The following is a 144,179-nucleotide window of genomic DNA, read 5'->3' as shown; positions in this document are numbered from 1 at the left end:
AGACAATGTGGAACATTTTTTATAAAGCTAAATATTTGATATTTGAAGTACATTTCCTTTGTTCTGAGATTATGTTCTAGTTTTTGTTAGATAGTAGGTGGTATTTGTTGTTGTTTAACATCCTAACTCAACAAAATAAAATCTCGACAACTCCACGTAAGTCTCCATTAAAAATAAATTATATCTCTGTGAAATCTGGAAATCTGGTAACCCGCAAGGTGAATGAAATGACACCCAGGCTCTCTCTGACTTCACCTTTCAAGGAGCTGTAGTTTGTGCTAGTGGCCACTAGATGCCACTCTTGTTTAGTTACAGCAGCTAGATAATTTCATGGTGCAACTAGAGAAGCCAGAAATGGGATCTACTTGCTCTACAGTAAATTAAACTTTATTAACAAAGTATTCATTTTTTTCCATAATAGCTACTTTTTAATAAACACTGATTTTTATTAGTGTTTGAAAACAAAATTAATTTTCAAAGTTCAATTCTTAAAATTGAAATGATTAACTTTCTTAAACGCTTTCTTTGAATAAAAGTCTCCAATAGTCTCAGAAATGTAGTGTACCTACAATAAACTGTTTCCCTTGATCAAGAGCCTTCTGTGAGCATCTCAACTGGCTGATGACTTTATTCACGAGAGCAGGGTCTATGTCCTGTCCATTTTACAGAGCACACAGCATCTAGCATGATCTCATATTAATGTAATGATAATAATCTCCATCTGTCTGGTGGTTTACACTTTACCAAGCCCTTATAGTTTATTCCCTCTCAATGGTAGTTCAAGTTGCAGAGAATGACCTTTTCTTTGTTCTTCTTTGTTATAAGCCAAAGTGAATCTAATGCCCATTCTTCACAATGAAAGCTTTCTTCCTCACTCACTCATTCATTCATTCAACAAACATTTATTGAGCACTGCTATGTGTTAAGCCCTATACTGTGCCCTGTGCTGGGCACTATGTGTTAGTAATAAACACAGCAGATGAAGCCCCTTCCCCCATGGAGTGGACATTCACATGGGGAGACAGTCATTAACAAATGAAGAGATTACTTGTCAGGTGGTAATGAGTGTTATGGGGAAGAATAAAGTAGTAGGGGGAGGGAAAGCAATGGCAGGGTGTCCATCTTAGGTAGGTGAGAAGGTGTGCTTCATGCAGATGCCTGAGTGATGTGACGGAGAGCGAAGTTTGGCAATCTGGACAAAGCACATTTCAGATTTTGTGGCAGTAAGGAGCTTGGGAGTTTAGTGTCAAGTAAGGAGCTTGGGAGTTTAGTGTCAAGTAAGGAGCTTGGGAGGACGTCAGTGTGGCTGGAGGGAAGGGAAGGAGGGGCGAGTGGTGGGAGATAAGGCTGCAGAGATGGACCGGACATGGATTGTGTGGGAATTGGGATTTATTTTCCCAGTGTGACAGGATGCCATGGGTGGGTTTTGAGCTGGGGAGGAACATGCTCTGAAACATGAAGAATGGGAAGCATGTGCACCTACTGAGTAGGCTCAATTTGTATATATTTTGAAGGAGGCAGACAGGACTCCCTGATACACTGGATGGAGAGGGTGAGGGAAAGAAGAGTCGAGGAAGATCCATAGGTTTTCAGCCTGAGCAACCAGGTGGGTGGTGATGCCCATTTAATTATATGGGAAAAACTGGGGAAGGAGCAAGTTGGAAGAGGGGCATTGAGAAACTGAGAGTTCTATTCTGGACTTATTAAATTTGAGGATTCTACTGTACATCCAAGTAGAGATGTTGAGCAGGCAGGTATTATTCTAGTCTGGACTTTGGAGGATGGGTTGGGGCTGGCAAAGTTGCTCTGAGATCTATTCTTGTGGACCTCTGCTACCTGGGCAACTTAGGTACAATAGGAGCTATTTAACTTATTCTAATGGCACCTGGGAATTTAGCACGATCCCATAATATCTTCACTGAATTTCAACTGGAATACTTAGTAAGTTTTACACCTACTGAAGCTGTCAGACATAAGACCAATATGTTTCAAAACATACAAAGTGGGCTTCCCTGGTGGCACAGTGGTTAAGAATCCTCCTGCCAATGTAGGGGACATGGGTTCGAGCTCTGGTCCGGGAAGATCCCACATGCCGCGGAGCAACTAAGCCCGTGCACCACAACTACTGAGCCTGCTCTCTAGAGCCTGCGAGCCACAACTACTGAGCCTGCGTGCCACAACTGCTGACGCCCGTGCTCTGAAACAAGAGAAACCACCGCAATGAGAAGCCCACGCACTGCAACAAAGAGTAGCCCCCGCTCACCGCTACTAGAGAAAGCCCGCGTGCAGCAACGAAGACACAACATAGCCAAAAAAAAAAAAAAAAAATACAAAGCATATTTTGAAAAGTTAAAGATTACACTTTTCTATTAAATTTACTTAACTAATTTAGAAGTTACTTTGCTTCTGAATGACAGTTGTACCAACTGGAGAGGGCTTTCCTTTGAGCACCTCCTGCTGGTGAGAGCATCAGGGATCAGATGATACCTGTTGAATCAGCAATCCCCTCCTAGAACTCAGTCCTAAGGAAAGCATTAAAAAAAATGAATCAAGTTTTCTCAACAAAAACGTTCATCTCATCGTCATTTACAAGAGAAATATTGTAAACAAAGTGTCCACCAGTAAGTTGCATACTCAGTAACTGTGGTGTAATAATGGAAATGGAAAATGATTCATACATCAAAAGATGTTAACAAAGTGTTTTTAGTAACATAGTAGGGCTGGTTATGATATAAAATTAGGTGAATCATAAGATATAAACGTGCACATACAATAATATTCTCAATCACATAAAAATGTGTATAAAAATGAACAATTAAAAAATTGTAATACATTAACTATACCACAATAAAACTGTAAAAAATTTTTTTAAAAATTAACAGAGGGAACTTATTTCAAACTTTTTAGAGCAGTTAACTCTAGGAGATCAAATTCCCTCTTATACTGCTTTGGTTTTGTCCAAACTTCCTACAATGGGCATGTGTTATTTTGTGCTCTGAAAAAACATCATCCTTTGGATTGAAAATAATGAAAAAAAAATGGGAAAATGGAAAGAACTAGCTTTGGCCTGGGGATCAGGAGCTAAGGATTTGTGTCCAGAGTCCTGGCTCACCCTCTGAGCAGGGCAGACTCCCTTCTTTCTCTGAGTCTCAGGTTTCTCACCTGCAGAATGTGGATAGGAATCCAGCCTGTCTCTCTCCTGGAGTAGATGTGAAGATCTAGCAAAGATGCCAGCAAAGGCGCTGATCCCAGAGGTAATTCAAAGTCTGAAATGTGAGGTGTGCTCTCCAAGGCTCTAGGGACTATGTCCTGCCTTCCCACGAGTGCAGAGTTAGTAGGAGAAGGTAACTGAAGGGGGAGAAGGTTCACAAACACAGTGGCTCCTCTGGGTACCCTGTTCTGGGCCCCAAGGAAGAAGATCTTCAGTGTCCACTAGATGTGAGCCTGATCCTGACTCATTCATGCCTTAGAGATTTGGTGGTTAAATAGGAGAGATCTCAGCAAGCATCTGATAATAATACTAATTTTATAGTTGCAGTTATTGAAAATTCCCAGTGTGTCAGGCACTGTGCTTGGTGCCTTTTACTAATTTTGTTCATCAGTTCTACCCAACAAATATTTACTGTGCACATTCTATGTGTCCTACCTGTGCAGTTTGTGTTAACTCCATTTTTATGTGGCAGGATTTCCCCACTCCTTACTCCTTTATTAGGGCCCGTCACACACCATCTCCCTTTTGGCATGAGTGAGACACACCACACCAAGCTGGGATAACAGGAGTTCACCTTTTTGTAACACAAGTCAAAGCACAGAAAGAGACAGAGACTTTTGTGGCATAATAATACACACACGATATATTAAGGGTATATCAACTTATATGGTAGTCAAGCAACTTGCCTACATTTCCATGGTTATTAAGTGATGGAGCTGGGAAGGGAACCCAGGACTGTTTTCTCTACAGCCTGTGCTCTTTATGACTGTGCTACTTCACCTGTTTGTAGCCCATCCAGGGTGGAAGCTGTTCTCCCCAGCATCCTCTACTCAAGCTCTGCCCTCTCGATACCTCCTGAGTCAGGGCATCCCATTGGAAGGTTTTTTTCCAGGATGAGCTGTAACTTCGATCCTCTCTTCCTGTCTCATGCCAGAGAAGCCTTCCCTGACCACTGCCACACTAGGCTAGGTTAGGCAGCCCGTCCTGGGTTTCCAAAGGGTTCTGTACTCCTTCATGGTGAAATGGAGCAGGACCCTATGATACTCCCCGCACCTGCCCGCCACATCCTCAGCCTGACTTTTGTCCGTGGAAAAAATTTAGCCAAAGAATAAGTTTAATCAGAGAAGTGAAACATAGAGTTTCACTTTAATCAGAGAAGTGAAACAGAGAGTTTAATCAGAGAATGCAGAAACAGAGGAAAACAGTCAAAGGAGACCAAATAATAACAGTTTAGTCATTAAGCATAGCCAAGGACTTTTAGTTCCTCCTTAAGGGCTATAGATAATATTCTGAACCATATTCTGGGAGCTGTCTTGTAGATACTGAAGCCCCCATCAGGAGGAAGAAGTTAACTATATGATGACCAGGCTGTAGCCATGACATAAGCTGCCACAATTCCAAGAACTGGCCTCAGAGAAATGGAAACAAACCGACCGTTGAACTGAAGATTAACTGTACCTAAAACAATCGAGATGACGCTGGTCAGACCACTGATGACCAATTTCAAGATGACTGTGAGAGCTGACTGTATGGTTTCTGCAGCGTGTAGCCCCCTCCCTCTATCTATAAAGGGGGGAGTCGGCCTTTGGACAGGCGTACGCCCTCCCCTCCGGTGGCCAGTCTCAAAAATAAAGCAACCTGTCCTTTCCTACCAACACTTGTCTCTCGAGAATTGGCTTTTGAGCAGCGAGCAGCCAGACCTGGGTTTGGTAACAATGGCACTCTCCGCACTTAGAACTCCTTCAACGTTCATTTCCTCCTCTTGGCTCTAGCTCCATGGAAGCAGGGTCTTCCTTGCTACATTCACTGCTGTGCTGCTTGTCACTCGGGCTGTTTGCCTGATGTGGAGGAGGTAGACCCTAGGCACGACCAGGTCACTACATGAGGATGAGTCCCCTGGAGGGTTGGCATCCTGGAAGGCCCCAGTCAGAGGACCCGTAGAGTCCTCAGCCCTAAGCCCGTGGTGCTTGCTTTGGATTAGAGACACATGTGGTGGGATGGGTACTTAGGGAACACTGCAAGAATTAGATTATTTCCATGGGCTTTGACATTTTAGAGGTAACCGAATATTGTCAGTTATCTTTCAGGGCAAGAGAAAATGAAAAACAGTGAATGCAAAAGCAGGAGACATTTAATCTTGTGAGCAAACCTGCCACGTGGATCCTAGATAGTAATGGGATTTTCTTAGAATTGCTAAAAAATTGCTGCTTTATCATTTTATCTGCTTTCTGCTTTTGTTTTTTGTGGTAAAGCTCCTGGTATTTGGCCAAAGGGATTGGAATTACAGGTAATGACCCCTAGAATTCAAGATGACTATGGAAGAGCAGCCGGGTGTGGGTGGTGGGTGACCAGCACAGGGATTTCAGCTGTATGGAACGGCTCTCACCTGATGTTTGTGGTCTGGTTCTTAGGGAAAGTGAGGACATAGGGGCTTATGGGAATTGTCATACTTACTGTCTGGGTAAAAGCCATCTCATGGCAAGGCTTGCCTTCTATGATAATTTTTATTTATTATTTCTTTTTATTTTGTACATTCAAAGATAAAAAGAAATTTAAATTTGTTATCTGGGGAGACTAAGAGGATAGATTTTTTTTCCATCTTGAAAAGAATGTGTGTTTATTCTTCAAGAATAAAAGTTAGGGGCTTCCCTGGTGGCTCAGTGGTTGAGAATCTGCCTACCAATGCAGGGGACACGGGTTCGAGCCCTGGTCTGGGAGGATCCCACATGCCGCGGAGCAACTAGGCCTGTGAGCCACAACTACTGAGCCTGCGTATCTGGAGCTTGTGCTCCGCAACAAGAGAGGCAACGATAGTGAGAGGCCTGCGCACCGCGATGAAGAGTGGCCCCCGCTTGCCACAACTAGAGAAAGCCCACACACAGAAACGAGACCCAACACAGCCAAAAATAGATAAATAAATAAATAAATAAATGAATAATTTTTTTAAAAAAGAATAAAAGTTAGTTTCTAATTCCCTTACTTATATTTTATTGCTATTTTCCGTTTTTATTTTTGCTATCCATTATGAAAGTCACACTCTTTACTTATGAAACTAAATTGATATCATTTTTTACTGGGGTAAAGTATACACAACATAATATTTATGATTTTAAAGTGTACAGGTCAGTAGCGTTAAGTACCTTCACATTGTTGGGCAACCATCACCTCCATCCATCCCCAGAACTGTTTGCCTCCTCCCAAACTGTAGCTCTGTACCAGTTAAACACTATCTTCCCATTCCTCCCATCCTCAGCATACCATTCTACTTTCTGTCTCTATGAATTTTAATACTCTAAGTACCTCATATAAGTGAAATCATACACTATTTGCCTTTTTTGACTGGTTTATTTCACTTAGAATGTCTTCAGGTGTCATCCATGTTGTAGCACGTGTCAGAATTTCTTCCTTTTTAAGAATAATATTCTGTTGAATGGATAATTTTTATTTTAAAAATTCTATTATGGCAAACTTCAAATATACATAAAAGCACAAAGAATAGTATATTGTGCTCCTAGGTACCCATTATTCCAACGGAAGATTGTTTATTCCATTTATACTTCCACCCAATCCACATCCTACCTTTGGAAGCTAATTCCAGAACTATCACTTAATCTGCAAACATTCCAGGATGTATTTAAAAGATAAGAACTTTTATTAAAAATGTAACCACAACACCATTATCACAACACCCTGAAACACTGAACAATGATTCCCTAATATCATCAAATATCAAGTCATTATCCAAATTTCCATATAATTTTAAATGTTTTAGTTGATTGTATTTTCTCATATTTGTAACTGGCCATTTCAAGCCTCTAAAGATCTGGTGGTAGTAGAAGGGGGTTAGTTCTAAATCAAGGTAAATGAGATTTGAACTAATCAGGCTCCAGGTAAACTTCATGTACAGGTACTTGAAAGAATCTTTTCCTGGCTTGTCTGTTCCAAAGGATGTTTGCTTTCTTCTACAAGCTCTGAGAGTAGTGAAGCAATTGTGTCTTTGCAGTTGAGCACCCCCAAAGATTTAGCCTTTTAATTATTTGTGCTCTCTGATTTGGATTTGGCCTCTTATGCCCTTCCCTAGGGAAATTTAGTAGTTTATAGTTTCGAGATAGGTAAGAGGATGGACTCTGGAATATACCTGGTGCTGTTAACTGCAACTTGAAATTGAAAAGGCTTATGAATGAAAAAGAAAAAGGAAATGAATGACGGATATTGGAGGATATTGTAAGACAGACTCAAGGATAAGGGTAAAATAAAGGGACTAGCTGAGCAATTCCTGTTATAAATGATTGGCAGTAGTATTCCCTGGGGGAAGGGACAACATGAAAGAGGAGACTCAAGGCAGGATTTTTAGCAACAATCCAAGGTACAACTTTCTTCTTCTTCTCCTTCTTCTTATTGTTTTATATTAAATTAGGGCTGCCAGATAAAACATAGGTTGCCGGTAAAGCTTCCATTTCAGATAAACAGTGAATACTATCTAAAGTATTATAAGTATGTCCCGAAGTGTCCTGGGTACTTTTGCCGTAAGCATTTTTGCTGTAGATATCTTTGCCGCAGGCATTTTCACCGCAATCTTTTTGCCGCATCACTAATTGGCCGTAAGGCAATTTTGCCGTGAAAGAGAAAATAACGGGTTGACAGTTTTGGGTTTGACAGGTTGGTTAACTGGTTGAAATGTGTTAGCATTTCTTCCAGTTGGCGACATTATTGATGGCTTTATCGAGCTGACAGATGAGGATGGGATGATCTGACCCCCAGAGTTGGCTTCCAATTTTGAAACACACTAGGGTGGAAGAGAAAGAGACCTCGGAGTGTCTTGAAGGCATACCGTTGAACCCACACTTCCCACAGAACTTTGGAACGTCTATCAACAGACATGTGACAATGTGCCAAGAACAAACAACTGTGCAGAAGCTTTCATTATGCAATACAAACCTCGGTCACAAACGTGCACTCTAGTTATTGGGAACTAACACCTCTCTTTTAAGTTTATTTTTATTTTTATTGAAGTACAGTTGATTTACAATGTTGTGTTAGTTTCTGGTGTACAGCAAAGTGATTCAGATATATATGTATATATATATATATTTTCCTTTCCATTATGGTTTATTACAGAATATTGAATATAGTTCCCTGTGCTATACAGTAGGACCTTGTTATTTATCCATTCTGTATATAATAGTTTGCGTCTGCTAACCCCAAACTCCCAATCCAACCCTCCCTGCAACCCATCCCCTTGGCAACCACAAGTCTGTTCTCTATCTGTGAGTCTGTTTCTGGGAACTGACACCTCTCTTTTTGGCCTGCTGCACCTCTCGTGGGATCCTAGTTCCCTGACCAGGGATTGAACCCCCGGCCCTCGGCAGTGAGAGCATGGAGACCTAACAGCTGGACCGCCAGGGAATTCCCGACAGCTCTCTTAACAAGGGAACAAATTTTAGCAAAAAAGAAAAAGTGTGACGCTGAACAAGGAGAGGAATCAACAAAGAAAAAAAAAAGGGCGGGGAGAGGGCGTATAAAATACTATGAACGAGAGAATCCGTGCTTAGGTACAAGTGCTTAGGTACAATGCACAAATAAAGTCAGTTATTTGTGCATTATTGCCATGAATCTATACACATTTTAAATGTATTCAAATGTTTTGTATTTTGCAATAAAGTCTGTTTAATTTTGTTATTCATTTCTCATGCTTCATTATGTCCTTTTTAATGTTCGTTCCCCTTTTATTTTTCGTTCTTAGCTTTTACGGCAAAATTGCCTTACGGCCAATTAGTGCTGCGGGAAAACGCTTGCGGTGGCAAAGATGCCTCCGGCAAAGATGCTTCTGGCGAAAATACCTGACACGTCCTGGGTAAGTTGACATCTTGATACTAAAAAAAGTATTCGTTGCTTATTTGAAATTCAAATTGAATTGGCCATTCTGTATTTTTATTTGGTAAATCTGGTAACTCGGCCGTCAATGCGTAGGGACTCCACCTGTGAAACAGGGCCTTTGACCTTTAGGCCTCTTAGTTTTCTTTCTTAGAGTATGGTTGATGGTTGAATTTTCGTTTCTTTATTTAGTCTCCTTGTCCTGCATGTTCTACCTAATGTCATAGCTTTTTTTATTTATTTATTTTTGCGGTACGCGGGCCTCTCACTGTGTGGCCTCTCCCGTTGCGGAGCACAGGCTCCGGACGCGCAGGCTCAGCGGCCATGGCTCACGGGCCCAGCCGCTCCACGGCATGTGGGATCTTCCCGGACCAGGGCACGAACCCGTGTCCCCTGCATTGGCAGGCGGACTCTCAACCACTGCGCCACCAGGGAAGCCCTATCGTTGGTCTTTTAATTTCTGCTAATTTTCTGGACAAATGTTTGAGAATTGCAGGTTTAGAGCACTTCTTAAATGAGACGAATTTTTCTTTTGTGACGCCTAGCATCAAGGTTTTGGTTAAAAAGAATTTTAAATTTTATTCTATATTGTAAAGAATTTTACAATGAAATGTAATGACTTACAACACGTTAGCTGTTTTTAAATTCCAGCAGTGGATTTTCCAGCTACTTCCAACAAAACTGATCTTTTCTGTGCATACTCAAGGCAACACTCAAGAATTTCAGATTAGCTTTAGCAAAATCAAATATTTATATTGAAAAAGAAAACATTTGAACTTAGAACTCGTTAAGATAAAAAAGTTAACAAGCTGAAGATGCCTTGTTAGTTAATGCCACTAATGGCAACATCTAGGTCAGATAAGTTATAGTGATTTAAAACAGCATTCTCACTAGCTTTGTGTAACCATATTTGTAATTATTGCCATAAGTGATTTAAAAGGTCCTGTCGTCTCTTTAGTCTACATTTCCACAAAAAGCTCTTGAAAGAACAAATTCTGCTCAGTTGTTTTTTCCTTTGCTTAAAAAAAAAAAAAAAAAAAGAAAGTGCCAGGAATCCCACCCCACCCTGCTGCTGGGTAACAGTCAATCATTTATTATTCCTGGATCAAACACAAGCATTCATGTCTAGGAAAACATTTTGCAATGAATGGGATCTTGGTCTCTACTAAAAACAAAAAATGGCTAAAAAGAGACTTCAATTTATTTTCAAATTCTATGGCTAAATTCCTATAATTCCTAACTGGTGAAAATATTGGCAAGCTACTAGATTTTACTTAGGATCAGGTTTACTTCTTTGGTGCCTGCCCAGAGGAGCTATTGAGAGCTACTTGTGGCTAGCTTTTAAGAGACCAAATGGACCTCGAAGGGAATGAATATTGACACTAATGTACAATGCACAAGGAGAAGCAGAAGAAAGAATTGAATACTTTTATTTTTTGAATAACTAAGTATAACCAACTTTCACTTCAAAGTTTTAATATTTGGCAAACCAAAAAGGTTACTTCTCAAAATGACCAAACATAACTGAACTCTTTCTTTGCATTTTGATATTAAGCTGGGAGTTATATAGCTTATCAAAATTCTTATCTAATCAACTAATTCAGACTCACCAAATACAATCACTGTCAATCCAGACATACTCAGTGGTCTTCCTTTCCTTAAGCCTAATCAGACCTAAAGCTAATTAATCCCCCCAAAATAATCAGTTCCCCTCAAAGTGATCAAATCCCTTCCCCCAAGCATTCCCTATCATCTAGTCAACCACTAGCCATGATCTAGCAATCATCCATTAAATAAATGTCATTGTGGCAGGGACTGATAATCTTTCAATATCCATTTTTCATTTCCCCTTTCACTAATAGAAACCTCTAAATTTTAACTAAGCATCCTGCTTCCTGGCTAGACACTATATTTCCCACCATCCTTTGCATCTGGGCGTGTCCACGTGACTAAATCTGGCCAATGGGATTGAGTGGAAATGATGTTTTCAATTTCCAGGTCATGTCCTTGAGAACTGTCCATGCCTTCTCTGTCCCCCTTTCTTTCGGCTGGAATGTTTTAATTAAAGTGGTAAACCAGCTTTGATCAGTTGGATGATCAAACCAGCTTTGATCAGTTGGATGATAAACCAGCTTTGATCAGTTGGATCTGGCCAATGGGATTGAGTGGAAATGATGTTTTCAATTTCCAGGTCATGTCCTTGAGAACTGTCCACGCCTTCTCTGTCCCCCTTTCTTTCGGCTGGAATGTTTGAATTAAAGTGGTAAACCAGCTTTGATCAGTTGGATGAGGACAACAACATGGGGAGAGTGGAGCAAAAAGAAAGAGGTGGGTCCCTGGATCACCTTGTAGAGCAGCATGACAGAAGTGCCAGTGAAGTCTCATGGTCATCCAGTCCGGATGCATGTAGGCCAAGGGCTGTTTCCTTACACCTACAGTCATGATGCAGTGTCCTCCTGTCCCACAGGTCAGATCTCAAGGTGTGGCCAACCACAGAGGGGTTTTGAAGGGCTCAGTACTTTCCAAGTCCTTGTCACTCAGATGCTGAAGCCTGTGATTAACGAGCAGAAAAAGAACTTGGCCCCCAAGTAGCCCTCTTGCAGTCTAGGAAGGTGAAGTCACCCAAGACTTCTGGTGAGAAGTCTTTCTGTTCCCTTAGAGGTGAGCATTTGTGAGAGACCAATGAGATACTTTAGAGTTATGGACTATTAAAACTAAATCTGGGTAGAGTAGAAGCCTTTAGCAAGACCTGTAGGTCATAACTATAGACATTTAACATCTGTGGATGAGTCAAAATGTTATCAATTCTCAATATTTTCAAATGGATGGTGAACCAGCTTCAGACACCTCTTTGTGGTTCCTTGTATGCCCTTGAGTTTGGTGAAATTGGTTTAATTATATCATTAGGCCCAGCTGCCTCTTGAGACTTGGGATTTTCTGCCAGAACATTCAGTTGTGCACTTTGAGGACTGTTTACAAGAGTTGGTGAAGTCGAACAGTGAAGTGTTTCATTAGAGGGGGAGTCAATTCCACTCCAAAGTCGTCTTTATGCTCTTACACTAGGAACATTATTAGAGAATCAGAGGGTACTCAGAGACATTTAGTTAGAGCACAGTATATGGAGAAGACAAACTTTGCGTAGATTGTCTCCTTGGACAGAGATGAAGGTGAAGTTTATAAAAACAAAATCTGCAGGTGATCTTTGTTTTGGGGTAAGTTCATTGGCGCCAAGGAAGGCAGTTTGTGCTTGAAAAGGGCTGACAGAGTTATGAGGAAAGGCAATTCTTAGTTGTATGTGGGTTTTTCTGAGAAGCCTTATGATTTCCGCTATAGTACTACGTTCGTCGTGTGTCCCTTTCTGTATCATAGCAGCCAGTGTCCTTCCATTGGTACCTGCATGATTTTTCTCGCTGGAATTTCTTTGCGGAATTAATAATATGGGAATTTCATGATGGTGCTTTTGGACCCAAATTGAAACATAAACATATACATGTATGTCATGGCTGTTGATCCCTAGCTTACAGAAGGGGGCATGAAGCGAGCATACTGCCTTTGTTATAGGACTGTGTGGATCATCTGGCTGTGTGTTTGATGTAGTACAACACGTGGTGAGATCTTAGGCAGCCTAGATAATAGGATAGGGAATTGTGATAACTATTATCAATACATTTCATCTTCTCTGAGAAACACAAAGTGAAGCTTTACTGTCATACTTGCTGGGAACATGTCCCAAAAGATGAAAGACATTTTAATTTTCTGAATCCAGTCAAAGAACCTGATTCCACATCCAAACATATTACTTATTATTTTAGATGTACACGACAAACCAGTATCCATAATCCAAATCACAATTATGCTGCCCAGGTCCATCTCTGATGAACCTGAATGAGAATTAAAGGTGAAGAGTGTGTTGATCACTTGATGAAGAAATTCATAATGCCACATTAGCTAAACTTGATGTGTATTGCCCATAGTTCAAAGTCTTATGATAGCTATTTTATCACGAGCTAGCATTGTCCTGGCAATTGTGCGACCGGCTGGGAAACAGATACATATGGAGATAAAATTTCTAAGAAACTATTTTGTCAACTCTTATTTTTTTCCCAATGTAGCTGAGTAAGTTTCTGTAGACAAGGGGCTTTCTGGGAGTGAGTGGCAGCTCTTACATTAAAAACAATATAATGCAGAATTAGAATTATGGAGGATTTTTTGGTAGAAACTGTCTATTGTTCCACAATATCTGGTCATCTCTTCTTTCAGAATCAAAGAATCCCCAATTTTTAACTAGGTCACATGTTTGCACAGAATTAAGGCTATATTTCTCAGCATCTTCTGCAATTAACTACAGCCACGTGACTAAGGCGAATGGATTGCAAATAGAATTGTAGCATGACAGCTTCTAGAAACCTATCTTATAGGACGGCTGGCATATGCCCTGTGCTCCCTGTATTATTCAGGATTCTCCAGAGAAACAGAACCAACGGGAGATATTTATTTGTTTATTATGAGGAATTGACTCACACAATTATGGAGCCTGGGAAGTCCCACAATCTGCTGTTTGCAGATCCTGCAGACTCAGTCTGAGTCCAAAGCCCTGAGAACCAGGGGAGCTGATGGTGTAAATCCCAGTCTGAGGCACGATGAGATGGGATATCCCACTGAATTCCTCCGCCCTCCACCTTCTGTTCTATTTAGGCCCTCAACATATTGAATGATGCCCACCCTCATTGGGAAGGGCAGTAAACTTTATCAAGTTCACAAATTAAAGTGCCAGTCTCATTGGGAAACGCTCTCACAGACACATCTAGAAACAATGTTTAATCTGAGCATTCCACGGTCAGTCAAGTTGACACATAAATTAACCAGCACCCTCCCCTTCTTCTTTGTCATTCTTTCCATCCTACCACTTGTAATGCGGCATGAGAGCTGGAGCTCTAGCTGCCTTCTTGGACTGTGAGAATAAGGACTACACCATTGTAATAAGAAAGCAGTAAACTAGAAGGAAGTGGAGTCTTTGAGGAGCAGAGATTCCACAATATCCCTGGATTACCTACCCTGCAGATGTTTATACAAGACACAGAAATGAGCTGCTATCTTGTGTAAGCATTACTAATGTGAGGCTCTACTATATTTGATTAAACCTAATCTTCACTGATACAAAACCTTATCTTTATGTTTACTTGATTCTTCATGGGCCTTAGTCAATGGGTCTCTAGCCATTTCCTGTCAGTGGTAAGAGGCCAAACCTTGGTCCTTAGGATAACAAACTCAACATGTTACGAATAGGGACAGGTCCAATGAATCTCAAGGACTTCAATTTTCCAGCTGCTTCAGTTGGTTCTGAAGACAATAGCCACGAGCTCTATGAGGCAATGTGACTACATTTATACTCTTCAGAGAGCATTGCTAATGCAAAACGTATACCTATCCTTTGCTTAAGGATGTCGATTCATTCATGAAAACCTTTCTGCTAAGGGAAAAAAGTCAATAGATGGAAAAAATTTTCTAATGATTTTAATACGAAAAATTAGGATACTGATCCAAGATACCCTAAACAATATTCACAGAAGAATATATTAATTGAACAATGAAAACAAGTTTATGTAATAAACAGCAGTTAGAAAGTAAATAAATAGAGTTTATATGTAAAATGTAATATAATGAAGTTTACAGTACTTTCCAAGGGAGGAAGAAGGACTTGATAGTGGGTGGGGCTGGGGGAGAAGGGATTCTTTGGAAAGTGGAGTCTTCTTTCTGCCCTATTTTCTTCAACAATATTTCAGCATTTTCGGGGTTCGTGGTAATCTTGCATTCAAACTGCACTATAAATAAAATCATATCACAGAAAATATTTCTAGGGCAAAATAAAAATAAATACACGAATGCTTCAAAACATGTAAAAAATAGTGCATGTGCACAGCCCACTGAAGAGTCGCAGGAGGTACTGCCTCTTCATTTGTCTCGCCTGGCAATACATTTGGGCTCATCCCTATGTGGCAAACAGCTCTTGTTTGTTCCATATGATATTCTCCAGGTAGAAACTGCTGTGCTGAGTAATAAGTTGGTGAGTGTGTCTTTGCCTGAAACCAAAAGTCAAAATATTCTTGTAGTATATGTCATTGGGTGAAAACATTGTTATTCTGAAAAAAAAAATTTTTTTAAAAATTAAAGGAGTCGGGCTTCCCTGGTAGCGCAGTGGTTGAGAGTCCGCCTGCCGATGCAGGGGACGCGGATTTGTGCCCCGGTCCGGGAGGATCCCACATGCCGCGGAGTGGCTGGGCCCGTGAGCCATGGCCGCTGAGCCTGCACGTCCAAGAGCCTGTGCTCCGAAACAGGAGAGGCCACAACAGTGAGAGGCCCGTGTACCGCAAAAAAAAAATTAAAGGAGTCACTGTCTGAAAAGTAGAATAACCTTCAAAGCCATACTGGCAGCAAGTCATTACTGACTGGTCATTATGTGGGGTATGTGTATGGCTGGAGAGGAGGGGTCAGGAAGAGGCAGCAACTCGAATCTCTTTACAGGGGTCTTACACTTGGTAACAGTGAGCTAAGTCCTTAAGAGGTGTGGTAAGAACGCCAAACTGCAGGCAAAACTGCCACATCTAGCCTTTTTGCCAGGGCCCTGGGCCTAAAATCGTTCCTGTGTTTTCTTTCAGCCAGACTTGAGGGATGCAGAGTGTGTGTTCCCCTGTCTGGGAGAAAGAACGGGATAGTTCACCTGTACCTGTTCGCTCGCCTCCCCATTTTCCTGAAATCTCTTGAACGCTGGCTGGGTCTGTGCTCGCTCTTTTCCGGCTCTGAGCCCCAGCGTAAACCTCGGTAAGTGCTGCTGGAGCCAAAAGGCATGGGCTGTGGAGTCAGACGAAGTTGGATTCAAATCCTGGCATTTCCTTCTCTGAACACTTTTAAGTCTTTCTTATTCACCTCCTCCCTCTTTTCCCCCAGACCTTCCTCTGACCTTGCTTTTTCCTCAAGTTGCATTGTATCAAGTTTTTTCTTCTCTAACTTCACTGTTACATGTGTTCAATCTGCCGTCTTATCAGAAAGAGTTTTTGTGCTGGACTTGACTCTCCTGGAGTGCTCTTGGCATGTTTTTGTTCCTCTGGCGGTTCACTCGCATCAGGAGACTTGTTTCTCTAGGTTCTGTTTACTCCTCTGTCTGGCTGCTGGGTGCTCTGCTGCTGGCGCTCTTTAGGCAGCCGCATCCTGGGAGTGGGCCAGGCACTGTAGTCTGCCCGTGTGTGTTAGGGTGTGAGACACTGGCCGCTTGTGAGTCCTTTAATAGGCCCCAAGCTGCCAAGGCGAGTAAAACTTGCATAATTCTCTACTCTGGGCCAGAGAGACAGACCCCTGGGCTCCTCCAGCGAACCTGACATGGAAGCAACAGCCCTGCCCCTCTGTGGTCCAGAAATCGCCCAAGCAGACTCTCTTAGATACCACAGCGTTTCCTCTCCTTCTTGCCCCAACATGTGATGCTTGTCTCCAGGATCTCCTTGTACAGAGGAGTAAAATTCCTGCACCACTTCCATCTTTTAGGACTCTCACATAGCCTCGGCATTGCCCACGGCTCTGAGTCTCAGCAGCTGCCTGTTCTAGGAAAGTAGAGTAGCTGGATTGGGGTTGGGTTGTGACGCATTATGGATTCTACAGAGCAAACTGCTGTCTTCCCAGAATCCTCAGAGGATTCTCTAGTAGAATCTTTTAGGATTTAATTTTTTTTTATTTTAATCTTTGATTCCTCTGGAATTTATCTTGGTGTTTGGGGAGGGGTCTTATGGAACTGAGACCCAGAATAATGAGCCCGATTCCGAGAATGTGGAAAGAAGCAGGACATTGGAACCAACTAATGTAAGAAGCAACTGCTGCTGCTCAAAGGCATTGTGGGGCCACAAAGTCGGGAGTAGGGAGCAAAGCAGAAGGAGCAAGTCCCTTTTTCCTTTTCCAGCCTTCCACTCTCCCTCTAGCGCCCCCTATGGGCAGCACCTATAGGGAGCCAGCTGGCAAAGCAGAAATGTGGTTTGGAATCCCAGCCCAGCAACATAAAACTGAATAGTATAGAAGGATAGCTTTGGAGCTGAGAGACAATAGCTTAATAATTAGCACATTGACTTTATCACATATTACATGACCATATATATTTGGGTCTATTTCTAGACTCTATTCTGTTCCAGTGATCTATTTATTTCTCCACTAGTACCAAACTGAAAAGAAAAATTACTTTTACATACATTTTGATTTCTAGTAGGACTAATTTCCCCTTGTTGGTTTTTTTCCAAATACTTCTGGCTGTTCTGACATGTTTTTCTATATGTATTATATATAATGTATAATTTATTTCTGTGTGAATTAGAGTTAGCTTGTTAGTGACTGGGATTGCATTGAATTTCTGTATTAATTTCGGGAACTTGAGAAGTTTACACTAGCAAGATTTCTTATCTGAGTTATAGTTTTCAATTTATTCAATATTCCTTTGAATTCTTTCAATAGAGTATTATGCTTTTCTTCATGTAAGTATTGTGGATTCTTAACTTTATTCTTAGGTATTCCCCCCCTCCAATTCATTGCTAATATAGATGAATTCTTTTTCCCCCATAATATTTCCTCCTGCATACTGTTTGTATGAAAAACTTGATTTTTGCTTGTTAATTTCATAACCAACTTCTTCATTGAATTCTTTTTTTTTTTTTTTTTTTGCAGCATGCGGGCCTCTCACTGTTGTGGCCTCTCCCGTTGCGGAGCACAGGCTCCGGACGCGCAGGCCCAGTGGCCATGGCTCACGGGCCCAGCCACTCTGTGGCATGTGGGATCTTCCCGGACCGGGGCACGAACCCGCGCCCCCTGCATTGGCAGGCGGACTCTCAACCACTGCGCCACCAGGGAAGCCCTCTCCTATTTTTTAAAAAAATTAATTTATTTACATTTAAAAAATTTTTGGCTGCTTTGGGTCTTCGTTGCTGTGCACAGGTTTTCTCTAGTTGCGATGAGCGGGGGTTACTCTTTCTTGGGGTGCGTGGACTTCTCATTACGGTGGCTTCTGTTGTTGCAGAGCACAGGCTCAAGGTGCACAGGCTTCAGTAGTTGTGGCTCGTGGGCTGTAGAGCGCAGGCTCAGCAGTTGTGGCGCACCAGCTTAGTTGCTCTGCGGCACATGGGATCTTCCCGAACCAGGGCTCAAACCCGTGTCCCCTGCACTGGCAGGCGGATTCTCAACCACTGCGCCACCAGGGAAGTCCTGAATTCTCCTATTTTAGAAAAATTGCTTTTCAATCGATTTTCCTGTTTCATCGAGGTATAAAATTATTAGTATATAAGTTATCAATAATAATAAAATTATTTCCCACTTTCTTCTATTTTCACTCTATATTTCTTTCTGTTCTCTAATTCAATGGTTGGTATTTCCAGAACAGTGTTAAAGTGTAATGGGTTTGATCTACTGATTCATCATTAAGCATGTTGCAGACTTTTAAAATTAGAGACATTTTAATTTTGTTAAAGAACACACCTGTTCCTATTTTATTAGAAGTTTTATAAAACTCAGAATTAAATTTGTTAAACTTTAAAAAATAACTTCAGGGGAACTATTGAAATGGTTATTTTTTCCTTCTTTGACCTGTGAATGTGATGAATTATCCCAGTAGGTATCCTTAAATTTTTCCACCTTTACATTTTAAAAGTAAATCCACTTGGACATTGGTTTATCCACTTGGACATTATTTTAATGTATTGCTGAATTCTATTATATATGTATAATACCTATAATATATGTATATACACAGACACATACATTTGTGAGATGGGTCTCTGGTTTTCTCAGTTGTACTTTCTTTGTCATGTTTTTCATGTTTCAGTATCATTGTTATGCTGGCTTGGTTAAAGGAATCTGGAAGATATCTTTCTCACTGTATGCTCTGAAATAATTTAAACAGTATTAAAACCTTTTATTTAATAGCATTCACCTGTGAAACTCCCTGGGCCTAGAACATGTTCAGGTGGTCAATCTTTGACAATTTCTCAATTTCTACTTAGATAGTTGGTGTTTTAAGATTGTCTAAATCTTAAATGGTTAATTGGGTAATTTATATTTTCTTAGAATATAATTTTTCCCCAGATTCTCGCATTTATTTCTGAGAGTAGAGCAAAAATATGCTTTTACAGTGTTTAATTTTCTTGGCTACAGTGGCATGCATCATAATTGAGTTGGGTGGTCCATCCGGATTGGGGGACCCCTGGGGGGTGGAGATGAAGGGCAGGCTGAACAGGTGGAACCCGCCTCCCTCCACTGTCTCTCACCTCCATTCTGCCCCCAGCCCTGCCCTGGTTCCGCCAAAGCAGATCCACTTTATATTTGAAGTTTCAGCTTAAAGATTTCATTGGGGATTTGGTCACTAAAATAAAAGCCTGAAAAAGCACAGATCCAGAACTGTAAAGTTGAAATAATACATTTGTTTGAATAAGTATAATAATGTGATAGTATTCCTGTCCCCCCAAAGAATTTATCCATTCTAGTCATTTTCATTTGGGGGATTTTAGGAATGAGTTCCTATATTGTATGATATCATATCAATACTTTTTCAGAAAGACTGATGACCTAAGTCAGTGAAAAATTTCCTCAGTTTGGTTGTCTCTTCTTGTTCCTGTTAATGCATCTTGTTCTTTTTGAAAGCGTCGGCTAGAAGAAAGGTGACTGACATTGAAAGGCAAGAAATGTGAAGTTGGAGTAGGGTTAGACATTGTTGCTAGAGAAAACAATTTATGTGATTTCTAATTTAATAATTACATCAGGATCATGTAGTTTGTAATATAAAAGGATACAGCTGCCATTAGAGGAAAAGAAAGTAGAGGACAGCCTACTAAGAAGGTAGACTTGTTCTCGGTGTTTCTCAACGTCAGTCTGATCTCAGTTACCCTGGGGAAATAGAGTTAGCTTAGCAGTGTTATTATTCCCAAGGTATTTTCAGAAATATCACATCCTTTCAATTGCCGGAATAAACGAGATGATGCTGTAGACACAGTTTGGTACCTCCAGTTGGGTAATGTTGGGTGATTTTGGCACAGGAGGAAGAGCTGGGGCTGTTTGGGCTGGAGGGGAATATCCTCGGGAAGAACTATCTTCATATGTCAGAGGGAAAGGGATTAGGTGCATTTCATGTGGAGACACAAAGCTGAATTAGGATGGGAAGGTAGAGGCTACAGGAGGATATATTTTCATATAAGTCAAGGAAGAATTTGCTAGTAGGGCTGAATGAAACAGCTAGAATCTGGAAGGATTGAATTCTTCGTCACTGGAAGTGTCCAAGCAGATGCTGGATGACTGGCGTCAGGGATATTGGAGAGGAACTCCATGCATCCTGTAGCTCTGGTTGAACAAGAAGACCTCTGAAGCCTCATCTAAGGATGACGTCGCACGGCTCCACAAGTGTCTGAAGTTTGCCTAAATGGCCACTAGATGTCACTCTTGTATGTTTGCAATAGCAAGATTTTTTCTTTTTAATAGGTTTATTATTTATTTATTTATTTATGGCTGCATTGGGTCTTCATTGCTGCTCTTCATTGCTGCATTGGGTCTTCAAAGCTGCGGACTTTCTCTAGTTGCGGCAAGCTGGGGTTACTCTTTGTTGCAGTGTGCGGGCTTCTCATTGCAGTGGCTTCTCTTGTTGCAAGCGTAGGCTCTAGGCGCACTGGCTTCAGTAGTTGTGGCATGCGGGCTCAGTAGTTGTGGCTCGCAGGCTCTGGAGCACAGGCTCAGTAGTTGTGGTGCATGGTCTTAGTTGCTCCATGGCATGTGGGATCTTCCCGGACCAGGGCTTGAACCCGTGTCCCCTGCATTGGCAGGCAGATTCTTAACCACTGCACCACCAGGGAAGTCCTTTTTTTTTTTTTTTTTGCTGTTGCAAAGTAGAAATCAGAAACATGACTGATTAACATAAGACAGTGAAATTTTATTAACAAAATGTGCATCCCTGTCTTATACAATTCATTTTTAATAAATATAAGAAAACGTAAATATCACTTGAAGCAAAAGTTTCCAAGATCTACTATATTCTCAAAATTGGATTCCTTTTCTAAATTCTTTTAGTTTTCCAGTATTCTCAGAATTTAATATAACTTGCCATAAAACCGCTTCTGTTCATCCACTGCCATCTCAAATGTCTCATCCATCTTTTGTATCTATTGTTCTAGATAGGAACTATATCTTGCTCTCTTCCACATGGCACATTAGCACTGTGCAGCACTCATAATAATACTTCTAGCAATATCTTACATTTCTATGTTGCTTACTATTTACAGAGGACTTATTTATAGTGTCTTATCTAATCCACATAAAATAAAGTGGTTAGGTTTTTAAAATATGAAGAAATAAGCTGAGAGATGTTAAGCAACCTGCCCAAGGTCATAAGTAAGAAAATGCTTCCCAGTTTTATTGTGCTAAACTATGGAGGCTCAGGAAATGCTACAGACTTTATGTCTCTTGGACATTTGCAGTGTACGTTAGTATATTAAAGGCTCTGAGAATTCCTGGCAACTTTAACCCCCCACCCCAAAGTCTTCAAACATATTTAGCCACTATCTATTTCTTTCTTTATCTATCTACCTGTCATCTATTTTTTTTTTTCAGAATGTGAGTTATTATGTAACAGAATACTAACTTTTCTATTGGGAATTGCTGTTAAGTGATAAATGTCAAATTCAAACCCTCTACTCCTTCTTCAATTTAATTTGATTGACTAGCAGTGTTTCAAAATGTGCAGTGCATCAAGAAAAATACAGCCTCAATTTTCTCATAGATAAAAAAGAAATTTATTTAATCAAAATAGGTTATTCTCACCCAGAGTCTTCCAATGTGGCAAATTTTGTCTCTTCTGAGCATTTCAGGCAAACTCAATCTAATATACAGCAGTCCAAGATGAAAATGTCTACTTCCTCCTTGTTCCTCTGACTCTCCCTGTGATTCCAACAGGGGTGGCAAAGCTGCTGTGAGAGCCATCTTATGTCTCTGAACTAACTCTGCAGTTTAGGCACAACACGGGCCATTAGGCTTGCTCTAATGGTCCCTGTCTCCTTGGTTTTAACATGTTTTCAGAATGTCTTCATCATTCAATTAGAGGATTTATTGTCTGACATCTGTTGAATGTCAGACATGTAGCCAAAACTCAGGAAATACACTCTGAAAAGTTAAACATTCCCTGAAAATGGACTTAAGGGCAAGAGATCATTCCAGTTAAGTTGACTTGGCTTTAGAATGGCAGCTGTAATGATTGAAGTCCTTTCTTCCATGGGGGTGAGAACCACAGAAGACTCCTCCTACAACACTGACTGAAGGATTTCTGACTCACCAGTTTCCTCACAGCGGCCTTCACATCCTTGTTCCTCAGGCTGTAGATGATGGGGTTGAGCATGGGGGTCACCACCCCATAGAAGAGGGAGATGAGCTTGTCTGAAAGATCCTCTTTGTCTACCCCCAGGAGGGGGTCCTTAGACATGGGCTTCCCATACATGAAAAATAAGGTCCCATAGAATATTATCACCACAGTGAGGTGGGCAGAGCAGGTGGAGAAGGCCTTTTTCCTCCCCTCAGCTGAGGGGATCCTCAGGATGGTAGCAATGATGAAGACATAAGAGGCAGAGATGAACAGAACTGGGACGCCCCAGGAAGATCACATTGGTCACCCCTATACCGATCACATTGATGGAGATGTCGGCACAGGCCAACTTCAGGACAGCCAAGATCTCACAGGTGAAGTGGTTGATGATGTTGTCCCCACAGAGGGCCAACTGAATTGCCAAGGATGTGTGTACCAGAGAAGCAACACCACCAATAGCCCAGAAGCTGGCAGCCATGGGCACATAGGCAGCCTTGCTCATGACCCCAGGGTATCTAAGGGGGTTGCATATGGCCACGTAGCGATCAAACGCCATCATGCTCAGGAGCACACACTCTGTCCCTGCCATGGCAAAGGAGAGGAACATCTGCACGGCACAGGTGGAGAAAGAGATGGTTTCCTGGGGGGCCAGGAAGCCATCCAGGACCAGAGAGACTGAGGAGGTTGTGTAGCAGATGTCCAGGAAGGAGAGGTTCCTCAGGAAGAAGTACATGGGCTTGTGTAGGTGGGAGTCCAGGATGGTCACCAGGATGAGGACCTCGTTGCCCAGCAGGGTCACCAGGTACATGAGCAGGATGAGCACAAAGAATGTTTCCTCCAGCCTTGGGTGGGCTGAGAGGCCCAGGAGAATGAACCCCACCAGGGGGGAGGTCTGATTAGCTTTTTCCATGTGATGTCCCCTCTGTCATCAGCAAATTACAAAAGTAGCATATCAGGCTTTCTTGAAAAGAGTCCCAGGCATCTGGTATGCGGTCATTCCTGCTGTGTAATAGGAGAGCATATGTGTGTTAGAGAAAAACAACTGAAAGAGACAGCAGGGTGTCCTCAGCTCTTACATGAGAGAAGGTCAGAGTTGGAGCAGAGCTTACAACGGGCCAGCATTGGGCGAGGGCCTCAAGTAGTCTAGGTGTGTGAGGGGTGTTTCCGAAGTTGCTACATCCTCTCATTGTCCATAAAAGCAACTGAGACCTCGAGAGGGAAGTGACCTGTCTGAGCCTTCTAAGTTGGTGACAGAGACAGGATTTGACCCCAGCGGACCTGATCCCCAGTGAAGGAGAGATTTTCCTCCGCATTACGACTAGTGGCTGGAAAATCCTATGAATGATTTCTCTTTAATGTAAATGTATAGACATTTCATTTAATCTGAGTTTTCTTAGATTCTCAGGGAGGAAAATCCCCAAGCTGATCCAATTCTTAGAACAAGTAAATTTTAAAGCCTCTTTAAATTTTGACTACAAAACTTGTATAAAATGTCAATCCACTTCCAGACAGAGACAAGCCCAGGTAAAGACTCAACCACACGGAGGATGACTTCTCCAGTCTGCCTACCATAAATGACACAAACTTGACGTTGTCAGCATTGGAATCTGCCTAGTTTAATACAGATTGATAGCAATATATGGGGAGCTTCCTATATGGGGAGGAACTTTATGAAGTCAACACAAGGATTGATTGGAGTGATTGAACACACACTCTGGGCTGACAACTGTGCAACTTACTAACCAGTTAACTCAGTGATCAATAACCATATAGACTACACGTACCAGATAGTAGGCTGTACAGCATTAATTTCTAAACTCATCTCCCTGGAATATTGGCGAACTTCTTAGCCAGAGGTAACTAAGAAATGTTTTTCCTTTGTCCTTTTATGCTATATTTTATTCTTGTGTAATATTCTGGCTTTCTGACCCCATCCTTGGGTTCCGTACAAGCAACTAGCTTATAGGGAGACCTATATGCCTTTGTGTAGAGGATTTCTAGTCTCTTAGTTGCAATAGCTCAGACTCTAAATTCAGAATCCTCATTGATAATATTTCTCTAGCTCCTTTTTTTTTTTTTTAAAGAAGATGTTGGGGGTAGGGGTTTATTAATTAATTAATTTATTTTTGCCGTGTTGCGCCTTCGTTTCTGTGCAAGGGCTTTCTCTAGTTGTGGCAAGCGGGGGCCACTCTTCATTGCGGTGAGCGGGCCTCTCACTATTGCGGCCTCTCTTGTTGCGGAGCACAGGCTCCAGACACGCAGGCTCAGTAGTTGTGGCTCACGGGCCTAGTTGCTCAGCAGCATGTGGGATCCTCCCAGACCAGGGCTCGAACCCGTGTCCCCTGCATTAGCAGGCAGGTTCTCAACCACTGCGCCACCAGGGAAGCCCTCTAGCTCCTTCTTAATTGCAGCGGGTGTGTGTGTAGGAGTGGGGGCGTGGTGGAAGATGAGTGGTAAACATTAAGGAGCATCTACTCTGTGCCACACTCTTTGAAACACCCCAAGAAGAAGATACTGTCATTCAAGGTTTATAGATGAAGTAACCAAAGCTCAGAAGAGTGGAAGATTTTCTCTCTGGGGTTGAATGACAGATTGGGGTTGAATGATTTTCACTCTGGGGTTGGATTGCAGGCTCCAATTCTGAGTTCTTTCCACCAAATAGTTGCCTTGATGTCTTAGTGCACAGATTTTTGAAAGCTCCTGTCTCTCCAATACCAGCTCTATATATTCTCTGATCCCTCTCTTTGTTCAGCATGCCTTTGCTTCACTCATGGTGGAAGAGTTTATGTCAGATATGTTGTCAGGCGGTTCAGCTCCTGCCCTGAATTGAATCCAGTGTTTCTCAACCTCAGCACTATTGGCATTTGGGGCTGGATAATTCTTTGTTGTGAGGGGCTGTCCTGTGCATTGTAGGATGTTTAGCAGTAGCATCCCTGGCCTCCACCCACCAGTTGCTAGTAGCACCTACTCCCTGAGTTGTAACAGCTAAAAATGTCTCCAGACATTGCTAAATGTTTCTGGGAGGAGAGGGGTGTGCAGAGTTGCACCGGCAGAGAGCCATTGACCTAATCCAGGAGACGCTCCCCCATTATGCAATCACAGGTTTCATTGTATTTCCTGTGCAAGCCTATTACCCTCCCCCCGAGTCCCTCAGCACATGAGGATGTTTCTGTTTGCTCGAGGCAGGTCCAACTCTGTGTGCCCCGCCATGAACTTCTGCCCCAACGTATCCCACGTTCCTCCCAGTGTTTCTCCCAGCTCTTCCAGGAAATGAAAAGTAAACATTATGGTCAGTGTCACAAACAAAATTTGATAGTGACAAGGACATGCTGTGCTGGCAGAAGCCAAGGAAAGTGGCTTCTGTTAGAGAAGCCGTCGTGTCCACTCCCAGCAGACAAATCTGTGCACACAGAAAGTCCTGCCCATGAACAATGCGGTGTGGGCGTGAGTGATACACAGGATTTGACCTTCGTGAGAGCTGCATCCATGGAAATCTTAGTGCCTGTCACATGGGAGATGCTGAATAAAAGTTGATTCAATCGGGGTGAACTGAACAGCTAGGAAGACCTTGCACACCGAGACTGGAGCTGTGGGACCCGCCCCTGCCCATGACATGGGTATTCTCTGTGGCTTGAGCAAGTCCCTTCTCCTCCTGAGGTCTCAGTTTCCCCATGTGCATCCTGAGAAGGCTGAATCAGGTGCTTCCCTGGGCATCCCAACTCTGTTGTGGACTATCCCATGCTGGGAGCAGTCTTTGGTAAAGGTGGCTGCCCACTCCTTTGGGTGTGGTGTGGTGTGGTGTGTGTGTGTGTGTGTGTGTGTGTGTGTGTGTGTGTGTGTGTGTGTGTGTGTAGGGGAGATAAAGTAGGGCTGTGTCAGGCTTTGGAGGGGACTCAGGATGGAAGAAAAGAAAGAGCTCTGACTCATACAGCCCAGTGAGAGGAGGGAGAGGAGGCCAGCCGGGAGAGCAGGGAGAGGAATGGAAGCTTTCACCTTTGTGGGGCTGTACGTGCAGGTGTGGCTCCTTGGCTTGTCCCGAGGACCTGACCTGGCTAGTGGTCCCACCTCTACCTGTCTCTGGAGCCAGCAGGTAGCTGAGGAGTGGAGGTAGCTCAGTGTAGTCAAAAAGCCCCTTACATGTTCATACAGCCTTTCTGAGGAGCTGTTTGCCTAGAAAAAGTAAAAACCTGAAAAACCTGCATACCCATCACCTTAGCAATTCCACCTCTGGGAAATAATTCTACAGAATCAATGAGAGTAGAGGGCCAATGTCTCACAGTAAAGGCTTTTACATAGCAATATTTGCAAGTGAAAATAGGAAACAAAATAACTGTCCATCAAGAAATGCCTAAGTAGGGCTTCCCCGGTGGCGCAGTGGTTGAGAGTCCGCCTGCCGATGCAGGGGACACGGGTTTGTGCCCCGGTCTGGGAAGATCCCACATGCCGCGGAGCGGCTGGGCCCGTGAGCCATGGCCGCTGAGCCTGCGCGTCCGGAGCCCGTGCTCCGCAACGGGAGAGGCCACAACAGTGAGAGGCCCGCATACTGCCAAAAAAAAAAAAAAAAAAAAAAGAAATGCCTAAGTAAATTATGCCACTTCATATAATGGAACATAACTTTTATATATATATATATGTATATATATATATTTAATATATAATTAAAGTTATATTTGTGATTTTTTACACCAGAATATTATTCCACTATAATGGTAAATGAAAAGGGAGAATACAAAATTTTACACACTGTTATGATCTCAATTAGGTAAATGATATGTGTGGATTAAAGTTACTGGAAGGAAATTATAGCAAAATCAGTAGGGGAGGGATTCCTCTTTGTACCTCTTCAGTATTACCCCATTAATATTAATACAATGGGCACAAGTTACTTGGTATTCAGGGGGAAAAAATCTTAGCAATTATGAAAGGAAAGTGAGAAAAACAGAAAGAACTAGCCATAGACTGGAAACCGGTTGGACCAGGCTTGGGTCTGCTGACCCTCTGACCCTGAGGAAGACCATTCTTCTGAGAAATCTCTGCAGGAGGGGGATGACAGGAATCCTATGGGCCTCCCTCCCTGGGTTCCTGTGAGGAGGGAGCAGCAAGGGCAGGGCAGGGGCTTGGAAAGTGGTGAGCCCTGGAGAGCAGGATGGACTGCCTAGCACTGCCTCTCAGCTGCTCCTCCCTGCTCCAGCATCAGCTGTGGGACGGTTTCTCAGAGCAGAGGCAGGGGAGTGGAAAGTACATCTTTGGGAAATGCTCTGCAGAAGGCATGGCCAACCACCTCTGTCCCCGTCACAGCCCAGCTCTCCCCACCTGTGTCCTGCTTGTGGCCGCCTCTCTGAGTCTCCTGATCCCAGACACAATTCTCAACTCCTCACTGCACCCCAGGACCAGACCCTAGATGCCAGGGAAAGACCCAGACACTCCCCTGCCTGACTTCCTTTACCTCTGAGACCCTCTTTCTTCTTTTTCCCCCTGAATCCTTGTGGGAACTTTAGGCTCTGGTGGGTGTTTCTCTCACGTCCTTCCTCCCAGCTGTGTTGGCTGAGCCCTGGGTATTTCAGTTACAGACTCTTCCCGTACAGGACCTGTCATCCTTGTCTGAGGCTGAGGAATCCCAAGGGTCCATTTTCCCCAGCAGTGAAGGGAGTCCTGAAGCTGTAGCCGTGGACTCCTACAAGGACACTGCTAGTCCCAGAAGCAATTTAAACTTTGGAATGTCGAGTGTGCACAGGGTGCTGGGGCTCAGCATACCTGGGGACTCCAGCGTACTCAGGGGCTCCACATCCCCGCCGTCCGTTGCAGTTAGAGGCAGTGACTGGGATATGGCCAACTGGAGATGGAGAGGCGGGCACAGCAGATGCCAGCTTCCTCCTGAGCCTTCCCCAGGGTCTCAGAGAAGCCAGTGCTCGCTTTAGGGGCCAAGCACCTTGTCCGCAAGGTGAAGGCCTAGACACCCAAGATGGGGAGGCAGACAGATATCTAACAGTAGCAGCGACTGCAGAATTAACTACATTCATTGAGCTCCCCCATGTGCCCGTCACTGTGACAAACTTACACACGTTATGTAAATACAGTAAAATCCAGCAATGCACGTATGTTAAGTATCTACTTCCAGTCTTCCCTGGGAGGTTGTATTTATTATCGCCCTATTTTTTTATTTGAGGGAACAGACTTTAAAAAGTTAAGCGATTTACCAAAGACCACATCTTGTGAACAGCAGAGCTGGGATTTCAATCTCAGTACATCTAATTCTCTTTATGATTATTGATATCACCATCATCATCATCATCATCATGATTATCATCACTGTTATTTAGTAGGTATTACTTGTACTTGGAACAAAATTTATAAGGTATAGGAGGTATAATAAAATTAAGCCTCTGTCTCCAGTCACCCAATTCTTCTCCCTTGAGGCAAACAATATTAGCAATTTCTTGTATGCTTTTTCTTCAGTGGTGTTCTATGCATATTGTTAAGTAAGAAAGGCAAGATAGTAAGACATTGTGTATTTGTGCTAAATTTGTCTCCAAAATAAAGTTAGCACAAATACATACTGTCTTGCTTTTCCTCACTTAGCATATACCTTGGAGATATATACCTTGAAGAAAACATATGTAGTACTGCTTCAGTCTTTTAAATGTCTGCATATATTCCATTGTAAATATAGATAATCATTTAATTAACCAGTCTGATATTGAAGGACATTTACATTTTTCAGTCCTTTCCAGTCTTATGCTATTACAGTCAGTGCTACAACAAACATCCTTGCATATTTATAATTTAGCACATGTGGTAAAAATATATGTTTTATGTACATTTGTAATTTTTATGGATATTGCCAAATTTACAAGGTCTTATCAGTATATGAGAATGTCTGTTTTCTCATATGCTGTCAACATAATATGTTGGTCTTGAGACTTTTTGGTCTTTGCCAAACTGATAGTTGAGAAGTGACATCTCATTGCAGTATTTAAAACTTTTGGTATTTAAAATAATTAAAAAATGTGAAATATAGCACATATATGTAAATGCATATGAAAGTATATAAAACACATATTTTAAATTTAAAGAATAATAAAGCAATTGCCACCTAATTTAAGGAGTAGAACATTGCCACATTGCCAGCACCTTGAAATCTTCCTGGGTATTCCTTCCCACTCCCAGCCCTCTCTCTCTCTCTCCTCTCCCAGAGATAATCACACTCCTTGCTTTTGTTATAATCATTTCCTTGCTTTTCTTGAATTTTATCACCCATGGATGCATCTTTAAACAATGTAGTTTAGGTTTTCCTCTTTCTGAACTCTAAAAATCAAATCACTTGTAGGTGTTCTTTTTGACTTGTTTCTTCATTCAATATTATGTTTGCGAGATTCATTCATATTTATAAGTGTAGATAAATTCATTACTTTGTATTGCTACATTCCATTCTATGACCGTAGCACAGCTTATTTATACGTTCTATTTTGATGGATAATTGGGTTGCTTCCCAACTGAATGCTGCTATAAATATTTTATACTTTTCTCCTGGTACACATATGTCTTCCCAATTGTCCTAGTTGTGTTTATAGCCCATCCTTTCTCCACCAGTCTGCAGTACCATCTCTGTCGTATATCAAGTCTCCCAACATAAATGGATCTGCTTCTGGGATCTCTACTCTTTTCCATTGGTTCGTCTATTCCTGTGTCAATGCTGCACCGCCCTAATAAATATTGCTTTATTGTATGTTTTGATTTCTTGTAGGGTAAACCCCTTTATTCCCCCTTCCAGTACTTCTAATACCTCATGCCTGTTCTTGGTCTTTTGTTCTTTCATATAAATTATTGAACCAGCTTCTTAAATTCTGGGGATTAAAATTTGGGATTACACTGAATATATAGAGATCAATTTGGGGAGAATTAACATCTCTATAATACTGAATTTTCCTACCCATGAATGAGAAGTATTTCTCTCTTTAATATCATTCAAAACATTTTATAATTTATAATTGTATGCATAAAAGTCTTGGAGCTGTTTTACTAGATTTACCCCTGTATGGTGGTATTTATATCTTAATATATAAATATCTATATTTATATTTCTCGATATCTTTAAAAATATTTCATAATCTGCTGCTGGAATATAGAAATGCAATTGGGTTTTTTTTAACATTGATTTTGTCTAGGAACCTTGCTAAACTCTCTTTTAAATACTTATATCTCTAAATTATTTTAGATTTCCTATATAGTAGGTAATAATATCTGTGAATGATGACAGTTTCTTTTTCTTCCTTCAAAAACGTTAGACTTGCAGTCTTTTTTTCTTGTCCTGCCTCCCTGGCTGGGGCTTCCAGTTCAGTGCTGAAAGTTTTTGTCATGAATGAGTGTTGTTTTTTCAAAAGCTTCTTCTGTTTCACTTGGTATAATCATGTGATTTTATTCCTATTTAGCCTGTAAATATGGTAGATGCATTGACTGATCTTTGAATATTGAACCAGCCTTGTATTCCTGGGAGGAGGGGATCCTCCTTACTGCTGGGTGGGGAGTGGGAATTTCAGCTCCCTACTAGGGCTCTGCTGATTCCCTTCTGCCTGGCAGAGGCAGGAGTGCCTAGTACTACTCCCACGACCTCCACTGACACTGTGGGAAGGGGTGGCCTCATTAGCACAGGCACAAGTCCTGACCCTTCTTTAGGCCCCCTCTGATACCACCCAAGTGGGAAGGAGAAGGAGCTTCCCATGTGGTCTCCACTGACACTGTGGTTTGGGGTGGGGACTTGTTACTGCCCAGCAGATACAAACATCTCACCTCCCTATCCAGCCTCCTCTGATACCACATTGACAGGGTAGTGGTTGGGTTGCCTTGTCATAGCCTGGTAAGAATGGAAGTCTAGGCTGTCTGCTCAACCTTTGCTGATGGGGTAAGGGTGTTTTTTTTTTTTTTCCTGAGGTGTCTGGCTGGAGTAGAGTGGTTATTGTCAAGACATTGAATTTTTTTTAATTAATTAATTTTTGGCTGTGTTAGGTCTTGGTTGCTGCGCATGGGCTTTCTCTAGTTGCGGCGAGTGGCGAGCAGGGGCTACTCTTTGTTGCGGTGCACGGGCTGTAGGCGCGAGGGCTTCAGTAGTTGTGGTGCATGGGCTCAGTAGTTGTGGTGCACGGGCTTAGTTGCTCTGAGGCATGTGGGATCTTCCCGGACCAGGCCTTGAACCCGTGTCCCCTGCATTGGCAGGTGGATTCTTAACCACTGAGCCACCAGGGAAGTCCCAGGACATGGAGTTTTATCAAACACTTTCTACATCTATTGAGATGATCATTTGGTTTTTCTTCTTTAATTTATTAATGTGGTAAAATTTTAATGTTCACCCTATCCATGCTTTTTTGGGATGAATGCAACTTTCTCACAGTGTATTATCTTCTAAGTATATTACTATATTTGTTTTATTGATTTTTTGTATTTTAGCATTTTGGCATCAATGTTCAGGGGGAGTGCAGGCCTGAAAAGAGTTTATTCCTTCTGTTTTATTTGAAAAAGAGCCTGGAATTTGACCAAGACTAGTTTGCAGTTTTTTGTATCTCAATTGGGAATTATCTACCATGTAAGATAAATATAGGATTGCAGTTGGAGTATGCAGTGGTCAGCAAGAGAGGGTGACTTTGTAAAGATGCTTTTGCTTTGGGCTTTGTAATTGTCAGGACTTTGTAAGTTTCTAGATAGAAAACTTACTCCAACCAGCATAATCCCAATACAAACTTTAATGCTCATACAACTGAGAAGTTCAAGGGTGGATTCAGTCTCAGGCACAGCTGGAATTAGGGACTCACCATGTCATTAGGACTCTCTGTCTCTTCATATGGTTCTTATCTCTACTTGTCTTTTCCTGGCTTCATTTTTAGCAGACTTTCTCACGTGCTAAGGAAGAGGGCTGTCAGCAGCCTAATCCACATTTTTCTATTTGAGTCTCCAGATGAGAACTGAGCCCTGGCCAACACCTTAGACTGCAGCCTTGCAGAGGACTTGCTTGAATTCCTAACTCACAGAAATGGCAGGATTATAAATGTGTATTGTCTGAAGCTACTAAGTGGTGATCTGCTATGCAGCATAGAAAGCTAATACAGGACCCCTTTCTTCTTGCTCCAGTTGAAATATGCTGGGGAATGGTTCTGATTAGTTTGACCTAGGTCATATGCTTTCCCTTAGACTGATTGCTGTGGCCAAGCGTTGGTGTAGTACAATTGGCAGCCCCACTAGAATCACATGATAAGAGTGAGAGGGCAGTTTCCTCCCCAAACAATAGATGCACAGTGAAGATGTAAGTGACCTCTGTGACGGCATCCGTAGGAACTCCAACAATACTGTGATTTACATGTGCTTCTAGCAGAGGTCGTAAATTGCAACCCATAGCCAAAAATGGTTGAGGAACAAATTTTGTTTGGTCCTCATAATACTTATACTGTTGAAGAATTATGGGAAGCACTCAACTCTGCAAACACCAGAGATAAATGTGGAGCCTGCAGCAAAGGGAGCAGCTCTTTGCATTCCCTCCCCACCCCCTTTCTGCATTCCTGCCTGGCAGCAGTTGGCTGGAGCTGAGGAGGAAGAGGCAGTTAGCTCCTGCTTTCCCACCTGGTCCTTCCACCAGGACCTGGTCCTGGTCCTTTCCCACCTGGTCGTGTCCACAGGGGACACGTTCCCCGTCCGGCATCTGAAATGCTCTGATTCCTTAAATGCTCTGATTCCTTAAATGCAGTTTGGGTGATTATGTTCTAGACACGTTGTCTGTGATCATCTGTGATGTTTGATTAGGTCATATTTTGTGATAACCTTCATTAGATACTATACTCTCTTGAAGATTTTAAGTATCATCCTAAATTGAGAGAAATGGTCACCAGTAGTAATCAGGTAGAAATTAATTTGCACGTACGCAGAGCTCTGAAAGACTCCATTTGTCAGTGGTCTGGTTTAAACTCTTTGGTTATCTTCAAAACAAGGGCTGGAGTAGAGACTGGTTTTCTTTGCTTCTGAGAACCTTTGATGAGTGAGCCTTTCTGTTTGCCTCCAAGCCCAGGGCTTGGACCTTTTCCCAACAAATAGGATGGACCTGCTCTAGGGATGGGAAAATGGATGGAGCATGGGTCATCCTAACCTGTTAGAAAGGGGGAAAAAGGCTTTGAATGAGGGTACTTGGAGGATACTCTAGACTGCCCTGAAGTTTACATTCAGGGCTTTTCCTCCCTCCAAAATGAAAACATCTTTTTTTTTTTTTTTTTTTTTTTTTTTTTGCGGTACGCGGGCCTCTCACTGTTGTGGCCTCTCCCGCCATGGAGCACAGGCTCCGGATGAGCAGGCCCAGCGGCCATGGCTCACGGGCCCAGCCGCTCCGCGGCATGTGGGATCCTCCCGGACCGGGGCATGAACCCGTGTCCCCTGTATCGGCAGGCGGACTCTCAACCACTGCACCACCAGGGAAGCCCGAAACATCTTTTTAAAATATCTTCTGTTAATGCATGACCATTGTAAATATATGATGTACTCAAACTTCTTTATGTATTTTCCCTAGGTGTTTTAAAGTTGTGACTGGTGTGAATTATATACAACCCCCCTACTGTACTTTCTTACTGGTTGTAGTAGTTTTGCACTTGATTAAACTTTTTTCCTCAGTAAACAACATCTGTTTACTTACTGAATAGTTTTCTTCTTTTCTATATTTTGTTCCTTATTTGTTTTTCTGATCTGGTTTAATTAGCTAGAATGATGCAGACATCGAGAGCAGAGGTCCTAATCCAGACATGCATCGTAGGCATGTCGTTGGTATTCTGCCGTCAAGTATGCTGTTTGCTGTTGTTCTTCACGAAGGATGGTTTCTTCTATTCAAGTCCACTACTTTAAAAAGTCAGAAATAGATGCTAGATTTTACCAAATGACTTCTCAACATTTGTGGATGGGATTACTTTTTCTTATTTAATCTGTTAACAAAATGGTTGCAGTAATTGATCTCCTAATGTTCCTAATGTTAGAAACCTTGAAATTCCTAAAAAAAAAACCCACTGGGTAATGTGTATTATTTGTTTACTGTACAATGATTTAAATCTACTTAGGTTCAATAAATGAGTTTTTTCATTTGATGAACTTTCTTTGTTCTTTCATAATCCTCGGATTCTTTCAAAGAAAGAATTCTAATACTTGTCTACTGGTATTGACTCGTAAATTTTCAACAAGCATGTTAAGACTTTTGTTGCATTTCAGTATCAATGCAATGGATTGTATTTATAAGAATCCCTTCCCACCATATCCTTTGTAAGATGAAGCCTTCAGTGGCCTTTGCTTCTCTTTCTCCATTTCCCAGCTTGATGAAGTCATCTAGAATTGTAACTGGAGCTCCATCATTGCTTTCTTGTTACTGTTTACCTCGACATGATTGCTACTAATTCCTTCATAGATTTGTCTTTGCAAATTTGGTATAAGAATTGACTAAACTTCATTGGTCTTATGCATTTCATCATTCTCCACTGTCTCTTCTATGGCATATCCATCACATCCTTTCATTTATTTATTTTTAACTGTTTGTTGGGAGAATGTTCTAAATACATTTTTTTTCAGGAAGGGATTGCAGGGGTATGTGCTTTCTGTGTTTACACATGACAGCAAGTGTCTTTTTAACCCTCGTATCTGTGCAATGATGAGGGGTATGTAGAACTCGGGACTCACAGCCCATTTCCCTCACAACTTAGTAAACCTTGTTCCACTGATGTCTACATTTAGGGCTGCAGAACAGCTGGCCAATGGCAGTCAGATTCTCATTCCTTCTTAGGAAATATGCTTTTCTTCTGTGTAAAAGTCTATAGAACTCTTTTGGTATATATAGGCATCAAAAGTTATCCTTGAATATTTATCCTAGGTAGGTGTGTCTTTTGCTACAATTCTTATCTGGTGATTGATGAACATTTTATGAACAAAATATCTAAAACTTCTATTCAGTGAAATGTGTTTTTTTCTCTTTAGTTATTATTTGTCTTTTGTCTGCTCTGTTTTCTCTTCATGTTTTCATGATGGATCCCCCTGGTCTATCTCCCATGCCTCTCATCTTTTCTCAAATAACTTAAATCTCTTTGTTTTTCTCTCTGAAGTCTAGGAGAGGAATTTAAGTTATTTTTAATTTTAAAGTTCATTTTAAAAAATTGTGCCATCTACTTTTAAATACTTTCTACTGAATTTTATTTGATCCAGTAAGTGGAATCTTTCCCCTAAGAAAAAGTTCTTATTTCCCAGTTATCTTTTCTCCTAGCTTCTTTTTTTATAGACTTCTCTTGTTTTATTGATTCACTACCCTCTTGAATTCTGCTGAGAAAACCACTGAGAATTTTCTTTAATGCTTTCACCATCTTCCTGCAATGACTGTTTTTCAGCAAAGGCTGATTGTTTCGATTGTTAGTTTCCTCTCTGTTGGATTAAAAATTGATATCAACTGTCAGAGGTTTTCTATTCTACTCATTCTTTAACTAGATGTCTAGATTAATTACTCTAGGGAGCTGCCTTGGAATTCCTCACCAGTCATGTAGGTGATTCTTAGATGTCTCCTCCTCCCTCTGAGCATCACCTCCTCTCCCTCTGACTACCGTGTGGCTTTGGGGTTTCTTAGGTAGAAAAGCAAGCGATGATCACCCCTTGGCTGCACACTCGGTCAAGCCAGGTCAGGTGGTTAATAGAATTCATTTGATTCTCCTCGGTACCTCTCAGTTTTGACATTACTCTGATGACCCTTGGAGGCCAAGGATATCTAGGGAAAGAACCCAGGGATGAATAACATTTTCAAAAAAGGGAAAAGAAAAAAGGCCTGAACCTTTGACCTTTGCATCAGTTTCGCCACACCTTGCTCTCCTCTCTGCTCCAAAGATATAAATGATTTTCTGGTGGGGGACTTGGTTAAGGACAAGAGAAAGAGGTTAATTTTGAAGACACAGGAAGAGAATGATTCAAGAAACAGTTTTAATAATTTAAATGACAATAAGGAGAAAGAGGCAATGAGGATAAGGATAAAAATATTACTGTTATTTAATAATGGAGTAGGAAGAGTTGACATAGGTGACATAAAAATAAGAACCCTTTCAAATATGTTCAAAGGGCGAGCCAAGGAGTAATTGAATTATGGCCCTACAGACTTGAGCTTTTCATGAGTTAAACAATAAATCTTGAAGGGTTACTTTTCCTTGTTATCAATTTGTTTACTGTGCATCACAGATATAGAGAACTGTAAGGCTTGATCAACAGAAATATACTTTTGTAGAATCGCCTATAGAATGAGGGGAAAATTCATATTAAATGCTTTATGTTCACACAAAGCTCTTGGGTGTAATGAGATTCCGTGTAATTAGATTTACCTACGTAAACTTGCATGAAGTTAGCCCTTCATCTTATCCTCCGAGACCCTCAGGTAAGAGAAACCAGGGAACAGGAACCATCAGGACCCCTCCAGCATCACTGGGTGAAGCGTTTCTGAGTTACCAGGTTCCTCACAGCGGCCTTCGCCTCCTTATTCCTCAGGCTGTAGATGATGGGGTTGAGCAAGGGGGTCACCACTCCATAGATGAGGGAGGTGAGCTTGTCTGCAAGGTCCTGTTTGTCTGCCTCCCAGGGGGTCCTTGGATTTAGGCTTCCCATACATGAAGAGGATGGTCCTATAGAAGATGACTACAGCTGTTTGGTGGGCAGAGCAGGTGCAGAAGGTCTTTTTCCTCCTCTCAGCTGAGGGGATCTTCAAAATGGTAGTGATGATGAACACGTAGGAGAAAAAGATGAACAGAACTGGGATGCCCAGGAAGATCACATTGGCCACCACCATACTGATTATATTGATGGAGATGTCAGGACAGGCCAACTTCAGGACAGCCAGGATCTCACAGATGAAGTTGTTGATGACATTGTCCCCACAGAAGGGTAGTTGCATTGCTAGGGATGTCTGCATCATGACAGTGGTGCTTCCAGCTGCCCAGGAGCTGGCAGCCATGGGTGCATAGGCAGCCTTGCTCATGACCTCAGGGTACCTCAGGGGGTTGCAGATGGCCATATGGCGATCAAACGCCATCATGCCCAGAAGCACACACTCTGTGGCCCCCATGGCAAAGGAGAGGAACATCTGCACAGCACATGCTGAGAAGGGGATGGTTTTCCTGGGGGTCAGGAAGTTGTCAAGGATGAGGGGGACTGAGGAGGTTGTGTAGCAGATGTCCAGGAAGGAGAGGTTCCTCAGGAAGAAGTACATGGGCTTGTGTAGGCAGGAGTCCAGGATGGTCACCAGGATGAGGACCCCATTGCCCAGCAGGGTCACCAGGTACATGGACAGGATGAGCACAAAGAACGTTTTCTCCAGCCTTGGGTGGGCTGAGAGGCCCAGGAGAATGAACTCTGTCACAGAGGCTGTCTGGTTGGCACTTTCCATGGTCTGTCTCATCTTTCAACTAAATAAAATACTCAGTGATCCAAACTCAACATCCTTTGTCTCATGTAGGTCCAGGGCATCTGGTCTGGAGTTCCAGTCTGGCTGAGTGATTGAAAAACCATTGTGAAAGTCCACAGTCTCTATTTGTTTCCAAGAAAAAAGAGAAATAAAATTAGAAATTACTTTGGGGTCATAGAATATCAAATTTACAATGTTTAAAGTGAAGATTCTGATTATTTAATGCATTCAATCAGAGACAAGATACATAACATATTCATTTTAGTGGTTCTGTGTCCTATATGGCAGTTCATCTCATTAAACTTGGCCAGAAAAGTGACTTTAAGTTTGCTCTGTGTTCTCCCACTTTGTGCTAGGTACTAGGGAAATCATTAGTTGTGAATACTCACTCTGTTTCTCCAGATCATTTTCACAGAAAACATACTCCTGTTGTTCCCAAGATCTCTTTTCTCATGAGCAATGCTAGCTCCAGGGCTTTCCATTCATCTGTCTGTCCAGCTACCTGTCTTGTCCGTTTGTGCATCCATCCCTCCATCCCTCCATCCCTCCATCCCTCCATCCCTCCATCCCTCCATGCCTCCATCCCTCCATCCCTCTATCCCTCCATCCCTCCATCAATCTATTTGTCTGTGTCTGAATATCCATCCATCCATCCATCAAAACACTTGTTGGGTGTGAGAATTCCCATGAGGAACAGGGGTGACCCATGGCCCAGGCTTAAATGGGCACACAACCTGTCAGGGAGGGGAAGCAGAAGGATTCAGGAGAGGCCAGAACATCCAAAAGGACATTCATTTTGATAGAACAGGGGTCATGAAATGCTTCTTAAGTGATGTAGAATCTAGCTGGGCTTTTAAGGACAAAAGGACACTGGACATGGAGAGATACCTTGGGGAGGTCTCCAAGGTAATTTTGTGATCTGGAAATGCTGATATGTTCCTAATAGTTTGAATCTGATGTTTTATGAAGATAGAGGACTGTCTCCAAAAATCCACAGTGGGTCACAGCTTCTGGAAATCTAGTTCTCTTAGATAACTAAAAGCAGTGCTTTTTTCTTTTTTTTCGGTCTTGAATATATTTGACATAAAACATGTAAATTTAAGGTGTACAATGTGTTACTTTGATACATTTACATATTGTAATATGATTGCTGTTGTGATATTTATTACATAATTATGATACAATATTGCTGTCTATATTCACTGAACTGTGCATTAGATCACTGGGTTATTTACTACTTGTCACAAGTTTGTACTCCTAAACAACATCTATTTTATGTTATGTTATTTTATATTTTGTTATCATTCCCTCTTGGTGAATGTCCACACAGGAATCAGTGGACATTAATAGTCCTTGAACATTTTGGCTAAGCTTCTAGGTGTGTTACACAGAATTATATCATGATCATGCTTCCCCAAATAATCTAGTCCAACCCTGTCTCCCATTGTAGATCTTTTTCTGCACCACAGTGATGCATGGCTTTTCAGTTTCAGCTTGATTTCCTCTAATGATGAAGAGCCCACTACATTCCCAAATGACCTACTCCATATTTGCAGAGCTCTAGAGTATTAGAAAATTCTTTTTCACGAGAGAGAGGCATGGACATATATACACTACCAAACGTAAGGTAGATAGCTAGTGGGAAGCAGCCGCATAGCACAGGGATATCAGCTCGGTGCTTTGTGACTGCCTGGAGGGGTGGGATAGGGAGGGTGGGAGGGAGGGAGACGCAAGAGGGAAGAGATATGGGAACATATGTATATGTATGACTGATTCACTTTGTTATAAAGCAGAAACTAACACACCATTGTAAAGCAATTGTACCCTAATTAAAAAAAAAAAAAAGCACAAGAGGGCTTCCCTAGTGGCGCAGTGGTTGAGAATCCGCCTGCCGTTGCAGGGGACCACGGGTTCATGCCCCGGTCCAAGAAGATCCCACATGCCGCAGAGCGGCTGGGCCTGCGCGTCAGGAGCCTGTGCTCCGCAATGGGAGAGGCCACAATGGTGAGAGGCCCGGGTATCGCAAAAAAAAAAAAAAAAACCACAAGAGTTCTCATATCACGTTCTTGCCAGCGTTTGGCGTTGTCAGTCTAAAGTTTTACCCACTCTGGTGATGTGTAGTTGTATCTCATTGTGGTTTTCATCTGCATCATTTTCCTGATAACAAGTAACCTTGAGCACTTTTTCATGTGATCATTGATCATTCCTGTATCTTTCTTTGTGAATTATCTGTTGAAACATTTTGTCCATTATTATAGTTTTCTGTTGTTTTTTTAAAAAATATTGAGTTGTAGAAAGTTCTTATATATTTTAGATACAAGTCCTTTGTCAGATATGTGTACTGTGAATATTCTACCAGTTTGTGCCTTGCATGTTCATTTTCTTAATAGTGTCTTCTGCTGAGCAGATGTTTTAAATTTTGATGAACTCTATCATTAAAACATTTTTTTTGGTTATTACTTTCCATATCCTCTGTAAGAAAATTTTGCCTACCCCCCAATCACAAAGATGTTTTTCTATGTTTTATAATAAAAGCTTTATAGTTTCTTTCAGCTTTTATGTTTAGGTCTATGGTCCATAGCAAATTAAGTTTTGACTTTTTTTGGTCTAGTTCTATCAATTACTGAGAAAAGGATATGAAAATCTCCAATTCTGACCATGGCTCTATTTCTCCCTTTAAATATGTCTGTTTTTCATTCATATTATTTTGAGGCTTGGTTACTAGGTGAATATACATTCATGATTTTATGTCTTCCTGATTATTTGACACCTTATCCTTATGAAATGTCCCTCTTTATTCTGGTAATATGCTTTGTCTTCAAATCTACTTTATCTGATACTAATATAACTCTCCAGCTGTTTGCTTGACATATTTTTCCATCCTTTTACCTTCAACCTGTATGTGTCTTTATTTTTTAAATGCTTCTTTTAGACAGAATACAGTTGAGACTTGCTTTTTTACCCAGTCTGACAGTCTCTGTATTTTAATTAGTAAGTTTGATCCATTTCTATTTAATGTAATCACTGAATAGTTGGGTTTAGTTTACTATTTGTTGTTGTTTTCTATTTATCACATCTACTTTTTGTTCATCTGTTCCTATTTTCCTCCAGTCTCTTAGGTTAATTGAATAATTCTTAGAACTAATTCCATTTTAATTTATGTATTGGCTTTTTAGCTGTAGCTCTTTGCCTTATTTTTCTAGTGGTTGCTCTAGGTATTACTATGTACATCTGAATATTTTAGCTGTCTCAAAATTCTTGCTCAAACAAGGATACAGATATCAATTAGGCAAATGAATGAATCAGCCCCAGTGCCAGACTAATTCTACCAGAATATCCTAGGTACTTGCTACTCAAAGTGTGATCTAACACCAGCAACATCACTTGAAATCTTGTTAGAACTGCAGAATCTCCAGTCCCATTCCAGATTTACTGAACTGTAATCTGCATTTTCACAAAATTCTCAGGCGATTTATATGCATGTTAAAGTTTGAGAAGTAGTTTTCAATAATTAATTGAAATTCTAGAACTATACAGAGCAAATTTTAGACACATTAGAATCCCAACTTTGCAGTGTCCATCACGTCTTGGAATTCACCACACCATGCTCTTCTTGGGTCAACTTGGGTAGTTTTGTTTGCTCCACAGTTGTGAGCACTACTTCTAAACCAACCACAATCCCACAGCTGCCTTTTGTTGTACTATTAGTTTGTACAAATTCTTGGCTTCCTGCATTATTCTGAAACCTGATACTCACACCTAGCCCCCTCAAAGTGGAAAATGCACAGTGCCTTTTCTCCATGCAATGCCACATTCTTGTGTGTGTGTGTGTGAAATGCTGTCGTCTTTCTACCTCCACAGCTGTGTTCTTCTTGAAATGGAATAACTTCTGGGCTGAAATGGTGGCTCTCTTGAAAATCAGACAACCTGCTTCTGAAGCTCTGTGATATGGTCCTATTGTTAAAAACAGTGGTCATTGTTTGGGTTTCCTAGGTAATAGACTCTAAGGGATTCAGCATATGAATTTTGGTGGGACACAAAAATTCAGCCCATAATAGCCCTCCTGGTGTAAAAGCAGCCCTATCTCCTCCTCATGAGCAGGATCAGTTATATGTCACTAGGATAGTGACTCCTTTCCTTGCCTGCTGGTCTCTTGACATAAAAGTCCAACATGACTGGGGATAGCCATAGTTTAAAGTTAGCAGATATAACAGAATAGAAAGTGCTCACTTCAGCAGCACATATACAAAAATTGGAACTATACAGAGAAGATTAGCATGGCCCTGTGCAAGGATGACACACAAATTCATGAAGCATTCCATGTTTTTTTTTTTTTTTGGATGGTATGATCCCATTTTTGTTAAAAAAAACAAAACAAAACCACCACACAGGTGGGAAAATGCATAATATATAAATGGGAAAAAGTCTTAAATGGTAAATGCCAAATTGGGTAAGAGTACTGGGAGTTTCTACATCTTTGTAGTGTTTGATTTGTTTGTTTGTTCATTTTACAATGAATACATATTACTTTTTTCACTTAAAGAAGCATTTATTCCATCCTTCCCTCAGACAGAGAGGGATCTTTCTTACTTGTTTTCTTTTTTTTAAGTAATATATGTATATATAATTTATTTATTTTTGGCTACGTTGGGTCTTTGTTGCTGCGCACAGGCTTTCTCTGGTTGCAGCAAGCAGGGACTACTCTTCATTGCGGTGCATGGACTTCTCATTGGGGTAGCTTCTCTTGTTGCGGAGCATGGGCTCTAGGCGTGTGGGCTTCAGTACTTGTGGCACAAGGGCTCAGTAGTTGTGGCTCACAGGCTCTAGAGGGCAGGCTCAGTAGTTGTGGTGCACGGGCTTAGTTGCTCTGCGGCATGTGGGATCTTCCCGAGCCAGGGCTTGAACCCGTGTCCCCTGCATTGGCAGGCGGATTCTTAACCACTGCGCCACCACAGAAGGCCTTACTTTTTTTTTTTTAAAGTAGATTTAGAGCAATGTTGTCAGTTTCTTTGACTATCTATTCCAGTGTCTCATAACTATTTCCCTTATGCTGCTGTTTTAAGCCAAGTTTCTCAGTAGAAAGCTCACCATCATGTACATGAAAGTGCATGCTTAATAATAATAGCTGTTATTTATTCGAGCAATCATTATGTCCCAGATCATCTTCTAAGCACTTAATATGTATTAACCCATGTAATTTTTAATAACCCTGTTAGTAGCTGCAGTTTACAAATGGAGAAATGAAGCATAGCGTTTAAGAAACTTTCCTAACTTGCAGACTGTACACACATACACTTCATATAAAGAATCCTCCCTGCACTTGAGAAATACTCTTTTTTTAAAAAAAATAAATTTATTTATTTTTTGGCTGTGTTGGGTCTTTGTTGCTGTGCGTGGGCTTTCTCATTGTCGTGGCTTCTCTTGTTGCAGAGCACAGGCTCTAGGCATGCGGTCTTCAGTAGCTGTGGCACGTGGGCTCAGTAGTTGTGGCTTGTGGGCTCTAGAGCCTTAGCTACAAAATAGTGCCATTTTCTCTAGTCGATTTCTTTCTGTCTCTGGTTTTGTGTTTGTTTTGTTCATCATGCTTTCTAGATCCTCACACGACACTCACTACTTGAAGGCACCCTGTAAATGTCAGTTAGGAAGCCTGAAACTTTTGTTGCTTCATCAGTAGGCAGGATAAGCTTCCTGCTGCCCAGTGCTGGGGAGCTGCCGATATGACTTTAAATCTTGAAGTCTGGGAAAGTGCACATTCCATGTTTTTAAGATGACAAAAAAAAAAAGAAGTCCAGAATTTAGTCCTTATATCTATGATCTGTTCACTTTTAAGAAAGTTACCAAAGGGGGCTTCCCTGGTGGCGCAGTGGCTGAGAGTCCGCCTGCTGATGCAGGGGACACGGATTCGTGCCCCGGTCCGGGAGGATCCCACATGCCGCGGAGTGGCTGGGCCCGTGAGCCATGGCCACTGAGCCTGCACGTCCGGAGCCTGTGCTCCGCAACGGGAGAGACCACAACAGTGAGAGGCCCGCGTACTGCCAAAAAAAAAAAAAAAAGTTACCAAAGCAATCCAATGGGGGAAAAGATAGTCTTTTCAACAGATGGTGCTGAAACAGTTGGATATTCATAAGTAAAAAATTAATGCGATCCTTGCCTCACACCATACAAAAAATTAACTCAGAATGGATCACAGACCTAAATGTAAAACCTAAAATCATACATCTTCTAGAAGAAAACATAGGAGAAAATATTTGTGACCTTGGGTTAAGTAAAGATTTCTTAAATAAGACACCAAATTTTAAAATATACTACAAAATTTAAAACTTTTGCTTTTTAAATGACACCATAAAAAATGAAGACAAATAAAAAGGACTGACAAATAAAAAGACAAATAAAAGGACTGCAAATTATATATATGATAAAGGTCTTATATCTAGGCTACATAAAAGAACTCTTACATATGACATAATAAAAAGACAAACAACCCAATTAAAATATCTTCACCAAAAGGTATGTCAGTGGCTAAAAAGCACATGAAAAGATGCTCAATATCAGTAGCCATCAGGGAAATGCAAATTAAAACTACAATGACATACTATTGCACAACCACTAGAAGAGCTGTATTGGAAAGACTAATAACACCAAGTGTTGGTGATGATGTGGAGAAATTGGAACTGTCATATATTGCTTCATGGGTATTTAAAATGTTACAATCACTTTGGAAAAACAGTTTAGCAGTTTCTTAGAGTTAAACACACCTGTATCATATAACCCACCAATTCCACACAAAGTTGTGTATATAAATGTTAAATAGCAGCATTACTCGTAATAGCCGAAAACTGGGAACAATCCAAATGTTGATCAATGGGTGAATAGATAAGCACAATGTGGTACAACTATACAATGGAATACTATTCTATAATAAAAAGAAGCAAACTACTGATACATTTTACAACCAATGAACCTCAAAAGCATGCCAAGAGGACCTTCAAGATGGTGGAGGAGTAATACGTGGAGATCACCTTCCTCCCCACAAATACATCAAAAATACATCTACGTGTGGAACAACTCCTACAGAACACCTACTCAACACTGGCAGAAGACCTCAGACTTCCCAAAAGCTGTGTGGCTGTCAGGGTCTTGGTGCTCCAGCTGGGTGTCAGACCTGAGCCTCTGAGGTGGGAGAGCCAAGTTCAGGACATTCGACCACCAGAGACCTCCCAGCCCCATGTAATAGAGCTCTCAGTTGGCAAAAGCACTCCCAGAGATCTCCATCTCAATGCTAAGACCCAGCTCCACTCAACGACCAGCAAGCTCCAGTGCTGGACACCCCATGCCAAACAACTAGCAAGACAGGAACACAACCCCACCCATTAGCAGAGAGGCTGCCTAAAATCATAATAAGTTCACACACACCCCAAAACACACCACCAGGCATGGTCCTGCCCACCATAAGGACAAGATCCAGCCTCATCCACCAGAACACAGGCACCAGTCCCCTCCACCAGAAGGCCTACACAACCCACAGAACCAACCTTACCCACTGGGGGGAGACACCAAAAACAACGGGAACTACGAACCTGCAGCCTGCGAAAAGGAGACCCCAAACACAGTAAGTTAAGCAAAATGAGAAGACAGAGAAATACACAGTAGATGAAGGAGCAAGGTAAAAAACCACCAGGCCAAACAAGTGAAGAGGAAATAGGCAGTCTACCTGAAAAAGAATTCAGAGTAATGATAGTAATGTCCAAAATCTTGGAAATAGAATGGAGAAAATACAAGAAACGTTTAATAAGGACCTAGAAGAACTAAAGAGCAAACAATAATGAACAACACAATAAATGAAATTAAAAATTCTCTAGAAGGAATCAATAGCAGAAAAACTGAGGCAGAAGAACAGATAAGTGACCTAGAAGGTAAAATAGTGGAAATAACTACCACAGAGCAGAATAAAGAAAAAAGAATGAAAAGAGTTGAGGACAGTCTCAGAAACCTCTGGGACAACATTAAACACACCAACATTCAAATTATAGGGGTGCCAGAAGAAGAGAAAAAGAAAGGGTCTGAGAAAATATTTGAAGAGATTATAGTTGAAAACTTCCCGAATATGGGAAAGGAAATAGTCAATCAAGTCCAGGAAGCACAGAGAGTCCTATACAGGATAAATCCAAGGAGAAACATGCCAAGACACATATTAATCAAAATATCAAAAATTAAATACAAAGAAAAAATATTAAAAACAGCAAGGGAAAAGCAACAAATAACATACAAGGGAATCCCCATAAGGTTAACAACTGATCTCTCAGCAGAAACTCTGCAAGCCAGAAGGAAGTAGCAGGATATACTTAAAGTGATGAAAAGGAAAAACCTACAACCAAGATTACTCTACCCAGCAAGGATCTCATTCAGATTCGACAGAAGAATTAAAACCTTTACAGACAAACAAAAGCTAAGAGAATTCAGCACCACCAAACCAGCTTTACAACAAATGCTAAAGGAACTTCTCCAGGCAGGAAACACAAGAGAAGGAAAAGACGTACAATAACAAACCCAAAACAATTAAGAAAATGGTAATAGGAACATACATATTGATAATTACCTTAAATGTAAATGGATTAAATGCTCCAACCAAAAAACATAGACTGGCTATATGGCTACAAAAACAAGACCCGTATATGTGCTGTCTACAAGGACCCACCTCAGACCTAGAGACACCTACAGACTGAAAGTGATAGGATGGAAAAAGATACTCCATTCAATTGGAAATCAAAAGAAAGTTGGAGTAGCAATTCTAATATCAGACAAAATAGACTTTAAAATAAAGACTATTACAAGAGACAAAGAAGGACACTACATAATGATCAAGGGGTCAATCCAAGAAGAAGATATAACAATTGAAAATATTTATGCACACAACATAGGAGCACCTCAATACATAAGGCAAATGCTAACAGCCATAAAAGGGGAAATCGACAGTTACACAATAATACTAGGGGAATTTAACACCGCACTTTCACCAATGGACAGATCATCCAAAATGAAAATAAATAAGGAAACACAAGCTTTAAATGACAGATTAAACAAGATGGACTTAATTGATATTTATAAGACATTCCATCCAAAACCAACAGAATATACTTCTCAAGTGCTCATGGAACATTCTCTAGGATAGATCATATCTTGGGTCACAAATCAAGCCTTGGTAAATTTAAGAAAATTGAAATTGTATCAAGTATCTTTTCTGATCACTACGCTGTGAGACTAGATAACAATCACAGGAAAAAAAACTGTAAAAAATAGAAATACATGGAGGCTAAAGAATACGCTACTAAATAATGAAGAGATCACTGAAGAAATCAAAGAGGAAATCAAAAAATACCTAGAAACAAATGACAATGAAAACACGATGACCCAAACCTATGGGATGCAACAAAAACAGTTCTAAGAGGGAAGTTTATAGCAATACAATCCTACATCAAGAAACAAGAAAAATCTCAAATAAACAACCTAACCTTACACCTAAAGCAATTAGAGAAAGAAGAACAAAAAAAAACCAAAGTTAGCAGAAGGAAAGAATCATAAAGATCAGATCAGAAATAAATGAATAAGAAATGAAGGAAACAATAACAAAGATCGATAAAACTAAAAGCTCGTTCTTTGAGAAGATAAACAAAATTGATAAACCATTAGCCAGATTCATCAAGAAAAAAAGGGAGAAGACTCAAATCAACAGAATTAGAAATGAAAAAGGAGAAGTAAAAACTGATACTGCAGAAATACAAAGGATCATGAGAGATTATTACAAGCAACTATATGCCAATAAAATGCACAACCTGGAAGAAATGGACAAATTCTTAGAAAAGCACAACCTTCTGAGACTGAACCAGGAAGAAATAGAAAATATTAACAGACCAATCACAAGCAGTGAAATTGAAACTGTGATTAAAAATCTTCCAACAAACAAAAGCCCAGGACCAGATGGCTTCACAGGTGAATTCTGTCAAACATTTAGAGAAGAGCTAACACCTATCCTTCTCAAACTCTTCCAAAATATAGCAGAGGGAGGAACACTCCCAAACTCATTCTACGAGGCCACCATCACTCTGATACCAAAAGCAAAGATGTCACAAAGAAAGAAATCTGCAGGCCAGTATCACTGATGAACATAGATGCAAAAGTCCTCAACAGAATACTAGCAAACAGAATCCAACAGCACATTAAAAGGATCATACACCATGATCAAGTGGGGTTTATCCCAGGAATGCAAGGATTCTTCAATATACAAAAATCAATCAATGTGATACACCATATTAACAAACTGAAGGAGAAAAACCATATGATAATCTCAATAGATGCAGAAAAAGCCTTTGACAGAATTCAACAGCCATTTATGATAAAAACTCTCCAGAAGGTAGGCATAGAGGGAACTTACCTCAACATAATAAAGGCCAGATATGACAAACCCACAGCCAACATTGTTCTCAATAGTGAAAAACTGAAACCATTTCCTCTAAGATTAGGAACAAGACAAGGTTGTCCACTCTCACCACTGTTATTCAACATAGTTTTGGAAGTTTTAGCCACAGCAATCAGAGAAGAAAAAGAAATAAAAGGAATCCAGATCAGAAAAGAAGAAGTAAAACTGTCACTGTTTGCAGATGACATGATACTATACATAGAGAATCCTAAAGATGCTACCTGAAAACTACTAGAGCTAATCAATGAATTTGGTAGAGCAGCAGGATACAAAATTAATGCACAGGAATCTCTTGCATTCCTATACATTAATGATTAAAAATCTGAAAGAGAAATTAAGGAAACTGCCATTTACCATTGTAACAAAAATAATAAAATACCTAGGAATAAACCTACCTAAGGAGACAAAAGACCTGTATGCAGAAAGCTATAAGACACTGATGAAAGAAATTAAAGATGATACAAACAGATGGAGAGATTCCATGTTCTTGGATTGGAAGAATCAACATTGTGAAAATGACTGTACTCCCCAAAGCAATCTACAGATTCAGTGCAATCTCTATCAAACTACCAATGGCATTTTTCACTTAACTAGAAGAAAAAATTTCACAATTTGTATGGAAACACAAAAGACCCCGAATAGCCAAAGCAATCTTGAGAAAGAGAAACAGAGCTGGAGGAATCAGGCTCCTGGGCTTCAGACTAAACTACAAAGCTACAGTAATCAAGACAGTATGGTACTGGCACAAAGACAGAAATATAGATCAACGGAACAGGATAGAAAGCCCAGAGATAAACCCATGCACATATGGTCACCTTATTTTTGATGAAGGAGGCAAGAATATACAATGGAGAAAAGACAGCTTCTTCAATAAGTGGTGCTGGGAAAACTTGACAGCTACATGTAAAAGAATGAAATTAGAACACTCCCTAACACCATACACAAAAATAAACTCAAAATGGATTAAAAACCTAAACGTAAGGCCATACACTATAAAACTCTTAGAGGAAAACATGGGCAGAACACTGTATGACATAAATCACAGCAAGATCCTTTTTGACCCACCTCCTAGAGAAATGGAGATAAAAACAAAATAAACAAATGGGACCTAATGAAACTTAAAAGCTTTTGCACAGCAAAGGAAACCATAAACAAGCCGAAAAGACAACCATCAGAATGAGAGAAAATATTTGCAAATGAAGCAACTGACAAAGGATTAATCTCCAGAATTTACAAGCAGCTTGTGCAGCTCAATATCAGAAAAACAAACAACCCAATCCAAAAATGGGCAGAAGACCTAAACAGACATTTCTCCAAAGAAGATATACAGGTTGCCAACAAACACGTGAAAGGATGCTCAACATCACTAATCATTAGAGAAATGCAAATCACAACTACAATGAGGTACCTCCTCATACCAGTCAGAATGGCCATGATCAAAAAGTCTACAAATAATAAATGCCAGAGAGGGTGTGGAGGAAAGGGAACCCTCCTACACTGTTGGTGGGAATGTAACTTGGTACAGCCACTATGGAGAACAGTATGGAGATTCCTTTAAAAACTACAAATAGAGTTGCTATATGATCCAGCAATCCCACTCCTGGGCATAAATCTGGAAAACATGAAAACTGTAATTTGAAAAGATTCATGCACCCCAGTGTTCATAGGAGCATTATTTACAATAGCCAAGACATGGAAGCAACCCAGGTGTTCATCAACAGATGAATGGGTAAAGAAGATGTGGTACATATATAGAATGGAATATTACTCAGCCATAAAAAAGAAGGAAGTATTGCCATTTGCAACAACATGGATGGACCTAGAGATTTTCATACTAAGTGAAGTATGTCAGACAGAGAAAAACAAATATTATATGATATCACTTATATGTGGAATCTAAAAATAGTGCAAATGAACTTATTTACAAAACAGAAACAGACTCACAGACATAGAAAACAAACTTATGGTTACCAAAGGGGAAAAGTGGGGGAGGGGGAGCGATAGATTAGGAATATGAGATTAACAGATATATACTACTATATATAAAACAGATAAATAACAAGGATTTACTGTATAGCACAGGGAACTATATTCAGTATCTTGTAATAATCTATAACAGTAAAGAATCTGAAAAAGAATATATATATACACACACACATATATATTCATAGACATATATATACATACATATATATATATCTGAATCACTTTTCTATACACCTGAAACTAACACAATATTGTAAATCTACTATAGTTCAGTAAAAAGAAAAAAGAGAAAAAGAATTAGAGGAAGAAATTGTAAACCAAAAAAATTGAAAATATAGTGTAAGAAAATGAAAAAAAGTTCAGATTGCTGGGTCCTACCTTTGTAGATGGTCTTAAAGATCAGTGTTTTGGTTTTCTCTTTTAAATAAATGCTCTCCATGTACCTCTGATGTACACCAGTCTTGGGAATCACTGACGCCATTAAACCATCTCTGGTTTAAAGGTAGAGAAACTGAGGCCAAGAGAGGTTTGTGAATTGCACGTGGACCTGAAGAAGGGGTGCTTGTTTTCTACTTGGTAATGATACAGTGTCCAAAAGAGGTTATCTCAGGATGTCAGGAATTAAGGGACGCAGAATCAATTTTAGAGAAAGGCTGCTTTACTGTCAGGGAGTACAGAATTTAAAGCTTGGCAGAATCTTCAGATATTAAACCCATCAGGTCCTCTTCTCTAACCCACCTGTTGTTACAGGGGTCCTGTCTTCAGGAGGTGATTTCTTGGCTTCTGTTTGAACATTTTGAATAATGGTGGGAGTGCTCACGGCCTCCAGTGTTGTTGTCGGGAAGTCTGGGCTGTTAATTAGAGTTCTTCAGGGACCTGATATGTGCCCTTTTCTAACTTATCCCTTCCTCCACTGGTCCTAAGTGAGCGTCCTGGGCTCATGCAGAACACATCTGCTCCCTTGCTACAACAGCAACCTTCAGAGCTTTTGGAAACAGTTGCCTTGTTCCCTCACCCCTCCTCCCTGCCTCCTCTATGCTCAGCCCTCTTTGCATCAGACTCTTTTTTCCTCCCAGCTGGTGAAGAACTAGCTGTAGAGGTCACCCGGCAGTACCCAGGGTCCCATGTAGGCTGGGTCTCTTGCTTGCCAGTTTACCAGGGGCCAGGAGAAGTGACTGTCTTCTGGGTGTAGAGGGCTCCAAAGTGCAGCCACAGCTTGCAGTGCACAGAAGCTACAGCTACTCACAGTGTCCTTGCCTGCCCTTGGGGCTCAATGAGACAAGGAGACGAGGGCTGACTCTCAAGGCTGAGACTCAGCCCGGTACCCCAGCCCAGAGGAGATGGCGCTGCAGGGTGGGCGGGCAAGCCTTGCCCAAGCCCTGGGCCAATACCCCCTTCTCTGTGCTCCGTACTGCTCTCCAGAGGGTCCCACGATGACTCTCTCAGGAGTTTAGAGCTGGGTTGCTTTGGGGCCAGGCCCTATCCCAGAAGCAATTTAAAGTTTGGTGAGAGGCTCGGAATTTAGACTTCACCTCATAGATCCAATTAGACAATGTTGTGAAGTCTACCCAAAACTCCCCTCTCACTAGGAATGGAAACCTCAGCTTAGAATGTTCTCTAGCCAGGTAATCAGAGTTCTCCCGGGCTTTGATCACAATTGGTCCAGGAGCCAACAGTTGGCTCTGTCATTGGCCCTAAAAAGAGCCTCGAAGGGAAAAAGAGCTGGGCCTCAGTGAATTCAAACATTCCTGGGAACTTTGGACAGATTCCTGGCCACCTAGGCATCTCCTCCCCTCCACTGGGTGACCCAGGGTGCACTCTCGCGCTCTCTCTCTCTCTCTCTCTCTTTCTTCCCCCCGCCTCCCTCACCCTCTCTCTCCCCCAACAGCCTGCCCTCCACTCTGAACAATCCCTATGCTACAAACATGTCATGTGTGCCAGGCCTTGTGCCAGGTACCAAAGGGTAGGGGTGAGTGGGCGACACGATGGCCAGAAGTGAGTCTTTGCCTTCAGAGAATGTCCAGCAGAGAGGGAACATCCAGAGACTGAGGCAAGACTGAGAATGTCACAAAGCTGTCCAGGGGGCTGGTCACGGGAGGAGCAGGCAGAACTAGCCCAGGGTGACAATAACAGGGATGGAGGAGAGAGTGGCCCTGGGAGACATTTAGGAGGAAGAAATGATAGGATTTAGAGATAGATCTGGGGTGGGACATGCAGAAGAGAGGAAAATGAACAATGGGTAAATTCCCAGATCTTGTGAACGGGAAGAAAGACCTGGAGGAAGTTAGGAGGAGAGCCTGTCTGGGCTGGTGGAGGTAGGGTGGCTACAGCGTTGTCTCTGACATTTCTGTGTACAGTTTCTCTACATCTTTGTGCCCAGCTCCAGGCTGGTTACTAGAAATAGAGATATGACTAAGAGATAGTTTCTGTGATTGAGGGAGTTTACGGCCAGTTTGATTTGTTGTATTTGAGATAATGGTGAGGTATTAATATTAATATGGGTTGCCATTAATTTACAACTGTTTTCTTAATCTTATCTAATGCTCCCCAAGCCCCATGAAGTAGGTACGAGGGACACTTGGATATAAGCGGGTGGAAGGACCCTCCTTCGCTGGGCTGCAGTGACTTGTATTTGGGATGTCTAGCATCTTTGACCTCTACTCTCTAAATGCCAGGAGCCTCCCCCTCCTTCACGCTTGGGCTTCCTCAAGGGTTAGGGGATGTCTTGGGGTTCATGGGGGTTCATGGGGGACAGTGGCACAGTTGGGCCTCATGGTTGAACAGGCACTGGACTGTCTATCAGGATCTGAGTGGCTCCTGCTGGTCCCTCTGTGGCAGAACTCTCTGTCCCCCAACTCCAGGGGGGACTGCCCCGGGTGTGTCACAGGGACTGTCCCTGTGACTCAGCTTCAGCTCCCACAGGCCAGGCCTCTCCTCACTACCCGCTTTCTTTGTGTTACTCTGGTTTCTCCTTCCTGTTCTTCCTTCCTTACACCAGCTGCTGACTCTGTCCTGGTGTTTTGAGTTCAAGCTTGTAAGAGACAGAACTAAGGGGTTTGGTTACTCATCATCCAGTATCAGCCACCAGACAGCCCATATGCTGACTGCCCCCGGGACAGGGGCCCACTGGTCAGTCAGGTGAGTCCTGTGGCCAGGGCGCCTCGTGGTACGGAGTGTGGAAACAATGTAAGGGACCTCAGAAAGAGACTGTGATGCTTCCTGGAACGAAGCAGCGAATCAGGCAAATATTGTTTAGACGATCCAGCGTTCAGACATGAGAAATTACACACTTACCTCTCCCCTGAGTGCTTGCTGCCTGAGTGGGCTCCCCTCCATGAAGGGGCAGTGCTTTGGTCCCTCTCCCTTCCACCCCTTCCCTTCTCCCTCTTCAGGGAAGTTCTGTCTCTCTGACCTTTATAGCACCTGATTCCAGCCCTGGTATTATCTCAAAATGGTGGTGGTTCTTTTCCACCTTTACAGAGAATGTGCTGTTACTCACGACTCCCAACAGAATCTCAAAGTGTTTTGATCAGGGATCTGGTTACAGACCTTATGAATCTCGTGGGGTGTCATGTCCACATTTGTCCTTAGAAAGCCACAATAAACAGATGCCTCCCAGGAAATGCTGGGGTTGGTGGAGTTCAGACTACCCCTCTGGTCCAATTATCTATGGCAAACTCACATTTACACACATACACACAAACACACTCGTAGAAAGGAGATTTCTGACACACAAAGCTTTCTCTTGGCCGATGAAAACCCAGTATTCCCTTGGCTGGTCTGTCCGAGCCTTCCCTAGACAATGAGGAATAATGAGGAGAAGCATCTTCTGCAATACCTCAAATTTCAATGCCCTGAGACCCTACACACTGAGTTAGTAAGAAGCCTAACCCTGGGCTACTCAGTGTGACAGAGGGCAGCGTCGGCATCACCTGGGAACTTGTTAATGCAGATTCCTGGGCCTTTCCCGGGGCCTACTAAATCAATCTCTGTGGGTGGGGCCCAGCAGCCTGCACATGCACCTATATGTGTGTACGTGTGTGCCTATGTGTTTCCAGTCTGTGTTTTAACAATTCCTCTAGGTGATTCTGATGCATGCTACTGTCTGAGAAGCACTGGTCTATCTAGACTTTTCCTAGGATTGGGGTCCCAGTTATTCCTTCTAAGGAATCCAGGAGGAAGGAGGGTGTTTTTTTATGCAGGATCAGAACAGCTGCCTGTAATTCCTCTGCTCTGGAGACAACTGCTCTTCCAGTCCTTGCTTTCCCCTAACTCTTGACTTTTGACCCTTCACTGTCCACACCCCTGCTGACCTCCTCTGGGTCACTGGTCTCTGTGGCCTTACTCTCTCCTCTGCAAGCAGCGAACCTTGTTCCTATCCTCAGAATCCACTTGCTCAGAGGGTTCTCATGACAGAGTGGATGGGTCCCTAGTGGCCCAGAGGTCAAGGAAACCATGTAGATGTTATGAATTTGCATTTCAGGGGGCCCCCAACAATCTTCTGTGGCAGTACAGTTAGACTTGTATCTACAGACAGCAGAGCAGTGCTAGCATCTCCAGGGTTCCAGCCACTCTCCCTAAGTGATGGATAAGTTGATGAGTCTCCAGCTCAGACATCTCCCCCATCTCTAGCTGGAAGTTCCTCAAACACACTATACTCCAAAATGAATTCATCTTCTCCCCCAAAACCAAAAACTTGGTTGATATTCTCCACTTTGGTGGTGTCACCATCACCCAGCCATCACTTGAGCTAGAAATATTGATTCTATCCTCTTTCCCCCCTGCTATATCCAACCAAAATCTACTATTATATTTTGTACTTACCAAACCTTTCTTGAATCTCCCCATCTTCACCACGCAGTCACTCCCCAGTCAATGTTCTTATCTTTGTTTGCCTGAAGTGCTTCCCTGTCTCTTTAGACCTTGTCCTCCTGCCCCCAGTCTTGCCTCGACATTGTGCCCAGAAGGATCAACCTAAGATGCAAATTTCATCATGTCGGACCTTTACTTAAAATTTCTAAGTGCCTTCTCATCCCCTACAGGAGAAAGTCCTAACTCCTCAGGATGTCCCAAAAGATCAACTTGGGTCCAGCCCTGCCTTCCTCCCCATCAGCAGCCCCTTTGTGCTCCAGCAACACTGCACTGCTGGTCACTCCTCACTCCTGGGGCTCTTTCTCATTTCTGTGTCTTTGGTTATGCAGCCCCCTCTGCCTGGGATGATTACCCACTCCCCTTCATTGGGCAGATTGACATTCCTCCATTCCAGTGGTGTGCTGGTGAATATTTAACGACTGCCATCTCCAAGTCAAAAAAAGCCCTGATCTGGAGCATTTGATGATTTCTGTGATATAAACACTCCCAGGATGGCCCATTTCTTCTTTTTTTTTTTAACATCTTTATTGGGGTATAATTGCTTTACAATGGTGTGTTAGTTTCTGCTTTATAACAAAGTGAATCAGTTATACATATACATATGTTCCCATATCTCTTCCCTCTTGCGTCTCCCTCCCTCCCACCCTCCCTATCCCACCTCTCCAGGCGGTCACAAAGCATGGAGCCGATATCCCTGTGCCATGTGGCTGCTTCCCACTAGCTATCTACCTTACGTTTGTTAGTGTATATATGTCCATGCCTCTCTCTCGCCCTGTCACAGCTCACCCTTCCCCCTCCCCATATCCTCAAGTCCGTTCTCCAGTAGGTCTGTGTCTTTATTCCTGTCTTACCCCTAGGTTCTTCATGACATTTTTTTTTCTTAAATTCCATATATATGTGTTAGCATACGATATTTGTCTTTTTCTTTCTGACTTACTTCACTCTGTATGACAGACTCTAGGTCTATCCACCTCATTACAAATAGCTCAATTTCGTTTCTTTTTATGGCTGAGTAATATTCCATTGTATATATGTGCCACATCTTCTTTATCCATTCATCCGATGATGGGCACTTAGGTTGTTTCCATCTCCAGGCTATTGTAAATAGAGCTGCAATGAACATTTTGGTACATGACTCTTTTTGAATTTTGGTTTTCTCAGGGTATATGCCCAGTAGTGGGATGGCTGGGTCGTATGGTAGTTCCCACCAGCAGTGCAAGAGTGTTCCCTTTTCTCCACACCCTCTCCAGCATTTATTGTTTCTAGATTTTTTGCTGATGGCAGGATGGCCCATTTCAAGCTACCAACAAAGTCACTGAATCGGAGTTGGGAAGAGATGTGCACAATTGCGAGCCAGCACCAGCACACCACGGACCTTGGCTCACCTCCTCCAGGAGGTCTGGCCCCTGCCTCCTCTGGGCTGCCACATCAGCGTGGGCATTCTCCCTGGCCTGCACTTCCTTCCTTGTTTGGTAACTTTCTTTTCACATTCCTGTCTCTAGATCGTGGTTCTCGGCACATTTCTGCCTTCTGCGTAATGCACACTTAATAATCGTTTGCTGGATAAAGGAGGGTACCCATTTTCTGGACCCATCCCTGTTCTGGGTCACATTCTGTCCGTGACTACCGTAAGGTCTGGGAGCACGTGTGCAGATGATAGGTTGCTGAAAGGACAGTGACTTAGATGGATGCCAAGTGAGGATTCAGGAAGAACATGGCAGGTTATTTCAAGGGTCCTAATCCAACAAGTTGAAAATCCAGAGGACAATATAGACCCCTAAAAACCACTGCGTAAGCACAGACTTGGGGTAATGAGGCTTGACTACAGCACAGGAGAAAAGACTTGGCGTCTGAGTGAGTCATGTTCTGACCAGCAGGCTGCTGGACTCTGTTAATGGGATTATGATGTTCAGAGAGAAGGAAGGGAGGGAGGGAGAAAAGGAGGGAGGGAGAAAGGAAGCAGGCAGTAAACTTCCTCCAGTGCCTTCAACACAATTGGATCTTGGAGATGCAATCCCAGAAGGATACAAAGTTTCTAAACTGAGTCAACTCACTTTCCAAACTTTAAATGACTTCAGGGACTAAAATGGTCCTGAAGAACAGACTGGAATTTAAATGATCTTCTAAAGGCGATGGCCAGTTCTTTGGAGATTGCACCCTGAACACAGGAGACAGGTGGAGGGCAGAGGACTGGCTGGACCCTTCACCTGTCACACATTCCGAGCCCTCACCCTGATGTTTCCCACTTGGTATCGCTATTTCTGACATGTGACCTCTTCCCAACTCTTAGGAAGCAGATCCTTCTTGCTCACCATGTCTCTTATAAAGGTAAGCACAGGATTTGATCACACCAAAAGTTTCGTTCATGCGGCTGCATTTTGGCCGTCAGACTTGATTGTAATGGAATGGAGTTGAAAAGGGGAGGTGGAAAGCCATTTCACTGATGATATGTTATTCTCACAGAGTCAGATAGACCCATCAAACCTCAAATGTCTCTGAGGTCCTCTGCCCTCACCCCACTTTGTGCCGAGGGGAAAGGTCTTTCCTGGGACCCCGCAGTCCTAACCTTCTTCTCACACAGTTGTCTCTTCTTGATTGAGACTGGTGTGTGGGGTGGTGCTGTTTCTTGTTTTGTGGTTAAGAATCCAAAGTCCAGCGACAATAACGAGCCACGATTCTGGATCTCGTGGTGATGACATGGCGGGAATATCTTCTTCACAGGATCCAGGTTTTGGGGAGAGGTTGGAGGGCTGGCTGACGTAGAGTGAAACCCCAGCCTGGGACTCATTTACTGCGCCAGCACACACATCCACCTAGCAGGGCGGCACGTGAGCCATCCTCAAGCTGGGGGCCGCTGTCAGTGCTGACCAGCCTTTGTAGTCAGTTCCTGGCTGGCACATTTGCCCGTGTGAGAGATATATCTGTTTTAAGGCCCTGGGAGGAAAAGGGAGATGGACTCTTGTTTATCTTCATGCTGAAGCCAAGCTATTTCTAGACACTTGGAGGGCTGTCTGTGGAAGAGGGATTAATGTTGCAAAGGAGCAGATTTTGGCTCAGTATCAAAGGGGAACTACTTCAAAGTGCAGTGAGCCTTGCCAGGAAGTACAGCACCCCACGTCATTCAGGGAGCCAAATGCAGGCCAGAGGACTGTGCGGAATGCAGCAAGAGGCTTTCCACATTGGAAAGAGAGCAGATTGTGAAATAGATCCTAAGGCCTGTTGTCAGTAGCATCAGAGCGATCGTTTGGGTTGATAAGGATGAGGATGATATAATCACTTGTGTGTGTGACCATTTGCATGACTATTTCCTCTACTAGATTTTGAGCTCTTTGAGGTTACGGGCTGTGACTGTCTTTGCTGTGATCCTAGCACCTAGAATTATGCCTGGCTCAGCACAGATGCTCAATAAATATGTCCACCTGAATTGAATTATTGTGGCACTGACTTGGTCACAACTACAGTGCTGAGCACTGCCAGAGGAGTGTCTCAGAGCTCCCCAGGCAGGAAGTGCCCCCGTATAATTGAGGCAGGGGCTGGATAACTGAGAGCAGTTGAAAAGATGGAGATCTGGGAAGTTCATGAATATTTTCGATACAGAGCAAATAAAACCAAATGCCCAACATCCTCAGTGTCACCTACAGTTTTTCACTGGTCCAGAATAAATCCTAGTTTGGGGAGCTCTTAGAAGTCTGAGGAGAGATTCAAGCTTCCCAGAAAGAAGGCCTGACCGAGCAGGACTCAGGGCTCTGTGAACAGTCTTAGGGAGAAGCCAGGGCCTCTGGTGAGGCAGATGGAGAATGAAGAAAAGAAGGGACATTCAGTCACACTCTCCCTCAACTTGGCCACAGTGCACAAGAGGCTCACTTGAACCCCAAATGTACAAAAGGATCAACCGGAGGTTAAGACCTTGGCGCCGTGTCTGGGTTAATTCTCTCAACAGGCAACACCAGGGAAGAGGAACTGCAGGCTCCCACCTCCCCCTAAGAGAAGAGGCTTGATTTTCTTTTTTTTCCTCTTGGTTTTCATTTATGTCATCTTGTGTCCTGTGTGCCTTATTCTTTTTCAATGTGTGCCGGATGTTGTATTTGCAAAATTACTTGTAGACATGATTTAGAGACTGGGTGATACTGCCTTCCTTCAAGGTAGATTTATGTTTGCTTCTGTCAGGTATTTGGGAGCATCAAAAATTTGGGACCATCTCAGTCCAATTTCAGGGCTTGATTTGAAGCTGAGCTACAGCACTTGTAAATGCATGTTTCTTTCTGATTCACTCATTCCTGTGGTGCTGCCCTTTGGGTTCCCTACCAAAGGGAGGAGGTTTAGTTAGGAGCCATTCACAGTGGGCCTTGCACTTCAAAACCTGTTCCCACCTCCAGGAGGCTATGCGTAGTGCTTCTTGGCCTTTCAGTGGCCACCTCCAGAAGCTGCAAATGCCCTGGTTGAAACATAGCCTCAAATGCTGGATATACTTCTTTGAATTCCTTTTTTCCCCCAGAGTTATGACCCTATGATTCTTTGTTGTATTATTTACCTCACTAGTGCTTTACACAGATTTTTTTTTTTTTTTTTTTTTTTTTTGCGGTACGCGGGCCTCTCACCGTTGTGGCCTCTCCCATCGCAGAGCACAGGCTCCGGACGCGCAGGCTCAGCGGCCATGGCTCACGCGCCCAGCCGCTTCGCGGCACGTGGGATCTTCCCGGACCAGGGCACGAACCCGAGTCCCCTGCATCGGCAGGTGGACTCTCAACCACTGCGCCACCAGGGAAGCCCTACACAGATATTTTAAATCATTTGCCTGGTTTTCTGTGCTCTAGAGCCTGTGAGCCACAACTTCTGAGCCCGTGTGCCACAACTACTGAAGCCCACGCACCTAAAGCCCATGCTCCGCAACAAGAGAAGCCACTGCAATGAGAAGCCCGTGCACCACAACAAAGAGTAACCCCCACTCGCCGCAACCAGAGGAAGCCTGCGTGCAGCAACGAAGACCCAAGGCAGCCAAAAAAAATTAAAATAAATAAATAAATAAATTTATTTTAAAAAAATCATTTGCCCAGTTTTAAAAATTGTCACCTGCAGATGAGTTAATCCACATTAACTCTTCATTCTTACTGAAAACAAGTTAAATACTGATCTCTACTATATTTTTTCTAGAACCCCTTAGACATGACAGAATTGTCAGAGCTCTTCTCCAGTTGCTCAGCAGGGTGAAGATTTTTGCCCTGCTGCCCAGACACTTTGGGAGTCAGAGAGTGCTGAGATTGACCTCAGAGACTTCCTTCAGGTGATAGATTGGAGGCACCATGGAGAGGTCCAGTCAGACCTCCCCCCTGGTGGGGTTCATTCTCCTGGGCCTCTCAGCCCACCCAAGGCTGGAGAAAACGTTCTTTGTGCTCATCCTGCTCATGTACCTGGTGACCCTGCTGGGCAACGGGGTCCTCATCCTGGTGACCATCCTGGACTCCCACCTACACAAGCCCATGTACTTCTTCGTGAGGAACCTCTCCTTCCTGGACATCTGCTACACAACCTCCTCAGTCCCCCTCATCCTTGACAGCTTCCTGACCCCCAGGAAAACCATCTCCTTCTCAGCTTGTTTTGGGCAAATGTTTCTCTCCTTTGCCATGGGGGCCACAGAGTGTGTGCTTCTGGGCATGACGGCGTTTGATCGCTCCGTGGCCATCTGCAACCCCCTGAGGTACTCTGTGGTCATGAGCAAGGCTGCCTACGTGCCCATGGCTGCTGGCTCCTGGGCAGCTGGTATCACCAACTCTGTAGTTCAGACATCCCAGGCTGTGAAGCTGCCCTTCTGTGGGGACAATGTCATCAACCACTTCACCTGTGAGATCCTGGCTGTCCTGAAGTTGGCCTGTGCTGACATCTCCATCAATGTGACCAGTCTGAGGATAACAGTTATTATCTTCCTGGGCATCCCAGTTCTGTTCATCTTTTTCTCCTATGTCTTCATCATGGCTACCATCCTAAGGATCCCCTCAGAAGAGGGGAGGAAAAAGACCTTCTCCACCTGCTCTGCCCACCTCACAGTTGTGATCATATTCTATGGGACCATTGTCTTTATGTATGCCAAGCCCAAGTCTAAGGACCCACTGGGGACAGATAAACAGGACCTTTCAGGCAAGCTCATCTGCCTCTTCTATGGGGTGGTGACTGCCATGCTCAACCCCATCATCTACAGCCTAAGGAACAAAGATGTAAAGGCTTCTGTGAAGACCTTTGTATGTCAGAAACACGTGAGTAATGTTGCCTTGTATATCTAGAAAAATAGTATAGATGATCTTATTTGCAAAGCAGAAATAGAGACACAGATGTAGAGAACAAACGTATGGATACCAAGGGGGAAAGGGGGGAAGGTGGGCTGAATTGGGCGATTGGGATTGACATATATACACTATTGATACCATGTATAAAATAGATAACTAATGAGAACCTACTGTATAGCACAGGGAACTCTATTCAGTGTTCTGCGGTGACCTAAATGGGAAAGAAACCCAAAAAAGAGTGGATATATGTATATTTATAGCTGATTCACTTTGCTGTACAGAAGAAACTAACACAACATTGTAAAGCAACTATACTCCAATAAAAATTAATTTTTTAAAAGAAATTTAAATTAAAAAAAAAAGAAAGAAACACCTATCTGAGTGACTGTCATGGAATTCCACGCTGCCAGAACACATGATCTCTAAACTCCTCAGTCCTCCTGGGGAAGTGGGAACCCAGTGTAGAGAAGGGAGTCTCCCAAGATTCATGTTGTGGACCATGTGAGTAAGACTAAGAAGTAAACTGGCCCTCCTCCCCTTGTTACATAGGCAATGGAATCTTCTATCTAAGAATCTAGAAGGAAAGAGCTTTGCATTTCTAGAAATGCTGGCTAGTTGTTGGCTTTGTGCATAACCACGGTGACATCACATCATAGCTACTTTATGCCAATGAAATCTAAGATCCTCTGCAACCAGAAGCTGACACTTTGTTCTTATAACTAAAAAAACAAAACTAAATGGGTTGGGATGAAAGTTCATTTAAGAGTCAGTGGCTCATAGCTGGTCCTGGCCATAGACTCAGGGACCATCAAGATTCCCAGGGCAACCGTCTGGGGACCATGGCTTGTCCTGTTTGTTCCCAATTAAGTCTGATGCTTTGTTCCCCTGGGGGTTAAGTCCAGAACCCTCAGTATTGGGAAAAGCCCATTAACATTCCAAATTATTGTATTATTACAACAGCTGCTTCTATCACTCCCAGAGAAAACAAGAGAGCTGTTCAAAGAGCAACTGGGTGGGAGAGGACAAGGAAGGATCAGCCAGGTCAGCATAGACTGGGGCTGAACCATCCTGCCCTGTCCATCTAGAGGTGCTCTCAGCCCAGGCCAGGCAGCCAGAAACCTGCCTTCCAATTCCACCTCCAACACCATTTGCCACTGCTGAGCGCTTGGCTAAGTTTCTTTCCCTCTCTGGACCTTAATTCCTTTGTCTGTAAAGTAAGAGCTTATGGCCCATCCCTCTCACTAGACAATGAGTGTAAAAACACCTTGGGGAAAGCCCAGAGAGGAGTAGTTCATGGCTCACACCCCACAAACTGCCGCTCATTGATTAGGGATCTCCTCTGGGTTCTCTCCCCATCCTTCACAGATCATGAGCAATGGCTCCAAATTTCTAAGGCCACTTAGGGCACTATTTGAAGGAGACTTGGGTGGGCTGATTGTGGCTCTGGATACCTGTGCCTGCTGCAAACCCGCCATCTGGTGGACATTTCTGCAAACTCCTGAGATCAGTGCTTCTGGAACTTTAACGTGCTCCTGATTCACCTGGGAATGTTGTGAAAATGCCAATTCGGATTCATTGAGTTTGAGGTGAGGTTGGAGATTCTGCGTCTCTGACAAGTTCCCAGGTGATGCCATCTATGCTGCTGCCCTTCGGACCACACTTTGAGTAGCAGGCTCTGCAAGATGTGCGACTAGGGCCAAGGGTCTGAAGGGAGAGGCAGGGAAGCAACTCCGGCGTGTGCCAGGTCCTCCAGCATCGGCAACCGAGGCTGCTCTCTCCACTCTGGGGGCAGCAGTTTGCCCTGTGACCTCTCTTCTCTTACAGGTCTAAGAAGAATTTTTGGTTTATCAGTTTGTTCGGCTTTTCACTTGTTAGTACAGAGTGGTGTCTTCCAAGCTTCTTCCATGCTAGACCAGAAACCAGCCGTTCCCACTTCAAATAGCTCTCAAAGTGCAGTCAAGTGCAAGTGCAAATAGATACAACAGTGTTAAGTGCAAAATTAGAGGCATAAATATAACAGAGAAAGAAACGGATGTAAAATTTTGTGGAAAACAAAATTGTATTTCTAAAAATTAACCAGAAAAATATTATCAGTAATATGAGTTCAGAAAAGTTAAGGAGACAGAAATAACTTCTCAAAAATCAATTGTGTTCCTACATACCATCAGTATAGAACAAAACAGAAATAATTTCCTATTTGCAGTAGTAACGAGTACCGAATAATTGGGAAAAAACATAATTCCAGACATGACAGACTGTGTCAAGGAAAAAATGATGCATGTTGTTGGAGTATAAAGGAAGGCGGAGTGACTGACCAGGGGCTTGAGAGTATAAATACAAAACAATGGCCTTAATTTCTAAGGGGGAAGCTCTCAACTTGTAACAAATAGAACTTCTTTCATATGCATATTCCTGGTCTCTACCCCCCACCACAACGATTCAAATTTCACTGTGTCTGCGGTAAGGCCAATAGGAAACCTGGGCTTAGAAACAAAGTTATTTAGTGTTTTAAATTCCCCAGAAGCCAGGACTTCCTTGGTGGTCCAGTGGGTAAGACTCCGTGCTGCAACGCAGGGGGCCTGGGTTTGGTTAGGGGAACTAGGTCCTGCATGCATGCCACAACTAAAAAGTCCACATGCTGCAACTAAAGATCCCAAGTGCCGCAACGATGATCACACATGCTGAAAGACCCGGCACAGCCAAAATAAACAAACAAACAAACAATAAATAAATTCCCCAGAAGACTGTACTCAACTACATAAATTGCTAGTGAAGAATAATTGAACGGGACTTCCCTGGTGGTGCAGTGGTTAAGAACCTGCCTGCCAATGCAGGGGACTCGGGTTCGAGCCCTGGTCTGGGAAGATCCCACATGCCGTGGAGCAACTAAGCCCGTGCGCCACAACTACTGAGCCTGCACTCTAGAGCCTGCGAGCCACAACTACTGAAGCCCGCGTGCCTAGAGCCTGTGCTCCACAACAAGAGAAGCCACCGCAATGAGAAGCCTGTGCACCGCAACGGAGAGTAGCCCCTGCTCACCGCAACTAGAAAGACCGCGTGCAGCAACGAAGACCCAATGCAGCCAAAAATAATTTTGAAAATAATGATGTTAGAGTCTTCCTGCCAGATTTGAACTTATTACAAAGTAACAATTACTGAATGTTTTTAAAAGTGGCTATTTTTAAAAGTTTTGTAAAATCAGTGGTTATCAGAGATACCAGAAAATTAATTCCAACTATAAGAATCTAATACATATGTCAGGTCAAAATTAATAGCATGAAGAAGGAAGCACTTTTTAATAAATAGTGGGACAGCAGCAACATTCAATTGAATGAAGGTTTGCCTTTGATCCATGCATCACACCACACGCTACCATAAACTTAGGATGGATTAGAATTAAACATAAGACACCATCATGATTACACAAAACAAAAAGAGAACAGCATGACATATTTATTCCAGCTGGGGAAGAGGGCATGATTCACTATTCTGGAAGAGAAAGGGGGTTATCAGAATTAAAAGAGACATATTCGAACATACATCGCACAAAACTCTTGAATAATATGGTCTGATCAAACAAGAATCAAACTTCTCCCACATGGAGGTTTGTTGGGTTCTGCAAGTATTTGATTTGAGTTTCTTTTATATATATGTATATATATTCTAAATGACTTTTAATATGTAGTAAGACCATGGACACATGCAAACTTACGTTTTGAGTTTTGGCACACAAGAGGCCACTACCACAATAGCATGTGTATTGTTGAGTTGACTCCTTTGCATAGACCTCAGAATAAATCTTTTCCTGCCATCTCTTCATATTTATTTTATCTTCTTTAAATGTGTCAATTAGAAAAAGTGTAATTCTGCACTGATCTTTTCCCTAATCCAAGCCTATGCTCAACTGCTCATTTATAATTGTACCAGGGAGTACAGATGTGCACTGTTCCCAATTAAGTGTTGGGCAAGGCTCAGAATCATCTGCTTGGTACATGTTCTCATCATGGTGTCATAGCCAATTGCACAATAACAAGGGAACATGTAACTGGTCACACAGTAATAATGTCACATTATAAATAGTATTGGGATTAACCATACATTTGGGGTGTTACTTCTGACTACATTTATGATAAGGAATTTGAGCAGTTATCCAAACTTATTAGTAAATCAATATTTTTTCTTATTTTTAATGTCTAACGGGCATTTAAAAAATCAATACAGTTTGTTTTTTAGAGCAGTTTTAGGTTCACAGCAAAACTGATCAGGAAGTACAGAGAGTTCCCATATACCCAGTCCCCACACACACACAACCTCTCCGACTGTCAACATCCAGCAGCAGAAAGGTATCTTTGTTACAATCAGTGAATCTACATTGACACATCATCACCCAGAGTTCATAGTTTAGAGTTCACTCCAGTGTACATTCTGTGGATTTGGACAAATGTAATGACATGTACCCAGCATTATAGTTTTGTACAGAATGCTTTAACTGCTCTGAAAATCCTCTGTGTTCTGCCTCTTCATCCCTCCCTCCCCCTCTAACCCCTGGCAACCCCTAATCTTTTTACTGTCTCCATAATTTTGCCTTTTCCAGAATGTCACAGAGTTGGAATCATTTAGTATGTAGCCTTTTCAGATTGGCTTCTTTCACTTAGTAACATGCTTTTAAGTTTCCTCCATGTCTTTTTGTAGCTTAATAGCTCATTTCTTTTTATTGCTGAATAATTTTCCATTGTATGGATGTACCACAGTTTATTTAACCACTTACCTATTAAAGGACATCTTGGTTGCTTCCAAGTTTTGGCAGTTATGAACAAAGCTGTTATAAATATCCGTGTGCAGGTTTTGGTATGGACATGAGTGTTCATTAGTCAATATTGAAATTAAAATCTCTCAGTACTTCATTTTCAAGGTACCATCTTAATTTGAACAAAGAGTAGTCTGAGATTGCAAGGTGGGCTAGTTCAAAAACCATGACCCTTTGCAAACTACTCATCTGTATCAATCAGGATTTTCTCTTACAGCAGGCAACCAAAACAAAATACAGAAATGGAAGCCCAAACTGTGACTGCAATTATCATACATAATTCCAGATTTCAAGTTTTTGTGTTCATCAAAGTCTCATTTATTATCTTTGAATTCTCATTTATTATCTTGGAACCAGTTAATTATTATTAATTATTATAAATTTGAACTTAGAAAATAAATGTAGCACTAAAACACAGCTTTTTTCTATTTTGTATGGCAGGACTCTAAGATTTTGTTGGAAAAAGGATTCCACTGCTAAAAAATAAAAATAATATTTTTTAAGTTTGAAAATTAATGAAATAAGCAGGCAAGAAAAGTAGAGAATGGGGACAATTTCATACTCACAAGCTCATATCTTCAGAGGGCTCACTGGAGGCTGGCAGGATATTGTACCAGTATCACAGACTAAGGTCACAATGCTAAATTGTATAACGTGTTGGTGTTGGATGCCTTGGCATTAGGGCTTCTCTCCCTCCTGTGAGATCTCAATATAGGGGTCAACAGGGCTTTCAGATACACCGATTCTGCTCCAGGTCATGGGATCCTTTGTTTTCCAAGGCCATATTCACAGTTAGTAAATCAACAGAGAACACGATGGCACTTAGAAAATGTTTGCTCTGGCTGGGCAGTTGCTTCCAAGCAACAATTTCTAGAAGGGCTGCACAAATCTTTGATGGACAGCTACTTGTCTCTGCGAGTCCCCTTCCTGCTGAATGACTAAAACTTAATCTCAGTCAATTCAGTAGGATCTCAGCTTAGTCAAGGCCTCTCCCCAACCCCCTCCCGAGTTTTGAGAGGAAAATACAGAATCAAACCCACCAATTGGGACTGAGGAAGAAGGCAGGACATCTGGTCCTCAGTTGTCATCATCAATCCCTGTTGACACCTGCATTCTCACCTGGTGTCCAGTGTATAGACCATGCAAATACCGGCTACAGCCTCCTCATTCTGATCTTGAGGCGTCTTCAGGCTCTCAGCTCCTGCCTTGCCCCTCTCAAAGGGCATAGAATACATTCAGCTCCTCTTCTGTGTCACTTTATTTAGGTGGGGAGCGAGGAACAGTACATACCTGCAGCCATTTCTCCTCTACACTCCCATCATGCTCAGCGCAGTGGAACTTTATGAGGTGTGTCACTTCCCTGAGCTCCATGGGAAACAAGGCTCAGATCCCCTCTTATCTCACATTCTCAAGCCTTTCTGGGGTTCTGTGTCCCAGCCCACAGTAGCCTCCCTTCTCCAGTGGCTCTCCTCCTCCATCAGAGGGAGTCAAGTTGTTGGGGAATGATGGGGGTGGAGGGATTGTATTGACTGACCACGGTATTCTCACAAGTCCATTGTTCAGAAAAATATTTTACACCCTCAGCCTTTTGGGCTAGGTTCTGATACCTCAAAAGCTTTTACTCTTAAAACCACTGTCTCTGGGAATTTCAGATGTCTTGTTTTTAAAACCAAAAAGCTAGGAATTATCTTTGTCTACTTCTCTACTCTAATAATCATCCCTGAGGAAATGAATGCCTTGCTCTCATGTCTAGTTTTAGTAAAGAAATTACTGGGAATATACTTAAAATATATTAATATTTCAAAAAATTGGCACCATATATATATGTGTGTGTTTACATATATGTATGTGTATACATATATACGTGTGTGTATACATATATGTGTGTATACATATATATGTGTGTGTATACATATATACGTGTGTGTGTATATATATATATATATGACTTTATAAAGTCTTAAAGAATTCAAAATGGACGTATCCCTTATCAAGATAGGTCAATTTGTGATAAGAAAATGTGTTTAGGCTAAATAAACCCAGAAAAATTATTTCCATTAAAGATTAACTTCAGGAATTTACTATGCATAAATTCCCAAAACCAATGTATGGGGTCCTAGTTAATTAAAATCAGCAAAACTTGCCATGTTCTTAATAAAAATGTTTCTCTTCCTCTAGATACTAGAGAGAAATTTTGAGCTACATAAAGGAATGAAGAGCATTAGAAATGCTTAACATGTGGGTAAATATAAAACACATTGTTGGGACTTCCCTGGTGGTGCAGTGGTTAAGAATCCACCTGCCAATGCAGGGGACATGGGTTTGAGCCCTGGTCTGGGAAGATCCCACATGCTGTGGGAGCAACTAAGCCCAAGAGTCACAACTACTGAGCCCACGTGCTGCAACTACTGAAACCCGCGTGCCTAGAGCCTGTGCTCCGCAACAAGAGAAGCCACTGCAATGAGAAGCCCATGCACCACAACGAAGAGTAGCCCCCACTCGCCACAACTAGAGAGAGCTCACGCGCAGCAACAAAGACCCAACACAACCAATAAATAAATAAATTTAAAACACATTGTTTCTCATTTTATAATCTCTTATTTAAATAATTGACTACTTAAAGCAAAATAATAACTGTGTGGAAGCAAAATGTATGATAACATTAGCACAAAAGATGGGAGGGGAAAATGGAAGTATACTGGTGTCACGTTCTTACATTTGACATGAAGTATTATTATTATTATTATTATTATTTATTATTATTTTTTTTTTTCCGGTACGTGAGCCTCTCACCGTTGTGGCCTCTCCCGTTGCGGAGCACAGGCTCCGGACGCGCAGGCTCACCGGCCATGGCTCACAGGCCTAGCCGCTCTGTGGCATGTGGGATCTTCCCAGACCGGGGCACGAACCCGCGTCTCCTGCATCGGCAGGCGGACTCCCAACCACTGCGCCACCAGGGAAGCCCAGTGATTATTATTTGAAGGTGGAGTGTAATAAGTTAAACTGTATACTATAAACCCCAGCGCACCTACTGAAAAATAAAGCAAAGAAGTAGAGCTGATAAGCCAATAGAGATAAAATGAAATCATAAAAACAACACTCCAAACACTTTATTATTCTAAAAGAAGGTAGGAAAAGTGGAAAAAAGGAACAAATGGAGAAAATAGAAAACAAATTGCAAGATAGATTTAACTCACCCATATCAATAGTTGTATTAAATCAAAAGGATCTAAAAATTCCAATTAAAAGACAAATTGTCAGATTAAATTAAAAAGAAAAAAAGCAACCAACTATATGATTTCTACAGGAAACTTACTTTAAATATAAAACAAATTAAAAGTAAAATGATGGGGAAATTATACTACACAAAGATGAATCAAAAGATTTGATGGGGTTTATTTATCTAAAATACTGAAAGATGTTCTTGAGCTCAGGACAAAATCATTGGCCAGTAACATTTTTTTAAAGTTCCATTTTAAAGATGACCTCTAAGCATTAACCTTTGTTTAGAATGAAAGATAATTACACCAGCACTGTACAACAGAACTATGTAAACGCCAGAGTGAACCACATATGTAATTGTAAGTTTTCTAAAAGGCACATTAAAAAAGTAAAAAGAATAATGGTGGATACATGTTGTTATACGTTTGTCCAAACCCACAGAATGTGTTAACACCAAGAATGAACCCTAAGGTAAATTATGGACCTTGGGTGATAATGATGTGTCAATGCAGGTTGATCAGTTGCAACAAACGTACCACTGTGGTGTGGGATGTTGATAGTGGAGGAGTCTGTGCATATGTTGTTATGCTGAGAAAGGGGGTGTATGGGAAATCTCTGTACCTTCTGCTTAGTTTTTCTGTGAACCTAAATCTGCTCTAAAAAATAAAGCCTATGTAAAACAAAAACAAGTTAAAAAAAAAGGTGAAATTAATGTTAGTAACATTTTACATTATTGTTTTCATACTAAGTCTTCCAAATCTGGTTCCAGCACATGTCAACTTGGACTTGCCACATCTTAAGTACTCAACAGCCACATGTGGCTAGTGGCTACCATATTAGTGCAACTCTAGGATTTTTGACTCTTCTCTCCTGGGGAGGAGTGGGGAGTAAGGTGGGATGAAGTGGTAAAGGTGACTGGGTCTAAATGCTGAGAACCTCTGACACCACGTCGAATAACTGTACATCATTCTATCTTGTAAGTAAAGAGGCGGCCTCTCAGAGGAGCAAGAGAATTGTTGCCACAGCAAATGTTTTAGAAAGATTATTGTAACTTATTCATGTTTTCCTTTTGTAAACCTAAAAGAGAGGGAATAGATACCTAAAAGACATACAAACCAATTTCAGTATATGGACATTGGTTGGAACTTGAAAAACTGTAAAAGGAAATTATGAGACAATAACGAAAATGTAAACTTACTGGATATTTAACATTAGGTATTTTAAAATGTAACTGTGGTTATGTTTTTTTTTAAAAGGAAGGGGAATGGAAAAAGGTATTAACATAATTCACAAACGGAAAAGAGAGGGAGAGGAGGAGGGAGAGAGGGACCAGGGTGGAAAACGATTTGATAGCAAGTGAATCCTCTCAAACATACCCCACAGGAGCTGTGGGGGTAAGGGATGGAGTGGGGACCCACCTCCAAATTGTCTTTTAAAAGTCGAAACCCAACCTGACATTCAAGGCTCTACATATTTAGATACACAAGCATTTCTCTCCCCACATTTTCCTGATAGGAATAGGTACCTAGAACATCAAAGACACATTGAGGCTACACGTGCCAAAGAGCTTTGGTGGCGAATTCGGGCCTCGGGCCCTTGTCAGGGGACCGTGTCCGCGGCAGATTCCCTCCAATTTCGGGAGTTGTCCCGGGTGGCACGCCTTCTTTGGGTGTGAGGCAGCGTCTGGCAGAAAGGATTTTAAGACCATTGAAGGTACGTGAAAGGGACAAGTCCTTTTGGTTCAGCCTTGGCTTATGCCCCAGTTCTCAGGCGAACTTGCAGTGTGACCTGGAGCAGATGGTCTCTTCTCTGAGCCTCAGTGACCACATCTGCAAACCTCGGGAGGACCAGGCGTTCCAAGGGCGGTTCCAGCTCTTACATCCTCCGACTCCCCTCTTAGAGAACGCTGGCTGCGGTACTCCGCGGCAGAAGCCGACACACAGCTGGGCCTTAACAAAGAGCCCGGGTCTCGGGCAGGTTCCCGCCCCCAGCAGGTTTTGGAAAGTCTGTGCGGCCGAGGGGCGGGGCTTCAGCACGCCGCAGCCAATCACCAAGGGCCCAGGCCGCCGGGGCGGGGCCTCCGCGAGCTCCGGCGGCGGGCAGGCTGGGTCCGAGCATCCCGCGGCTCCGGACCCCCCGGCCCGGACATGGCGACCGTCCGGGCCTCCCCGCGTGGCGCGCTACTGCTTCTCCTGGCCGTGGCAGGGGTCGCGGAGGTGGCAGGGGGCCTGGACCCAGGCAGTGCGGGTGAGTAACTGCTGGAGCAGCGGTTCGGGGCGGTTCGGAGCGGCCGCCTCAGCGCTCCAAGATGGCGCGGGGCAGGGGGCGGGGGTGCCGGCGACCCCCAGACCCGGCCCAAGTCCGGTGACCCGGGGTCCGGAGGTCCCAGCAGGCTGCAGGAGGAGCTGAGGCGGGACGAGCAGGACCCTTCTCCACGCTCGCTCTCCCCTCCCCGATCTGCTGAACTGGGAGCGGTGACCCGGGTTCGAGGCCTTATTCTGTCACCCATCGAGCAGAGGCCCCCAGCTCAGCCCTTATCCCCTCACCCGGCTCGGGTCACTGTACGAAGAGAGTGAATGCCTTTGCCCAGGATCGTCGCGAGGGTCGGATAGGATTTATGAGGTGCCGCCGCCTTACCCCCGCCCTGGCCAGTTATTGTTGCTTGTTCCTTGACCCGCGGTTCAGAAAGGCCGACCTCGGGCAGCGAGCATTGATGGGCCCTGCAGCCTGCCTGACTTCTGAAGTCTCAGAAGAGAATAGATCCAAGCCTACTAAATCCGATTCTGCTGCCGTTCGCTGTGGGTATGCTGTGTGTCCAAGACAGCGTTGGGCTCTGGCAGCAGACAGATTAAAATCCAGTAAACTGACTCTTTGGGGGCTTACTGGCTTGAGGAAAGTTTAGTTCTTGCTCTAGAGGAATTAGACCACTAGTGGATAGCAAGCTGTTCAGTGCTTATTGAGTGTCTCTCATGTGCTGGGCTTTTAGGAGTTGTTGCCATCTCCTGCTTTCCAGCAGCTCTGGCTAGGAGGTGGGGTGCAACAAGACACGAGCAACTCGAATTCAAGGCAGAAGGGTCCAGAGGAGATGAAGGGCTGTGAGTGCACAGAGGGAGAGAGATGATGGATGATGTCCACCTAGGGCAGGAAGAAAATTGAGTGACGCCCCAACTGCACTAGATATTAAAAGATGGCTGGGATTTATACATGCAAAAGTGGTGGTGAAGTGCATTGCTTACAGGGAGACACACCTAGAAAGAGCAAAATCAGTCTCAAGGTTATAAGGTAGCTTACAATGTTAAAGGTTTTTCTTGTTTTTTTTAAGTCAAGAGTATTTGAAGAAAGGAGAGGATTGTCAGGAACCTGGGGTTAGATAGTTAATTATAATTGGATTCTAACAAGCTGTCAATTAGACAAATCAAAGGAGAGAGAGAGAATGCTGTGTATTCGTGGCTAAATCAGCTTACCTTTCTGGGTCCCATTTTTCTCATTAAGTTAAAGAAATTGAACTAAAGCACTTTCAAAGTTATGGTTCATTAGAAAATTAGTCGTCCATTCTTATTCTACAACTAGTCAATTCTGTGGGAGATAGCAGGGTAGAATATAGTTAAGAATATTTGAACAAATTAGTTAACTTTAGTCTCTTTGTGCTTTAGTATCCACATTTATTGTATACAGAAATTCTCATAGATTTTATTGCGAGAATTGAGGTAATACATGTATAGCATTGAGAATAGCATATAGTAAGCACTGAAATGTTAGCTCTTAAGGTTGGGAAACACTGTACACTGTACCCCTCTCTTATAAATTCGCAAACATGTTAGATTCATAATAATTCGCAAGTATTCCTGTAGTAAAGAAACTTGTTGCTGGGAGAATAGAGAAATGGGGAACTGACTGCTGATGGGTATGGGGTTTCTTTTAGGGTGATGAAAATGTTCAGAATTGGAAAGTGGTGAGCACAATTCTGTAAATGTACTAAAAACAACTGAATTGTGCACTTCAAAAGGATGAATTTTGTGGTATATGATTGTTAAAAGATAAACTGAGGCATATTAAAATGTTAAGAGTTTGAGCAAAAATTGATTTGAATTGGGCAGTGCCAAATGGGAAGTAACAGGAGCTAGGGGAAGGACTTTTATGAAAGAGGTGGAAACAAAGCAAGGAAATATTCGATTGGTTATAGCTTGAGCAGGTGCCTTATTTGAGAAAGTCCAGGTGGCTGTTTGCAATTGATTGTCCTTAGGGTTCTGATTTCTTAACCTTGGGGCACTATAGGCTTAGGTTTTGGCTTGCTTAGGTAGGCTACTGAGGCATTGAAGCTGCCTCAGTCTGATGGCCTCCTTGTTTTATTAATTTAACATGATTTATATCTCAATAAAATTATTATGCAAAGAAAGAAAGAAACTTGTTTGCTTAAAGAACTCTTTTTTTCTTCATAACACCTAATGCACACTTTAGAAAATTCTGGGCTAGATGATTTCTAAAGGACCTACCAATTCAAAAAGTCCATGACAATATAGAGTTTGCATTGTTTGGTAAGAAGAAAAATTCCAAGTTTGATGTAAAAGTGAGATTTGTCCCTTGTACTAAATTCTTAGGCATATATTGCCTGGTTCCTTACATAAAGGGCATTGAGTAATACAATGGACAAAGGCTTCCACTGTGGATTTGTATAAACTGTGGAAAATGTTCTTCAATCCTAAACAAAAATTAAGAACACAATATTAAATTGTATTTCATTGAAGGCCTGACTTACATTCCTGCTCAGACAGTCTTCTTTCCCATCTCCTTACCCCATCCAAAGTTGGGTACTCCTGTCTCCTCTGGTATAAAGCGTTACACAAGTCTCATCCGTTCTGACTTGGAGATTTTTGTTCCTGTTGGGGGAGAGGGGGTGAGGGAAGGAATCATTTGACTTGCTCAATTATTATTTTCTCCTGTGAAGTTTGGCCACACCCTCCTCATTGGAGTAATGCCACACTTCCTATCCTGTGTACTTTCTGGTCTCCTCAACACCCCCAGTTCTCCTCCCCAGCACCTCTAGTGTTCCCTTTGGAGGATGAGATGGAACCCTATGCTGCAGTCTCAGGATCTGTGTGTCGTGGCACCTGATATTAGCTCTGTTTCCATTTAAGATATTTTCTAATAGTACAAAAGAGAGAAAGATGTAACATTAAGGGCTAGGTTTCAATAAGTTGACATTTAAGAAATTATGTAATAGTCAGCCTAGAATCCTGAAAAAGAATGTAATGAATTTTAAGTTAGAAAAAGCAACCGCCTATCTGGAGGAATGTAATAAGAAGCAGATTCTCTTCCCTAAGAACTATCTTGGCCCACACTGTACAAAGAGCTAGAGTTGGTGATAGACCAGATATGACAGTTTATTCTGGTGTGCTACTAAAAGTTTCTATCTTATATCCATAGATTTAAACAGTCTTTCATTAACCATGCTTTTCACCATATGTCACTTCTGGAAGAAAGTGGGACAATATCAAGGAGGTGGTTTTTATTTATTATAAATGTGTTTTTTTAAAAGAGCAAAACAGATACTACAGGGGTTTGTTTATTCAAAAAATATTTGCATGCTTACTATATGCCAGGCACTGTTCTACGTGCAGGGTTGCTGCTCTCAAGGGGCTTACTCTAGCAGAGGGGAGACAGGCAATAAACAGTTAAATAAAATGATTTCTGGTAGGGTTAAATATGCTGTGAAGGAAATACATAGATGGTAGCGTAGAGCAACAGTCCCCAACCGTTTTGGCACCAGGGACCGGTTTCGTGGAAGACAGTTTTTCCACGGGGTGGGGGGCGGGGGGAGGGGGATGGTTGAGTCGGTAATGCTAGCAGTGGGGGAGCAGCAGCTGAAGCTTCACTCGCTCACGCGCCACTCACCTCCTGCTGTGCGGCCCAGTTCCTAACAGGGCCGTTACTAACAGACCATGGGCCACCAGTCCATGGCCAGGGGTTGGGGACCCCTGGCGTAGAGGGGAGTGGTTCTTAACATAGTGATGACAAGAATGGCTTCTTTGAGAAGTTAAGGTTCTGAACTGAAATCTGAAGACCGAAGGTGCTGTCCTTAGAAAAGGCCCGGGTGGAGACCAGGAAGTACATAGGCCCTAAGGCAAGAAAGAACAGTAGGTCAGTATGGTTGCAACATAGTGAGCAGGAGAGTAAACCAGGGCTAGATGGTGCTGGGCCTTGCAAAAAGCCACGTAAGGACTGTGGATTTTATTCTATATGCAAATAAAAACCAATGGACTTTTAAGTAAGAGATAAGTGCTTTGATTTCTATTTTAGATCACGCGGGCTGCTGAATGAAAAAAAGTGATCGTAATAGGGTAGGAGTAAAAGCAGAGCTACTAGAAGCCCATTTAGTAGTCGAAGCAGGAGATAACGTCTTACCGTAGAGTGGTGGTGGAGATAGAAGAGGAGAGAGTCAAGATATATTGCTGTTGGATTGGATGTGGAAGTGAGGGAAGGAGGCAGTAAAGATTATTTATAGATTTTTACCTTGAGCAACTTAGTGAAAAGTAATGCTATTTACTGAGGTTGAGAAGATGGGTAGGACCAAGTTGGAGGGTTGGCAGGTGAGTCAGGAAGAGAATCAAAATTTGCGTTTTTGTATGTGTTTAAGATGGATATAAGGAATAACTCCCCTTGGTCCATTGCTTTCTAAACTTAATTTCATGCCTGTAAGTATTCCATTCAGCAGATATTTGTTAAGGGGTTAATAGTGCCAGACACTGATAGGCACTAGGTATATAATGTGGTAAGCAAAAACAGACATGGTCTCTGCTTTCGTGGGGTTTAAGGTTTAGTGAGAACATCAGACATTAAATATCACCAAAAAGTGTATAATATCTACACTGCTAATATTTATGTGGTTATATTAGTACATATCCATTTATATTCTAAATCTGAATGTATTTGAGGAAAAATGTGATTTAGTCAAGTAACGGGTGCCGTAGAGCACATAGATTACATGAAGAAGACTTCAAGAAAAGTATTAAGAGAAACATTTTGACCATGGACTATACCATTGGGAGCCAGACATTAATATTTTCAGATCCCTTGTTTTACAGGTGGGTGTCCTATGGCATAGAATGGGGAAGGGAATTATCTGAGAGTACTGGGTATTAGCATCTGCAGGGAGGATCTGAGGAGTCATTTGCTTTAGTTGTTTCATAATTATGAATGATAATGTGTTAAGGCTCTTCTGACCCCCAAAAGAACAGAAACCAAGGTTGCTCAGGATTAGGGAGCTAGTTATATAGCATCTAACAGGGAACACATGGAAATCCAAGCATAGGAAATTGAGCACAGCACAACCTCAGGAACTGCTGTGGGAACTGGAAAGCTGCCAGCAACCAAGACTACTTTTAGAGACAGTCTCTCTCTACCTCTCATAGAGTCTGTCTGTACATCTCTTGCATTTCACACTCTCCACCAACCAGCTTCCTCATTTTACTCATGGTTTCTGCACACCATAAAACTTCCTCAGCCCCAGCTCATCTTGACCTTATAGTTGCAGAGCCCACCACCAACTGGCTGTATACCTCTGTGCCTGTGCATATGATTGGGTCCAGCTTATCTTCTGACCTGGGTCAAAAACTCATATGATGTTTGCTAAATCATGGCTTGGTCACCGTGTGAAATATGGTATGGCAGTGGTGTAGTGGGAGAAATAAACTTTTTGTACTTTATTTTCTGATTAAAAAGGCATTGTATAAATAGGAAATTATTATTAACCAATGAATAAATACAAATATTCAAGCTGAGCACTGTGCTAAATGGGTACAAGAAGTTTCTGTTCAATCTGGAGATACCATTAGTACACACATGAAATTATTAGAGTTAAGTGTTAAAGCTTCCAGTTCTGACTGGAATCGTAAGACATTAAATAACCAAAAAACCAACATAGCCTGGAGTTGTTGGAGAAGAAAGGCTTACTAAGAGTTGAGATGAGATTTCAGCCTTGAAAGATGTTTAGGATTTATGTCAGCAGGAAAGAGGGCACTAAGCACTTCAGGCAGAAGGCTGTGTTCAAGGTAAATGTAGGCTTTCCTTGTTAAAAAGTAATAGAAGATCAGGGAAGGGGAGGTAAGAAGATGACTTGGAAAATTTAGAACTAGAATAGCAGGAAGCCACTGTAGGCCCTTAGATTAGAAGAGTGACATCATGAAAGGTCTATTTAAAAAATTAATCTGGCACTCATTGATAATAGAAGAGAATGAGCATAATTGGCTGTTGTAGCAGTGCAGTATGAGGCAAGCAATGGAGAAGGATATCCATCTGTCTAGATAAATAAAGTGGTATGACAAGATGTTAGCAGTGTTGAATCCAGGTGGTGGGTATATAAATAATCATTTTATTGTTTGGCTCTTCCTTGGCTGATGATATATTTTATGTATATACACAAACATATATATCATTGAAGGGATAAATGTGACAATTGTAAGAATGCATTTATAAGTTAAAGTTGCAGTTGTCATTTAAATGTTTTTAAAGTGATTGTCAATTTCCAGGCCATTATAGAAAAAAACATTTGATTAAAAGTAAGATGAGATTTTTAAAATTAATGTATCTTTTTTATTTGAAATGACTGTCTTTTTTATTTGAAATGACTGTTTTCCGCTATCAACTTGGATTTAGTTTTTTCCCCTTCAATAGTGCAGGATATATATATTCTGTTCTAGTAATTCTCTAGGAATACATTAATTAGAAGGAATCTTTATTTTCTTTAGAAAAGAAAACAAGACTGGCTTTTCATTAACCAAATTGAATTACAGCTTTTGGGAGGCTTCTGTGGCAAAATCTCTTTTAACTTCAAAAATCCTATAATTCTGTGAATATTTTAGCTTTAGATTAGGGTGTGTATTTGTTTTTTTTAAATGCTGGTTGGTCTTAGAAGTTGCATTTTTCCCTTGTGGCTGGAGCATGTGCTTCCTGCTTACTTGCCTATCTTTAGTAGACATGTGGTCCAAACCAGCAGACAAACCTTGATGTTTCTAATTATTGGATGATTCTACTCGCATATTTCTAGGTTACATTAATACCTTCTTAAACCCAATATACATGGCCTTTAGTAATCAGTTTTTGGTTTTTATTAATTTTATAATTACAGACTTTTGGAATAAGAATGCAAAATATGACGCTCTTCCTTATGTCTCTAATAAGGATAACACCTGTGCTATTTATTTTCATCCTGTCAATATCAAGTGTTATTTTGAACTAATTTACCTTTATCTGCTCAGTTCCATTTTATGAAAATAACCAGAGTTTTAAACTATTCTTGAAGAGCTAGAAATTAGGTTAGAATTAAAGTATAAAAACAAAACATTTCTAGAATTCACAATGTCTTCTCTTGTATAAACCATTAGGCTTTGGAGAGTTTTTTTGCACTCTAATAGTTCAGTGACCCAATTAATCCATTTTAAAAGCTCTAAAAAAGACAGAGACCTTTAATTGCCACATTAATTGCGTTTGAATCCTCTGCCCTCATTCTTAATGAAGGCATATGACTTGATATCTATTTGTAGATATTTATTTCTTAAAAAATATGCAGTGTTTAAGATTCTAGTAAGTTTTTGTTGTTTCAAAGAAAGAAAAATGTAACGATGACTAAGGTTAAAAATAAAGTGTGGAAAATGTGATGGAGTGTAGGTCCCCTAGCCTGTTCTAGGAGGGTGGCAGTCCTCTCAAGGGAGGAAATGCACTATTACAGAGGAATGCTTGGTTGGGAGGGGAAAGGGCATTATTACCAGAAGACTTCAGGCTGCTCTCTTTAATCCCATTTTGTCAGAAATTTCAGAAGACTTGTGGAAAGACTAGAAGGAAATATGTCAAAATGTCAACACACGTTCTGGCAGGACAGTGGGAATATTAGGTCATTTTTCTTCTTATTTTCCAAATTTTGGGGTTTCTTAATGAAAAAATGAATTATTTTAAAATTTTAACTTTGGTGGTCACTCCACTATAAATTTGACCTTCACCATTAAATAGGAAAAAAACAGGCCTTTATATTTTTAATAAAACCTTTCATTGTTATTGGAGTTTTAATTATGACATGTTTTATGTTTCTGTTCTAAATAGACCTTTGCTCCAAGAAACTTTTTTCCAAAAATCCTTAGGCCCAAGTCAGACTCTTGTCTGCCTGACTGTTTACTTTTTGCTAAGCCTGTGCTTATTGGGACCATATGTTATCCTGAGCTATCTTTGCTCTTGATCAGCTGGATTTTCTGCCCTCGTGTGACCTTTGTTGTTGGAGGATAGTAGAAAGTGGCAACAACTTGAGCACTTCAAAAGAGCACATCAGTATCACACAGGAGACTCCCCCCGCTTTTTTTCCTGCCTGTCTTCTCCATTCTAATGAGGCTGGGGACATAACAGAATCTTAGAAGAGGGGGTCGGCATGGTGTGGCATGGCAGGGGAGAAGGGGTGTTGTGAGAAAGTCTCATGAGTGATTGCGCCCTCCCTCGAGTTAGTAGCTTCTAAGAAAGCAACTACAGCCTATAAACAAGGAATTTTTAAAATTTCTGAAACTTAATGGAATTTCTATATGTTTTTCAGAATTTTAAAGTCAAATGTTTAGAACTTTAAGACAGCTTTTCCCACATAGTATTAGAAAGCCAGCCCCACAGTAGTCTTTTATGAAACTAAATATAGTGATATAATGTCACTATAATATCACTATATATCACAGTAATATCATATACCCTGTCATTGTTTTATGGATTAACAGTGATTGGTTTTGAACTTAAAGGAGTTGGTAAGAGCTAAAGAGGACCTTTTTTATTCATTCATTTCTCCCCAATACTAATCCTACCTTCGATCAAAAAAGCTCTGCTTTCACGTATACTGAAATTATATAGATTTCATTTAAAGAGATTATGTTGCATATATATATATAAAACCATTGTATTGATCTAGCTGCCTGAAATATAATATTTTTATGTCCTTGTCTCTTTTGACTTAGCAGTCTAAACAGTCACTGATCAATGTAGTATCTTTTTTTTCCAGTCAGCATCACTCTAGAATAGTAACATGCCCCTGCTGATTATCTCTATCACCAATTTGTTAATTTCTCTGGGCCCATAATGCTGCTTGGCAAATGTTTCCTTTTCTCTGATATTTCTCTAATTGGCATTCTGAAATGTTAATACGTGGCATGAAAAAAAGTATTCTGTGCTTTGAGAAATCTGTCTACTTAGATCCCTTTTTAGGAGATTAATGATGCATATTAACATATTAAAGCCTACATAAAATCCTACAGAAAAGAATTCTCTTTAATTTTTTAATCCTTTGTTTCCCAATTTATTTGAACATGAAACATTTTCTCTTGAGGGATAGATATTAACAATTCATGAAACAGTGTTTCATAGAACAGAAGTTTGAGAAGCATTTATAGTTGCCTTCTTTATTCTCTACGATGGCTGTTCCAGACCTCTACAACCTCACCTCAAGCCCAACACCATCTCAATCCTTTTTGTTTTCAGACCTAATCTCTACTTCCCTGAGATAATGGAGGCTTACATGTAACATGTCCAAAACAAAATTCACTATCTTTTTATCATTTAACCTTACATTATAGGTATAATAATAGAATATAGCCCATAGGGTAATAATGAGGGTTGAATGAGATAATACATAAAGGAAGCAGTAAAATTCTGGCATGTAGAAAGTACACAGTACCTAGTAACTGCTATTACTAAATGACAGTCTCCCCTATTAGGTTGTAAGCTTCTTGAAGGCAAAAACCACATTCTCCAACACAGCACCGTCCTTGACTTGAAATAGGTACTCAGCAAAGGTTTGTTGAGTTAAAATGGATAGTAATAGTAATAATTGTTGAATAAATGGTTTGTGTAACCATCTGGCTTAGCTTAATCATCATGTTTATTTAACAGTAGGCAACATCAGGTGTTTATTTTTTCTCCCTAGGTGCGCTGTGTTGTAATCATTCAAAGGATAACCAAATGTGCCGCGATGTATGTGAGCAGGTAAGCTTACATAATAATTGTAGAAGATATTATTTAGTATAATTGTTTTGGAGAAATCTGCTGGGCAGCACTTAAAACAAGTGTTCAGAGTTCACATCACCAATAATGGAACAAATTAACGTGTGTCTGCTGACATGATGGAGCACAGTATCTTAAGTAGGATTCTTGCCCAAAATACATAACCAGAATCATGAGGAAACAATAGGGCAAACCCAGATTGAGGGATATTCCTCAAAACAACTGCCTGTACCCTTCAGAGGTATCAGTGTTATAAAAACAAAGGCTGGGCTTCCCTGGTGGCGCAGTGGTTGAGAGTCCACCTGCCGATGCAGGGGACACAGGTTCGTGCCCCGGTCCGGGAAGATCCCACATGCCGTGGAGCGGCTGGGCCTGTGAGCCATGGCTGCTGAGCCTGCACGTCCGGAGCCTGTGCTCCGCAACGGGAGAGGCCACAACAGTGAGAGGCCCGTGTATCGCAAAAATAAAAAAAGAGAGAAAGAAAAACTAACTGGAGATAAATCCTTTTTCATTGTCGTTAGCATTCATAGACTTTACAATCTTGACTATTTGCAGGTAATAATATATGTAATGATTTAAATTTACAGAGACATCAAATTACAATTGCATTAATTAAAGTTGTAGTTGGAAGTGAGCCAACTAGCCTGATGAGTGAACTTGTCAACCCCTCAGCAGCTTTATTTAAAAGATGGCTTTGTCTCTATTTTATGGAATTCTGTGGAGAAGTTTTTGCTACAGTGCTATTCACAAAGTTGTTCTTCACCAATATAAAGGGTATGGCATAGTCTATTTTTCATTGTGGTCAGTTGACTAAAAGCAGTTTATAGGACAGTTTAGAATAGATTTATTGTTTTTTCTTTTCTGTTTTTTTTTTTTCTCCCCTGTACCCTAACAGGTTAACAGCTGGTTTTCTCCATTTTTGATCATTAGACTTGCCGTATTTAGACTTTGTTGATTATTTGCCAAGCTAACCAACCTTTCAAGAAATATTACCTCACCTTAATTTAGATCTTTCCAAAGGTTTTCCGTTTATAAAGGGAAATTGGAAAATATTCTAGACAATTCATAAATCTAGAGGATAAGTTTACCTCCTCTATTTTCTTATTGAAAAAATGCCACAAAACTTTTTTTTTTTTTTTGTCAAATAGATATTCTCCTCAAAAAGTGAATCCCGACTAAAACATCTGTTGCAGCGAGCCCCAGATTATTGCCCTGAAACAATGGTAGGTCTTATTTAACTGAACTATGGAAGCTTTTGTCTAATGAAGCACTCTAATGAGTTACTTTAGATTTAGCAAATCTTTCAGTGTGATTGGGGTTTGTGGTCAAAGTAAAATGTTAGATTTAACTAGGTACTTTAAAAAGATCTTCACACAAATTGCTAGATAGAATATTGTTTTTCATTGTTTATTTTATACCTATGATGTAGGTATATGACATATTCCAGTCTTTAAATTTCATTATAATAGTTTATCTGGAATTGGGAATTTTACTTATTATCATATTTTGACAATTTTATGAAAACCATAATAACTAAGTCTTACATATATTTTGATTTTTAAAAAGTTGGATTTGGGGTAAGGGAAAATGTGTGACTTCTCATTACTTCTGTCTTCCCATTTTCTGGTATATTATAGATACATTGCATGCCTGTCTGAATGTATTGCATGCATGTAACTTAAAATGCCTCTAATGCATGGGCCATCCTCAGCGTTTGGGATACTCCTGAGCCAGGCTAAGAAAGTCTGAGCTGGCATGAGGGAGCCTCCTTAGATAAGGTAGCTTGGGTTAAATGGGGGGGAAGGTTGATGATCAAACAGTTCTGACTGACATATTTTCCTTTAGTCACTCAACAGGCACTTTTATCTCTGTGCTTGGAAACAGTTATCCTAGTAAGCATCCTGAGTAACCATATTTGTCCTTAGTACTCTCAGATGGAAAGATGGGAAAGCAGCAAGCAGCATTTTTACATCTCAGTTCTGTTTTTTCTTCCCTGAAAAGCTGGTTGATACTCATATAGTTCTAGATCATTGATTGTGTAGACACAAACATAATCAAATTAGCTATACATAATTTCTGTAGAAATTTTCATATTTAGGAACTGGTTATCTACATAAAAGTCTTTTGGTGATTACAATTTTAGGTTGAAATTTGGAGTTGTATGAATTCATCTTTGCCAGGTAAGCAATAGAACTGCAACATTTAGCGCTTTATTTTTTGAAACTTATTTTGTGATTGTAAAATCTGTGTCATAGTCCTGAAACCTAATGTTTACCCTTGAATTTCTATCCTCTCCTTCCTGTAGGCACCCAAATTTTCAAATGTATAATTAATTCTCATTCACTCAGTCCTTAATGGTACTCTTGTCTCCACTTCTACCATTCTATTGAAACTGGTCTTTGAAAGATCAACAGGATCTCTTGGTTCCTAGATCTTATGGCTTTTTCTCAGTACTTATTCTCTTTGACTTCCCTGTGACACTTGATATGATTGACCACTCCCTCCTTGTGACCTCACCTTGGCCTTGTGACTTTGCCCTCTCTTATCCCCACCTCCCCCACACACTGTCCCCCCCATAACTACCACAGTTGTTTCTGTGTGTGGTCCTCTTCCCTTCTCTCTCCACATTCACCCTGGTAACCACATTCCTTCCCAGAACTGTTATCTAATCAGCTCTGGGAAGATAACTTTCAAATCCAAGTCATTGTTCATGACCTCTACACGTCTTTACCTGGATCTATGCATCCAGGTGGCATCTGAAGTGCCAATTCAAAACCAAACTCATCTTATAACTGCTTTCTCTTGTGAATGACACTCTAGACTGGAAGCCCTCAAGTCATTATCTCTGATAGCTTTTTCTTTTTAGCTCATTGACTCTCTTCTTGTAAAATCTTGCATCTATCCTCACTATTCCTAGTTCAAGCCTTTATGATTACACCTTTGGGGTAGATTATTGCAATAACCTTGTAACTGGTGTTTCAATACACCATAGCTGTCCTCCCCACCCCCTTCAAAAAAAATCCCTCCGGGGATATCCACTTCCATCGGAATAAAGGTCAAACTCCCTAGCCTGGTATTCATGGTCTCCTAGGATTAAAGCTCATTTTCCAGTCCTGGTTAAAGCCAGTGCCTTGAAAAAAAGGGGCTATATCTTATGTTTCTCTGAATTCTGAAGGCTCTCACACTGTTTTAAGTTTTCATTTCAAACAAAGTGGACTATTTGCTTCCTAGAATTGCCCACGTCCTTGCTTGTTCTCCCAGTTATCCCTCTCCCTAGTGTCTGCAATTATATATATGTGTGTATTGTTCCTATCAAATTGTAATCTCCATAAAGGGATAAATCATATATTTTATCTATCTCATAGCCCACAAAATACCTAATAGAGTGTCTTGTACATAATAGGGGTTCAGTGAATGTAAATGCTTGTTGAATAATTTAATATTTTCTAAGAGGCACTGGATATGTGAAAACAGCAGTAAAATGCATTATGGTGTAAAAGTTCACAGAGTTTATGACCTACATTGATTCCATTCAAAATTCTTTCTAGAATATGAGTGATTCTGAATAGCAAGCAGCAAAGATTGAGAGGAAGCTAACTATACTAGGCAATGGGACTAGATGGGAGTCTGTTGCCCTTTATACCATTAAAACATGTAGGGTTATAGAAGCTTATGATATGCAGGATTTTTAGCCAGTTTTAACAATTGGGATGGTTTATGATTATATTTTGAGAGCTTTGTCTGTCCATGGGCCATTTGTTTGCTTTGGTTTGTTTTTTAGCAGAATACTTCTATTTGTTATATTAGGTCTTAGTTTCGTGTAGAGAACTATGTTACATATTGCCTTGAATCCCTGACATTTTTAAAAAATGGAAATAATAATCTAATGTACATGTGGATTTGCAGATCTATGTATTATATGGAAGCAGCCTAAAGCATTTCTTAAAAGAGATAAGAAGGAATTTGTAGCATTCCTACAAGTGAATCTTTTCTTTTTTCATAATTATTACTTATATCTCCTAATTTTATCCTAGGAGTTATTCATTGACATTTATGATTGCAAAAAGGGATCTGAAAATTGCATTAGAACACTTTGTAATTTTATCACCTTTTGGTATCACTGTAATTTGGTTGGAGAAATAGAGCTATGCATAAATTGAACCAGAATAGTCATTTTGCCCCACAATAAAGTATACCCATCAAAGTCAGTCATGGCTCACAGGAGATGTTCCTGTTTGTTTACTAAATATCAGTTTTTAAACAGCTTCATGTGTTTTATGATATTCTAGGTATTTAATATTTTGAATGTTGGAATACAATAATACTCATGCCCTTTTTTGTTTGTTGGCTTATTAAGTTAAATTGGAATCCTTTCCTCTTCTGGTTCATAGTCCAAAGGTGAAGAAAGCCTCTCATTGCTTTCCTTAGCCTGTATGTCCTCTAGAGATTCTTAGATTACCTAAGAGTGAGAATGAGCTAAAGAGAGTTTAGGGTGGGCAGGGAGAAGAGGGAAAAAAACAAAGGACCTGGTAATTATGCTGTGAGGGACCCTGAGAAGACTGATAGCATTGAGAGTAAGGGTGGGAGGAGGGGCTTCATACTTTGAGACCCTGCTATCTAAGCTAGCTTTCTTATGGACACCTGCTTTGACTTGTAGTGGTATCCATGAACCAGTTTGGCACTCTATTTGTGTTTGTCACTACTTATGACCAAAACATTTGAACATTTTCTTTTTAAGGTGTGTTTAAGAAGTCTGATGGCTGGGTTGGCTTAGGCTGCTGTGAACTGGCTATTACCTTGGAGTGTCGACAGGCATGCAAGCAGGTAACACTTGGCAATCAGGCTCTTAAGCAGCGTGGAGTAAAGTTTCAGTTTCGGCTGTGTCTTGGACCTAGCCTACCTCATATCTTTGGAGAGGTGACCCATAAAAGCTGCAAATTTAGCATTTCTTACATGGACCATTTCCTTTTAGACATGCTGCCTTTTCAGTTATGGCTGTTGCATGTAAGACCCTCAGCCTTCTCTTATTCTTTCTTAACTTCTATCTGCCACACAAAGAAAGAATATGATAGGAATCAAGGCCTTTTGTATTCTGCCTATGGTCATGCTTAGTCAGTGCTGAATGACTCCAAATGGTCGTGTAAATTTCAGGCATGCTTGGATGAGAGCAGTTGACACAGTTGGCTTATTTTGCTTTCATCTTCCCTCTGTCGTTCATCATGGGTTTACTCTGAGTATGTTCTTTTATACCTTCTCTGCCCCTAAGGTGAGCCTGACTCCTACAGTGAATTATGACTTCTCTTTGATTTGATATATCTCAGGTCCAATTCAAGTTAGGCCCCTGAACTCTTCCTCACTGTATGTTTTTCATAGTGGTTCCTCAGAGTGCTGTGGAAAAACTGGTCTCCTGGCTCCTCATACTCCAAATGGTGGGAGTATGGAAAACTGGGAAATTTAAGTGTCCCTAAAACTAAACGGGAAAGCCTTCTCTTATTTTCTCCTTCTAGTGACTGGTCTCTAGACAGGAGTATATGAGACATGGTGATGCCTTCACTTTCATACAGACCACTGAGCCACACTCTTTGGGCAGCACATAGCCTAGCTATCTGCTGTTCTCCTCCAGGCATTGAGATGAAACTGAGTTGTAGAGCATTTGAGCTGTAGTACATCTAGTGGGCCACAGAATAGTTGCCAGTCCATTCTGCTTCTTGCTTTCCCTGTCCTCATCAGCTGGTCTATTCAGAATTGCATGAGCCTAGGTGATAGAACGGGAGGAAATAGAACAAGGAACCAGAGTCCATGGCTCTGGAACTCCGTCTCTAAGTGAGGATTATCATCATGTGGAAGAACAGCCACCCCTCAGCAGATTTGTTTTGGCTTGTTTTTTATAGAAAGTGTATACTTAAATGTAGTAAATAACTTTCTATTTTTCTGTCTGTCAGTTTCCTCATCTGTAGAAGGAATAATATCTTCTACATAAACTTGTTAAGAAAATTACATAAAAATAACTTATTAATTGCCTGGCATTGCCTTTCACTCTTTAGTTGTCTCCTCTGTTATATATGGATCTTGGCTCATATGGGAACTTAAAACGTGAAGGGTTAAAGAAAAAGCAAACTATAAATGCCCTAGCAAAGCTTCACAAGAAAATTCACTGCAGCAGAGCTTCAGAGCTTCACAAGAAAATTTGCTACAGAATGGAATTCAGCTTAAAAAAAAAGTCCTCTGATTTACATTTCCTTCAAAGTTATCTAGTTTCTGAAATAACAAAAGGACTGTGTCATTATGTGAGATTAAAGCCATAAAAGTGAGAGTGAAATTCTAGCATATCTGGAGCTAATGTTTGTTTAATGTGGATTAAATAAATTAATGCAGAAATTTGTTATTTTTTAGGCATCTTCAAAAAATGATATTTCCAGAGTTTGCAGAAAAGAATATGAGGTATGCATTTTATTTAACAAATTTGGATAGACTAATTAGATGTTACCAGAATTGATAAAATCACTCAAATTTTAAAAATGAATTCATCGTTAAATAAATTGCCTTTTACTTTACAGAAAATATGGCGTTGAGAAAAATGTCATTTACCTTTTTTTAGAAATGTTATAATTTTAATTAACTTGTTGAAATTAAACGTTAATTTGAAAGAAATGCCTAAATCACATATACAGAGGATTTAACCTATGATGTTTTCATAATAAAGCAACTGGTTGTATCCAAGGTTGTAAAATAGTTTTTCTTAGGTTCCATATCCTCTTTTGCCCCTTTTCCTATACCTTGATCCATCCAGGTATCCACTTTTATCAACTACCTCTAATTGGAAGAAACAAAATCACATTGCTAGTGTGAGTAGCTTCAGACTTTCCTAGCATCTTACATTTGGGGGGGAAAGGTACATACCAAATTACAAAGGCTATTAAATCTGAAGGACTCTTGTCTCCCAATGGTGGTGTTTCAAGCACTGTGGTATCTAGATTGGGTGTGGGGGGGAACAGGTTGAGGAGGGGCAGAGGTAGAGGAGGTATTTCACATCAGACAAATATGTACAAAAGATTGTCCCTAATGTGATAGAGCTCCTCACTGGGACTACTTTGTTCAGTTCCTAGAACTTCATTGTTAAGTATGACAATATTATTTTTTATAGTGTAAGACCGTGTAATTAAGAATACTTAAGCACATATGCCTCATTCATCATTTGTATGTATAAACATTGAGATTCCTATTGCTTTTAATAGTCTGTATTCTCTTGGAGAAGAAAGATAGAACAACTCTCTTAACTGCTTCTAGATTATAGTTCTAATTTTTTTTTCTTTTCTCAAAGCCTGTAATTATAGCTCTCGATTAATATTTTGGAATTGGAAAAATCTTATTTATCCTTTGTTCCTTTGTACTATTGCTAAGTTATATCTGTTTCTCTGAAGACAAATTTCCAAATTAACTGCAACTCTTTTCTGTTCTTATTGAAAAGAGCCTTTCTACAAAGAAGTAAAAGATCTTTCTTTTTTTTCTTATCTCTCTACCTTTGAAATAACTAGTTTTAGTTTCTCTTGAACAAAGTGGCTAACTGTGATAATTCCTTCTTTTCTCCCACATGATGTCTGACACTGTCCATCTCCTGTAGCCTGTCCTCCATTATTTTAGTGTGCTTCCTTCTCTTGTCTGGATTTCTGCATTGCCCTAGGAAGTCTGCCAGTATGTGTTGATGAAGGACGGGACAGGAAAGGTAAGAGAGATAAACACTGTCCTATGAGAGAAATACTAAGAGTAGTTTACCTTTTCCAGTCTATCCTCCCCTATTTGGCCTAGAATTAAGCAACTATCTTCCAAAAATATACATGCCAAGAAGGTTCTTTCGCATATATATAAACGTAAAATATATATATGTAATACATATATGTAAAGTATACATGTGTTTTATATATATATGTGTGTGTTATATATATATAAAACTGTACAAATTATTCAAGATTCAATTTGATTTTTTATGTTATTTAGAAATAAAAAGAGAGACAAGAGCACTTTAACACAGAAAGAAGTTTCTGCATTATAAGCCCCAAATAACAGTCACTCTCACTGAATTGTTAAAGTCTAGTCTAGACATAATGGCTATTTGTTATAAAGTGAATTGGGTAACATTGGTGTAGTGCAACCTATTTTAACTGGATTAGTTGCTTATCAACATTAGAATAATTTATAAAACTAGGCTTTTGGTACCTTTTCCTTAACACTGGAGTGGTCCCTGGAAGTGAATTTCCAGATGTGTAAGCTATTCCTTTAGGCTTACAACTTTAGGAGTTAACATTTACCCTGAAGGATGGTGTTGTGCAGTTTGACTAGAGATTCAGAGAATGAGCGGTTATATTTGAAGGAGCTAATGTTTATCTTTACTGATAAGCTGCTGCAGAATCCCCTTCGAGGGGATTTCCTGAGAAATTTACTTACATGAATAAAGTTTAAAATTTTTATGCCATTTAAGATTGTTTTGTTCCAACCAAGCTAAGATAAACTAGTGAAATGTAAAGCATTTTTATGTGTGGTTTTATAGTATCTGGTTTCTTTTTAGGCAAATCAACAAATATTTATTGAATAGTGAGAGGCAGTTTTATTATATTAGAAAGAAAACAAACTTTCGGGAATTCCCTGGTGGTCCAGTGGTTAGGACTCCATGCTTCCACTGCAGGGGGCATGGGTTCGTTTCCTGGTCGGGGAGCTAAGATCCCTCATAGCTGCTCAGCATGGCCAAAAATATATAAATAAAATAAAATTATCTTAAAAAAAGAAAGAAAACAAACTTTGAAGTCAGACCTATGTTAGAATTATGGTTAAGCTACATATAGCTCAACTTCAAATACTAAAGAATTATACCTGAGTCAAGATAGTTAAAATATGTACTGAACATGCAAGAACTCAAGGAAATTGGAAAGCAGACTGAGCATGTTGGGAGTTAACAGGGAAAACTTTGCAAAAGAGAGGCCTGAAAGGATTGGTAAAATTTGGGTCAGAAGACTGGATCAACAGCATGTTAGCAAAAATGCACATGACTGAGGTGGGGGGTGAAAAAGAAGATAGGCCTATTTTGGGCTGAGAATCTGCTTGGATAGGAAAGTGGGACCAGATCCTGGAAAAATGATATTTTGGGGCTCAGCCCATTATTTAGTAGAGGGAGATGATAAAGATTCTGTGATAGGAGACCAACATAACAAATAAAAGTCCAATATTTTAAAAAGCTTCAAGTGTTAGGTATGTGCAGGCTAAGTTTTAGATCCCCCAAGTTCCTCTAACTTAGCTAAAAACAAATAAGGCCCACAACTAGGATGATAGCAATAAAATCGAGTATTTGGGAATAAATCAGAGATTTGAAGGTAGAGTCCGTCATTCAGGATTTGTTATAAAGGATTGAATATAGGAGATGATGTTCAGGGAAATATAAAAAACAATTAGTGAATTGGGAGATAGGACTAAAGAAGTTATATGGAAAAGCAGCGCAGGATAGGCTGAAAGAGAGTTTAAGGAACATGGAGAATAGAGGAAGTATTCTAATTGGAATACTCAAAGAAGAAGAAAGAATGTGGGACAGAGGCAGTGTTTAAAGAAGCCCAAGAAATCTCCAGCAGGATTTTTTTTTAAATCCATACGTTACAGACAGACCTCATAGCCACAGGTCTTAAAAGCAGTCAGGAAAAAAGACATTGTCTTCAAAGGAGGTCAACAGCTGATTTTTCAGTAGCAGTAGAGGAAGCCAGGAACAGTGGAATGATACCTAAACTGTTCTGAGAGAAAATAACTGTCATATCCAGCAAAAATATTTTTCAAGAAAGAAGGCAAAATTAAGGTATTTCCATATGACAAAAACAGAGAATTGCCAGTACTGGACCCTTGCTAGAAATCCTTCTTTAAAGGAAGTTCTAAAATATCTATAATTATTTGAGATGCAAAGGAAAATGAGAACAATAAAAATACAAAGTGACTAAGTTAAAACACACACAGGTTGTATAAAACAGTAATAATTTATTATTGAGTTTAAAAAAAAGAGAAAATACACAGCAAAGATAGCATATACATTGGGAAGGGATTTTAAAGAAATTGAAGTACATTGTTAGGTCTTTTTAAGTGTAAAAACCCATATCTCAGAGGTAGTTAGGAATACCAGACTAAAGATGAGGAGAGATCATGCCCAAAGTCAACCATGAAGTGACTCTTGAACGTTGAGAGTGAAAGAAAGCTTTATGAAAGAAAAAATATAGAAAAAATAGAAAGCTGATTTTGAAAATCGTTTTTAGGGAATGGAAAGAGAAGGAGCCATGTACTGATCTGACATTCAATGAGAATATTAGATTGAGATATTCCAAGAAAAAGAGAAATTCTTATTAGTGAAAGTGTTCAAAGCAAAGATTTACTGGATAAATACATTGTGGAGGGGATTTCTGCAATGGATAGGAGATTTGGCTATTCTCCCATCTTTGCAGTTCTCTTATTCTGACTCATACCTATGAAAGAGTACCACCTTCAGAAATTGAGAATACTTCTTTCAGAATCACACACATTTGGTTAGAGCTATCAAAATCAACCAGTGGCTTGATAACTCCATCACAGATGTGTTCAAGTGTCATGGGCATGCTTGGTTCTAGGTTAGCCATGCGTTTTCACAGGCTTGGTCTTGGCCCATCTAGAAGTATTTATCAGGCCACATGCACTCATGGATGTATGATACTAGACCAGGGATGATATTTAAAATATTAAACAACTGGAATGACCGGCACCAACAATCAAAACAAATGCTGGATATAAACTACAGCCATACTAGTTTAGCCATACTAGGGCAAATTGGCTGATTAGAACTAAAGTAAAAACTTAATCATGTTTTCCATGAGGTGTGAGACATCTAGTGTAATACTTTTTGCATAGTCTTTGTCTATAGCTGGCTGAAAACATTTTCTTCTAGCCACCAAGATGGTGGTTAAAAACAAAAATTGGTTGTTGATAGTGATTTTCTTGAATGTCAGAATAAACATCAAGATGATATGAGGCTGGTGTATTTCCAGAGACCTGGCAGTGTCTGTAACATGATGAGACAAATTTTAGTTTCAGGTTCATAAACCCATTTCATACCTTTATGTCACACCTTACCTGCCGTTCTCTAACATAATGGCCATAAATATATATACCTTTCCATTTGCTGCATGAGCCACTGAAATACAGTGTTGCAAATTTGTCCTCAGACTTTTGTGCTTTTACTTTTTTATTCCTTCTTTCACAGATCCTTCTCTGCGCTTTTCTTTATATTGTTTTCAGAAATGTGATTTTCATTTCTCTCCTTTCTTCCTAGCTTTCTTCAGTCCAGTTCCTTGATGTTATTTCATTAAGGAAGTTGAGAAACTATGAAGGAAAGTCAGTAGGAGATATTTTTGTGAGGATTTGCTTTTTTTTTTTTTCTTTTTAAGCTTAATCCATTTAAGTTTTAAACTAAACTGTTGCTAAAGAAAACTAAAATAATGTTCTGTCCTGGGGCTCTGGTTCTCTGAGAATGCTGAGATAAAATTAAGACTCTGAGGATATTAAAAAGAGGCTCTAAGAACCACAAAAACAAAGATGGTCAGCCTTGTGAGTGCCAGGCTCAGGTCTGTCAGCACTATCCTATCAACACACAGCTAAATGCATAAGAGTGCAGGTATGTGTTAAATTTTATTTTTTGAATATTCACATGTTCAAAATTCAAAACAGTATACAATAAAAAGTCTCTTTCCTACCTCTTATACCACAGCCACCCAGTTCCTAAGGTCACCAGAGATATTTTATGCACATAAAAGTAAATATGTATATATAGTCCTCTTCTACCCTTCTGTACACAAATGGTAGCTTACCACACACTTTGTGGTACCCGTGGATGCCAGTGTTTGGTGCATATTTATGTATGTCTGTATGGGCTGTCCAGTGTATCCTCAGGAAATGTCGCAATAAAATATTCTGTTTTAAAGATTTCTATGTTTTAATTTTATTTTGTTCCTTTTCTCTCAAATTAACCTTGATTCTAGATTTACTACCAGAAGCATAAAGGAAAAGGGATGAAAAAATAGCCCTAAAAATTTAGACCTAGGAGGGCAGGGATGTAGGACCAGCAGGATTCTCTGGACAGCTAGAGGCCTTCTGTGCCTCGGTATGATTGGATCTGTGCCGCAGTAGTTCCAGGAATAGAGTAGACCTTCTTACATGGCAGATGACAGCCTAGGCTTTGGACAGTTGGCTTGGGGATTTTAGCAAAAAGAATCATGTGGTACTTTGCCTCAGCAGAGCCTTCAGCACCTAAATGTAAAGCTTCTTTTAGTACCAAGGAAACTCCAAGAATTGTCAGAATATGGTAAGTAGAAGACTGTGAATGGGAGGCTTTGTAAATGGTAAAATGCTATACAGGTATGCTGTGTCAGACTAGATTTGAGCCGTTACCTGCAGCTGATGAGCTCCAAAAAGAGCGAAACCTATTAGGTCCTGCAGTACTGGCTTGAGATAGTATAAATCCTTGATTACGTTCCATTTGTATGTTGTTTTGTTCTGTCATACTTTGTACTGGGGAAGGGAATAGCTCCCATTTAGTCTCCTTGAGCTAGTGTATTTCCTCTGCAGTCCATTCTTCTTATAAGTCACCTGAATGAGATCATCCCAAAAGGGAAATCTGATCAAGTCTGATTAGATTGTGACCTGGTCTGATCCAAATGGCCAGGTTTTTCTCCCTAGGCAATCTCATCTACTCCCATAGCTTTAATTGCCCCAATATGATGACAACTCCAGAATCTTCTTTGCTAACCTCTTTTTCTCCTGAATCACTGCTGGATATGTGTTCTTTTGATGTTCAACTGACATTTCAAATCAGCCAAACTGACTGTTAACCTTCCCTACCTCTTCTTCCCTCCACCCTACTGCTACACAACACCACACATACACACATCCCCAAACAAAAACTTACCATTTTCTTGCATTTCTTGCTTGGTTGTTTAAGTACAGTCCTCCCAGACACATAAACTAAAAGCCTAAGAGGTGTTGTCTACTCTTTCTTCTTTCTCACCACCTCCCACAGAACAAAACAAAAAATAAAAAAACTGGCTATTAAGCTCTAAAGATTTGCCTCTGGAATATGTCTTAAATTGGTCTCCTTTCCAGATCCTCAGTTACTGCCTACCTCAGGCCTTTATACCACTTTGGGGGACAACTACAATAGCTGCCCAACTAGCTTTCCTGTCTCTAATTTCTCCTCTTATTTATTATCTCCACTTCTCGTAGGGTGACCTCTTTAAAGACCAAATATGGTCGTATCACTCCCTTCCTTGAAACTCTTCAGTGGCTCACCTGTAAGATACAGTTCATGTTCCTCAGCCTGGTATACTTAAGCTTTTCTCGACCTAGCCCCCGACTCTTCCCTCCTTGACGCTTCAGCAGCTTACTGCTTATAACTTCCCAGATTACCATGTGTTGTATTTGTTAGTTGTACCACCTGTTGCCCTCCTGGAATTCCTGTTCCCTGAATCCATCCTATCATCCCCATCCATTAGTAGACTGGAGCCAGCTCCCACCAGCTAGGGAGAACTGGTTGTTAAATATTCAGGAGTTTGGCAAGCCAGCTTTTAACTTGAAAAGCAGCTGTGATGGGGGTATTTATACCACGCATATCAGCAAATATTACAAATCAGAACTCCCCTTCACCCCCACCCCACCCCAGCATGCCATAACCCTACTGAAATTCTGGCTTAGATGGTTCCTCTTTAAAACCTTTCCTGCTCAGCCCTCTACCGTCACACACACAAAATTAGTTGCTATTTATAAACACTTGACATGCTTTATTATAGCATTGGTCACCGTATAGTGTAAGTCTTTGTTTTCAAGTCACTTTTTAATGCTAAAGTCTTGAGTTCCTAGGACAGAGTCCATTGTCTCAATTGTCTTTGCATGCATGTCATTCATTCATTCCTTCAACATTCATTGAGTTGATACACTTAATATGTATCAGGCACTGTTCTCAGAGTACAAAGATGGAAGGATTTAGCCACTGACTGTAAGAAGTTCATAGCCTAGTCCATGGGAAGAGAGAAATTCAAATAGTCCATTACAATACAGTGAGACAAGTACGTTGCTAGAAGTCTGTGCAAGACACGTTGAAGCCTGGAGGAAAAAACCCTTCCCAGGGTAATGGGGAAGTCTTCACAGAGCAGGTAAGACTTAAAAGATGAACAAAAATTTGTTGCCTGTAAATAGGTGCTACAGTTAGTATTTTTATAGATAGAATTTTTTAATAGAAAGTTTTCCCACTCTGGACAGTACATAAGGTTCTTTGTTTCAGAGTAAATAGCAGTTTTATGCGAAAACCCTGTGTAAATGTCTATGAATCAGGCATTCTTTGAATGAACAGAGAAAGCACTGAATACTGTATCTGTAATCACAATGTTGTGTAGCAAACCATCCCAAAACTCCATAGCCTAGAATTATTATTATTAAATAATAATTTATTATTTCTCATGCATTTAGCAGGCCTAGCTGCTTCTGGCTGGGCTCACTTGTGCATCTGCAGTCAGCTGGCAAGTCAGCCAGGGTCTGGCTGGTTTAGGATGCCCTTGGCTAAGTCAGCTCAGCTCTCCTCTTTGTGTCTCTCCCAGCCTTCTAGCAGGCTAGCTCAGGCAGGTTCCCATGGTGGTGGCAGGGGCTCAAGAAAAGAAGTGGAAACATGCAAGTATATGTGCAGGTCTCTACTTACCTCATGCTTGCTACTGTCCACTTAACTAAAGCAAAATCACATGACTAAGTCCAGAGTTAGTGTGAGAGAAATAGATACAGGGAAATGTAAAAAATTGGGGCCATTGCTGCAGTCAATTTGCCACAAACACATACTCTGTGTAAGCTGTGTTCTAGACCTCATGTTACTCTGCAGGTATTACTTGCTAGTGAATTTGCTTCCAGCTGGTTGGATGCTCTGGGTGATAATGAGCAAACTTCTCTGAGCAGTCTGGACCTATTAATCTTATCTCAGTTTTGGGTTTCATTTTTATCCCACTATTGAAATGACATTTATTATTTGGGAGGCTGAAGAGTCATTTGTTTAGTGATATCCATGTCCTATTAAACTCCTTTACATATTCTAGTCACTTAGAATTTTTTTTACTAAAAAGCCATGGTGTCCACAACAAGGAGAAAATACCTTGTGGAGGTTTAAAAAACATGTTTTTAAAGGTCAGTTATTGGGGAATTCCCTGGTGGTCCGGTGGTTAGGACTCGGTGCTTTCACTGCCATGACCTGGGTTCCATCCCTGGTCGGGGAACTAAGATCCTGCAAGCTGCACGGCGTGGCCAAAAAAAAGAAAAACAAAAGGTCAATTATTTAATCTCTCCAACTTAGCTTTTTTTTTTTTTTTTTGCAGTACGTGGGCCTCTCACTGTTGTGGCCTCTCCCATTGCGGAGCACAGGCTCCAGACGCGCAGGCCCAGAGGCCATGGCTCACGGGCCCAGCTGCTCCGCGGCACGTGGGATCTTCCCAGACCGGGGCATGGACCCGTGTACCCTGCATCGGCAGGCGGACTCTCAGCCACTGCGCCACCAGGGAAGCCCCAACTTAGCACTTAATAAGCTAGATTCTTCATGCAAAACTTCAAACTGGGAGAACTCTCAGTCCATCTGTGAAAAGCAAACAGATTTTATTTATTGAGACCTTAGGAACAAAGCAGCCCCTTTTAACTAGTAGCCTTGGGAATAGGAAACATTAATAACAGTTCATAGAATGTACTCTTTTGGGTCTTTGTCCAGAAGTGACTAAAATATCCAAGATTCAAACCTGGTTTTGTTTGTTTTTAATAAGATTCATGTGAAATGTTTGTTTCATTTTCGTCATCCTCATCATTGGTGAGAAAGGGAAGCTGGAGGGACCAGTAGTAGTAGAAGGGCAGTGGACAGAGAAAGTATTGAGACAAGTGGACAAATGGAGAAATGCCAGAAGGGGTCACTGAAGTAGAAAAGTGAGTGGCCAGGTCAGAAAATAAATCTGCAGAGCCAAGTTCTGAGCAAGAGGTTAGAGCCGCAGAGTCTACCTCGCAGATGGACCCCAATGGCTCTTCCCCCCAGAAGGAAGGTCAGTGTGGCATAAAGGATCACATAGGGTTCCCTTGACTTTGATTTCACTCTGTATCTTAGTTTTTCTGCTAGGTGTGCCCATAGGTGGGAGGGCTTATTGCAGTTCTCAAAAACCATTTTAGGTAGGGTAGGGAACTGGCTAATGAAAGCAGCTGCCTGAGGAAAGATTTCATGATCAAAATTTTTTAAGGGAAATGATAATACTTCAAGAAAATGATTTTTTCACAATTTAAGGTGTTGATTTAAAAAATAGACTTAAAATAGGATACTCTATGGACATAAATTCAACCTTGCATTGGCTGCATTCAGAATAATAATCCAAAGTCTTCTCACGGGATAGTGTCATGGGAGAGCACTGGCAGAGTAATCTGGGTTCTAGCCCCGCCTTTGCCCTTTGCTTACTCTGTACATCTCTATCCAGCTGTATAGTGAAGGCTTTGGGACTTGAAGTTCTCTTGCTGTCAGCGCTTACATACTGACATGTTCTTTGGGTCTCTGAGGTTTTTGTAGATCCTAACCTCAGTTACACTGTAATTTTGATTTATAGAGTAAGATGAGTGGGGTGAGGGAGCTGCTATATGGAGTCACATTGAGTATTAATATTGGTGGCAGAAGATCAAAAGAGGCTTGGGGGCTTCCCTGGTGGCGCAGTGGTTGAGAGTCCACCTGCAGATGCAGGGGACACGGGTTTGTGCCCCGGTCCAGGAAGATCCCACATGCCGCTGAGCGGCTGGGCCCGTGAGCCACGGCCCCTGAGCCTGCGCGTCCGGAGCCTCTGCTCCGCAACAGGAAAAAAAAAAGAGGCTTGGTATAAACCCAACTGAGTATAAACCCTCAGTTACTGCCTACTTTTGCCACTAGATGGCGATCAGACATTTGAAAGACTTAAGAATTGACTAGCTAAGACCCTGATGGACCATCTTAAGAAATGAAGAAACTGTCAGCCAGGGCTGTAACTCATGTGTGTCTTAAGCCCTGTCAAACTAGTCAGCAGTAGTTTTAGCAGTGAAAAGGTAGAGTTACCTATAGTTTATACCTTAGGTAGAGTTACCTAAGGTTAAGAATCTTTTATCAAAGAGGGGGATATGATAAAATCATGATGCGTGTAAAGTAAGCAACAGAGAATTGATGAATTCATCAAATACCAGTATACTTGAGTGAAGGACCATTCTTTTTTAAATTTTATTTCATTTTCTACTGAAGTATAGTTGAATTACAATGTTGTGTTACTGCTGTACAGCAAAGTGACTCAGTTATACATATATATACATTCTTTTCCATTATGGTTTATCACAGGATATTGAATATAGTTCCATGTGCTATACAGTAGAACCTTGTTGTTTATCAATTCTGTATATACCAGTTTGCATGGTATATATACCATGCAACCCCAAACTCCCAATCCAACGCTCTCCCACCCACCTCCCCCTTGGCAACCGCCAGTCTATTCCCTATAAGGACCATAGTTTGAAACCTTAAAACTGGTAAAGATAAAGAAAGAGATGTAAAAATGGTGTTAACACTAGAGGTGCTGCCACGTGGAAATATAAAAGTTTTTAGTTCAACAAGTTAGAGTAACGCTATGCATGCAAGGTCTATCAGTGAACATTAAGGGAAACGAGAAATGCTTAGGGAACATCTCTGAGCTCTGGATGTGACATCAAGAGAGACAGCTGAGCCCTTCTATATCAGCCGTTAGCAAACTTTTTCTGTGAAGGGTCAGAAAGCAAATATTTTAGGCTTACCAGCCAGTTTAGGCTTACTGTCCACTCAACTCTCCTATTATAGTGTGAGGTAACCATATACAATATGTAAATGAATGGGTGTGACTGTGTTCCAATAAAACTTTACTTACAAACACAGGCAGCGGGCAAGATTTGGCCTGGGTGCCATAGTTTGCCAACCCATTTGTGGGTGAAAGCTAGGGTCCATAAGTAGTTCTCCTTTCTAGGCCTCAGACTCTGGCTTCTGTCAAACGAGTTGGATTAGCTGATCTCAGACATTTTTCAGATTTTGTGTCCTTTAGTACCTCTCTCTGAAGCTAAGTGATCCACAAGGCTGACCCAGAGTGATATTTCTTTTATTTTTAAGATCAATTTAAAAAAAAAATCAAGCTTGAACAAATTTGTAAGTTTCTAGAGCAGAATTTCTCAACCTTGACACTATTGACATTTGGGGCCGGATAATCCTTTGTTGTAGGGGAGCTGTCTTATGCATTGTAGGATGTTTAACAGCATCTCTAGACTCCTCTACCTACTAGATGTCAGTTCAGTAGAACACCCCAACCCCCCCGTGTTATGACAACCAAGAATGTCTCCAGACATTGCCATATGCCCCCTGGGAAGCAAGATTACCTCCACTTGAAAACCACAGCTCTAGAGACTTTAAGAGTAACTGGAAGAATAACAAAAATGGAAATCAGGCCATGTAACCCAGGACGGCCACCAAGATAATAAACATACTTCTTTAGGAACAAGGCCAAAAAAGCCAAAACCAAGAGGAACCAAGAGGAACAAGAGGAACAACCTGCATATTAGAAAGAGAATCGCAGGGAATTCCCTGGCGGTCCAGTGGTTAAGACTCCGTGCTTTCACTGCTGAGGGCCCTGGTTCCACCAGGAAACTAGAATCCCACAAGCCTCTCAGCTCAGCCAAAAAAAGCAAAGCAAGCAAAAAAAAGAAAAGAGAAGGGCAATGAGAATTTTATTCACCCAGTTAAGAGGGGCTGGAAAGTTGGTAGCAGATGACTTTTTTTTTTTTTTGGCTGCACCAGGTCTTAGTTGCCACGTGTGGGATCTTCAGTTGCTTGCAGCATGAGGGCTCTTTTAGTTGCGTCGTGCGGGATCTAGTTCCCTGACCAGTGATCGAGGCCGGACCCCCTGCATTGGGAGCTTGGAGTCTTAACCATTGGACCACCAAGGAAGTCATGGTAGCAGATGACTTTTTAATATTGATTTAGATCATTTTATTGAAAGTGTTCCTGAAACCATTGAACCAAAATAGAGGGCTACCTATAATGGGTAGCTGAAAAGTCAAACTAAAACAAAGAAACATGGATGAAGAGAAATATAAAAAAGACCACTATTAAAGAATACCAAGAATATTTACTTTTCACTATTTTATATTATTTGATGAGATCTTTAACAGAAAGAATTCATACTGGGTGAATTCATTAGCCCTTATCTATGGGTCCTGGGTATTTTGTTTTGCTTTGGATAAATCAAGTGTGGTTTATTCCTACAGTAGAATATTATTTAGTAGAGAAAATGCAGTACAGCTTTACACAACTACATAGATGGATCCTTGAAGCTAGGTTTTAAGTGTCAGTAAAGCTGGTCCTTTAATAAGGCTAGATCACGTAGCCAGCTTGGAAGTTAGTTGCAAATAAAAGCCAAAATCATCTCTATTCATTAATAAGGGTGTCCTTGTTTTCCATCTACCTTTTATTTATGCCCATATTCTTTTAAGAATTTATTCTCTTCCAAGTGTGATATTAATCATAGTCTACAAGCCCTGATTATCCAAATAGCATTGTACAAGGAAGTTTTTGTTTGTCTTGTTTTGTTTATTTTCCTTACAATGACTTTAACACAGTGTGATATTTTCTGAACAGTGATCTAAGAGATCTAAAAACATTAATTCTAGTCTCAGATTCTACTTTTGACTTGCTCTGTGAGCTGGGGCAGTCTCTCCCCTGCTAAGGAAATGGTTTCTTTATCTGTAATATGGTAGAGAGATTCCCCAACTCTGGCCCCAGGATGGCTGCATAAGAATCATCTTTGAGGCCTTGTTTTAAATTTAGATTTCTGTGCTTCATTCCCAAATTCCAATTCTGTAGTCTAGGGTTAAGGCCTAGGAAGCCCAGGTGTTCTAGTGCATGGCCAGGTTTGAGAACAATTAGAGGTGATCTCCAAGGTCCTTTCAACTCTAAAATGCAGTGGTTATATGAAATATGTATTTCCTAAATAACCTTTATTATATTATTATCTGAAAGCTTTTTTATGTTCTACAAGAAACAATTGAGATTACTACATTGTACTTTCCCCACATACACACATTGGTACAGCTTTACATAAACTTGGTTTGCTATAATGTGGTCAGCTTATGGCTTGGGTGATAATCTTGATCCCCAAAATGTATTAGAAGATGGTTTCTCTTTTCACCAGAATGCTATATCATAGTTTCTTTGTTTTTAATCTTGGATTTAGAGAAGGATTAAATAGTTTGATATCCTGATTTCCATATAACTCTAAAAGTGGAATAAAATTAGAAATTCTATGTGGTTGTTAATTTCTGTTTTTTTTTTCCTTTAATTTACAGAATGCTCTTTTCAGTTGCATTAGCAGAAATGAAAGTAAGTATATTGTTGATGGTTATACAAGCAATCCAAAGAGAAAAACATGGTTTACAGAATATGATTTAGCTGTTATAAATATTGCCAAAACTCTGACATTATAACTTAGGTTGTTACTAAACCGTCTGAAGGAATGTGCACAGCAGGATTCTGATAGGCTCTTTCCTCTGGAGTGTTTGGGCCATTCATGAATTCTAACAATTCCCATGTCCTAATTACAGATTTACAAAGCAGATATCAGTGCTGGGTGTTTTAGAGGAAGATCATGCCCCACTTGGATAAACAGGAAGTTGAGCACTCCCACGTGATATAAACAGAAGTTGAACACTCCCACGTAGTATAACGTAATATAATTGCAGCACTAGCTGAGGGCTGCCTCTCAGTTCATTCAGCAGATATTCACTGACTACTTGCTCTGTGCAGGGCAGATGCACACCTGTGGGGGACACAACCTGTACACAAAGAACTCTGGGACATGGTGGGTATGGGATAGAGTTACTGATAAGGTGCCACGGGAGTTCAGAGGAAGGAGGGATCACATCTTGCAGGGGCGCTTAGAGGTGACTTCATGGAGTTGGTAGCTGAACTGGGCCTTGAAGGATGGACATGATGTGAGCAGTAGAGATTGGAGGAAGGGAATTCCAGCTGAAGGGAACAGCGAGAGCAGTTGGAGATGGGGAAACACGTGTGAGGAGTAAAGAGTTGTTAGGTGAGCTTGGCAGTGGGGTGTATTAAAGTATAAGAAACATTAGCTGTCTGTACTTTATCTTCTACTCTTTCTAACTGGGGTTTAGTTCAAGATTTTCCAGATAGTCTTTAGCACATAATCCTATATCCTCCCACACTGAGGAAGCCAGCCTAATTGGGGCATCAGAAGACAGGCATCTTTGTCCTATTCTCACTTGTCTCCTCTGTCCTCAGCATCCCTCACCCCTGCCCCCAGTTTTAGCTTCATTGAGGTTGACAATGATAAATGTAGCCATTAATGATTGTTCTTTGTGAATAAAATGAACAATTCAGCAATGAACAATGTAAGTTTGTTAGTAATTTCAAATCAGAAACTTAGCTGGCACAATAGGTATGAAACCGTTTCCTTGTCCAGGAAAGAGGCTTGTCTTGCTATCAGTGTAGTCCTACTTTAGTTCATTTGTATATGATTTTATCATTATCATTATTTCTGGAAGTCGCCTGAGTTCCCTGCTCATTCCTTGGTCTGTGGAATCCACCAGAAACCGGATTCTGGTTCCTCTGTAACCATCACTAATTATTATCAGAGGTTTCCTACCTGCCATTTTCTTAACCTTTTCCAGCCATACCTCTACCCTTTTGGCTCCCTTCAGCCTCCCACAGACCCCTTAGCCTCTCCTATGAGGACCTCTTGTTCTTCATTATAAATCCCACATCTGCACCCCCAGCCACTCATCCTGCTCTTCCCAGATACCTTAAATAGTCCACCTTGATTTTTAAAAATACATACGTCCAGAATCGTTTATTCCAAATGTGGGTTTTACTTTTCAGTGTTGAAGCAAGTCATATCAGTTTTGAGGTGAGCACTTTCAATTTAGGCATAGTCTTGGAGATTTTCAAACAGTATAGAACTTTAGGGATTTTGTTTCAAGATGGACAGTTATATAATTTGCAAATTTATGAAGTGGTCCTGATATCTCTTGGTTTTTACTGGTCCTATTTTATAAATGTGAGGTATTTGGGGTTTTGTTTTATTTTGATATGTTTGATTTGTTTTGCTTTGGTTTGCTTTGTTTATGAATCTCCACAGATCCAACGTGGAAGGAAGCTGTTCCAGTGGTTCTCAACATGGGTGCTATTAGCATTTTGGGAGACAGTTTCGATTATATGAGACTTTCCTGTACGTTGCACAGCCCTGACCCCCATGTGCTAAATGCCAGCAGTCATCCTTAAGTCATCATGAAAACCAGAAACACTTCCACATGCATCCAAATTCTCCCAGGGGCTGGTACTGCTCCTGCTGAGAACCACCGCACTATAGACTATAAGTTGACAAATAATGACTTTCTCAGACCAGTGAGCGCCTGAATGTCCCCATGGCCATGCTTATAGTAGTGCTGACTTTAACTACGTGTCTTCTATGGCATGGTTTTATTTCTGAAATTCAAAAAGACACATATTGTTCCATCATTATTATGATGATTTAATGTTAGCAAATAGCTGATTTCATTTCAATGTAATCTTTTTTTTTCCCCTAGTGGGCTCAGTTTGTTGCAGTTATGCAGGCCATCACACAAACTGCCGAGAATACTGTCAAGCCATTTTTCGAACAGACTCTTCTCCTGGTCCTTCTCAGATCAAAGCAGTGGAAAATTATTGTGCCTCTATTAGTCCACAATTAATACACTGTGTAAACAATTATACCCAATCTTATCCAATGAGGAACCCAACAGATAGTAAGTAAAAGCCACATATTCCTCTCATTTCAATCTTTGGTAAAATAATTTGTAAAAAAAAACGAAGTAAATTCTTGAAGATATCTACAGTCTGGGTCATTTGGGAAATACCAGGCTTCCTTTGGTCTTTAGATTTGGCAGACTGGACATTATCATCACAGCTAAAAGATGCCGAGAAAGACAGGGCTGTCAAGGGTATGAAGAAACAGGCACTCTCTATTCTGAAGTGGGAAAATTCACTGGTATGGATACTTTAAGAGGGAAGATTGGGTTATGCCCATGAGACTTTCAAATAATCATACCTTTTAATCTAGCAATTCTATTTCTCAGAAATTATCCTTCACAAAAACTCACAAATTTTCAAAAATACATCTATACATATAAAGGATGTTTACTACAACATTGCTGGTATAGAGAAAAATTTAAAATGACCTAAACATCCACCAATAGGATATTGATTAAAGTTGATTAAATAAATTATATATCTGTATAATAACTACATTATACAATCAACATACTGGAAGATGTATTATGTAAATCAATGAAGTTAGAACACTCCCTCACACAATACACAAAAATAAACTCAAAATGGCTTAAAGACTTAATTATATGACATGATACCATAAAACTCCTAGAAGAGAACATAGGAGAAACATTCTCTGACATAAATTTTAGCAATATTTTCTTAGATCAGTCTCCCAAGGCAAAAGAAATAGAAGCAAAACAAACAAATGAGACCTACTCAAGCTTACAAGCTTTTGCACAGCAAAGGAAACCATAAACAAAATGAAAAGACAACTGTGGACTGGGAGAAAATATTTATAAACAACACGACCAACAAGGGCTTAATTTCCAAAATATACAAACAGCTTATACACCTCAATATCAAAAAAGTAAACAACCCAATCAAAAAATGGACAGAAGACCTAAATAGACATTTCTCCAAAGAAGACATACAGATGACCAGCAGGCACATGAAAAGATGCTCAATATTGCTAATTGTTAGAGAAATGCAAATCAAAACTACAATGAGTGAGAGGGCAGACAGCAGAAGCAAGAAGAACTATGGAACAAAAGCCACATTTACAGTAATATAGGCAAGATGAATAATATAGGCAAGATGAAAAGGCAGAGGGCTATGTACCAGATGAAGGAACAAGATAAAACCCCAGAAAAACAAGTAAATGAAGTGGAGATAGGCGACCTTCCAGAAAAAGAATTCAGAATAATGATATTGAAGATGATCCAGGACCTCGGAAAAAGAATGGAGGCAAAGATCGAGAAGATGCAAGAAATGTTTAACAAAGATCTAGAAGAATTAAAGAACAAACAAACAGAGATGAACAACACAATAACTGAAATGAAAAATACACTAAAAGGAATCAATAGCAGAATAACTGAGGCAGAAGAACAGATAAGTGACTTGGAAGACAGAATGGTGGAATTCACTGCTGCAGAACAGAATAAAGAAAAAAGAATGAAAAGAAATGAAGACAGCCTAAGAGACCTCTGGGACAACATTAAATGCAACAACATTTGCATTATAGGGGTCCCAGAAGGAGAAGAGAGAGAGAAAGGACCCAAGAAAATATTTGAAGAGATTATAGTCGAAAACTTCCCTAACATGGGAAAGGAAATAGCCACCCAAGTCCAGTAAGTGCAGAGAGTCTCATACAGGATAAACCCAAGGAGAAACACGCCGAGATACATAGTAATCAAATTGGCAAAAATTAAAGACAAAGAAAAATTATTGAAAGCAGCAAGGGAAAAACAACAAATAACATACAAGGGAACTCCCATAAGGTTAACAGCTGATTTCTCAGCAGAAACTCTATAAGCCAGAATGGAGTGGCATGATATACTTAAAGTGATGAAAGGGAAGAACTGACAACCAAGATTATTCTACCCAGCACAGATCTCATTCAGATTCGATGGAGAAATCAAAAGCTTAACAGACAAGCAAAAGGTAAGAGAATTCAGCACCACCAAACCAGGTCTACAACAAATGCAAAAGGAACTTCTCTAAGTGGGAAGCACAAGAGAAGAAAACGACCAACAAAAACAAACTCATAACAGTTGAGAAAATGGTCATAGGAACATCATATCGATAATTACCTTAAACATGAATGGATAAAATGCTCCAACCAAAAGACACAGGCTTGCTGAATGGATACAAAAACAAGACCCATATATATGCTGTCTACAAGAGATCCACTTCAGACCTAGGGACACATATAGACTGAAAGTGAGGGGATGGAAAAAGATACTCCATGCAAATGGAAATCAAAAGAAAACTGGAATAGCAATACTCATATCAGATAAAATAGACTTTAAAATAAAGAATGTTACGAGACAATGTTACAAGGAAGGACACTACATAATGATCAAGGGATCAATCCAAGAAGAAGATATAACAATTATATATAATATTGTAAATATTTATGGTGCACCATAGGAGCACCTCAATACATAAGGCAACTTCTAACAGCTATAAAAGAGGAAATTGACAGTAACACAGTAATAGTGGGGAACTTTAACACCTCACCTACACCAATGGACAGACCATCCAAACAGAAAATTAATAAGGAAACACAAGCTTTAACTGACACAATAGACCAGATAGATTTAATTGATATTTATAGGACATTCCACCCAAAAAGAGCAGATTACACTTTCTCCTCAAGTGCGCATGGAACATTCTCCTGAATAGATCACATCTTGGTTCACAAATCAAGCCTCAGTAAATTTAAGAAAATTGAAATTGTATCAAGCATATTTTCTGACCACAATGCTATGAGATTAGAAATCAATTACAGGGAAAAAAATGTAAAAAACACAAACACGTGGAGGCTAAACAATACGTTACTAAATAACCAAGAGATCACTGAAGAAATCAAAAGAGGAAATCAAAAAATACCTAGAGGGCTTCCCTGGTGGCACAGTGGTTAAGAATCCGCCTGCCAATGCAGGGGAAACGGGTTCAAGCCCTAGTCTGGGAAGATCCCACATGTCATGGAACAACCAAGTCCGTGTGTCACAAGTACTGAGCCTGCACTCTAGAGCCTGTGCTCTGCAACAAGAGAAGCCACCGCAATGAGAAGCCAGTGCACCACAGCAAATAGTAGCCCCCGCTCACCTCAACTAGAGAAAAGCCCGGGTGCAGCAACAAAGACCCAGTGCAGCCAAAAATAAAATTAATTAATTTTTAAAAAATCATTTTAAAAAACCCTAGAAACAAATGACAGTGAAAACACGACAATCCAAAACTTACGGGATGCAGCAAAAGCAGTTTTAAGAAGGAAGTTTATAGCAATACAAGCCTACCTCAATAAACAAGAAAAATCTCAAATAAACAATCTAACCTTACACCTAAAGGAACTAGAGAAAGAAGAACAAACAAAACCCAAAGTTAGTAGAAGGAAAGAAATCATAAAATCAGAGCAGAAATAAATAGAAACAAAACAATAGCAAAGATAAAAAAAACTAAAAGCTGGTTCTTAGAGAAGATAAACAAAATTGATAAACCATTAACCAGACTCATCAAGAAAAAGAGGGAGAGGACTCAAATCAATAAAATTAGAAATGAAAAAGAAGTTACAACAGACACCACAGAAATACAAAACATCCTAAGAGACTACTACAACCAACTCTATGCCAATAAAATCGACAACCTGGAAGAATTGGACAAATTCTTAGAAAAGTATAGCATCCAAGACTGAACCAGGAAGAACTAGAAAATATGAACAGACAAATCACAAGTAATGAAATTGAAACTGTGATTAAAAATCTTCCAACAAACAAAAGTCCAGGACCAGATGGCTTCACAGGTGAATTCTATCAAACATTTAGAGAAGAGCTAACACCCATCCTTCTCAAACTCTTCCAAAAAATTGCAGAGCAAGGAACACTCCCAAACTCATTCTATGAGGCCACCATCACCCTGACACCAAAACCAGACTAAGGGGCTTCCCTGGTGGCGCAGTGGTTGAGAGTCCGCCTGCCAATGCAAGGGACATGGGTTTGTGCCCCGGTCTGGGAGAATCCCACATGCCGCGGAGCGGCTGGACCCGTGAGCCATGGCCGCTAAGCCTGCGCTTCTGGAGCCTGTGCTCCGCAACGGGAGAGGCCACAGCAGTGAGAAGCCTGCGTACCGCAAAAAAAAAAAACAAAAAAAAAAAACAGACTAAGATACTACAAAAAAAAATTATAGACCAATATCACTGATGAATATAGATGCAAAAATCCTCAACAAAATACTAGCAAACAGAATCCAACAACACATTAAAGGGGTCATACACCATGATCAAGTGGGATTTATCCCAGGGATGCAAGGATTCTTCAATATATGCACATCAGTCAATGTGATAACCATATTAACAAACTGAAGAATAAAAACCATATGATCATCTCAATAGATGCAGAAAAAAGCTTTTGACAAAATTCAACACCCGTTTATGATAAAAACTCTCCAGCAAGTGGGCATAGAGGGAACCTACATCAACATAATAAAGGCCATATATGACAAACCCACAGCAAACATCATTCTCAGTGTTGAAAAACTGAAAACATTTCCTCTAACGTCAGGAAGAAGACAAGGATGTCCACTCTCGCCACTATTACTAAGCATAGTTTTGGAAGTCCTAGCCACGGCAATCAGAGAAGAAAAAGAAATAAAAGGAATACCAATTGGAAAAGAAGAAGTAAAGCTGTCACTGTTTGCAGATGACATGATACTATACACAGAGAATCCTAAAGATGCCACCAGAAAACTACTAGAGCTAATCAATGAATTTGGTAAAGTTTCAGGATACAAAATTAATGCACATAACTAATAAGAACCTGATATATATTTTAAAAAACTCAAAAATTCAGAAAAAAGAAAAAATTAATGCACAGAAATCTCTTGCATTCCTGTACACTAATGATGAAAAATCTGAAAGAGAAATTAAGAAAACATTCCCATTTACCACTGCAACAAAAGGAATAAAATACCTAGGAATAAACCTACCTAGGGAGACAAAAGACCTGTATGCAGAAAACTGTGAGACACTGATGAAAGAAATTAAAGATGATACAAACAGATGGAGAAATATACCATGTTCTTGGATTGGAAGAATCAATATTGTGAACGTGACTATACTACCCAAAGCAATCTACAGATTCAGTGCAATCCCTATCAAATTACCAATGGCATTTTTCACAGAACTAGAACAAAAAATCTTAAAATTTGTATGGAGACACAAAAGACCCCAAATAGCCAAAGCAGTACTGAGGGAAGAAAACGGATCTGGAGGAATCAGGCTCCCTGACTTCAGACTATACTACATAGCTACAGTAATCAAGACAATATGGTACTGGCACAAAAACAGAAATATAGATCAATGGAACAGAATAGAAAGCCCAGAGATAAACCCACGCACCTGTGGTCAACTAATCTATGACAAAGGAGGCAAGGATATACAATGGAGAAAAGACAGCCTCTTCAATAAGTGGTGCTGGGAAAACTGGACAGCTACATGTGAAAGAATGAAATTAGAACACTCCCTAACACCATACACAAAAATAAACTCAAAATGGATTAGAGACCTAAATGTAGGTTTAGGTCTCTAAACCTACATTTAGTTTTAGAGTGTAAGAACCTGCTGTATAAAGAAATAAAATTCAAAAATAAATTTTAAAAATAAATAAAAAAAAAGAAAACTACAATGAGAGAAGGAAAAGAACTACACCTCACACTAGTCAGAATGGCTGTCATCAAAAAGTCTACAAATAAATGCTGAAGAGGGTGTGGAGAAAAGGGAGCCCACTGACACTGTTGGTGGGAATGTAAATTGGTACAGCCACTATGGAGAACAGTATGGAGGTTCCTTAAAAAACTACAAATAAAGTTACCATATGATCCATCAATCCCACTCTTGGGTATATTTCTGGAAAAGATGAAAACTAATTTAAAAAGATACATGCACCCCAATGTTCATAGCAGCACTGTTTACAATAACCAAGGCATGGGGCTTCCCTGGTGGCACAGTGGTTAAGAATCCGCCTGACAATGCAGGGGACACAGGTTCAAGCCCTTGTCCGGGAAGATCCCGCGTGCTGCAGAGCAACTAAGCCCATGTGCCACAACTACTGAGCCTGTGCTCTAGAGCCCACGAGCCACAACTGCTGAAACCCTCGTGGCACAACTACTGAAGCCCCCACACCTAGAGCCCGTGCTCAACAACAAGAGAAGCCACCACATTGAGAAGTCCGTGTACCGCAACGAAGAGTAGCCCCTGCTCGCCGCAACTAGAGAAAGCCCATGCGCAGCAACGAAGACCAAATGCAGCCAAAAATAATTAAATAAGATTTATTTTTAAAAAAAATAGCCAAGGAATGGAAACAACCCAAGTGTTCATCAACAGATGAATGGATAAAGAAGATGTGACATACACACACACACACACTCACACACACACACAATGGAATATATTACTCAGCCATAAAAAAGAATGAAATAATACCATTTGCTGTAACATGGATGGAGTGGAGATTATCATACTAAGTGAAGTAAGTCAGACAAAGACAAATACTAAATGATATCACTTATATGTGGAATCTGAAAAATAATACAAATGAACTTTTTACAAAACAGATAGACTCACAGACATAGAAAACAAACTTATGGTTACCAAGGGGGAAGGGGGGTGGGGTGAGGGATAAATTAGAAGTATGGATTAAGATGTACACTACCACATACAAAATAGGTAAACAACAAAGATTTACTGTATAGCACAGGGAGCTATATTGAATATCTTGTGACAACATATGGAAAAGAATAAAAAAACCCAACATATATATGCATAACCGAATTACTTTGCTGTGCATGTGAAACTAACACAATATTGTAAATCAACTATACTTCAATACAAAAAAAAAAAAGATGTATGTTTATAGAAGTCCAAGATGTAATAAGCAAAAAAAAAGCAAGTGTCAGAACTAAATGTGTATAGTAAGGTACATTTTTAGTTATATACCTATTCCACATTATATGGATGTGTAATGTTTGAATTTTACCAATGAAATTTATTACTTTTATAATAAAAACATCAATATAAATGAGATCCTGATACTTTTAAAAAATTAGGGCCTCCTAATGAACTTGCATGTTATGGGGTCTTCAAAATCTCAGCTTTGGAAAGCCTATAATCCACTTTGTTCATTTAGAGATGATCAGACTTTAAGAACTGACTAATTAAGCAAAACTGGCAAGAGACTTGTAAGACTCAGAAGCCAGATGCCAATGTTTTGATTTACACTGGGATATTGAACGACTTGTTTTTGTAAACTCAGAAGCAGTGCTATGTGCCTTGTTTGGCCAGAATCTAAAGCAGAACTCTAAGGCTTATGACATTTGTGTGGTTGTGTGATGAAAATCAGAGGGTGAAGCATTTGCCATAATAACCTTCATTCATTTCAAAGGCAGATCTGTCTTCACTGACATTTAGGCTATAGAGAGGTGCTGCTGAAGCAATGTTGACAGATAGCAGCTCAAAAAAAAAAAAAAAAAAAAAGGCGGAAAAATGTTTTAAGGGTAGAACAACCATCTCAAATGTCTGTGCTAATACATAGGAAATCCGGAAAAGAAAGCTACAGACAGATAACAGATATGCCTGAATAAGCTTCTTAAGAAGTCAAACTCCTAAGAAAACTACTTCAAAGAAGCCCTCTGAATCCTATAGACTTGTTGAAAGTGTTCTCTTGCTTTCTGATTTTTTATAGAAAAGTAAGGGCAGAAGCAAACTGATATCTTGTCAGAGTTTTTAATTGTATTATTTAAATTACTACTTAGATTAATTCATTTGCACAGATTTGTAAAAGCTTTATATCCCAGAATATAATGAAATACAGTATTTGTGGTTATTGCTATTAAAATTAGTCATCTTTCTCGTTATGTCAAGAACATAATCCCTTTTAGGTAGCTGTTTCTAGCATGAAATAATTCCAGTTTGATCTACAATACCCTTTCCAGGAACATAAAATGCCTTGCATGTAAGGACCTCTTAGGTGTAAGAGGACCTTTCATTTATCTAGGAATAGTGCTGGAGATCCCATGATTGGGCACAGTGGTGAATCTGGGAATAAATACCTAGTCTACCTTTAGCTTTTCACTTATTTGCTATATTGCAAAGTAATGGAGAGAGAATTTGGTAGGCTTAGTATACTGGAGAAATTGACATGACTCAAGAGTAGTGACAGGTTCCAGTACACCACTGGGTCCTTCTGTCTGAGCAATGCATGACATAAAACCAGCTAATTAAGCCACTTATATTCTGAAAATGTAGGTTTATATTGCTGTGACAGAGCTGAAGATCATGCTTGCCAAAATGCCTGCAAGAGAATTCTGATGTCTAAGAAAACAGAAATGGAGATTGTTGATGGCCTCATCGAGGGTTGTAAGACCCAGCCTTTGCCTCAGGATCCACTTTGGCAGTGTTTTCTTGAAAGCTCACAATCTGTTCACCCTGGAGTCACTGTACACCCTCCTCCCTCTACAGGCCTTGATGGCGCTAAATTGCACTGTTGTTCTAAAGCAAACACTTCAACGTGTAGGTCAGTACCTCATTTTCCTTTATTAAAAACAGTAGAAAATAGCATTTTAATTAATGAATTTAAGTCTAGCAAATGTGTGTTATGTTCTTGCACTGTGTAGTCTTAAGAGTCTAGAAGATATAAAATCATTCTTTCATCCAGCAGATATTTATTGAGCATGATGTATATATAGAACATTGTTTTTGTACATTGAGCTAAAAGCACTGTGTTTTGCGGTGTGGAGGTTTAGCATTGGCAGGGCAATAAATATTTAAAGATGATACAATATGAATTCTACCCTCGAGGTTATCGTCAAGTAAGCTTACAATTTAGGAGATGTTTTGACCAGACATCTAAGGGATATTCTTTTTGTTAAATTGTGAAACTTTGAACTTAATCAACTTTTTGCATGTGTTGGTGAATAACCTGGGCTGGCACTTATATCCAAAGTTAGACAGCAGTGTATTGGCATTCATTTGGATGATACACTTAGGGATAAAAAATTGGCAATACTATTTGTGTAGGTTGGAGGAAACACAATCTAGAGATAAGAATAAATGGAGATAAGGTAAAGGTTTAACATAGGCGAAACAGAAGTTTGCTTTATTAGAGATATTTTGGGTGAAAAGGTACCACATATTACTAGAATATCCTGAAATGAATATGACATACGAGGAGTGAAACGATCTTTCCTCTGGTTTCTAAATTGGATGGACTTTAGCAAAAACTTGTGCCTAGAATAGCTCATCAGACTTTATCAAAGATATGAAAAAATCTGGAAAACATCTAAAGAAAATTAACAGAAGGGCTAAAAGAGAAGTTAAGTTGGCCCTATAATTCAGGAAATTGTATTGCTGATAGGAATTAATAAATGTACATATGGGAGGGATGCTGAGTACTTCTTTGAATGTCTACAAAAGAGTTTATGCCCTGTAGTCACTGGAGATAGGACTGGCTGTGTCATCCCAGAAGAATTTCAGTAAGAAACGTGGCACCTCTTACCTTGATGTAAGGTTTTATGGTTTACTGAATGCTTTCACTTTCATCTTGTTTCATCCTCATGAAACCTTACAAGATGACTGGTATCATCTTATGACTGATGTCAATTTGTATAATTCTTGTATATATATAGAAAACTAACTCTGAGATGTTAAACAATCTGTCCAAGGTCATTCAGAAAGTTAGGACTAAAGAAAGGACTGATTTCCAGATCAAGGTACCTAATGGATTTTTTTTTTTTTTTTTTTTTATGGCTGCGTTGGGTCTTAGTTGCTGCGTGCAGGCTTTCTCTAATTGTGGCAAGCTGGGCTTCTTTGTTGCAGTGCGCGGGTTTCTCATTGCTGTGGCTTCTCTTGTTGCGGAGCACAGGCTCTAGGCACAGAGGCTCAGTAGTTGTGGCACGTGGGCTCAGTAGTTGTGGCTCACGGGCTCTAGAGCACAGGCTCAGTAGTTGTGGTGCACAGGCTTAGTTGCACCGCGGCATGTGGGATCTTCCTGGACCAGGGCTCAAACCTGTGTCCCCTGCATTGGCAGGCAGACTCTCAACCACTGCACCTCCAGCGAAGTCCCTACCTAATGGATCTTGATATCAGCTTTCTCATCCCCATCATGTGTAAGCTCAATTGAGAGCAGGGACTTTGTCTCTTTTATTCACCACTGCATTTCCAGTGCCTTCAACAGGGCCTCACACAAAACAGGCACTCAATAAATGCTGGTAGAGTGAATGAGCAAACTTATAAAAGTAAAGATACCCTCCTCATAGGGGTAATTATGAGAGTCAAAATGTGACAGGGGTGGAGAATTTCTACTTGTGATTTTGCATATTCCGGTAGTATTAAAATTTTATATTATGTGTTACTTTTTTTTGACACTTTTATTACATTTATAAATGTTAAAAATTAAACTAATGAATATAATGTGTGAAAGCACTTTGGAAATGATACTGATGTTATTTTAGCTTTATATATGCACTGAAGTTGCTTTATAATCATCGAGTACTGAAATAAAAATGCATACATACTACAATAGTGTATATATATATATATAGTATATATTACTATATACAATAGTTTATAGCAGCTTTGGAATTCATAAAACCTTTACATGTAGGCTATCTTGGTATATCTTAAGGAATATAAGTGGCTTGGGGATACTTTTTCAGGGAGAATCCAGTGAACCCTAAGTCTATAATGCTTTTTAAAAGGAGTCTGGGGCTTCCCTGGTGGCGCAGTGGTTGAGAGTCCGCCTGCCAGTGCAGGGGACGCGGGATCGTGCCCCGGTCCGGGAAGATCCCACGTGCCGCAGAGCGGCTGGGCCCCTGAGCCATGTCCGCTGAGCCTGCATCCGGAGCCTGTGCTCCGCAACGGGAGAGGCCACAACAGTGAGAGGCCCACGTACCGCAAAAAAAAAAAAAAAAAAAGGAGTCTGAGGATCATGTCACAGTTTTGCCTCCTGTGATTGAAGTATAAATATAGTGGACTATATCTTTGTGGAGGCAACACCATATGCTTTACCTTACTTCAAGTAAAGGTAAAAGAGAGATCAGAAATATAAAGGGGAATAATTGTGCCAAGAATAAGGATGTACAATACTATAATTAAACATTAAATTAGGACTGAGCTTTCTAGAAACCATAGCAAAAAGGAAAGAGATGGATAATAAAGCTAACTTTTTCATATAAAAGATGACTTTTTCAGGCTCTAAATTCTAGAAGATAGATCTTAGTCTTTTGGTTTTTGTACTTTTTTTTTCGTTTATGTTCTAAAGTACAGTTCATAGAGTTCACGTTTTATGCAAATCAAATATTTATTCATTTGGCTCATCTGTACGTTTCTTCATTTGTTCTTTTGTTTCAGGGAACTGTGCACTAAACTTTATAGCATGAGCTGGGGCAATACACAGAGTTGGCAAGAGTTTGATCGCTTTTGTGAATATAATCCAGTGGAAGTGTCCATGTTGACCTGTTTAGCAGATGTTCGGGAACCTTGCCAGTTGGGCTGTAGAAATCTTACTTACTGTACTAATTTTAACAACAGGTAGGAGCAAATTACTATATGTGGAATAGAAGTATTTTATCATTAATTGCCTTGTTTTTAAATAAGTGAAAAGATCATTTTACTCTGATTTTGTTCCTGCTAAGTTAAAAGGAAGTAGTATACCTTTATCATTTCATCTTTAAATGCTATATTCTATCTTGTAAATCACCCCTGGGAAAGGAAGCACTGTAACAAAGTCCCTTCTAATCTCGTGATACTTCAAACTTCTAGAACTCAAAGAGTCTCCTCTGCCTTCAGTCTACCATTCTTCCCCGCTCCCTTCTGCTGCACCACCAGTGGAAATAATTCACTGCAGAATAAAACACTGTGAGCAATTTGCTCATCCAAATGCCCTCTTACGGACAATTTGTGTTTTTTTTGTTTTTTTGTTTTTGTTTTTGTGGTACGTGGGCCTCTCACTGTTGCGGCCTCTCCCGCTGCGGAGCACAGGCTCAGGACGCGCAGGCTCAGCGGCCATGGCTCATGGGCCCAGCCGCTCCGCGGCATGTGGGATCTTCCCGGACCGGGGCACGAACCCGTGTCCCCTGCAACGGCAGGCAGACTCTTAACCACTGCGCCACCAGGGAAGCCCGGACAATTTGTTTTGAAAGACCTTCAGATTGGTTGAAGTTCCCACTCAGTGAGTCCCCTATTTCATACAAAAACTTTCTTTACAGAAGCAATTTGAATAGGTGTTTCCCTGAGATATCAGTTAAGGTATGAAAAATAGCCAAGAACTGAATTAATGGCTGAAGAAGCAATGAAGAAAACAGAAAAAGGGCATCCAGAAGCATAGAGAATGCCATATCAGAGAAGCCAGAGAGGGAGAGTTTCTAAAGAAAAGGGGACTGGCTGGTTTTATGAGCTGCAGCCCAGAGATCAAGAACACGAAAAGGAAGAGAATCATTCAGTTGAGGCAGAAGGAAGTTCAGAGGATACTCACCTCAAGCTAACACACATCCGATCCTCTTAAAAGTATTCAGATTATTATTTTGAGTAAGAAAATTGAGATATCTTCACAACTAGTGTTAGCCAATAAGGACCTGGCTTAGAAGTTGAGCAAATTTGAAGTCTATGAAATGTTTCAAGTTAAATTTGCACATAGTTCTAGCTTCTGGTAATGGTGGAGCAGTTTGTATCAGACTGCCATTCCTGTCAGTACCAATTATGAGCTCTGCACAAAATATAAAAACATAATTGTTTTGAAGCCATTTGAGAGTGACCAAAAGCAGGAGGAAGTACATCTCATGAAAGATAGAAGCCACACTGAGTGGGGGCCACATTTATCCAGTTTTTTCTTCATGGGCACTCTCAGTCCCCTGGCATGGCATATAGAATTCAAGCAAAAAGCAGCAGTCTTGGGCTGAGGAGTTAAGAGATCACAGTTTGGGGCTGCCAGAGTGGCTGGATATGAAATTGGAAAATCCCGGAAAGGAGGGAACCACAAAAGGAGATGCCCCAACAATCTGCATACAAGCTCCCCTTAAATCCTTGAATTTAACAAAGTCACAGGGTACAACTTTAACATACAAAAGCCAATTGTATTTCTGTATATTAGCAACAAACAATTAGAAAATGAAATTTATAAAAAAAAATTTACACAATTGCATCAAAAATATGAAATACTTAGAGATTAACAAAAGATGTGCAAGAACTCTACACTAGGAGCCAGAAAACTTTGAAGAGAGAAGTTAAATGGAGAGAAGTACCATGTTCATGGATTAGAAGACTCAATATTGTTAAGATGTTAATTCTCCTGAAACCAATCTCTAGATTCCGTGCAATCTCAATCAAAATCCCAACCAGCTTTTTAAAATAGAAAGTGCCAGACTAATTCTAAAATTCATATGAAAAGACAAATAACCTAGAAGAGCTAAAACAATTTTTTTAAGGAATAAATTTGGAGAACTTACAGTACATGATTTCAAGACTTATTATAAAGCAATAGAAATTAAGTCAATGTAGCAATTCCCTGGTGGTCCAGTGGTTAGGACTCTGTGCTTTCACTGCCGAGAGCCCAGGTTCAGTCCCTGGTCAAGGAACCTAAGATCCCACAAGACGTGTGGTGCAGCCAAAAAAGAATAATAATAAATTATATAATAATAAATAAATAAAATTTTTTTAATTTTAAAAAGAAATTAAATCAATGTAATATTGGCATAAGTTTAGACAAATAGATCAATGACAAAATAGGCAAGAATAGACCCACACATATAAATTGATTTTCAACAAAGGCAGCAAGGCAATTCAGTGCCAAAAGCAACATCTTACCAACAAATGATGCTGGAACAACTGAATATCTGTATGAAAAAAATAAAACCTTAACCTCCATCTCACACCATCCACAAAAATTAATTCAAGATGGGTCGTAGAACTAAACATAAAAGCTAAAAATAAAAGCTTCTAGAAAAAAAAAATAGGAGACTATGTTGATAGCCTTGATATAGCCAGAGATTTTGTAGGCAGGACACAAAATACACTAATTATAAAAGAAAAAAATTAATGAACTAGAGTTCAACAGTAAACATTTTTGTTCACCAAAAGACACCATTTAAAATTTGAAAAGATAAGCCACAGTCTGAGAAAAAATATTCAATATATTACACATGTACACACACACAATCACACACACGTGCATTTGACAGAGGTCCTGTATCCAGAATATATAAATAACTCCCACAGCCTCATAATAAAAAGTCAAACAACCCAATTAAAAAATGGGCAAAAAATTTTCAAGGACACTTCATCAAAGAAGACATCAAAAGAGCCACTTAGTATATGAAAAAGTGTATTACCATTAGTTATGTAAAATGCAAATAAAAACCCCAATGAGATGCCTCCTCATACCAAATAGTTAAAATTAGAAGACTGACAAGCATGTAAACCAACTAGAAGTTTCATACATTGCTGGTGAGAGTGTAAAATGGTATGACCACTTTGGAAAACAGTTTGGCAGTTTCTTAATAAGTTATGACCCAAAAATGTCATTCATAGCCAGGGGAAAGAGACATGAAAACTAGAAACAACCTTAATGTCTATAAAACAGTGAATGAATAAACCAGCATTTCTCAAAGTGTGGTCTGCGGCCCCCAAAACCCCTTGAGATCAAAACTATTTTTATAATAATACTAAGATGTTATTTGCCTATTTCACTCACATTCTCAAAAGAGTGAAGAGTGAAGTTTTCCAGCTGCTTTAAGACATGATACAGCAACAGATTGAATGTAGGAGCAGATATGAAAATGTAGCTGTCTTCTATAAAGCCAGACATTAAATAGATTTTCAAAACTATAAAACAGATCTACCCTTCTCACTAATTTTTGCTTTAACATGTAATGGGTTTATTATCATTTTAAATGAATAAGTACTTTAAAAATCTCTCAGTTTTGATTTACAGTGTGATGGGTAGGGGTGGATATAACCCACATAAACAAAAACTTTTTGAGAACTTAATAATTTCAAGAATGTAAATGAGTCATGAGATCAAAAAGTTTGGGAACCACTGAGATAAACAAATTGTGGTACATTTATTAATGGAATACTACTGAACAATAAAAAGAACAATTTATATGTATAACAACATAAGTAAATCTCAAGAAGATTATTTAGCTAAAGACACTAGACCCAAAAGAATACATATAGTATGATTCCATTTATATGAAGTTCTACAACGGGCAGAATTAATCGACGGTGATCTAAGCACAGATGGTGGTGGCCTCTGGGGTGCAGTCAGCAGGGAGGGCATTGACTGGACAGGGACACAAAGGAACTTTCTGACATGATGGAAATGCTTCTTTATTGATTTGGATATGCCTGTGTAAAGGTACATGTTTGTTAAATCACATCAAACTAACCATAAAATCTGTAAATTTTATTTTTATAAATAATACCTCAATTTTTAAAACTTGGACTTTAATATTTATTTTGTGAAATGAAAGAAATGGTATAGTTGGAGATGATAGTCCTGTCCACAGTGTTTTAAAGTTTTTAACTGCCTCACAAAAATCCATATTATAAAGAAAAATTGCAATCAGAGTCTTAATGCTAGTGTCTATGTCTACATTGAATTTTCATATATTCAAAGCTGACAATCTTTGATAGGTTGTATGTACTTTCCTTAAAAAAAAAATCAGATTTTCCTGATGCATTGGCATGTCAAGATTTTACACATTGTTTCTCTGTAGAAAGTAATTGCCTCTTGATTCCTTCTGGACTTTTTTCTCTTCAGACCAACAGAACTTTTCAGGAGTTGCAATGCTCAGTCAGATCAAGGAGCCATGAATGACATGAAGCTGTGGGAGAAAGGAAGCATAAAGATGCCATTTATCAACATACCTGTTCTTGACATTAAAAAGTGCCAGCCAGAAATGTGGAAAGCAATAGCTTGTTCACTGCAGATTAAACCTTGTCATAGTAAATCCCGGGGAAGTATTATTTGCAAGTAAGTTTCTTTCATCATAATGACTCTCTGGTTTTGGTTCAGACCTTTCATGATCTCTACTCACAGCCTATCTTTAGTTTTCTTTCCCACCACTTCCTTTTGCCCATCACCCCCACATGTTAAATGCTTTTCCTCCTCTGCTGAAAATACTCTTCCATCTCCACTCGCCCACTGCCTGTCCTTCTTAGCCTCTCTCAAATACCAGTCATTCCTATGGAATCTTCCCAGATTTCTCCAGCTGATAGTAATTTATCCTTACTACAAATTTCTGTAGACCTTTATTTGTACTTCTCTTATGGAACTTAGTTCAAGAAACATTGCATATCTTCAATGCACAATTCTATTTGTATATTTTAATTTGTGTACTTGTTTTATATTCTGTTAGACCTTGCTCTCCTTGAGTTCATTCTTCTTTGTACCTCTCTTTTCTTATCTCCTCTCTCCTCTTTTTCTCCTCTTCAGGGATTAGCATAATCCTAATATGCAATAGGTATTCCAAAAATGTTTGATGAGTGAAAGACTTAGTAAATATAGTCATTAGGGCCTGTTCCTAAAACATTTTGTGAATGGTTTGCTTAAGATCTAGGATAAAGTACAAGGACCTACTGTATAGCACAAGGAACTATACTCAGTATTTTGTAATAACCTATAAGGGAGAAGTATCTGAAAAAGAATGTATATATATATAAAGAAAAAGAATATATATATATATAACTGAATCACTTTGCTATACCTGAAACTAACACAACATTATAAATAAAACTATACTCCAATAAAAAATAAAATTTTAAAAAAGTAAATAGGAAGACAAAAAAAAAAGGATCTAAGATAAAGATGAAAGCTGCTATGGTGGGTGAAACCAAAAGCATTAACTACATAGTAATCTGTGTCAGCTGCTCTTCGAGCATCTTTTTTTCCAAAACCAAGGTAATATCCAGCCCTTAAGGTGTTGGTATGTGGCTCAGTGCTGCTGGGCACTTGATGACTGACTGCAGATTATTTCAACCTTGAATAGGGTCCGGATCTGTTCTCTGACATGACTTGAGGGTGGCCTGAGTAGGGGAGAGATGAGGGGTAACTACTGGGTGACAAGCAAGAGGCAACAAGTGGGAAATTTATAGACTCTTAGCACAGAAATTTTATAGATGTCAAATCCCTATTGAAGACAGAAAATTTTAAAGTAGTGGATTTTCCAGTTGTTATAGGCCAAACACCTTAATGTTGATAACAAAGCAGATTTTTAAAAAGAGAATGGCAGGAAGGGAGTGATAGAAGAAGAAAGGAAGAAGCAAGCATGCATAAGGTCCTGAGACAATGTATGATTTTGCAAAGAGCAAATCAGATTAGCCTAGGTTCATTTCCTTTCAAAGACAGTGAAAAGCCACACTGATGGTAGTAACAGTAAGTATGAGTGTAACATTTTAGCAAGGCCTTTGATCTCAGGTCAGAGAAAGTTAGGCATGCTTTGATATGGTAATACATTACTTACTCCTCAACTTAATAAGGTCTGCTATCACTCCTATTCTCTTTTGTCATAGTTACACCTATAAAGTGTGAAACATTGTTGAGTTATGAAAACTGAAACAGAATTGATATTGGCTAGACAACGTGAGGCAGTTCCTCAAACCCTAAATTTGTGTGTGTTTTCCTTTTCAAGATCAGATTGTGTGGAGATTCTGAAGAAATGTGGGGACCAGAACAAATTCCCTGAAGACCACACAGCTGAAAGTATTTGTGAGCTTCTGTCACCTACAGATGACCTGGAGAACTGTATACCTTTGGATACATATCTCAGTAAGTACTTTGGTTTTTTTAATTTCAAAGGCTTCTCCCTTCTGTCTCTGCCCTTGTTGTTTGCTTTGGATGAGTATCATTCTGTTAAGAACATGTGGTTTAATGATACTACCTCAACTGCAGACTCTTATTTGCTTGGCCTCTTTGGCTCAGGAAAGAATTGTCATCTTTCTCTCTTTTCTTTTTTTAATTTTTATTGGAGTCTAGGTGATTTACAACATTGTGTTAGTTTCAGGTGTACAGCAAAGTGAATCAGTTATACATATACATATATACACTCTTTTTTAGATTCTTTTCCCGTATAGGACATTACAGAGTATTCAGTAGAGTTCCCTGTGCTATACAATAGATCCTTATTAGTTATCTGTTTTATATATAGTAGTGTGTATATGTCAATCCCCCCCATCTTAAAATATGTACAGAGAAGCAATTATTATATCAGTCTGAGGAGGTAGTGAACTGTTATCAATCAGGAATTCTAAGTGGTGAATCAGGGGCCAGCATACTCAGATAACCAGCCTTTTATCATTGCCGTCTCCTTGCCATGATTTGACCAAGAAGTGGAATTTCCCCTAGGGATTCTTCAGCTTTCTGTCGTCGGAATATCAGTGGACCTGAGCCAGGTGTTGGCTTGGACTTATCTACCAAATAGGGGGTAAGGAATGATGGTCTGGGTTAGTTCATGAAAAATGGAATTTTTCTGTGCCAAATACTCCTGCCAAGAGCTAGAAGAATAAGTTGGTATCTTCTTGAGGGATTCTGGAGCTAAGCTTCCTGGCAGGAGGTGACTATGTGTGGTGGAAACCAGGGATTAACAAGTAGAACTCATACACACCATGTAGTTAGGGTAAGGGAAGTGTTTAGGCTGCCACCAGGGGGCATTAGTGCCATGGGCTAGCTGGAAAGGCAGTGAGTTCAGCTCCTGCTAGCTTTGTTTTCCTGTGTTAGAGAGGATTAAGTTCAACTGCAAATGACAGAACAGATAGAAGCAAAAGAAAGCCCAGAAGTAAATAGTCCAGGGCTGTTATAGTGGCTCCATCATCAGGAACCTAGCCTCCTTTTTCTTTCTCCACCATCCTTAGTGCTTGGCTTCCATCATCAAGGTTACTTCATGTATTTATCGTCACAACATGACTACTGTAATTCTAGCCACCATATCCTAGTGTAAGGGAAAACCACGCCTAATTGTAAGGGAAACTGGGAGAGATGTTTTTATCTGTGGGCCCATTGCCATCCTGCTATATATAGCAGAAAATGTCTGCTATATTTTCTCAAGACAAACAAACTGTGTCCCTTAGCCTTAGTGACCAGTATAGAAAAAAAGATAGCATTAGACTAGAATCATAGGCAGATCACTTCTTTGAGTCTCAGCTTCCCTATTTATAAAATGATTGGGCTGGATGAGATAAACTCCAAGAGCCCTCTACCTCTGTTAGCCTTAGAGGGTGAGTCTGGCCTAAAATCAAGTAGGCAAAATGAATGTATTCACAATCCTGGATGCTATTAGAGCAGTCAAATATATGTGTAGAAGGAAACTTTTTCAGTGGGAGGAAACTTAAAGAAATGCTTTTGTTTAAATTTCAATACTCTTTTTAAATATCACACATATAGTTGGCCCTGCATATCCACAGGTTCCGCATTTGCAGATTGAAAATATTCGGAAAAGAAAAATTCCAGAAGGTTCCAAAAGGCAAAACTTGAATTTGCTGTATACCTGGCAACTATTTACATAGCATTTACATTTTATTTACAACTATTTACATAGTATTAGGTATTATAAATAATCTAGAGATAGACTTCCCTGGTGGTACAGTGGTTAAGAATCCGCCTGCCAATGCAAGGATCACAGTTTCGAGCCCTGGTCCAGGAAGATCCCACATGCCATGGAGCAACTAAGCCTGTGCGCCACAACTACTGAGCCTGCACTCTAGAGCCCGCGAGCCACAACTACTGAAGCCCATGTGCCTAGAGCCCGTGCTCCACAGCAAGAGAAGCCACCCCGGGCTTCCCTGGTGGCGCAGTGGTTGAGAGTCCGCCTGCCGATGCAAGGGACACGGGTTCGTGCCCCGGTCCGGGAAGATCCCACATGCCGTGGAGCAGCTAGGCCCGTGAGCCACGGCCGCTGAGCCTGCGCATCCGGAGCCTGTGCTCTGCAACGGGAGAGCCCACAACAGTGAGAGGCCCGCGTATCGCAAAAAAAAAAAAAAAAAAGAGAAGCCACCGCAATGAGAAGCCCGCGCACCACAACGAAGAGTAGCCCCGCTCGCCGCAACTAGAGAAAGCCCGCGCACAGCAATGAAGACCCAACACAGCCAAAAATAAATAAATGAATTAATTTAATTAAAATAAATAAATAATCTAGAGATGATTTAAACTATACAGGAGAGAGTACTTAGGTTATATGCAAATACTATGTATGCCTTTTTTTTTTTTTTTAATGGTTTTATATATTTATTTATTTATTTATTTATTTTGCGGTACGCAGGCCTCTCACTGTTGTGGCCTCTCCCGTTGCGGAGCACAGGCTCCGGATGCGCAGGCTCAGCGGCCATGGCTCACGGGCCCAGCTGCTCCGCGGCATATGGGATCCTCCCGGACCGGGGCACGAACCCACGTCCCCTGCATCGGCAGGCGGACTCTCAACCACTGCACCACCAGGGAAGCCCCTGTAGGCAATTTTATATAAAGGACTTGAGCATCCTCAGTTTTTGGTATCCATGGAGGTCCTGGAACCAATCCCCCACAGATGCTGAGGGATGACTGTATATTAAATGAGATTCTTCCTTGGTCATTGTTTAACAAGAAATATAATCATGGTATAGGGTCCATCTTACCATAATAAATTACCATCATTTATGGTGAAATGTGCTAAATTATCCCTCTTAGACATAAGCTATTTGACTACCTTATTGAAAATATACCTGTTACTTTCCATCCCCTTACACTGCTTATTATTTATTGTTATCTGACTTTTTATTTACATAGATACACACACACACACACACACACACACACACACACACATACACACACAGTGTCTATTTATTGTCTATTTCCTGATCAGAATGTAAACTCTGTGTTAGAGATTTGTCTATTTTGTTCACTACTGTATCTCCAGTACCTAGAACCTTGCCAGGTGTATTGTAGGCACCCAATAACATTTATTTATAACAAATGAATGAATGTATGTTTATGCTAAATGCACAAATGATCAAGGAATCTGAGTATTTTAATAGCTTACTAGAATCAGTCCTCATGAGCTGTCCATTTGTTCCAGATGTCATTAACTCAGACAATTTACAGACCTCTGTTACTCTTTTGGGTTGGTTAAACTGATCTGTTTTTGTTTTTTCAGGACCAAGTACTTTGGGTAACATTGTAGAAGAAGTGACTCATCCCTGTAACCCAAATCCTTGCCCTGCTAATGAGCTCTGTGAGGTAAACCGGAAAGGGTGTCCGTCTGGTGATCCCTGCCTTCCATACTCTTGTGTTCAAGGTAAGAGGTAGATGGGTGGGGTGTGGGGTGGGTATGAGTACGTGCCTCTGCTGTTTCTTCATAGGAGTTATCTTTGGAATGAGATTATTTTCTAAATTATGTTTTTCTATAATGTTCAAGGTTTTTCCAACATGTATTATTTATGTAAGCAGAAAAAGACAAAGACAAATGTAATTTTCAATAGTCATTTTGATTGTAACCTAATTTCAATCCAAAACCAGACTCTCATAACGAGTCATAGGGTTCTTGACAACAAAAGAAGAAAGACCCTTGGGCCAGCTTTTTGTACTTTGTCTTCTATGCTGTAATGTTTGAGAAGATGTACTGCACATTGTTCGTGTTTTTTCTTTTCTCTCCTTTAAAACACGGAGAAATAGCATTCTCAATCGGATGTGTAATTATCTTCATAAATTTAATGTTGTGCTGAAATGCACATGATCTTAAGGCTGAAAAATTTTTATCCCATAGAATTTTTATGGTCTTTATCTCTCTGTGGGTCCCTTTAGAATATAGTTGCTTTCTTTTATCTACTTCCCAATTGAAAATGTTTCTTTATCGTGTTAGAATCAACATTTTTAAACATGTGTGAAGTAAAAAGGAACAAAAGATTAAATAAGCATGATGTCTCAAAAGACCATGTATAATATTTGTGTAATGCTATAATATATCAGCTATAGCATCATAATAAATCTTGTTAAATTTGGAAACAAATGGGTTTTCCTTAAGTCCAATCAAGTATTCAACTTTTCTTTGAACTTAAGATGTACTTGTATTCCATCACTAAAAGTTTTCTGACCAAGATTATTCTAAAACTAGTCAGTCGCCATACTCCATTTTAAAAATATCTGTGATTTTAACATACATTTGATAAGCCTAAAGAAGTAAAAAACTACATATCTGATAGCATTTTTGTACAGAACTATTGCTAACTTCGAGGTACATGTCCTTTAATCATCACCATCTCACAGAACGTGGAATTTTTGTTTGAGAGGTTATGCTTTTGGCCAGTGAACCAAAGCAGTTCTTTAGTGAAAGTTCTATTACATAATCTTCAGTGGCCACACAGTACCTATAAGACTTGTGTGAAGTGTATCTAATGTCATAAAACAATATCAGAGAACAATACCAACTCTCTCAGCTAATTTTGTCTATACAGGTTGCAAATTGGGAGAAGCATCTGATTTTATTGTCCGTCAAGGGACACTGATCCAAGTGCCATCATCTGCAGGGGAAGTTGGTTGTTATAAAATTTGCTCATGCGGGCAAAGTGGACTCTTAGAAAACTGTATAGAGATGCACTGTATAGACCTTCAGAAGTCTTGTATTGTTGGAGGAAAAAGAAAAAGTGAGTCTTGAACTGTTTTTGTTTTTAACATGAGATTAGTTATATTAATTTTGTAGGGAGAACATTGGATGGGTTCTCACCAGAAAGTAAAGTCTACAAAGCAGATATTCCAGGGAAGTATTTTTCAACTATACAGAACATGAGGACTTCTAAGGAACCCTCTTAGAAGCCTCATCAAGAAGGGACTAATAGCTAATAATAACTAACACTTGAACTCTTAACTGTGTGCCAAGCACTATGCTAAGTCTTGGCCTGTGTTATCTCCTTAAATCCTCCCAGTTGCTCTTCGATACGGGTGCTATTGTAAAGAAGCTGATGGTAAGAGAGGTCACCCACCTAGTAAGTGACCAAAGCAGTATTCAGTCCCAGGCCTATTCGACTCCAAAGCCCTTGCCCTCCACAGGCAAGGACACAGGTCTACCCCTCCCCACCCCTTCCTCAACAGTCTCTCTCCCCTCTGCCCCTTTCCCAGAAGTAAAACTCAGAGTTTGACGTCATGCAAAGCAAACTGGGGGATGGAAACTACACTGTTGATTCGTGGTTGCGAGAGAGCACATTAAAAGGTGCCCTGCTTTATCGCCTTCTCTAAAAGTCTAAGAGTCTTGCTTTCTCACTGTTTCCTTAACCATCTTTTGCTTATAACCCTAATAACTGTTCATATCAATATATAACCTCAAAAATTGTGAAAAAATACCACTTTTGAGAATGTGTTCCCCACTACACGTGCTCATTCTGCTACCCTTACCTCTATGTCCATCCCCCTACCCATCAACCAGAGTAGTTCAGCTTTCATATGCCTCTTGCTTTACTTTTCTGGGTGAGATTTTATTTTAAGAAGAGTACTCTTGGCTAAAAAGGGCTTGCAAATTTCTGCTTAGACCAGCAAGTCAGGTATTCATTGCTTAGTCCATATTCTAAAATGTAATGTATGTACCTTGAATCACAGAAAACATCTGAAGATAGACAAGTTCATTCCTTCCATAAGCTTTCACTGATTAAATGCCTGTTCTCTACAAAAGAACATACTAGTGCCTTGTGGAGCTGAAACTGGGGTGAGGGATTGAGGTCATTTTTTGCATGCTAAGAAGGGAGAGAATTTGAGCCACAAAAAGGAGCAGACCAAATGTATGTACTTTAAGGAGCTAGTCATTTCTGCCAGGGCATCAGGAGAGTCTTCAACCCAAAGATGGCATCAGGACTGGTCCTGGAAAGATGAATAAAGTTCCAGAAGGAGGAAAGGAATGAGCACTTGAGGCAAAAGAGGTAGCCAGGAACATTCTCAGAGAATAAGGAGCAGTCTGGTGAGATGAGCACATTAGGGGTTTGGAGGGGTATGGTGGGAGGTAAATACAAAACTATAAGTATTACAAATTTAACTCCCTAGTTTGTGTACTCAGAAGTCATCTTTCAAGAATTTCTATTTTAAAGCTCTTTAAACTATTACATTTTTTAATTTATGATTTATTTATAAATGCATTACATAGATCAACATTTTATTTCTCTTTCTCTCAGGTCATGGAACTTCCTTTAATATTGACTGCAATATCTGTTCTTGTTTTGCTGGTAATTTGGTGTGTTCTACCCGCCTGTGTCTCAGTGAGCACAGCTCAGAAGATGACCGTCGTACCTTCACAGGTAACCATGGTCACCCAGAAGCTGCCCTCATCCCTTTGTACTCATGTTCCCTTCAAGGCAGCTTCTCTGGTCTTGCCTTAACTGCAAATTTTCACAGTAAAATTAATACATAACCTGAGAGCAAGGCACTTTCCTCTCTGGATCTGTTGCCTCCTCTATAAATTGAAGGCATTAAACTAAGTGGTTTCTTAGGGTCCTTTTAGAGTTCCATGAGTCAAAAAGAGCAGGGCCAGTGATTGGGATGGTTTTAGTTAAATGTAATTTTTCTACTTGCTAAAATACCCATTTATCCCTACCATTATGGTCTAAAGTGTCCATGTATTTTCTAAATTTGCTTCTGTTTTAATGTTTTTATTACCACCTTCTTTCTTGTCCTACCTTGTCTTACTGAATTCATATAGGTAGGGACCCCTATAAACAAAGCTATAGGTAGAAAAAATAAAGAGTGTTTCTCCCAATCTACTATATAAAATCTAGAAGTTAGATGTATCAAGTCTCACTTGGGAGATTTCTGGAATGTTGAAGGGTGATAACAAAAGCAAGACAAAGACAAAGGTTGTAAACGCCTTACATAGATTCCTTCCATTCATATCTCCTTAGGGATGGGGAAAAACAGGAAAGTAACTCAGGAAATTATTGTAATTTTGAAACTTAAGAATTTTTGTGAACAATCGGTCAAGAATATGACTTTCTTGACTTTCCTTTGCTTTATGCTGCTGGTATTATGCTCACACCAGCTGCAATAAGTGAAAAACCTAGCTCGATGGGATGCTCTTTTCTTGAGAAGAAGCTACGGTTGTCAACAGCAACAGCACAGTGGCTGGCATCTGCTGGTATCTGCTTTTTCCCAAATCTGAAATACCTTTGGTTCTGGGTGAAGAGGAACCAGGTAGCTGCCCTTACTCCATGTCTTGCTGCTGCACCAGCAGCTTGATTCTCCTTCCATGGAGTTGGTATTACACATGGAGTGGGGTAGGAAGAGAACAGAATAGGGTTTTACCAACCTTGTATCTCCAGCCCATTGGAAATAAAAAGGAGATCTGAAGTAAGAAGTGAACGGCAGACTGATGAGGAAGTAGAGGGAGGACTAGCTCCACCCCATCCTCTGTCCACCCTAATGAGTACCAGTCTTTGCTGCTTTATTCTTCTGTTGTTGTTGTCCTTTATTTTTATCCTTTGTCTGCTTGGTCTGATGAGGACAATTCATTCTGCTTAGAGAAACAGTTAAAATGATGTGGGGATGAAAAATGAACTAAGGACGTACACGGAAGACTTTTATTTATTTACTTACATCTAAGTGTTTTGGGAAGTTGAACTTTACAACTAGCAGGATGCTTTTTCCCTGTAGTGTGTAGCCCCTCGTGTCCTGGGATAAATTACATTAATGACTGTTTAGCTAGCAGACTCTAAGGAGATTTTACTGGCCACAAAGTATACCACATTCTGGGGGGCTCAGAGAGTGCCCCAGTCCACACAGGACTCAGAAGGAGATGTTCATGAAAATTCTTAAGTCTCAAGTCACAATAATTTCCCAAGTTACTACCTTCTTGTTCTTCCCCCTCCCTCAGGAGATGGAAGAAACCTATGTGACGCATTTACAACCTTCATTATTTGTCTTGGTTTTGATATTATCCTCTAACATTCTAGAAATCCCCTAAGCCAGAATCAAACATCTAAATTTCAGATTTTATATACCAGATTGGGAGAAACATTCTTTACTTTTCCTACCCATAGCTCTGTTTGTCTCTACCCCTGGAATCAAGATCTGGAGGCCCTCAATTAGCTGGCAATAAATGGAACAAAGGAAAGTCGTTATGCAGACAAATGGCTTTTCAGAACCTTGCCACCTTTAAAAACACTGTCAGAGATTGGAAGGATTTTTTTTCTGACTTATTAAAATTGTATTTTAACCTGAGACCTCTGCGTGCTTGTTAGTGGTTTGCCTTAATTAGGAAACATGAGGGGAAGGGGACTGTACAAATGCACATTGTTGAGGCACTCTCCTCCCTTCAGGTCTGCCCTGCAACTGTGCAGATCAGTTTGTCCCTGTGTGTGGGCAGAATGGACGCACTTACCCCAGTGCCTGCATTGCTCGCTGTGTGGGCCTCCAAGACCATCAGTTTGAGTTTGGATCATGCATCTCAAAGGATCCATGTACTCCTAACCCCTGCCCAAAAAACCAAAGGTAAGTCAAATGCCTCCTTATCTTTTTCAACTGAAGGTCACCACTTACTCTATACCAGACAGTGAAAATACAAAGATGAATTAAGGTGGTCTCTGCCCTGAAAAGTTGGAGTCTAGAGGGAAAGATCCAGGTAAAGCTGCTTGGTAACATGCTTTGATTGGGGGCCCAGAAGTTGAGCAGTTTACACAGCCTGGGGGAACCTGGGAAAGCCTCTAGAGCATGTGACAGTCGGCTGGAAAAACGAGGAGGAGACTGACAGCAAGGTTTACGGTGGAGGAAAGGTGGTGCTGGTGAAGGCAGAGAGAGTAACAGGAGCAAAGATCTTGGCTGCTGGAAACGAGGAGAGAGCGTGGTGTATGCCGGGAGCTAGAGCAGTTTTGTAAGACTGGAACAAAGTGTGAGGCAAGGAGAGGTGGCAGTTGAGACAAGAGAAGTAGATGCATTCTTGTTACTAGCTACTTATGCCTGATGGCAATAGGAAACATTCTACTTAAAACCTACCTCCATTGTAGGGATGGGACATGAGAAATCTCTGGAAGTGTAACTTCAGTATTTTATGAAGTTGTTTAGGGGCTCCTTTCTCTGCATTTTCCTCAGGAGCTCAGAGTGCAGTTGACCTTGCCTTAATGATGGATTTCTGCCTGTGGTGGCTGCAGGATGAGGGTCCTGATGATTCACTTAGGTTTCAAGCTTCTAAACTGGAGTTTTCACTGACTACCTCAGAGAGCTGAGCAGGACATGTCCCAGTGCCACAGTCCTTGCCTTATGAAGGTTTTGTGGAGAACAAGCAACTGCTTCTCCATCCTGAAAATCCTGGTGCAGCATGAAGGGAAGGAAAGATTTTCTCGTGTGTTAAATTTATTTTAACAAGTTTAAATTCTCTTTTAGCAAAGAGAGTTGGTCACCCATCTAGCAAAGTTTACATCATGAAAACTAAGCCCAGAGAGTTGCTATGGAAAGAAGACAGGGTGCTATACATAAAGAAACATGATAAAGAAATAAGTCAAAAGGATAATATAGTTGTGTTGGGAGGTAGAATTGAGGGTTGTTTTGGTATTTGTTTGTTTCCCTCTATTTGCTAACCTTTCTGAATAAGGTTGGCTTGCTTTTATAATAAAACAATAAAATCTCAAAGTGGAAAGGGCTGGCTAGGTATAATACAAAATCAATATAAAAGAAAAGTTTGAAAAATGCAGCTACATGAAAATGAAAATTTTCTGCATGGTAACAAACAAATGACAAACTGAGAAGAATTTCAGAGAAAGGACTGATGTCCTTACAATATAAAGAACCCCTACCAATCAATATGAAAAAGATGAACAACCTAGTATAAAAATGGGCAAAGACCAATAACCAATAGAAAATGGACCAAGGATGTAAACATAGGAGAAGAAGTACAGATGGTTCTTAAACACTTGAAAAGATGCTTATATTAGCTGGTGGGGAGTAACTCTAGCTACTGTATACAAAATATCAGTGCTTTAACATAGTAGAAGTTCAAATACAGTCCATTTGGGTGTTCAGCAGGTGGCTTTCTACATGTGATTCAGAGACTTAGGATCCTTCCATCTAGCAACTCTGCTCCTACAGCCTCTAGTCCTCCTCTGTCCAGCAGACAAGAGAAGGGAGATGATGGAGGTTGCTCTTGAGAAGCTTTTATAGGCCAGGTTAAAAATTCATCTCTACTTCCAGCCACACTCCATTGTCTAGAACTTAGTCATTTGGCCAGAACTACTGCCAGGGAGGCTGGGAAATGTAGTCTAGATGTATGCCCAGGAAGAAGATTAAATGAATTTGATGAATGATCATCTAGCCGATCTACCACAATGCTTAACCTTTCTCATATTAAGAGAAATGTAAATTAAAGTAAAACTACAATTGTGTACCATTTTCTGTCTACCAGATTGGTAAAGGTAAAAAGTTTGATAACAAAATGTAGGGAAGTAGGCACTCCCATACAAGAGGATTTTGGGCTGAAGATTGGTACATCCTCTTTGGAGGGCAATTTGTCCAAGGCTACCAACATTTTAAATGCACATACTTTTTGAGTCAGCATATATAAATGCTTATTCTTACGTAAAATATCTCTGGAAGAATAAATAAGAAATTGATAATAATGGTTGCCTCTGGGGAAAGGAATTAGGTGGCTGGGACACAAGGAGTAGGAAGGAGATTTACTTTTCACTGTATATGATTTTGTGTCTTTTCACTTTCTACATGGGCTTGTATTATCTGTTCAAAAACTAATTGTTTAAAAAACAAAAAGTTGAGAATAAATAAATAAATAAAGTTATAGTCATTCATCAAGTATCTACTGATATACCAGGCATCTTTCTAAACACTAGGACACAATAGTAAGCAAGACAAAGTCCCTGCCCTGATCGTGTTTATTTTAATTTACCCCCCAGAGTCTCAGCCTTTCCTATTGATCCTCTTATTTCTGTACGTTCATATTGGTAATGTTTTTCCTTCCAAAATTACCAAATTTCTCCTGATATTCTTTGTTCTCATTCCTTCGATGTTAATAGATAGTGAAGCTCTAAATGTTCTTCTTTTTCATTATTTCTCTTCAGATGTCTTAAATTTCTGTAAAATTATTACTACATGCATTCTAATTTCTTTCTTCTAGTTTTATTGAGATAGAATTGACATATAGCACTATATAAGTTTAAGGTGTATAGCACAATTATTTGACTTACATGCATCATGAAATGATTACCACAATACGTTTAGTGAATATTCATCATCTTATATAGATACAAAATTAAAAAAATAGAAAAAAATTTTTTTCCTTGTGCTAAGAACTCTCAAGGTTTATTCTGTTAACTTTCATGTATAGCATTCAGCAGTGTTAATTACATTTATCATGTTGTACATTACATCTCTATATTATAACTAGAAGTTTGTATCTTTTGACTACCTTCATCTAATTCTCCCTCGCCTCACCCTTTGCCTCTGGTAACCACAAATCTGATCTTTTTCTCTGAGTTTGTTTGTTAGTTTTGAAGTATAATTGACCTACAACTCTGTGTTAGTTCCTGGTATACAACATAGTGACTCAGTATTTCTATACATTTTGAAATAATAGTTTAGTTACTGTCTTTCATCATACAAGGATATTATTGTACGTAGTTATCAACTATATGCCCCATACTGTACATTTAATACCTGTGATTCCTTTCTTGTGCAACTGGAAGTTTGTACCTCTTAATCTCCCACACCAATTTCTCTCCTCTCCCCACCCTCCTCCCTCTGGCAACCACCCGTTGGTTCTCTGTATCTATGACTCTGTTTCTTTCATTATGTTTGTTCATTTGTTTTGTTTTTTAGGTTCCACATATAAGTGAAATCATACAGTATTTGTCTTTCTCTGTCTGACTTATTTCACTTAGCATAATACCCTCTAGGTCCATCCATGTTGTCACAAGATTTCATTCTTTTTTATGGCTGAGTAATATTCCTCTGTGTGTGTGTGTGTGTGTGTGTGTGTGTGTGTGTGTGTGAGCGCTCGCACACACACGAAGTTTCCCTTTCTCTACATCCTCACCAAGACTTATTTGTTGTCTTTTGGATAATAGCCATTCTGACAGGTATGAGATGATATTTCATTGTGATTTGACTTGAATTTCCCTGATGATTAGTGATGTTGAGCATCTTTTCATGTGCCTGTTGGCCATCTTTATGTCTTCTTGGGAAAATGTCTATTCAGATCCTTGGGGCCCATTTTTTGATTGGGTGTTTGTTTTTTTTAGATGTTGAGTTGTATGAGTTCTTTGTATATTTAGGATATTAACCCCTTATCAGATATATCGTTTGCAAATATCTTCTCCCATTCAGTAGGCGGCCTTTTGATTTTGTTGATGGTTTTCTCTGCTGTGCAAGAGCTTTTTAGTTTGATGTAGTCACATTTGTTTATTTTTGCTTTTGTTTCCCTTGCCTGAGGAGACATATCTAAAAAATATTACTAAGACTAATATCTAAAAGCATACTGCCTATGTTTTCTTCTAGAAGTTTTATGGTTTCAGGTTTTACATTTAAGTCTTCAATCCATTTTAAATTTATTTTTGTGTATGGTGTGAGAAAGTAGTCCAATTTGATTCTTTTCCATGTAGTTGTCCAGTTTTCCCAACACCATTTATTAAAGAGGCTGTCTTTTCCCCATTGTGTATTCTTGCCTCCTTTTTCATAGATTAATTGCCCATATAAGAATGGGTTTCTTCCTGGACTTTCTATTCTGTTCCATTGATCTATGTGTCTGTTTTTGTGCAGTACCATACTGTTTTGATGACTGTGTAATATAGTTTGAAATCAGGGAGAGTGATACCTCCAGCTATGTTCTTCTTTCTCAAGATTGTTTTGGCTATTCAGGGTCTTTTGTGTTTCCTTACAAATTTTAGAATTATTTGTTCTAGTTCCATGAAAAATGCTATTGGTATTGTTATAGGGATTGCATTGAATCTGTAGATTGCCTTGAGTAACATGGCCATTTTAACAATATTAGTTTTTCTAATCCATGAGCATGGCATATCTTTCCATCTTTATGTGTCGTCTTCAGTTTATTTCATCAGTGTCTTATAGTTTTCCAAGTACCGGTCTTTTACTTCCTTAGTTAAATTTATTCCTAAATATTTTATTCTTTTTGATGTGATTGTAAATGGGATTGTTTTCTTAATTTCTCTTTACGTGCATCCTAATTTTAAATCCCATCAGAAGAGGCAACCACATTAGTAGTAGTGATGGTGGTGGTGGTGATTTCAGTGCAGGAAGCTTATCTCTAAAAAGAATAGAAGCAATTTCCTTTGAAATTATATGATGCTAGCTAATACATTCTTCTCCTTTTACTTTATAGACTAATATTTGTGTATCTTATTATTTCAAATACCCAGTAAAAGCTAAACATTTTCGTAGGTCTTATCTTGTTATAGAAAATTATAAATACCCTTTATAGAAATGAGGGAGGCAAAAAGAGTCTAAAGAAGAAAAGAACCATCCTCCCTAACGCCTCTGAAGAAGTTCAGGGATTGAGAATGGAGCAAGGTTCAGGTATTACTAGGAAAACCCAGCTTCAGGGGGTGGCATTCTCTCAGTGATTCACTACCAGCCAGCATCAGGTCCTCAGCCTTGTAAGCACAGAAACCTGAAATTTTCAGCACGTACTGTGAAGCCTTCTCTTAAGATAGACTCATATTAGCCAAGCTGATAATTAAGCCTCTGAAAATGCTCCGTTTATTATTAACGAGAAGGCCTCCAGCATTGGGCCCCAGCCCATTTGATGGCTTCATATGATGCCTCTTCCACCCCAAGCATATTTTGCTCCTGCTCTCGGGGTCCCCTGCCCTCTCCCCCAGCACCACAGGGTTTCAGGCATCACATCTTTGCTCTGCTGCTCCCTCAGCCTGGCAGGCCTTCATCCTCCTGGTTCTACCTCCTCCCGGTGCTTTCTCCAGGCTCCCCAGTCAGAATGACTCATTCCCACGATCACTTGGTGTGTGATTTTCTACCTGATAGCCTGCTTTACATGCACGCTCGACTCCCCACTCTCCATAAGCTCTTGGGCACAGGGACTGTTTCTGATTGCTCTCTTACTTTCTCCTCAGCCTCCTGTGCCCCGTCAGTGCTTTGCCGGCCCCACCATGGTCCCTTACGCCACTGGCTCATGGTGCTGCGTTTGTGTTTTTCAGATGCATACCCAAACCACAAGTCTGCCTGACAACTTTTGATAAATTTGGATGTAGCCAATATGAGTGTTTGCCAAGACAGCTCACCTGTGACCAGGTCCGAGATCCTGTTTGTGATACAAACCACATGGAGCACAGCAATCTCTGCACTTTGTACCAGAGGGGGAAGAGCCTCTTATACAAAGGCCCGTGCCAGGTACCACTGTTTACCTGACAAACCCAAGTACGCTGAGCATGAAATCAGCTTATGATCTTTTACACATGAATCAGCAGTGAGACCCCTTCAGGGTCTGCTGTGGATCCCGTCAAATCTAGAGCACTCAGTCCTCCACCAAAAATGAGCCATCCCGAGGCTGGCTTTTCCTCCTAACACTGGAGGGCCCCCTTGCTCATGTGTGAACCTTTGCACATCTAGTGTACAGAGCAAGAAGAGGGAGGCTTCTTGCCGCCAACCATTAGGAAAAGAATTTAAAGTCTCACACGCCTGGCATTGGTCAGCAGCATCTTCACTTCCCCTAGTTCTGCGGGCCCTCATTAGAAAACAGCCCAGGAAGATGCGAGGTAAAACAGCTAAGAAAAGAGCTCTCTCCCCACTCGTCCCACTGAAGTCCCACCTGAGGTATGAAAAGTGACTGAAAATTTCTCTGAAACTTAATGTTGTCGTACATCAGTTTATCTTTCAGTCTTTGAGGGTCGTGAAATCTGTATTCATGTTACAAATAACCCCAAGGACAACCCCACTGAGGCCTCCCACAGTACCACTGATCTATGGGCTGGGCCCTCTGCCTGGGGGAAGCCCAGCCTTGGGCCAGCACCCCCTGCCCACAGCTGGCTGACACCGGACCTGCTGGCTGCTCATTTCCTGGTCTTCATTGTCGGAAAATCCCTTCAGGTCATCCCCCTGGGCTTGTTTCCCCTCAGAGATCATGTTCCAAGTGCACTGATACCTTTACTCTGAATTCCTAGTCTTCTCTTCCTGTTGTTCCCTGTTCCTGGCTTCAAGTTTTCCGCTTCCATGTTCCTAACCTACCTCGTGGAGCCAGTCTGTCTGCTCTCCTGATCTCTGCACTCTTCTCTCTCCTTATCCCGTACCCAGCATGAAATGATAAGGCCTCTGAATTTGCATGAAGATTGGTCTTGTTTTCTTCTAACAGGTTCTTCTGGAATAAAGGAAGTCTGGAGGGAGGGAGGATTTTTATCTCATATCAGTTCACAGAGAATGAGTACCCAAGTCCCAGAGAGGCTGAGAAAAGTAATCTCTTCAATTCATCTTGGGACAGCCCTATTGCCCCCAGCCCCACCCCATGTTTAGCAACCTCAGGAGCTTACTTCAGAGGGTCCAAGAATTTATACTGTTTTTCTTCCTTCCTGAAAATAGGGAGACCTACTCTGCACTCTTGGTTAGGAAAAGTGCACCACAGAGGTTTACAGGCTAACTGTGCTTTCTTGCCCTCAGCCCTTCTGCAGAGCCCCAGAGCCCATCTGCGGGCACAACGGGGAGACCTACAGTAGCGTGTGTGCTGCCTACTCGGACCGGGTGGCGGTCGATTACTATGGGCCCTGCCAGGCTGTCGGGGTCCTCTCTGAGCACAGTTCTGTCACTGAGTGTGCTGCTGTGAAATGTCCTTCGCTCTCAGCGACCGAATGCAAACCCATCATCCCACCTGGTAGGCTGGCAGTATTTGGGGTGGGGCAGGGGTGGAAGTGGGAGGATTTGCGTATCTGTCTCCAGAGAGTGAGTCACTGAGAAGAGAGATGACTAGTGTGTTTAAACTTTTCAGGCAGTCTTGACTCCAGCTGATGCTGATTAGATGCATTACTCTGGGCCAACCTTAAAAAGCTGTGGATCTGCCTTAGACATCATCTGGTCTGGTGATTTTAAAACAATGTGGAAAACTTTTTTCAATCCTGCCTTAAACACCAATAGATAAACAGCAATATTTAATTGCTAGAATTATGGTTATTAGTTCAAATGCATAGTGTTTGCATATTATAAAGTTAATGAATAAGGAATTGGTTACTAATGAATGAATAATTGAAGTAGTTTTGATGAACACAAACATTTGAAATTGAGAAAAACAGAAGATGGTTGTTGTCTTAGATTGGCCTTAGCATCTAATTTCATTGTTTTTGTTGCATATAATCAAGAAAGTCTTGTTTCGTACAGGCTATTATAAGTGGTGACAGTTTTCAAACAGCTTACCTTACAGTCTCATACTCTTCGGTTAGACAGAGATGTCAGAAGAGACTTTATCCCAAGTCTGCACAGAACAGATTAACCTGGAGTCTAACAAGTTCATTCCTCTGTCCATGAACTCAGCAAATGTTTCTTGAGCTTCCACTATGTCCTAAACACCTTCTAGGCACTGGGGACACAGCAGTGAGCAGAACAAAGCCTCTTTCCTCCTGGAGACCACGATCTGACATTTTATTATGGTCTAACAGTTTAAAATAATTTTTAAAATTAAATTTGAATTAAACACTCATGGAATCCCTGAAACACTTGCTCCTGTGTTTCGCAGACAGGAAACACTTGCCCGGGATCACGCAGTGAGTTCTGAGCAGGGCAGGGTCTAGGCCCTGCCTGTCTTGAAAGGCCAGCTCTCCCTGTGCTGTATTAAACCACAGCTGCCCCACCTGAGAAGTAGCACAGGAGGAAAGCAGGGATGGAGGAAGGATTTCGGTAAATGTATAGAGTATAAGACTCCAGGTTGGTCAGGGAACATATCTAAAAGTGCAGGACTGCTGTGACTTTCCCAGCACAAAATGAAGGGCTGGTCATTTCACCAACTATTATGAATTCTCTTTGTTTCTAATTCTGAACACACATAAAATGGTTTCTGTTATACAGGTGCTTGTTGCCCGTTATGTGCTGGGATGTTAAGAGTTTTATTTGACAAAGAAAAACTGGATACTATTGCTAAGGTAGGTTGCTTTATGTGCTATGTACTGTTGAAACCTTATCGATAAACCTGTCAGTAGTCCTACAGACAGAATGAGTCATGTCATTTATAGATGAAGAAACTAATTTGCACAGGAGCAACTTGCCCAAGGCCGTCTAGTAGCTCACAACCAGGAGAACTGGGGTTTGAACTCAAGGTGTCTGGCTCCGTCCTGTGCTCCTTCCCTCTACAGCCTGGCTGTGTGGTGACCTTGCTCTGCAATCCATCAGCCCGGGCCTTTCTCAGAAAAGGTCCCCTGCCGGCATAGTGGAGGCAGACGAGGCAGCCAGGGACTGGTCACGCCCAGATGGTCTCAAGGTTGCCAGCCCTCACATGGTCCCCATGCCGCCGGGGGCTGCGTCCAGAACCGGCCACATTCCTCTGATGGTTTTGCCTCTTTCCCTTTGCTGTATCATCACTTTTTCTGCTTGCTGTTTTAGAGACTCGTCTCTAGAAATGTAGCAGCCAACACCTGCCACTACCTAGAAAATTATGTCCATTTTTATGAAAACATCTGTATTTTTACAGGAAGGCTTTAATTATTTTCCTGTGGCGTCCAACTCAGAACTGTCCCTTAAAAAAGTGCTCCTGAGGCTTCCCTGGTGGCGCAGTGATTGAGAGTCCGCTTGCCGATGCAGGGGACACGGGTTCGTGCCCCGGTCCGGGAAGATCCCACATGCCGCGGAGCGGCTGGGCCCGTGAGCCATGGCCGCTGAGCCTGTGCGTCCGGAGCCTGTGCCCCGCAGTGGGAGAGGCCACAGCAGTGAGAGGCCCGCGTACCGGGGAAAAAAAAAAAAAAAGCTCCTCGTGAGAGTGTTTATCTCAGCCAGAAAACTCAGCAGTCAGAAAACAAAAACAACAAACCCGTTGGAATGGGCTCTGTGGATATTTTAGAATTCAGCCAGCAAGGCCCTGTTGGGGCCCCGCACTTAGGGGTTCCTTGGTTAAAAGAGCCTCTGTGGCTTAGGCAAGGTGGCAAGGCAGCTTAGGCAGTAATAAGGAATTCTTCTTTTTTTCAGGTAATGAATTTTTTTCTCTCTCTAGGTGGCAAACAAAAAGCCAATAACCGTTCTGGAAATACTTCAGAAGATCCGCATGCATGTGTCTGTCCCACAGTGTGACGTATTTGGATACTTCAGCATCGAATCAGAAATTGTGATCCTGATCATTCCTGTGGATCATTATCCAAAAGCTTTGCAGGTGGGGCTCAGCACATGTTGTGCAAGCATCCTGTTACTTTCAAGTATGGAGGCCTTGGGAGGGGGTGAGGGCAGGAGGAAGGAAAGCATGGCAGTCTCTGAGGGGCGGAGCTGCACTAGGTTAGCAGTGGCCAACAGAACGCAAAGCAGTGGGAGAGGGCAGAGGTTGAGATGCTGTGACTCAGAGCGTGCAGAGATGGAAGGCATCTGCTCATCATCCAGACGAGGAGGCGGCTGAGGCCCAGGGAAGGCAGGGACTGACACAGGTCACGCAGTAACAAAGCCAGGACCGACTCCTGTCTCCCGAGGGCTGTGCCCCCACTGGGGAGGAGGAGCCCACCAGCGCTGGTCTTATGGGCCAGCTCACAATCTAGAGGTGAACTTCACTCAGGAGGCCCAAGTTTCAGTGTCAACATAGTGAGGGCTCCAGTGAAGGGGGTGAATACAGCCGTTTATAAACTGCCACAGTTAGGAAGCTCATTAAGTCTAATTGCTTTCCTCCTGATGTATCGGTGGGCATTGAAAAGCCACTCCCTGTGACTATGTTTAAGCTTGAAAAGATAACTTCTAAGCGTGGAGAAGGGGTGAACAGGATTGTGGGAAAAGAAAGGGCAGTGGCAGTGTGGGTCATGGCTTTTTTCATTTGATTTCCATTGATGCAGTTATTTTTTGTGTAATAAATTGAGACTATTAAAATGTTACTTTGGCTAAGAAAAGAAGGACAAAGAGAAAGCGTATTCCTGGTGTTAGGATATTTGTGGAATTTGTCTGATTGACCTTTTCATGGATTCTGTGATTTTATATTAAAAGAATCTGATTATCCTCTCCCAGATTGAGGCTTGCAATAAGGAAGCAGAGAAGATCGAATCCCTTATCAACTCTGACAGCCCTACCCTGGCGGCCCACGTCCCTCTGTCCGCCCTCATCATTTCTCAGGTGCAGGTCTCCAGCAGTGTGCTTTCGGCCGCTGCCAGGGCCCAGCCTCCCTGCCACTCCCACCTCTTCCTCCTCATCCTGGGTCTCGCCTTGCACAGGGTCTGGACACACAACTGACTGCCCATGAAAAGTGCAAAATATTCCTCGATCTAATCTTTCTACTTTGGAAAAGACGTACAGGACTGCTGGTTTATAGTTGAATAGTGGCCAAGTCAAAGCACTTGTCACATCTAACCTCTATGCACCACACAGTATTTTTCTTAATCACCAGTGTTAGTAAGGGTTTTGTTTTGTTTCTACAAATGTTACAATACGTTCTTCCAAATACTGATGAAAAGAGGATGTCTCCTTCTGGCGGATCACTGCCTTACAATTTATATTTTGCTCATTAGATGGGTCCCCCACTCTAAAACAAATTCTATATCATTGGTAAATGAGATGATCACATTGTAGAAATATAGCTCACTTTACTGTGGGCTTCGTATCACAAAAACTTCATTTCCAAGTTCTTTTTAGTATTAAAGTGCCCCTAGAGTGTGTGTTTGTTTACAGATATTCCCGACTCTGTCTAGAAGTGAGGGGTCAGAGCAAAGAGCCACTGCTATTAGAGTATGAAATAAAGATAAGGCATCTTTGGAATTATCATATAAATCATCAGGCAAATTTAATTTACAGAAATCTAATTTAGGAATCCATTTAATGTGGTAAGCAAAAGCAAGCTAAGCAAACGGCACTCATATAATATATTGTAAGTGACAGTCTCAGTGGTTCCTAATGTGTGTCTGTGACTTTTGTGAAAGGGAGAAGTTATATCCCATCAAAGCGACTTGTATTATGCATTTTTATATTAACCAGATGTATATTCTTTGGTATCATCCAAGTTAAATTTAGAGTTTTTAAAGATCGACCTTTAAACCAATTGCTGCTACTTATGTAATTGCCAAAAAGTGAAATAATTAGTAGTTCGTGTAAATAATACATGATTTTTCTATTTTATTATGAAGAAGGTGAATAGCCATATTTGTAAAATGACAATCATGTGTGTTAACCCAGTACTTTCCGTTCATGAAGACACATTTGCTTTTTGTGATATGCACAGTGTAGATAAGTGTTCTGTTTGACTTTCTTTTTTGACATAGAATTATAAAGAATTGTGGTTTATATATTTAAAAGTGTCAATCTAAGTTTGAAAATGTTTGCATGTTGTCTAAGAAATTGAATACTTTGAATGTGTTTCACAGTTTGAAATAAGCTATTCAGTGTAATACTTCTTGTTTATATGCACCTAAGCTTAGATTTTACATGAAGTGTTTTTTTCAGTGTTATATGTACCTTCTGAAAAATATAGGGATATGCATATTATACCAAAATGTTGTTTAAAAGTGGGCACTTAGGGCTTCCCTGGTGGCGCAGTGGTTGAGAGTCCGCCTGCCGATGCAGGGGACACGGGTTTGTGCCCCGGTCCGGGAAGATCCCACATGCCGCGGAGCGGCTGGGCCCGTGAGCCATGGCCGCTGAGCCTGCGCGTCCGGAGGCTGTGCTCCGCAACGGGAGAGGCCACAATAGTGAGAGGCCCGCGTACCGCAAAAAAAAAAAGAAAGAAAAAAAGTGGGCACTTAAAGCTTTCAAAATTTCTCAGTGGTGATGTAGCATGTTTGTTGCAATTGCTTTTTCTATATAAATGTCTTCAATGCAATATACTGGAAAGCTTTTCTATTTTAATAAAATAATTTTATATGATTATGTATATTTCCAAGCAATGTGCACATTTTAAATGAAACCACTGATCACTCTTGGGCAAGCTATGTCCTTTGCTTTGGAATAAGAAGTTATGGGAGTGTTATTACTTCAAACCTGGGAAAGTGGAGCAGATGGAACAGAGCTGGTCAGAGCAGACCCAGGCATGACCAGAGTCCAGGCTGTGGCAGAAAGTCAAGTACAAAGACCCCAGCTTTAGGTCTTCAGGACAGAGAGAGCTTCAGGCCCTCCAAGACCAGGAACAGACTAGGGAGTTCTGCTCCCCACTGCCTCGGCCCAATATTCCAGCCCCAGGATATGTCCTGGGAAAAAGGGAACTGGTCAGCAGGCCCGAAAGGTTCTGTCAGTCAGCAGAGGCTAAAGCCCCAAACCTCCATCTTGCTCCCATCACATGTCTGCTGTGGGTCAGTTGCGCTTCTTCTCTATACTGTCTTCGCTTCTGGACCCACCCAGTGTCCTCACAAAGAGAAGAAGGAGACGAAGAAAACCACAACTGGCCCTTAGGTCTCTGCTCAGAAGTGGCACTGTCGTTTCTGCCTACGTCTTACCAGCCCAAGCAAGTCACTCCCGAGTTCAAAAGGTAGGGATTTGTCGTCTTCTGGTGTGTGTGTGTGTGTGTGTGTGTGTGTGTTGGCAGGAGGCAGTAGGGAAGGAGCTGGGGGTGGGACCATGAGTATTTTGAACAATGATACAGTATACTGCAGAGGCCCTTTCTCATCAGGATAGGACAATAGCCAGGACTGACTAA

At 40.7% G+C, this 144,179-nt stretch overlaps 4 protein-coding genes and 1 non-coding gene across 7 annotated transcripts; 3 read left to right on the top strand and 2 right to left on the bottom strand.

Annotated features, from left to right (window-relative positions):
• Positions 1-22,319: 22,319 nt before the first annotated feature.
• On the bottom strand, positions 22,320-23,355 carry OR2S2 (olfactory receptor family 2 subfamily S member 2). The gene is given in 2 exon segments (XM_067745471.1): positions 22,320-22,730; positions 22,732-23,355. Coding segments are annotated over 2 exon segments (1,035 nt in total).
• A 13,544-nt stretch (positions 23,356-36,899) lies between these two features.
• Positions 36,900-37,860, bottom strand: LOC137227019 (olfactory receptor 13C7-like). The gene is given in 2 exon segments (XM_067742413.1): positions 36,900-37,049; positions 37,051-37,860. Coding segments are annotated over 2 exon segments (960 nt in total).
• A 4,240-nt stretch (positions 37,861-42,100) lies between these two features.
• On the top strand, positions 42,101-42,206 carry LOC137228482 (U6 spliceosomal RNA). Its single transcript, XR_010945272.1, has one exon. It is a non-coding gene; the product is annotated as a U6 spliceosomal RNA (small nuclear RNA).
• Positions 42,207-60,050: 17,844 nt separating this feature from the next.
• On the top strand, positions 60,051-61,847 carry LOC137227697 (olfactory receptor 13C7-like). Its single transcript, XM_067743965.1, has one exon. The coding sequence runs from the start codon at positions 60,511-60,513 to the stop codon at positions 61,483-61,485; it is 975 nt and encodes a 324-aa protein (XP_067600066.1). The 5' UTR covers positions 60,051-60,510; the 3' UTR covers positions 61,486-61,847.
• A 9,755-nt stretch (positions 61,848-71,602) lies between these two features.
• Positions 71,603-143,413, top strand: RECK (reversion inducing cysteine rich protein with kazal motifs). 3 transcript variants are annotated; one of them, XM_067743957.1, is made up of 21 exons: positions 71,603-71,764; positions 81,459-81,517; positions 82,684-82,758; positions 83,679-83,715; positions 86,274-86,359; positions 87,929-87,976; positions 101,960-101,993; positions 104,219-104,416; positions 112,741-113,008; positions 115,843-116,022; positions 120,251-120,463; positions 122,121-122,257; positions 125,613-125,753; positions 126,910-127,098; positions 128,611-128,733; positions 130,747-130,918; positions 136,600-136,792; positions 138,053-138,263; positions 139,448-139,521; positions 140,583-140,738; positions 141,569-143,413. In XM_067743957.1, the coding sequence occupies exons 1-21, from the start codon at positions 71,665-71,667 to the stop codon at positions 141,788-141,790; spliced, it is 2,916 nt and encodes a 971-aa protein (XP_067600058.1). In that variant the 5' UTR covers positions 71,603-71,664; the 3' UTR covers positions 141,791-143,413. The 3 variants fall into 3 exon arrangements, with proteins under 3 accessions (XP_067600058.1, XP_067600059.1, XP_067600060.1); XM_067743958.1 differs by lacking the exon at positions 104,219-104,416; XM_067743959.1 differs by lacking the exons at positions 71,603-71,764; positions 81,459-81,517; positions 82,684-82,758; positions 83,679-83,715; positions 86,274-86,359 and adding an exon at positions 89,157-89,258 and having other exon boundaries at positions 87,959-87,976.
• The last annotated feature ends 766 nt before the right edge of the window (positions 143,414-144,179 follow it).

This window comes from Pseudorca crassidens, chromosome 7 (genome assembly GCF_039906515.1).
Source record: "Pseudorca crassidens isolate mPseCra1 chromosome 7, mPseCra1.hap1, whole genome shotgun sequence".
NCBI lineage: Eukaryota > Metazoa > Chordata > Mammalia > Artiodactyla > Delphinidae > Pseudorca > Pseudorca crassidens.
The sequence above is the reverse complement of the archived record's forward strand: the minus strand, read 5'-3'. Positions and strand labels throughout refer to the sequence as shown.

What these genes read in the sequence shown, in the direction of transcription:
- LOC137227697 (XM_067743965.1), top strand. Translation starts at nt 60,511, where the DNA reads ATGGAGAGGTCCAGTCAGACCTCCCCCCTGGTGGGGTTCATTCTCCTG.
- RECK (XM_067743957.1), top strand. Translation starts at nt 71,665, where the DNA reads ATGGCGACCGTCCGGGCCTCCCCGCGTGGCGCGCTACTGCTTCTCCTG. An exon ending in TGTTGGAGGAAAAAGAAAAA is followed by an intron (nt 127,099 to 128,610) that starts GTGAGTCTTGAA and finishes TCTTTCTCTCAG; the next exon opens with GTCATGGAACTTCCTTTAAT. An exon ending in AACTGGATACTATTGCTAAG is followed by an intron (nt 139,522 to 140,582) that starts GTAGGTTGCTTT and finishes TTCTCTCTCTAG; the next exon opens with GTGGCAAACAAAAAGCCAAT.